Source organism: Neoarius graeffei, chromosome 6 (genome assembly GCF_027579695.1).
Source record: "Neoarius graeffei isolate fNeoGra1 chromosome 6, fNeoGra1.pri, whole genome shotgun sequence".
NCBI lineage: Eukaryota > Metazoa > Chordata > Actinopteri > Siluriformes > Ariidae > Neoarius > Neoarius graeffei.
Genome location: NC_083574.1, coordinates 55,616,914 through 55,750,016, shown reverse-complemented (window position 1 = coordinate 55,750,016; position 133,103 = coordinate 55,616,914). Strand labels below are relative to the sequence as shown.

The 133,103-nt window shown below is 42.5% G+C and overlaps 1 protein-coding gene across 4 annotated transcripts; it reads right to left on the bottom strand.

Annotated features, from left to right (window-relative positions):
* Window positions 1–25,192: 25,192 nt before the first annotated feature.
* pias1b (protein inhibitor of activated STAT, 1b) lies at window positions 25,193–122,256 on the bottom strand. 4 transcript variants are annotated; one of them, XM_060923888.1, is made up of 15 exons: window positions 122,229–122,256; window positions 47,622–48,069; window positions 46,520–46,549; window positions 46,142–46,226; window positions 45,844–45,891; window positions 42,851–42,941; window positions 42,395–42,529; window positions 41,212–41,317; window positions 38,807–38,880; window positions 38,351–38,511; window positions 38,065–38,195; window positions 31,844–32,051; window positions 31,518–31,657; window positions 28,424–28,464; window positions 25,193–26,097 (listed from the first exon to the last, which is right to left on the bottom strand). In XM_060923888.1, the coding sequence occupies exons 1-15, from the start codon at window positions 122,250–122,252 to the stop codon at window positions 25,816–25,818; spliced, it is 2,004 nt and encodes a 667-aa protein (XP_060779871.1). In that variant the 5' UTR covers window positions 122,253–122,256; the 3' UTR covers window positions 25,193–25,815. The 4 variants fall into 4 exon arrangements, with proteins under 4 accessions (XP_060779871.1, XP_060779870.1, XP_060779873.1 ...); XM_060923887.1 differs by lacking the exon at window positions 122,229–122,256 and adding an exon at window positions 88,022–90,430; XM_060923890.1 differs by lacking the exon at window positions 122,229–122,256 and adding an exon at window positions 61,657–61,829.
* Between the last annotated feature and the right edge of the window lie 10,847 nt (window positions 122,257–133,103).

Below are 133,103 nucleotides of genomic sequence, written 5' to 3'. Positions count from 1 at the left end.
AAAGCGTGGGAACGACTTACTGTATAAGGCGTGTGCACGAGATATTAATGCGCGCACGAGTTATAACCCGTGCGCATGCTTTGCGTTAAGGCGCGCGCTCGGGTAGTTAAAAGTGAGGGGACGAGTTACAAATCGTTCCCTCGCTTTCATTAAGGCGTGTGCACGAGATATTAATACGTGCGCACGGGTTATTAAAAAGTGAGGGAACGTCTTAAAACGCTACGGAGCCGTAGAGGGGACATGGTGAATAAAAAAATAACAAAGCGTGGGAACGACTTATAAGGCGTATGCACGAGATATTAATGCGCGCGCATGAGTTATAACCCGTGCGCACGCTTTGCGTTAAGGCGCGCGCTCGGGTAGTTAAAAGTGAGGGGACGAGTTACAAATCGTTCCCTCGCTTTCATTAAGGCGTGAGCACGAGATATTAATACGTACGCTCGAGTTATAAAGGCGTGCGCACGGGTTATTAAAAAGTGAGGGAACGTCTTAAAACGCGTTCCCTCGGTTTATATCCAAGGCGTGGGAATGATATCCTATGTCGTTCCCTCGACTTATTAAAATATTCCCACAATATCCTTGTTTTCGTTGATCTCGTTGCCTACACACACGTACACACAGGCTGTAGGTCACCATGGTAGCTCCGGAAATACTAGACGCTATTTTATTATATTTTAATGTTGGACTCAGATACACAGAAATATCCTCGATGCACTTGCATCCCAACATGGCTTTATTATAAGTCTGAGACACCTCCTGGCGAAGCCCATTCTCTCTCAGAACTCTCTTGAGGTGTCTCAGACTTATAATAAAGCCATGTTGGGATGCAAGTGCATCGAGGATTTCTGTGTATCTGAGTCCAGTATTAAAATAGAATAAAATAGCGTCTAGTATTTCCGGAGCTACCATGGTGAGCTACAGCCTGTGTGTGTGTGTGTGTGTGTGTAGGCAACGAGATCAACGAAAACAAGGATATTGTGGGAATATTTTAATAAGTCGAGGGAACGACATAGGATATAATTCCCACGCCTTGGATATAAACCGAGGGAACGCGTTTTAAGACGTTCCCTCACTTTTTAATAACCCGTGCGCACGCCTTAATGAAAGCGAGGGAACGATTTGTAACTCGTCCCCTCACTTTTAACTACCCGTGCGCACGGGTTATAACTCGTGCGCGCGCATTAATATCTCGTGCACACGCCTTATAAGTCGTTCCCACGCTTTGTTATTTTTTTATTCACTATGTCCCCTCTAAAATATATAAAACACAGTCTGCCAGGGGTTATGGCATGGAAATAATAGTAGAAAAACAAATAAACAGCAACAGAAACAGGAAAATAAATAAAATTACATAAATGCGTTGTACAGCACAAAAAGGGAATAAGACTTCACAGCTTTCTTATTAAGAGAACAAGAGATGGACGCTATATAATTATTTACATAAATGGAGAATTCAATAAAGGTTACATTTTGAAATTTTGACTTGTGTATATAATGTTTGGCTAAAATGATAATGAGGTTAATTAAGTAAAACTCAGAAGTGGCATTCCTGTCTTGAGTAAGAAAACCAAAGAGTACATTTTCCCATTTCAAAGCAAAATCAGGGTAGACAGAATCTATAATATATCTTGACAGTTTAGACCAAAATGTCTTTGTATGAGAGCATGACCAAAATAAGTGTTCAAGTGTTTCTCTGTGATCCCTACAAAAGGTGCAGTTTACATCAATATCTTTTTTAAGTTTCTGTACATAGTGGTTGGTTGGGTAAAACCTATCGATCAATTTAAAAGAAATCTCTCTGACCTTATTAGTCAAGCAGAATTTATGTGGTAGTAGCCACACTTTATCCCAGCAAATGTCCCCTACATAACTAGACCAGACATGAACACGTTCTTGATGTGATTTTAGGGAATCCTGACCCGGAAACAATAATGCACCTATTCTTGCAATGTCCCTTTACCATCACATTCTGGACAGAAATAACCCAGTACAAGCTTGACTCTGATTTTCTCTGTGTTGGAAATATGTGCTGTTTGGTTTCCTTTAAAATTTTCTATATTTCTGCATAAATATGACCTACAACATCATCAGATTTTCACACAAGTCCTAAAAGTAGATAAAGTTAAACAAATGAGACAAAAATATTCTACTTGGTCATTTATTTATTGAGGAAAATGATCCAATATTACATATCTGTGAGCGGCAAAAGTATGTGAACCTTTGCTTTCAGTATCTGGTGTGACCCCCTTGTGCAGCAATAACTGCAACTAAACGTTTCCGGTAACTGTTGATCAGTCCTGCACACCGGCTTGGAGGAATTTTAGCCCATTCCTCCATACAGAACAGCTTCAACTCTGGGATGTTGGTGGGTTTCCTGACATGAACTGCTCGCTTCAGGTCCTTCCACAACATTTCCATTGGATTAAGGTCAGGACTTTGACTTGGCCATTCCAAAACATTACCTTTATTCTTCTTTAACCATTCTTTGGTAGAATGACTTGTGTGCTTAGGGTCGTTGTCTTGCTGCATGACCCACCTTCTCTTGAGATTCAGTTCATGGACAGATGTCCTGACATTTTCCTTTAGAATTCACTGGTATAATTCAGAATTCATTGTTCCATCAATGATGGCAAGCCGTCCTGGCCCAGATGCAGCAAAACAGGCCCAAATCATGATACTACCACCACCATGTTTCACAGATGGGATAAGGTTCTTATGCTGGACTGCAGTGTTTTCCTTTCTCCAAACATAACGCTTCTCATTTAAACCAAAAAGTTCTATTTTCGTCTCCTCCATCCACAAAACATTTTTCCAATTGAGGTATTTCACCCACGTGACCAAGTCACGTGACGCAGCCATTTTGGACGGCACGCTTAAGTCCTTCAGTGCAAGGCGGTATGAGATGGTGGAGACCTTTGCACATTTTAACAAGAAAGTAAGCTGTGATTCGTGTTAAATTGGATCTGTCTTTTATCACAAACACTGTACCCAGCCTTGGTATGGAGCCCTGTTTATTTATTTTTGTGTCCCGTTTCTTTCTAGCCTTTGTTATTGCGTTTTATGTCTGATGTCTGCTACATGCAACCCTAGACAAATTAACACTGCCTTGTTTCACTGCTCAGATGGGTTAACAAACACTGACCCATTTACTTTTTGCTATATATTTTATCAAAATTGCGTCAACTGATAAACTAACCTGAAATGAAATGATCACTGCAAAGTCTGGAGTACTCTGTTGGCTCCCAATCCTGTCTCTTCACAGCTGCAATCCATTTGGCCCTCTTGTCTGGGTCGGTAGGAAACCGGTAGCGATGTGTCGGTCGCGAACGATCCGGTTCAAAGAGCCGGCTCTTTGAAGTGAACGACGGGAGCCGGCTCTTCGGTGGGAGCCGAGTTGGGGAGCCGAATTAGTTTTTTGTCCTTAGGTGCCTCAGAGAGAGAGACTTTCACAAAAAAAGTTGTTGTCCGATTGCGTCTTTGTGTTGTCTATTACCATTCAAAGGAAAAAAAGTAGCATGGTGTACGCCTACTTTTTTTGGTTGGGGGGGTTGATGTCATTCACAGCTGCGAAAATACGAAAATTGGTGTAATGCTTAAAGCTGTGGAGCGCAGGGGAGAGGAGTCTGTGAGGCACCTGAGGAGGGGAAAATCAGCTGTGTATTTTATATTGGTAATATAACACAGTTTTGCATTATGTTTGTGAGAAAATAATTTATTAATTGGTAAGTAAGTTTTATTTCTATAGCTAGAACATTGTTACACTGCTATACTTTACAAAGCTTTACAATGGCTACAAAAACTAAAAACTAAAATGGAAAACATCCTATTGATAAAATGTAAATAATAATGTAATTAATTAACTAGTTAATTGCAGCATCTCATCTATTCTCATCATCTCTAGCCGCTTTATCCTGTTCTACAGGGTCGCAGGCAAGCTGGAGCCTATCCCAGCTGACTACGGGCGAAAGGCGGGGTACACCCTGGACAAGTCGCCAGGTCATCACAGGGCTGACACATAGACACAGACAACCATTCACACTCACATTCGCACCTACAGTCAATTTAGAGTCACCAGTTAACCTAACCTGCATGTCTTTGGACTGTGGGGGAAACCGGAGCACCCGGAGGAAACCCACGCGGACACGGGGAGAACATGCAAACTCCACACAGAAAGGCCCTCGCCGGCCACGGGGCTCGAACCCGGACCTTCTTGCTGTGAGGCGACAGCGCTAACCACTACACCACCGTGCCGCCCTTAATTGCAGCAATTAAATCAAAAATAAAATCTCAGGAGCCGTTTGGGAGCCGAAAGAGCCGGCTCCTTATAGTAAGAAGAGCCAAAAGAGCCGGCTCCCGAAATTCCCATCACTAGAAACCGGTAAAAGGAGCGTCCTGCACGCTGTCCCTGTCTGTTGTGGCAGCCCACAGCACAACAAGCAAACACCATGGTTATTTATAGAGTGCTTACTGACAAATTAATCTATTCTAGGTGTCTGTAACACGTTTTTTTTTCAAGCTGGTTCTCCCTCTCTGTCTGCAGCGTTAGTATGTAGCTTGACGTTCAAAATGGCGGACACCGGGGCATCACGTGACCCTGTGACATCAGGTGAAATACCTCAATAGCCTTCTGGCTTGTCCACGTGATCTTTAGCAAACTGCAGATGAGCAGCAATGTTCTTTTTGGAGAGCAGTGGCTTTCTCCTTGCAACCCTGCCATGCACACCATTGTTGTTCAGTGTTCTCCTGATGGTGGACTCATGAACATTAACATTAGCCAATGTGAGAGAGGCCTTCAGTTGCTTAGAAGTTGCCCTGGGGTCCTTTGTGACCTCGCCGACTATTACACGCCTTGCTCTTGGAGTGATCTTTGTTGGTCAACCCCTCCTGGGGAGGGTAACAATGGTCTTGAATTTCCTCCATTCGTACACAATCTGACTGTGGATTGGTGGAGTCCAAACTCTTTAGAGATGGTTTTGTAACCTTTTCCAGCCTGATGAACATCAACAATGCTTTTTCAAGCACCACTTTATATAATAAATTTGCTGATCATTTTAGGAAAATACCATACTCATAAAGCCAAGTTTAGTCATTCAAAACCTTCATTTATAGCATTTGAAAAGGAAACTGAACAGTACATCAACATCATCTCTGACTCTAAAAACAAGAAAGCTGCTGAAACTTTTCATTTGTGCTCATTATTCAATGTTTTTATTTGAAACCTCCCCCTGACTCTTGGTTTGTTGTTTGTGTTTGTATTAATAACTGTATTTGTATTTTATTGTTTTCAATAAAGATTTTTTAAAAAAAAAATCTTTTTAGGGAATCCTGATGGGGAAATAACGCAGCCCTTGAGGAAAGAGGTGTTGGGTTTTAATGGAGATGATGGACTCTTCTCACCTTTATAGACACATTTATACGAATGTCCCAGCAGTTGGATTTATATTATATAAAGCTTATAAAATATATACACAACATACAGGCATACAGTATACTATACATTATAAAATGAAAATGTGTGCTGGATCTGTAATGCATGGGTAACATAAAACAATGAGTCCAGTAGGTGGCGGAAATGAGCCTGATGTGGATGCTGACATGAAAACAAAGAAGAACTGGGAGTTCAAAAGTCCTGTTCTGTCCCCCAAATCATTCACTATATAGTGAGTTCACCATTTTGTAGTGCTGTCCGAATGAGTATCCCACAATGCATTGTGAAAAGTAATATACAACTGATGGTCACCAACCAAGCAATATATACCATCATGCATTGCGGTGAATGGACGGAGGAAGAAACATATTATAAACAGACTTTCAAGCACAATTAAAAATAGTAAGAGGATGGAAAATAAGCTAAAAGAGAATAAGACATAAAATACAAGAATAAAAGTTACAGTGCAGAGTAAGGAATTAATCAAAAGCAGGCGGCACGGTGCTGTAGTGGTTAGCACTGTCGCCTCAGAGCAAGAAGGTTTGGGTTTGAGCCCAGTGGCTGACGGGCCTTTCTGTGTAGAGTTTGCATGTTGTCTGCGTGGGTTTCCTCTGGGTGCTCCGGTTTCCCCTACAGTTCAAAGGCATGCAGGTTAGGTTAACATGCTGTAGTGCCCTTGAGCAAGGCACCTAACCCCTAACTGCTCCCCAGGCGCTGTAGCATTGCTGCCCACTGCTCTGGGTATGTGTGTGTGTCAGTGGCGGCTGGTAGTCTTTCAAACAGGGGAGGCTGGTCGGTTACGATATTTCCAGATTTTAAAAGAAAAAACACATCAATTTTGCCCATACTCTTGCCTCTGATCTGGCTGATTGTTGGCAGCGTCACAAACTGTGAAATAACAGGTTCTTTTGGCTCATTAGCCTACTGTCCAATATACATGATGGTAGTGTTGGGGGGAGGGGGGGGTATATTTTAACATTTTATATTTTAAAATTGTGGCATGTTGTTTAAAAATTGATCATTATTGAAAGCAGCTCTTTGTCAGGAACCTCAGCAGTAGAGCTGGGTGCCACACATTTCATTCAATGACACTTTCCCTATATTTTACTTATTTTGACTGAGAAATGTTTTATTGACAATTTTGATAACCCTTCACTTTTAATCCAGGTCTGTAGTGTGAAATGTTCTCGGCTGTGTTTTTGTTTAAAAATGTTTTCCAAATTGTAGCTGTGTTTAATTCATATCCAGAAAAATATATATTCCAATATAATATACTCAGCATAAACATTTTAAATAGATTCTATATTTTTGGTCCATCCATGACATATTACTAAAGTAGCCTATTTACTGTTGCTGATGTGGGTCACTTGCTGTTAGCCAATTCACTTTCTCATACCAGGAGAGCTGAAAGGAACGAGTATTATTCCCTACCTTTTTCACCAAGTCAATTTGAGGCGTTGGTCTACCCTGCTCTTTAATTTTAATTTTTTCCTCGAAAGGAAGACTGGCAAATGGCTTCGCCAAAATTAAATCAGCAATGCTTGGCATCCGTGCGCAGCTTTCTTGCTAGCTGACTAGCCCCCTCAAGTTCAAGTTCAGTCACTCAAATAAACGAAATTTCTGGAACTAAGATAGCAAACTTGACAACACTATATTTACACTTTATTTACAATGAAAATATATACAAACTAAAAAAGCTGGTAGAAACCGTATGTAATGAATGAAATCGAAATGTAAGCTAATCTCTTACAATACACCACAGCACTTGCGAATCCGCATGGGACTGAACTGAAATTCACCGCTGCCTGTCTATGGACCCTTTTCACGTGACGTCACGACAAACGCGGCCGCCATTTTGGACGTGTACTACCAGTAGTTTACCACAGCCAACATTGAGGAACGGCAGCAAAGAAAGTTTTTACTTTCAGCAAGACTTCCATCATGCCACTATATTGTTGTGCACCTGGATGTAGTAACCATCAACAAACAAGGCAAGGTTTATCATTTTATCGGATCCCGACGGAGAAGATGGATAGCGGCCATTAACAGGAAAGATTGGCAGCCCTCGGCATACCAGCGCTTGTGTAGTGACCACTTTGTTGGAGGTAAAACGAATAAAATTAGCCAGAAAAGGCATTACATTGCTGTTAACATTCTGTGGCGGCGAGTGTGTAACCAAATAGGCTAAAATAACCCATTGTTCTTCTGTAGTAGCTATTGTTGACTAGCTAATGTCAACAAGTAGCTGGTATGTTACTGTAGCAATGTTTACGTTCAGTCATTTGGATGACTGTTAAAACCTTTCAGTCTCAAGTTTTTCCTTTACTGTATTTACTAGTTTACTGTAATTATGATCCGGCAGCTATTTACACCGGATCCAGTATAAATAACTGCCGGAGCCGACGTCCGAGGTTCCGGAGCGCGCTCCGGCTTGCTCTCCCTCAAATTAAGCAGCGCGCGCCGGCTTGCTCCCGGAGTGCTCCGGCCGAGGTTCCCCTCAAATTAAGCAGCGCGCGCCGGCTTGCTCCCGGAATGCTCCCGCCGAGGTTCCGGAGCACACTCCGGCCAAGGTTGCCCTCAAATTAAGCAGCGCGCTCCGGCTTGCTCCGGAGCAAGCCGGAGCGCGCTCCGTAACCTCAGCTGGAGCACTCCTGGAGCAAGCCGGAGCGCGCTCCGGAACCTCGGCCGGAGCACTCCTGGAGCAAGCCGGAGCGTGCTCTGGAACCTCGGACGTTGGCGTGTATGTGTATGGCGATGGGTTTTTAATGACATAGGTATACAGATCATGTGGGCCGAAGTCAGGTAAAGAAGAGGGCTTCGTGTACTTCCGTACGTCAGTGAACAATCCTGGTGGAAGCAGGTAAACGTCGTTCTCTAAGCCTGCTAACCTCAATTTTTGCAAATACCTCTCCCTCTGGTGTCAGCCCTGTGATGACCTGGCGACTTGTCCAGGGTGTACCCCACCTTTCGCCCGTAGTCAGCTGGGATAGGCTCCAGCTTGCCTGCGACCCTGTAGAAGGATAAAGCGGCTACAGATAATGAGATGAGATGAGACCTCTCCCTCTGCTCGCCCTGTAAATGCCCTATGTCGCTGGATAGTGAAGGTGTTTTCTGCATCTCGCTCCTTTTAATTTTATGTTTTTCGTTTGTCGCCTTCCTCGCATTCAAACTGATTCGAGCCGAAGTCCACTACATGTCCAAAATGGTGGTCGCGTTTACGAAGGTCACGTGACTGAAAAGGGTCTATAGTTGAAACGAGCTGTCAATCAAAGAAAATATCCGGCCGCTTTCACCAATCACCAGTCTCCTCGCGGAACCTGCCATGTCCCTCCCATGTGAGGCTGGGAGTCCGTGGGCGGGCGTTTTCGCAGTATTTGTCCAATAACCGTCTTGCATTTTGAGATTGAAAAGCGCAGAGCTCCCAAATGCCACTGAAGTCCACTGAGGCTGCGCTGCCACGAGGGGGAGAAACTCACGCGCACATTAAGGCCGAATCCCATTTCACCCCTTGGACCTACCCCTTGGCCCTTCCCCTCCATTTTGCGCGTTCACGTGAAGGGGTAGGGGTATCCCAATCCCAGTTAACGCGGAGGGGTAGGGGAAGGGGTAGGGCTTCTGTACCCCTCCAAACAGAGATTTTCCTGGAGCTGACTCCGAACGAAGGGGTTTGAGTGATTTCCCACAATGCCATGCGGATTTCAGCGAGATTTCATGCGGATTTCAGAAAGATGGCGGTTCCCGCGGCGAAAGATTGTCATAAATGTAAGTATTTTCTCCATTATTTACGTAAGTTGTTATAACCGTTCTATTACTACGTCAATAGTGTTAACTAGCCTATTAACGTTAACGTACTATAACATTAACGTTGTGTGATCGGTTGATGCAATGAAAATTGTGAACAAAGTTGTTATTTAGCAGTTAGCTCAAGTAATTACAAACAACAGAGGATCTGCAGGAGGCTGAGCCTCCTTCGTTGTCTTAGAGCAATCGCCCGTGGTGTGTGTGCACTTGAATGTCTGTTTATAATGTGTTTCTTCATCCATCCATTCACCGCAATGCATGATGCTATATATTGCTTGGTTGGTGACGATCGGTTGAACACTACTTTTCACGATGCATTGTTGGATATGATAAGTCCACTGCTTCAGATTGGTTAAATGCAGAGGACGAATTTCACTGTGCTTGAAATTCATGTGACAAAAAAAAGTCTTCTTCTTCTTCTTCTTCTTCTTCTTCTTCTTCTTCTCAAATTTGATTTAATAAAAGGCAGTGGCAAAGAAAAAAGTATTCAGCCTTGATTTAAGAGAACTGAAAGATGCAGCAAACACAAAGTACTTTGTATTTATTAATGTGGGAAATACACTCAGTATATGTATTTATTATTTTGAAAACCCACCAGCTGGCTGATCTGGCACGTTTTAATTGTGCGACAGTAATGACGTAAATAACGGTGTGACGGAGTAGTGTCCGAAAGTGTTTTTTCTTTTTTCATTTTATCAATGGGGGGGCGGCACGGTGGTGTAGTGGTTAGCACTGTCGCCTCACAGCAAGAAGGTTCTCAGTTCAAGCCCAGTGATCGGCGAGGGCCTTTCTGTGTGGAGTTTGCATGTTCTCCCCGTGTCTGTGTGGGTTTCCTCCGGGTGCACCGGTTTCCCCCACAGTCCAAAGACATGCAGGTTTGGCTAATTGGAGGCTTTACCAGAGGACTAGCCCCCCATTGTAACCCTAGCTATGTAATAGGCGAGAGGCGTATTGTAATTGTATGTAATAGGCTACGGAGATCGGCGCCTCCACATGGCATGGGAAGGACTTTGATTTTCTCAACTTTATCCACATTCTTTACATATCTTTATCACGCTCCCCTTTACTGTTATTGTGATTTTTTCCTTTTCCAGTTCAGTCTCTGATCATTTTTTTTGAACGGCTTTTTTACTACTATAATTATTTTTAGGGAGATTATTTCAGTCCCAAGCCCGGATAAATGGAAAGGGTTACATCAGGAAGGGCATCTGGCGTAAAACTGTGCCAAATCTAACATGCGGATTCATCCGCTGAGGTGACCCCTAATCGGGAGCAGCCAAAAGAAGAAGAAGAAGAAGCAGAAGATTTCAGTTTTTATTTTATACAGTGTATCTTTCTCTTTCATATAGTTCTTCCTTCCTATCTATCTGTCTATTTATTATTATAACACAAAGGCTGAACAATACTTCCTTTCTATTTAGGACAATTGTTGAAACAGGATTATTTTCTCATGTTATTTGCCATTTTTCGGCACGGTGGTGTAGTGGTTAGCACTGTCGCCTCACAGCAAGAAGGTCCTGGGTTCGAGCCCCGTGGCTGGCGAGGGCCTTTCTGTGCAGAGTTTGCATGTTCTCCCCGTGTCCGCGTGGGTTTCCTCCGGGTGCTCCGGTTTCCCCCACAGTCCAAAGACATGCAGGTTAGGTTAACTGGTGACTCTAAATTGACCGTAGGTGTGAATGTGAGTGTGAATGGTTGTCTGTGTCTATGTGTCAGCCCTGCGATGACCTGGCGACTTGTCCAGGGTGTACCCCGCCTTTCACCCGTAGTCAGCTGGGATAGGCTCCAGCTTGCCCGCGACCCTGCACAGGATAAGCGGTTATGGATAATGGATGGATGGATTTTATCAATGAGCTCACTATATAGAATTCCCTAGCTAGTGAGTAGGGAGTAGTGAATGAGTGAATGATTTCGAACAGAGCTCTGGATTTTTCAAGTACACTGGGCTGTGGCCTGGGGAATGAGGCGGGGCATGTGTAGCCCCGCCCAAGAGTTATGCTTTGGGCAGAGCACTTTACACTGAGCTCTAGATGAAATCTGGCGAGCTCATAGCCTATTCCTCGCTAGTTGTTTGCACTAGGACTGCCTTGAGACCGCCAGCTATTTAACTTCCGGTAAAAGCGCGAAGAAAAGTCACGTGACTGAAACCCAGCAGACGGGTGAAGCCATCTGGCCGCCATCTTACCACTCACATCGCGTGTATTTGGCTGGTGTGTTAAACCGTCGTATGCGATCAAACTTGCCCCAAGAAAAGTATCTCCTGACTTTATTTTTCCTTTCATGACCTCCTCTTATTTTTTCAACTTTACTCACATTCCTTACATATCTTTATAGCGCTCCCCTTCATTGTTATTGTTTTTTCCCTTTTCCAGTTCAGTCTCTGATCATTTTTTTTGAATGGCTCTTTTACTACTATAATTATTTCAATGGAGATTATTTCAATTTTTCTCTTATACAGTGTATCTTTCTCTTTAGTATATTTCTTCTTCCCTATCTATCTATCTATCTATCTATCTATCTATCTATCTATCTATCTATCTATCTATCTATCTATCTATTATACCAACACAAAGGCAATACTTGGTACAATACGTCCTTTCTATTTAGGACAGTTGTTGAAACAGGATTATTTTCTCATGTTATTTGCCATTTTCACTTCATTCTCACAATCATGTCTTCAAAGTATTTATTGGTCGCAAGCTGCATGAATATTGTGACAGTGAACTACAGTATCTCATCTCATCTCATCTCATCTCATCTCATTATCTGTAGCCGCTTTATCCTGTTCTACAGGGTCGCAGGCAAGCTGGAGCCTATCCCAGCTGACTACGGTCGAAAGGCGGGGTACACCCTGGACAAGTCACCAGGTCATCACAGGGCTGACACATAGACACAGACAACCATTCACACTCACATTCACACCTACGGTCAATTTAGAGTCACCAGTTAACCTAACCTGCATGTCTTTGGACTGTGGGGGAAACCAGAGCACCCGGAGGAAACCCACACAGACATGGTGAGAACATGCAAACTCCATACGGAAAGGCCCTCATCAGCCGCTGGGCTCGTACCCAGGACCTTCTTGCTGTGAGGCGACAGTGCTAACCACTACACCACCGTGCCGAAAAATGGCAAATAACATGAGAAAATAATCCTGTTTCAACAATTGTCCTAAATAGAAAGGAAGTATTGTTCAGCCTTTGTGTTATAATAATAAATAGACAGATAGATAGGAAGGAAGAACTATATGAAAGAGAAAGATACACTGTATAAAAGAAAAACTGAAATCTTCTTCTTCTTCTTTTGGCTGCTCCCGATTAGGGGTCACCTCAGCAGATGAATCCGCATGTTAGATTTGGCACAGTTTTACGCCGGATGCCCTTCCTGATGCAACCCTTTCCATTTATCCGGGCTTGGGACTGAAATAATCTCCCTAAAAATAATTATAGTAGTAAAAGAGCCATTCAAAAAAAATGATCAGAGACTGAACTGGAAAAGGAAAAAATCACAATAACAGTAAAGGGGAGCGCGATAAAAATATGTAAAGAATGTGGGTAAAGTTGAGAAAATCAAAGTCCTTCCCACGTCATGTGGAGGCGCCGATCTCCGTAGCCTATTACATACAATTACAATAGGCCTCTCGCCTATTACATAGCTAGGGTTGCAATGGGGGGCTAGTCCTCTGGTAACAGTGAGAGTTTGACTCCCTACTCGCATTTGTATTGCAACATGCCTTGCCAGATGGCAGTAGGTACAGTGGTGCTTGAAAGTTTGTGAACCCTTGAGAATTTTCTATATTTCTGCATAAATATGACCTAAAACATCATCAGATTTTCACACAAGTCCTAAAAGTAGATAAAGAGAACCCAGTTAAACAAATGAGACAAAAACATTATACTTGGTCATTTATTTATTGAGGAAAATGATCCAATATTACATAACTGTGAGTGGCAAAAGTATGTGAACCTTTGCTTTCAGTATCTGGTGTGACCCCCTTGTGCAGCAATAACTGCAACTAAACATTTCCGGTAACTGTTGATCAGTCCTGCACACTGGCTTGGAGGAATTTTAGCCCGTTCCTCCATACAGAACAGCTTCAACTCTGGGATGTTGGTGGGTTTCCTCACATGAACTGCTCGCTTCAGGTCCTTCACAACATTTCGATTGGATTAAGGTCAGGACTTTGACTTGGCCATTCCAAAACATTAACTTTTATTCTTCTTTAACCATTTATTCTTCTTTATTCTTCTGTGTGCTTAGGGCCGTTGTCTTGCTGCATGACCCACCTTCTCTTGAGATTCAGTTCATGGACAGATGTCCTGACATTTTCCTTTAGAATTAACTGGTATAATTCAGAATTCATTGTTCCAACAATGATGGCAAGCCGTCCTGGCCCAGATGCAGCAAAACAGGCCCAAACCATGATACTACCACCACCATGTTTCACAGATGGGATATGGTTCTTATGCTGGAATGCAGTGTTTTCCTTTCTCCAAACATAACACTTCTCATTTAAACCAAAAAGTTCTATTTTGGTCTCATCCGTCCACAAAACATTTTTCCAATAGCCTTCTGGCTTGTCCACATGATCTTTAGCAAACTGCAGACAAGCAGCAATGTTCTTTTTGGAGAGAAGTGGCTTTCTCCTTGCAACCCTGCCATGCACACCATTGTTGTTCAGTGTTTTCCTGACGGTGGACTCATGAACATTAACATTAGCCAATGTGAGAGAGGCCTTCAGTTACTTAGAAGTTACCCTGGGGTCCTTTGTGACCTCGCCATCTATCACACGCCTTGCTCTTGGAGTGATCTTTGTTGGTCAACCCCTCCTGGGGAGGGTAACAATGGTCTTGAATTTCCTCCATTTCTACATAATCTGTCTGACTGTGGATTGGTGGAGTCCAAACTCTTTACAGATGGTTTTGTAACCTTTTCCAGTCTGATGAGCATCAACAATGCTTTTTCTGGGGTCCTCAGAAATCTCCTTTTTTCGTGCCATGACACACTTCCACAAACATGTGTTGTGAAGATCAGACTTTGACAGATCCCTGTTCTTTAAATAAAACAGGGTGCCCACTCACACCTGATTGTCATCCCATTGATTGAAAACACCTGACTCTAATTTCACCTTCAAATTAACTGCTAATCCTAGAGGTTCACATACTTTTGCCACTCACAGATATGTAATATTGAATCATTTTCCTCAATAAATAAATGAGCAAGTATAATATTTTTGTCTCATTTGTTTAACTGGGTTCTCTTTATCTACTTTTAGGACTTGTGTGAAAATCTGATGATGTTTTAGGTCATATTTATGCAGAAATATAGAAAATTCTAAAGGGTTCACAAACTTTCAAGCACTACTGTACTATTTTTGTGATGGACCCGACCGTGAGTAGAATAAGAGGAGGTAATGAAAAGAAAAAAAGTCAGGAGATACTTTTCTTGGGGCAAGTTTGATCGGATACGACGGTTTAACACATCAGCCAAATACACGCGATGTGAGTGGTAAGATGGCGGCCAGACGGCTCTCCAGATTTCAGTGGCGCTTTCACGGAGGGATAGGATTGGGGGCGTGGCTATTCACGTCGCCACGCATCATAGGTTTGGAGGCATGGGCGGGGTTACATGTGCCACGCCTCGTTCCCTGGACCTTCCTGTATTTTTCTCCACTGTGTTTTCTTGTCACTGGTAAAATGCACACAAAATGTAGTGAGTGGTTTCAGACACACCTTAGATTTTATGAAATATGAATTCATTCACACATTTGTTTTTTTGGGTCATTTACGGAAATGTGAATAAAATAAAATCTAGCCTGTTTTGCTCTAATGTGTTGTTTTTATGGATTTTTCATGTCTCAGAAACCCAGTTCCTTATGTACTTTATGTGCCTGTATTTTAGCTGGGTCATTCTCCTCAGAATGTGCAGTTTGTGTCCCAGCTGTTTTTTTTTTTTTTATTAAATGAAGAGATTTCCTAATAAATATGTGTGTGAAAATAAAGACAATTATGAAATTCTCCCTTGATAAGTGTTAGTTCTCCTACGGAAGAGCGATAGTTCCACTAAGAAATACATATATATTTTTAAATTTCTGAGAAAAAAACTCAGAATTTTCGAGATTAAAGTCAGAAATTTCAAGAAAAAAGTCAAATTTCGAGAAAAAAGTAAAAAATTTTGAGAAAAAAGTCGAAATTTTCGAGAAAAAAGTCAAAATTTTCGTCAAAAGTTTTGAGAAAATAAACTCGAAATTTTCGAGAAAAAAGTCACAAATTTAGGCTACCAGGAAGTACCAGGTCATTCAGAGCTGACGGAGACTTAGTCTGCTACTACTGTGTTTAGTGCTGCTGAAATGGACAACTTAATCAAATGTTATTTCCGGATTGGGTTTAATAACAAAGAGATCCTTGCAGTCTTGGCACAGAATCACAATATTGTGATTTCTATCTGGACTTTGAAGAGGCGGTGTCGTTAACTTGTTATGTAGTGGTTCTGTGTTAGTCTCTAGCAAACAGAAAGCCGCTGCCTAGAAGTATTTGAATCTACGTGAATCACATCACCAACCGACTTCCTGTACCCCGGTTGTCACAACTCTGAATTCCATGGCTCTGGTCTCAGCCATTCATGTCTACCGGCCGCGAGTGAGTGTCACTTCCGTATGGAAGCCCGCCTTCTACAGATTTCTGACTTTTTTTTTTCTCGAAAATTTCGACTTTTTTTCGAAAATTTTGACTTTATTTCTCGAAAATTTTGACTTTTTTCTCGAAAGTTCTGACTTTTTTTTCTTGAAAATTTTGACTTTTTTCTCGAAAATTTTTACTTTAATCTCAAAAATTCTGAGTTTTTTTCTCAGAAGTTTCCAAATAAAATATAAAACCCTGGCCCTATTGCTCTGCTGTAGTTCTCAGACCCAGATTGAACATTTTTTTAAATCCCCTCATCAGAGTAGTCTCACCAGCCTATTTTGGCTGTCCCCAGTCTTGGCTCCTGTCAAAAATCTTAGGATTTTTAAATTGAAAAGTGCATAAAGTTAATCCAAACACTATCATTTATCTAATATACTTCATTTCAGATAATATGTAGTCAGTTAAGTGTTAATTAGAAAGAATTTCTTACTTTGGGGGGTAAATTTTGCCCTGTCCCTCAATTCCAGTGTCATTCCTGTTACTCCTTTTATTCCTGTTACCAGCTCACTAAACTCTATGGTTAGGTTGGTTCTATAACTCGCCAATAGGAGGTCCACATTCATAGTTGACCTTGAAAGTTCAATGGAGGGAGCATTTGAAGGATAAAGCTGGAGAAAGGTAAGTTTTTGTGGGTTTTTTTTTTATGGTTATGTCAATTAGCAGTCATTACTGTTATGCCCAGAACTTCACAGAGACAATAGAAAATGTGGTGGTAAATAAATAAAGTACATTATGGAAGTGCCCGCTCGAGGAAGCAAGTGACCAAGGATGCATGCATGTCTTGTAGTGCAGTGTAGCAGGGGATATGTGCAAAATTGTCATTCCTGTTACTGTCATTCCTGTTACCCTGCTCTACAGGGGTTCTACAGGGGGTTGAAACATGTTAAGGTGTAAGTTTTATTTCTTGTTTCATGATTCGGTGGTTTGCCTGTTACTTCCTTAAGTGATGCTATTTAAACTAATTCAGAAAGCCAGAAGTGGACTGGCACTGAGTTTTTGAAATTAAGTAATTTCACAGGACGGTGTTGCCAGTTGTTATTTTTTTCATTAAAAATCCAGAAGTGTTTGTTTTAGAGAATTTATTTGTGTTACCTGTTTCATATAGCTTGTGACAAGTTATTTTAATGAATAAATCTTTTATGTAAAATTGAATGGATTTTTTCCGCATTCGAACATTCTTAACACCCAGATAGGAGAAAGCCAGCAAAATAACTGTTCTGATTCACTGTACCCTGGCTTCCCCTAACCTACAGCTGCAGTTACATTGTAAGTATTATCCCAAATTATGACTTGTCTGTCATTCACTGAGAAGCATTGCTAAATAATGTAATTATGTCATTCCTGTTACTAACAGTCATTCCTGTTACCAAGTTGTCATTCCTGTTACCACTTGGTTTTAACCCTCTCACCAAGTCTGTCGAAATTGTCAACTATCATCACCTGAACAGAATCAGCCATCAGGCTAAGGCCTTTTATCCTGTAATGTTTTTTTTCAGATTGGCCATAGTCCAACCATACAGGGCTAATACTTCACTTTCATTTTTGTGCAAAACTGGTATTGGGGTGTAGTTAACTCAGCAATTTGCAGTATAGTGTTAAAATCACTTGAGTTTTGTCTTTAAATCTGTTGAAGGGGACCAAAAACAAATTTATTTAAGATATGTGTTTTAGAATATTGGTGTGCTTTTTGCTATGTTGTATCCTGCTCATGTCCAGTAACAGGAATGACCCAAAGTCACCTACGGTCACTTTTGAAACATCTGTGGGAAGACATACATAAATTATTGAGCACTGCTAATGACATGTTTAGATGTTCACATGTCCTGTGAATAATGAGACATATACACTAGGGCAAAATATTTCTACTAACTGAACTGAAGCTAGGCGGCACGGTGGTGTAGTGGTTAGAGCTGTCGCCTCACAGCAAGAAGGTCCGGGTTCGAGCCCTGTGGCCGACAAGGGCCTTTCTGTGCAGAGTTTGCATGTTCTCCCCGTGTCCGCGTGGGTTTCCTCCGGGTGCTCCGGTTTCCCCCACAGTCCAAAGACATGCAGGTTAGGTTAACTGGTGACTCTAAATTGACCGTAGGTGTGAATGTGAGTGTGAATGGTTGTCTGTGTCTATGTGTCAGCCCTGCGATGACCTGGCGACTTGTCCAGGGTGTACCCCGCCTTTCGCCCGTAGTCAGCTGGGATAGGCTCCAGCTTGCCTGCGACCCTGTAGAAGGATAAAGCGGCTAGAGATAATGAGATGAGATGAGATGTGTTTTAGAATATTGGTGTGCTTTTTGCTATGTTGTATCCTGCTCATGTCCAGTAACAGGAATGACCCAAAGTCACCTACGGTCACTTTTGAAACATCTGTGGGAAGACATACATAAATTATTGAGCACTGCTAATGACATGTTTAGATGTTCACATGTCCTGTGAATAATGAGACATATACACTAGGGCAAAATATTTCTACTAACTGAACTGAAGCTAGGCGGCACGGTGGTGTAGTGGTTAGAGCTGTCGCCTCACAGCAAGAAGGTCCGGGTTCGAGCCCTGTGGCCGACAAGGGCCTTTCTGTGCAGAGTTTGCATGTTCTCCCCGTGTCCGCGTGGGTTTCCTCCGGGTGCTCCGGTTTCCCCCACAGTCCAAAGACATGCAGGTTAGGTTAACTGGTGACTCTAAATTGACCGTAGGTGTGAATGTGAGTGTGAATGGTTGTCTGTGTCTATGTGTCAGCCCTGTGATGACCTGGCGACTTGTCCAGGGTGTACCCCGCCTTTCGCCCGTAGTCAGCTGGGATAGGCTCCAGCTTGCCTGCGACCCTGTAGAACAGGATAAAGCAGCTACGTAGAGATAATGAGATGAGATGAGATGAGATTTGTTTGTACTGTCCCAGGCAGCCACTAGATGGCGCACAACCTGATTCTTAGACAACCTTGATTGTCATTCAGTATGCAACAAGTGTACACAGAACGAAATTTCATTGCAATTTGGCTCAGCACAGAATTAAATATGAAGTGTATTAAATTAGGGGAAGCCATGGCCTAATGGTTAGAAAAACAGCATTGGGACCACCAAAAGGTTGCTGGTTTGATTCCCTAGACTAGCAGGATTGGCTTAAGTGCCCTTGAGCAAGGCACCAACCGGTCTGCCAAGAGTGTCTGATTAGCCAAAGAAAAACTGATGTGATTATCAGTTCGGGCATTGAACCCGACTGACTGATTAAATTAAGTTATGCAGCAGCAGCAAAAAAAAAAAAAAACATTATCAAGTGCAATAGTATAAAGTGACGTGTGGAATTAGGATAAATAGAAGTTTGGATTTGGAGTTCAGGAGTCTAGTGACCTGGGGGAAAGAGCTGTTACAGAACCTGGTGGTCCTGCACCGAATGCTGCGGAACCTCTTTCCAGAGGCCAGGAGGGAGAACAATCCATAGTGAGGGTGTGAGGGGTCACTGATGATGTTTCTGGCTAGGTGCGATCTCCCGAATGGAAGGAAGAGAAGTCCCAATGATTTTCTCTGCTGTCCTCACTATTCTCCTCACATTCTTCCAGTCAGAAGCACTGCAGCCTCCACACCACACAGAGATGCAGCTGGTTAGAACGCTCTCTATGGTGCTTCTGTAGAATGTAGTGAGGATGGACGAGGGCAGGTGGGCTCTCCTCATTCTACGCAGGAAGTGCAGATGCTGCTGTGCCTTCTTCACCAGTGATGCAGTGTTCACAGACCATGTGAAGTTGTCTGTGATGTGCACCCCCAGGAACTTGGTGCTATATTCTGTGGTCATTGAATGTTTTTGTGTGAAGTCAGACGCATGTTTTGGATCATCATCCAGCTGAAAGATCCAACCGCAACCCAGGTGTAACTTCGTGACAATGGAAGCCAGATTTATGATTCTGGAGTTCATGATAGCAGCATGTATCTTAACAAAGTTCCCAGGGCCTTTGGTGGAAAAAGAGCTCCACATGATCACTGATCCAGACCTTATTTAACACTGGAGATGAGGTTCTTTTATATATAACCACCCTTCACTTTACACCAAACCCACCATGAATATTTGTTGCCAGAAAAAAAATAAGTTTTTGGCACTATTGTCATCCTCCTGACTGTGCACGGGGGCAAAATGCAAGTTTGCGCTTTTCTAGAAACTTATAGTTCTGGTTGTTTAAACATTTTAATTAGTCAAGTCAAGTCAACTTTATTGTCAAATATGCTATCCATGCTCGACATACAGCACAGATGAAATTTCAGTCCTCTCTGACCCACAGTGCAAACAGGCAATGCAATAAATAAAAATAAAAATAGAATAATTGAAAAAAAATCATATAACCAGTATAAACACTCTAGATAGGAACTAGACATAGACTAAACACTCAGACAAACAATATAAGCAGTATAAATACAGTATAAACACTAGATAAGAACTAGACAAAGACTAAACACTCAGACAATATAAACAGTATAAACACTAGATATGAATTAGACGTAGACTAAACACTCATATATATATATACACACACAACCCCGATTCCAAAAAAGTTGGGACAAAGTACAAATTGTAACTAAAAACGGAATGCAATAATTTACAAATCTCAAAAACTGATATTGTATTCACAATAGAACATAGACAACATATCAAATGTCGAAAGTGAGACATTTTGAAATTTCATGCCAAATATTGGCTCATTTGAAATTTCATGACAGCAACACATCTCAAAAAAGTTGGGACAGGGGCAATAAGAGGCTGGAAAAGTTAAAGGTACAAAAAAGGAACAGCTGGAGGACCAAATTGCAACTCATTAGGTCAATTAACATGACTGGGTATAAAAAGAGCATCTTGGAGTGGCAGCGGCTCTCAGAAGTAAAGATGGGAAGAGGATCACCAATCCCCCTAATTCTGCGCCCACAAATAGTGGAGCAATATCAGAAAGGAGTTCGACAGTGTAAAATTGCAAAGAGTTTGAACATATCATCATCTACAGTGCATAATATCATCAAAAGATTCAGAGAATCTGGAAGAATCTCTGTGCGTAAGGGTCAAGGCCGGAAAACCATACTGGGTGCCCGTGATCTTCGGGCCCTTAGACGGCACTGCATCACATACAGGCATGCTTCTGTATTGGAAATCACAAAATGAGCTCAGGAATATTTCCAGAGAACATTATCTGTGAACACAATTCACCGTGCCATCCACCGTTGCCAGCTAAAACCCTATAGTTCAAAGAAGAAGCCGTATCTAAACATGATCCAGAAGCGCAGACGTCTTCTCTGGGCCAAGGCTCATTTAAAATGGACTGTGGCAAAGTGGAAAACTGTTCTGTGGTCAGACGAATCAAAATTTGAAGTTCTTTATGGAAATCAGGGATGCCGTGTCATTCGGACTAAAGAGGAGAAGGACGACCCAAGTTGTTATCAGGGCTCAGTTCAGAAGCCTGCATCTCTGATGGTATGGGGTTGCATTAGTGCGTGTGGCATGGGCAGCTTACACATCTGGAAAGACACCATCAATGCTGAAAGGTATATCCAGGTTCTAGAGCAACATATGCTCCCATCCAGACGACGTCTCTTTCAGGGAAGACCTTGCATTTTCCAACATGACAATGCCAAACCACATACTGCATCAATTACAGCATCATGGCTGCGTAGAAGAAGGGTCCGGGTACTGAACTGGCCAGCCTGCAGTCCAGATCTTTCACCCATAGAAAACATTTGGCACATCATAAAATGGAAGATACGACAAAAAAGACCTAAGACAGTTGAGCAACTAGAATCCTACATTAGACAAGAATGAGTTAACATTCCTATCCCTAAACTTGAGCAACTTGTCTCCTCAGTCCCCAGACGTTTACAGACTGTTGTAAAGAGAAAAGGGGATGTCTCACAGTGGTAAACATGGGCTTGTCCCAACTTTTTTGAGATGTGTTGTTGTCATGAAATTTAAAATCACCTAATTTTTCTCTTTAAATGATACATTTTCTCAGTTTAAACATTTGATATGTCATCTATGCTCTATTCTGAATAAAATATGGAATTTTGAAACTTCCACATCATTGCATTCCATTTTTATTTACAATTTGTACTTTGTCCCAACTTTTTTGGAATCGGGGTTGTATATATATATATATATATATATATATATACACATACACAAATTGGTTCAAACAGGAAAAACTGTTTTTTTCCACCGAAGCACATCATTGTTGATCTGAATAGCAGTTCTCTGATTTCTGAAGGTCTCCATCCATCCATTATCTCTAGCCGCTTTATCCTGTCCTACAGGGTCGCAGGCAAGCTGGAGCCTATCCCAGCTGACTACGGGCGAAAGGCGGGGTACACCCTGGACAAGTCGCCAGGTCATCACAGGGCTGACACATAGACACAGACAACCATTCACACTCACATTCACACCTACGGTCAATTTAGAGTCACCAGTTAACCTAACCTGCATGTCTTTGGACTGTGGGGGAAACCGGAGCACCTGGAGGAAACCCACGCGGACACGGAGAGAACATGCAAACTCCACACAGAAAGGCCCTCGCCGGCTGCTGGGCTCGAACCCAGGACCTTCTTGCTGTGAGGCGACAGCCCTAACCACCCCACCACCGTGCCGTCTTGTGAAGGTCTCATTTCATTCATGTTCTTTCATCTTCCCAATGGTGATGAATGAATTCAGCCTTTCTCCTCACATTTACACCTCAGTCAAGTGTCATGGATGAGCTCCTAAACCTTCACAATTAAACATTTTTCATTACCTTTTTTTTATTTGGTCCATCTTTACCAAAGGTGCCAATAATTCTTGAGCTGACCATATGTAAGAACCAGAGCGTATGTACAGTTTGTGGCTTGCTTACACCCGGCGGCCTGGATGACCTGAAACAACCTCCCTGATCCTGTTTGGTTCCGCTGTTGTGTGGTTTGGATGAAGGCCATTCCTTTAATCAGGGTTATTTGTTTCTTCAGTGGTTGTGCTTATATTTACTGAGGGTAATAAACCTGGAGCTAATGTATCCCAAATGTAGATCCGCAGAGTCAAGTAAACAGTAAGAGCAAAACATGGATAATAAAGACAGAAATAGTAAGCAAGTAGTTGCATGTGTTTTATTACAGCTAAACCACTCTCTACATAAACAATTAACATTCATTAACAAAGTATCCCAAATCAAATAATAAATAATTTGATGTTTTGTACAAACTGATAGTGGCTTGATATACATAATGATTTCTTTCATGATAAAAAATAATACAAGAATTTAAGGCAGAGAGATCTCATGCACACCAGTCTTACCAGTACAGCTAAAATGGGCTACGTTGCTTCTCTAGTGGTAGGATTCTGTCTGGAAACCTGGAAATGGTTTAAGTTTCAGTCGAGGACGGCAGGGTGTGCCAATTCTTCAGAAGAAAAATAAATGACAGTGCTTCTACCTGAATCTAGATATGGATTACTTCATTTTCATGGCTTAAGTTCAGTGTCATCTAATGCCTCATCAAAATTAATTTTCCAGTGCAGACTTTTCTCGTGAAGAACAGTTCTCAAGATCAAGTCATGGTCCCTCAGTGCACATATTTTTTTTTTAATTAAAAGGAGTTTAATTAGCATGTACTACATGTATAAATGTTGGCCTATATGAAATAGTAGATAGGTGTCTACAGTCAATCAATGTCTACGTTTTGATGAAAGCTTACATTTATACAGGTAGTGATGGCTGTGCAGAATGAATCAGTGGCTAAACGAATTATACAATATATATATATATATTTTTCATATAATTTCTTAAGGGGTCTTAACAATTGAGCCAGAGTTTGTCCACACTCAGCTGGCTTTCATTGGTTAAGTGTTTAATTGCAATGAAATAGTCAAATTTGACAACATCATATCGATTCTGGAGATGGAATTAATGTACAGAACAGACATAAATCCGTATGACAGAACAAGGATCACAAAGACAAATAAGATGCTTGTTACAATGCAAAAGCACATGACAAGGGCTCTTTAAATAATTCATATTGAAATAAATGTACAATGACAGTAAAGCATAATTGTCAAACAAATACTAAAAATATATAGATTAAAAATAAATAAATTCAGGGGTTTTTTTGTGTTTTTTTGTGTTTTTTTTTTTTACAAAGAGTGAGGAAAGGGGTGGCAAGGATGATGTGGCTGTGATCTCACCAGGAATAACATTTAAATAAAACTCAAAGGTCACTTAAAAGGATAGTTAATCATTCTGACAATTAAAACCCTTCGCTCTACATAGAGAAATTAAGGTAAATGCCAGTGGACAGAAAACGATTTTTTCGGTTTCGGCCTGCCAAAGGAAGATCTACAGGACCAGCGATAATAACAAGGCACAACACTTTTACAACAACAGTTTGAAAAGTAAACTCTGCTAAGCCAAAAAAAAAAAAAAAAAAATCCAAAAAAGTGTGCACCAGACTTTGAAAAAGTTGATTCGGTTGAAAATAGGTCCAAAGATCGGAGTTCTTATGTATGTACATGTAGATCATACATCCAACTATCAATAAAGATCAGTGTTTTTCTATTGGCTAAAAAAAATATCTGTAAATTTCCTCTCAAGCTGTTATGACCCGATCGTCAAAGTGTATATATATTGATGATACAGATTTCATCACTATAAGTAACAAAATATATTAATCGTCAAAATGTCAATCTATCCCTTCAAAGAGATGATTATCACAGTCCTGAAAACTTGACGTTGTAGAAGAGTAGCTCATGACCCAGCTTCTGAACAGAGCTTAAGACAGGAAACGGCAGGTACCGGCGCAGAATGCGATGCGTGTTAACAGTTAACCACTTCCTGGTACAGTACCTGCGTCATTGCGCTTAAGCTCTGATCACTGTAATACAGCGTTGTTCAGTCTAATCAACATAGACAACAGAACCTTTAACAACATTTTTATTTCCCCAATGTCTTGATGGTCTAATTTCACTGTTTTGTAAAAAACTGAAGGTGGACAGACCACTAGACCTCAATTAGTCTTCTGTTGGAACAGAAAATGCTTAAACACAAACTCAGATGGCACATCATGGACAAAGTTCTGCAGCTACATGACGTTGTCTAAATATACTTCTTAGGTTAACTGATTCACGTCATAAATGCATCACGCTATAGTACCAAGCCTTCAATGACATTTCTCCCCAGTTGATAAATTACTCGTAGCAAACTACTTAGCCTCAAATAATTAGCATAATAATAATAAACATTTCGTTTCATAAGTTGGGAGATGTGTGCAACATGAACTCTGCATAAATATCTGAAAAAAACCCTCTCTCTTTCTTTCGCATCCTTTATTGAGAGCTAGATGGAGGTAAATGCAAAGCTGGAATAAGAGGTGTCTGCCGTTCTGAGCGTGCCTCATGGCTAGATCCTGTAATGGCATCAGGAAATGCTTTTATACAGCATACAAACTACATAACTTAAAAGCATCATAAATTACCTGCACAACAAAGTGTCATTAAATAACATACTGACCCCTCAAAAAGATCAAAATGACTGGGACTGAAAGTGTTTGAGGTGAAATAAAATAGCAAAAAGGAGTATAAAAAGATACAGAAGAAGAAGAAGAAGTTTAAGTCAAGGGACAGCACATGGAGAAGTGGAAAAAAACACCTTCAGTATTCACACAAAAAATATGAACTGAAGTCACTCACTGGGCAGGCAGCGTCCTATTGTTTATATACAAAAGTAAAACTGAAAATAGATATTTCTTCTCTGTACAGCGTTTTCTTTCTCTTTATTTTTAACAAAGGTATTTGTCCTCTTTTTTTTTCCTTTCTCTCCACTCCTCTTTTCCTTCTGCCTCAAATCCTCCTGAAGTGCACCAGGTTCCTCTCGTCTCCCGTGGATGGTGCCGAGAGTGCGTCTTTCCAGTCTTTGGGTTCCTGTGCCTACGTGCTCAGTCGAGTGAGATGACGTCGGGGATGGAGCCGTATATGACTGAAGCAGCCGTGTCTGACCGTGAACGGGACACACTGCTGTGCCCGTGGCTGTCCCGCAGGCTGCTATTGCTGCCCGCACTACCATTGGGTGGTGCCAGTGAACTGCCTGGCGCCATGCCTGCTTGCTCCAGGTACAGCTGTGAGGAGTTATAGGGCAAGAAGCGGAGGAGCTCGTGATCTTCTGACGTTGATGCGGAGGCGGATGCTGCGGCTGCTGCTGCCATTACCATGTTGTAATGCTGGTGCGGGCGGGGGAAACAGGGGGAGACGGGTTCAGCTACTAGGCAGTACTGGTTTTCGCTGTTTCGTTTGTTTTAATGATTTAAAACATGCCACAATAATCAAAAGCTAATAACACATTAAAAAAAACCCTACTTGTTATTTAACAAAGAAAACATTTAACATTTATGGAAGGACTCTCCAGTGTCCGTGCTTTTTTCTTCCCCCCACCACAGGAAAGTCTTCAGGACATTGCGGTTTATCGGTTTCTCGGAAACATAAGCTACATATTTGTCTTATTAACTTTAAAGCATATACGCAGAACCATGGCCTCACTTTCGTTTATAAATGCCTTGAGACCTCAAGAATGGCACAGGAATAGTTTTAAGTGTTAACAATAAATCTAATATAGTGATTTTTATGATTAAAGTGATTCATATAGGTAGCGGGCTGCGTGAATGACCTTGACGTCCGTAACGTCACAGCAGGAAGTCTATCGGTCTCATCGCCATTTCCGCTATACTAAAACACAGAGCTGACTGCAACTCCGATCCTCCATTTTGAGCTAATTTATCGCCATGCCACGTAGATGTGTTTTTGGCCGGTGCAGCAACACAACAGAAGGTGGATTTACGTTGCATTCATGGCCCAAAAATGTTCAAACTGCAAAGATTTGGACGCGTTTTGCAAGAAGTTCACGGGCACATTGGGCGCCTATGGAGTGGTCTCTCCTCTGCTCTGCACATTTTACTGAAGACTCGTACGAGACCTCTGATCTGTTGAGGAGCGTTGGCTATAAGCCCGTATTGAAAGAGGGTGCAGTACCAACAATTAAAGAAAAATAAAACAAAAAAAAGTATTTATTTATTTAAAAGTGAGTTCAATTGCACCAGTCCCCCCCTTAGTGAGCTGGGACAGAATGGGACGGGACATGAATGCTCAGGCAGTGACCTCCCCGCGGTTGTTGCTAAAACCAGTGACATCCCGTTCTGTCCCGGGTTTTAGTAATTGCCTGAGCCGAGCAGTAATGGCGGAGTACTCAGTATGGAGAGAATGAGTGGAGCAGCCGTCTGATTTCTAAACTGGATATTGCTGCCATCTCTCCCTTACGTGGAAGAAGCGAATGAACGGAGAACTGAACAAACAACTGAAAGTCAGATTGTTTCAAAACGATCGGCCACAAGATCGGCCTTCAAGAAGCGAGAACACAGACGGGTATGATGCGACTCTCATTTGGATATAAAACAACAAACACGTTGTTTACCTGCATTTAGATTAATCCATGTAACTTGTATTGTGTGTTTAAGTTACCGGTGTAAGATTATTTAATTTGCTTCAGAATGTGATTGTCTCAGTTCATCTGATTATTTAATTAGCCTTTTACGTTTTCTCAGTGAAAATGCATGCATGTACATGTATGTTGCATAAGTTATAGCACCCATCCTGTTTTAATGAGAGTCAACCCACAATCAGTGAAGTCAAATCAGTCTTAGTTGAGCAAGTCGGTAACGGTATTTCTTACTTTCACCATCAATTTTTATTTATATGACTTTGGTCTATAGATGTCAAAGCCTCGGCCTTAAAACCAGTTACCGCTGTGACGTCACGCACTCAGGGCTGGCTGGCTCAGCGGGGCAGCTCCAATGCCAACTTTTTGGTCGATTTTAACTCTCAAAAATATATTTTTTAAAATTCCCATTTACAAGAGTCAAGGATGGAGATACTATCTACTCAGAAATTTATTTAAAAATAAAGGTTCTGTGTATCTGCTTTAAAGGGGGGGGGGAAAGAGTCGTGAAAGAATGACTTTTTATAGCTGCCATCACATAAGCTATAACAGGAACTAATTTGTCTTATGGATGTTTCAAAATATTAAACAACTATAAATGGACTAAAATTATGAATATTACATGTTTCTTATTCAATATCTCATCTCATTATCTGTAGCCGCTTTATCCTGTTCTACAGGGTCGCAGGCAAGCTGGAGCCTATCCCAGCTGACTACGGGCGAAAGGCGGGGTACACCCTGGACAAGTCCTTATTCAATATATTTTTAAAAAATAATCTCTTTGGCAAACTGTTGTAATGTAAGAGGAATAAAATAAATTGGGACTTGCTGTTATGAGAAGGCAAGATCACACCACCTTGTACTCGATATTCACATAACAGCACGTCTCATTGTGTTTTATTCCTTACATCTCAAACTACTAAACAGAAAATAAAGCCCCGTGCAAAACACATTCGATTCCTAGATGAAGCTTGCAAACACAAAAAGGTTCTCGTTAATTTACATGCAAGGTTCCCTTACAGCTAAGCTTTAGAACACAAGTCACATTCAGAGCTTACCTGATGATTTTCCCCTGGTAAAAATGAAAAGAAACTCAGATCTGTGGAACAAAAACAAAGAATATAAACAACAGGACGGATATTACAAATAGCAGAAGAAAATCATGCACACGTCTGAACAGACCCCTTGCACGGACATCACAATTACATTAGCAATTAAGTTAGCTGCTACCCTTGTCCTGGGGGACAAGTGAACTTTGTTTCAAGCAATACTGAAGATGTCAGACGTCTGTAGTTCGAAGAAAACTACAGCTGAAAAAGCTTTACTACAGGATTACCTGGATAATCTTAGTCAGAAAGAAGCAAAGGATAGATATATGCGGAAATTAGAGTTTATTAGCGGCTATGATCTGTTAAAAAAAAATCTTTGAAATGATTGGCATGATGTAGATTTGTGGCCTAGCATTACCTACACAGATGTTGAAATGTACTTTTTGTTTTTGAAGAACATTTATACACACACACACACACGCACACACATACACACACACACACACACACACAATATAAAAACCTTCAAATCTTTGCTTGCTACCAAAACTTCCTGAATGGCTGGGTCAGGGAAGTACTTGTTAAAAGTGTTTGACGAAAAACGACTAGTAATTGGAAAGCTAAGCTCGTCGATGGCGTTCCCAATTATCGATTGTTGTTGACTTTGTCTCACGTTTATCTTGTCCCCAAACCAGTGTAGAGAACAGGACCTTATCATCTTTAAAGGCATCCTCATCCAGCAAAGTCTCTGTCAGCTTTTGCTTTACTTCACCATTTTCCTGCCTTCGCTGATACATTTCCATTTCACATGCATGCAGCTGCTGTAAAGTAAAGGGTTGTTTTACAATCAGGGTACGCAAGCTAAAAATCACATTTAACACTTATCATCTTCAATATCAAAAGGCTTGACTAAATAAACTTGGTTGTTTATTGTAGCCCTGTGATAGCTCTATTTACCATGCAAAAAAAATGTTGGTGATAACGTTATTTTTGGTGAATGTATGGCAATATGTGTCACATTTAGCAAAATTACTCGTGTCATTTAGAAAAAGTGCTTTTTTGACCACAGGTAGCTCCAAAAGGGATGCACTTAAATCATTCTTTATACCATCAAACACATATTTGGTTCTATATCATTGGAAACATAGTTAAGCTTTAATGTTGAATGCCAGTAAGTTTTCAGACTATTTTGATCAAATTAGTATGTAATTGTGTCAAAAAAAAAGTCCTCTCCGAGACAGCTAATTTTTCAATATAAAATAACATATCTAAAATGATTATTTTCATCCTAAAATGTGGTCAAGATATTGGGACATAAATATTAGAGACAACTAACACAAAGCTTACAGCCTTATATTTAAAAGCACTATGGAAGTAGTGGATTCTGAATTGTCAAAAAAAAAAAAGTCCTCTCCGAGAATCACTTCATTTGTTTCTCCCATCTTATAGCAGATTACACAAAACTACCACACACACACACGTCAAAAAATGACCTGAAATCTGTTCTTTAACTTGTCCACTTAAAAACCGGTACAAGAACCAGTTTGAATCGATTTGAATTTTGGACCCCTGTGACACAAACTTTGTCCCCTGATTGTAAAACAACCCTTAAATCTCTTTGCGTAGAACACACTCAAACTGTAGGTTCATTACTACACTCTGGCACCATTTTGACATTTTGCACAGGACTGGATTCCTCAGCGCTCTCTGTTCTTAATCTTTTCTGTTCCTTCAGGATATATTGTGCATGTCGCGCCTTGTTTTTTTTTGTTAAATCGAGTTAGTTTTACCGGAGAGCAAATATAATGGTAGGGGAAACACTGACTTATGAAAAGAAAAAAAAAAAAAAAAGAGCACTCAAATGTGAACAGAAATAAAACGAGATTCTCATGGAAACTCTTCCATACTCACTGAGGACTTTCTACTTTCTTAAATACAAGTTCTTACCTGAAATAAAATGATGACGACAAACAACTATTCACAAACTTCTCCGGAGTTTTCAGGCTTAGCTCCTCTCGTCGTATTCTCTTTAACCACTCATTTCTCCGTTGTTCTGGAAGCATTTGCTTCTCTTTGTGAACATTTTTCTTGATAGCAAAGAGACGGTTATACCCTTTATCTTTGTCTCGGTTTGAATGATTAGAACAACCAAAAACGGCGCAAAAATGAAGTGCATATTCTGGACCAATTTCATGTTTTTTTTATATGAAAGTATGTCCCTTTACACACTCATCCAGAAGGGTAATTTTGCACAAGGCCATCTGTCTACAGCAGAAAAAAATAAAATAACAAAACGCGTCTGGAAAAATCCCAAGGGAGTCTGGAGCCAGATTCGTGACGTTATCTGCGGAAGCGCCAGCAGGCTGCGCGAGCTTCGCACGGTTTCAGTGCACAGCCTGTGTAGACCAAGCGCTCCCATTTCTCTCTCATTGTCCAGTCTTTTGGGAAACGATGAGTACTAATCCCATCAAGATTGGTGTTGCTACACCCTACTACGATACATCTGTTAACCATTTTAATAATTACACAATAACGTTGTAGAAATTTGCAGAAAACCACCAGGTCGTTTTCTGATAAACAAACCAGCGCTGACGTAGGATTCAGAGGGAGGCGTCCCGCACGCGACGTCACGTAAATCAATGTTTCCCAGGAAATCCAAATGCCAAGTTTTTTCAGAAGTGGACCAATTCGCCTCAAATGGCTTGATTTCAACTGAATTTTTCTGGTATTGCACAAGGTAAAAAAATGGCAGAGAATGCAGAATGTTACAGATATTTGACCAAAGTTTAATATAAAACAGGAGAATTACATTGATCTCGCTCCTGAATTTACCCGTGATATGCACTTTAAGACAGATTAAGCCTTGCTTACAAGAAAGACGGTGTCTGGTTGTCCCCCAGGAGACATTACATGATGCGTGACATCACACACAAGGGGTCTACAGCTTCCTGACCAAAAGAACGGTCTTGGAGTGAGAAAAGATTCTATATAATAAGATTGACTAAACGTGGAGGAAAATCACCAAGCGGCATTTACTGCAGTCTTAAAAAACGAGAACAAATTCTCCAGAAGCCCCATGCACCCATTGCGTTTGGCCTCATACCTGACAGGTCACTGGGCGTGTGGTAATAGTGATGGTAGTCCTGAATGAGCGGCGGTGGAGGGGGAATGTAGTTCGTCTCCACTGCTGGCATGCTCGGCGCACGTGTCACTGGCGATGCCTGATGGTGAAGATTCAACACCCTGTTGGAACAAAAATTAAATAACTGGCTGTAAAACTGAAGTGTAGAAGTGAAACGGAAAATGCTCTCTCAATCAATTAATAGCCATTTAAAATAGTAATTGAGCAGTAGCATCTTTGGGGTGCTGTGTTTCATATGGTTTATACCCAGGCCATTCGGTATTCAGTGTACTGTAATGAAGACGAACCCTTTAGTGACTGGTGGTGAGGTGGGTGAAAGAGATTGACGGGCTCGTTTAGGGGGAGGCTCGTCATCATCATCATCATCCTCCTCCTCCTCCTCTTCCTCCGAGGAGCTGTCCAGTGTAAGATCAATCACTTCCACTTTTTTATTGTTGCTGCTGCTGGTGTGGGATGAACTGTTTTTGTGCTCAGATAGCACTGGTCGACATGAACCTGGACAAGAGACAGACCAAAAAGGAGCGAAGAAGCTTCATTTAGATTCTAGTAAGAAAAGCCAATAAACACCTTTATTTGTACATGCGTACTTCGGTGCTGCATACTTTGAGCTCCATCTCAACATTCAGTTTAACGAAGATGTATCTTGACATATTGACCTTCAGGAATAGTCACAAGTGTATGGTAAATGCTTTGAATGAGAAAAGCAATAATCTACAAGTGTTGCCATATTATACTTTATGGGTTGTTTTACAATCAGGGTACGCAAGCTAAAAATCACATTTAACACTTATTATCTTCAATATCAAAAGGCTTGACTAAATAAACTTGGTTGTTTATTGTAGCCCTGTGATAGCTCTATTTACCATGCAAAAAAAAATTTGGTGATAACGTTATTTTTGGTGAATGTATGGCAATGTGTGTCATATTTAGCAAAATTACTCGTGTCATTTAGAAAAAGTGTTTTGACCACAGGTAGCTCCAAAAGGGATGCACTTACATCATTCTTTATACCATAAAACACATATTTGGTTCCATATCATTGGAAACATAGTTAAGTTTTAATGTTGAATGCCAGTAAGTTTTCAGACTATTTTGATCAAATTAGTATGTAATTGTGTCAAAAAAAGTCCTCTCCGAGACAGCTAATTTTTCAATATAAAATAACATATCTAAAATGATTATTTTCATCCTAAAATGTGGTCAAGATATTGGGACATAAATATTAGAGACAACTAACACAAAGCTTACAGCCTTATATTTAAAAGCACTATGGAAGTAGTGGATTCTGAATTGTCAAAAAAAAAAAAAAGTCCTCTCCGAGAATCACTTCATTTGTTTCTCCCATCTTATAGCAGATTACACAAAACTACCATACACACACATGTCAAAAAATGACCTGAAATCTGTTCTTTAACTTGTCCTTCACTTAAAAACTGGTACAAGAACCAGTTTGAATCGATTTGAATTTTGGACCCCTGTGACACAAACTTTGTACCCTGATTGTAAAACAACCCTTAGTTTTTTCGCAGTGCGGTTTTCATCAAATCCTGCGCTCTGATTGGCTGGCGAGCGGGCCGTATCCTACGGTACGGACCCCAGTTATGGACCTCTGGCAACTCACTCGTTCACAACAACAAACCTAGCAGCAATTTTTGTCAACATTTATAAGATTTATTTATAAGATTTTTATCAAAAATCTTATACATTTTTGCCAGCATTTCTTAACATAATAGCATTGATTTTACAGCATGGATAGCGATAACGACAGTCTTCACAGTGAAAGCGAGTTTTACTACCCTGAGGAAGAAGAAAAACATTTCAGGAGAAAGCTACAAACCTCTAACTGTTACTAACGCCGAGCAAAAACATGGCTGAATCCTGAATGACTCAATTTTGTATAAATAGGGGACTACATAGGCGGCAAAATGTAGTTTTTTTCCTGCCATGGAAGTGCACTTGTATACCGAGGAGGAAGCAATCTGCATTACAGCCGTGAATGAGGATTCAAAATGGCGGCTCGGCTCGGTTTTCCCTTTCGGGCGCTCTCGTTTTCTGTTAGAATTTGGTAAAGAAAAAATAAATATATTATTTACCAGCTTAAGGTCGGTCCGTATGGTGAAATACCGTGACCTCGGCCTTGAATACTGACCTCGGCCCAGAGGGACTCGCTCAGTACTTTCAAGACCTCGGTCACGGTATTTCACTATACGGACCTCCCAGCTGGTAAATAACACACACATACACATATATATATATATATATATATATATATATATATATATATATATATATATATATAATTGATTAAAGGGGAAGTGAAGGCAAATTTTTTTATCATCAAAATTCTATTTCTTTCTCTCATTTTATAAAATATAGGAATGTATTTCTGACAGCTATTTTATCACTGCTATAGCAAGTTATGAGTGTTTGAAATATGCTATGTAATATATTAGTCCGTATGTCAAAGCAATGGCCGTAAACGAGATTCGCTGAGACCTGTGCGAGACTTCGTAAGACGGAAGTAAAACGTACAGCGGAAATCAAAGTGACCGACATCTGCAAACGTTGTCAAAAGACGTGCGTGCCCTCCTTCGAATGCTGACGTAATCAAGCCGGAAGTTTTCCCTGTGTCCGAAATCGCTCCCTACTCACTATATAGGACACTTTTATTGTGAGGACGCCATTTTGTAGTGCTGTCCGAAACCTTAGAGAGGATTATGTAGGAAATGCGCTCAGTATAATATGTATTTATCACAAAAATACATACATGTATTTATTATTTTGAAAACCCACCAGCCGCCTGATCTGGCACGTTTTAATTGTGCGACAGTAATGACGTAAATCCCAGCGCGACGGACTACTCCTCATCCTGTCGTCTTTCCAACTCTTCTCTACTCCACGTTGGTTCGAAGTCGTACGGAATAATCGCCATCACTGATGAAGCTGGCAAATCTCGAGATTAATCTAAATCGGAATGATATGGCGACCTGGCCGCTGTGTAAACAGTTTTCAAAATGGCAGCGCTGACACTTCACGTTTGAAGTCTCGCACAAGTCTCATGACAAAGGCTGATAAGTGTAATATAATATGCCAATACAAGTCACGATATAAGGTTAATAAAACCAAAAACGTAACTGAATAATAGGCCGGTAGCTGTAACTTGTATATTTCACTCTCGTGGCACATCTCGTGGAACTACATAATTTTTACGTAGAATGATTGATAACGATATTTAGAACGTAGAATAAAAAGTTCTCCATTCAAAATCACGCACACTGATAGTTATAGCACCTTGAAATGTTCAAAATTAGCGCAATGAAGAGTAATCTAGGTCAGCTTTCCAGCCAATGAGCGAGCGCCTAAGTAGGCCGTGACGTAGTATAAACAAAGATGGCTGCGCCCACGGAGGGCAGCGTGGAGAGAGAAAATCACCAAAAAAAACCCTTCTGCAGCAAAGTATAAATGTCTTATGCACCTCCCGTCAGTTGGAAATGAAGACTCTGAACCGTTTTCGAAAAAGAGGTGGGATACATTCCATAAATGTTGTTCTGACTGGAAGGAAACTGACGGGATTGAGCGGACAATTGTCGAGAACACTGAACCACTACAACATCTCGAATGTGAAGATCTACCGAGTGGTACAGGCTTTCATCCTACTTGTTATCGATGGTTTGTTGACAAGAAGCGAATAGCTGCCGCTAGAAAGAGGCAGACAGCCAAAGCTGAGTCGGCTCAACAGAGGATTTCCTCTCCAAAACTATTACGATCTAGAACAGAAGGTTTTGGCCAACCACAACTACAGCACACCAAAAGGAGGAAAACAGAAACAACGCTTGGATCGTCTGGTACAGAAAAAAGCCGCATATTACCACCTGTCTGCATAATATGTAAGAAAATCGACAGATTTATCACAGCCAAGGGTAAAAGAACAAGAGCTAAACTTGTAAAAGCTGAGACAGTTGATGGAGGTAAGTAAAAAGATAGTTGTTAAAATAAATCCTATAAAAAGTCCTAAAATCTTAATGGCTGGCCCAACCAATCTATTAAATACAGGTAGGCCTAATGAGGGATGTAAACCCCCAAGCTTGTTCCAAATTAAATAGGTTTTACCAAAATTGAATTTTTTCATAAATAAAGAATTCATAGGCTAAAATGATACGATTTGACCACATGGCTATTTCTTTTGTTGGCATTTGCTGAAACTTAGGCATATTGTTTTATTTACTTTTCTAGGTTTGTTGCGAAATGCTGCCGAGGCAAAAAAAGATGAAGGCGTGCTTGTACATATTCGTGAAAAAGACTGTATAGCAATTGAGGTCTGCTACCACAGACCATGCTATGCTGACTACACCAAGTTTCTTACAAGAAAACAACCTGCTGGGTAGGTTTATCTTTCAGAGATGATATTATTGATGGATACAGTTTGAGGTAGTTGCTGGGTTATGCATTTTTATGCAGGGGTCTAATAGAATGAGTTATAGCACTATTCATCATAACCAAGATGCCGTCACTTACATCCCCACTAGAAATTACTGATTCAGCATGTGACAAAAGTGCCCAAATGTCCCCCAAATAATGAGGCCACTCTGAGAAAAAAGTGTAAAAGAATGAGAAATATCGAAGGAAATATTATTACCTATTAATTATTTCTGACAATCATAGAATTTTTATTCACTTATGTGCAGGTCTCTCGTGGAGAACTTTTATCACATACACTGTGTTCCAAATTATTATGCAAATCATATTTTCTCAGATTTTCCTAAATTATCTATATTAAAGGCAGTCATCATGATTTTCCAGTCATCAACCATTAGAGTACAATTCAAATGTTTTTGAACGAACCTCCCAAAGATAACAGTAAATTTTTAAGAAATAAAAAACACAAATGCACCCAAAATGCATGTTCCAAATTATTACGCACAATTGAGTTTCCAAACATTTTATTGTCATAAAGAACAAAAAATGGTCATGTGTGAAATTAGAAACATTAGCAGGTCATGACTAACTGAAATCAAACACTATTTAAATCAAAACATTATCACAAGTGAAGTCACATCTGAACATAGGATCCCTTTGTTGAAAAGGACCTTCTCAAGTCTTCCATCCATTGAATTGGTCAGTTTTTGGATAGTATCTGCTGGAACTGCCTTGCATGAGGACAGAATGGCCTCCCAGAGCTGTTGTTGAGACGTGAACTGCCTCCCACCATCATAAACACTTCTCTTGATGATGCTCCAAAGGTTCTCAATAGGGTTGAGGTCAGGGGAGGATGGGGGCCACACCATAAGTTTGTCTCCTTTGATGCCCATTGCAGCCAGAGATGCAGATGTATTCTTTGTAGCATGACATGGTGCATTGTCATGCATGAAAATGATCTTGTTTCGAAAAGCACGATTCTTCCTTTTGAACCATGGCAGGAAGTGTTCTTTGAGGAACTCCACATACGTTATGGATGTCATCTTCACACCGTCAGGGATCCTAAAAGGGCCGACAATCTCTCTCCCCATGATTCCAGCCCAAAACATCACTCCACCACCTCCTTGTTGGCGCCGTAGCCTTGTTTGCATGGGGTGGCCGTCAACCAACCATCCACCACTCCATCCATCTGGACCATCGAGGGTTGCACGACATTCATCGGTGAACAGAACAGTTTTGAAGTCAGTCTTCATGTATTGCCTGGCCCACTGAAGCCGTTTCTGCTTGTGTCCAATGGATAGGGGAGGTCGAAACGATGGCTTACGCACCGCTGCAAACCCCTGGAGGACCCTGCATCTTGTTGGAGGCACCAGCAGCTTCAAAAACTTGTCTGCTGCTATGACAGGGCATTTTTACAGCTGCTCTTTTGATCCAACGTATTTGCCTGTAGGAAAGAGTCCTGGATTTTCCATCATCAGCACGCACACGTGTGTGCTCTGAATCAGCTACATACTTCTTGATAGTGCGATGATCGCGATGAAGTCTCTTGGCAATTTTGATTGTTGCCAGGCCTTGACCCAAACATTCAACCATTTGTTGCTTTTCAGCAGCCGACGGGTCCTTTTTCTTGCCCATTTTGGTTGAAAATGGTAGCCTGCTTAATAATGTGGGACAACCTTCTTTAGTAGGTTCCCCTTTAATTGGACTCCCCTGCCAAACTAATTAGCACAGGTGTCTTCAATTGGTTTCAGTGATATACAGAGCCCTGATACACATTACCATTCATCAGTTTAACTGACAAACAAAAAATATCTTACCTTACCACTCTTAAACACTTGTTGCATAATAATTTGGAACACAGCGTAGTTGGATACATATTTGAGACCAGAAAAACCATTTCAGAAAGTAGTTCCAAGATAGTTTCCACGAAAGTCATTTTCTAGGCATTCTACGCGTTACAGCTACCGGCCTATAACACGTTAATTAAGAAATAAAGCAAGTTTAAAAATGGCTTCAGTTCCCCTTTAAGCTAGGAGCAACAGCGTGTGTGTGTCCTCTAGAGGGCAGGAAAGTGAGCGTTAATGCGGCGCACCTTCTAAGCCGTTGGAGGAAGCAGTCACCTCCTGCACCACTTTTTTGGATATCATAGGTGCCCAGCTACCATCTTCCTTAAACTGGATCTCGTCGCAGTCTACACAGCTGTTTAGGATCTCCATGAACAACCTGCACACAACATAAAATCACTCCTATTTACGGAGCAATTCTCAACAGTTCTGGAAGACGACAAACTGTAACTGAGGCAAACGAATAGCATACAATACTTCTATCAAAACATACTGTATACATCCAAATATTAAGACGGACAAGGGCGCACTGACCCGTCGATGATGAGGTGCTCATACGGGGCCTTCTTGTCACAGACTGGACACACCCAGGTGGGTTTTTTCTCGTTCATTTGGATATAGAGCGTAGCGTCGAAGCACTGCAGGTGTGAGCAGGTCAGCGCTCGGCACGGAACCATCAGTCGCATCTTCCCCAGCTGTCACATGTATTCGCACAATCAGAATCAAATCACATGAGGATTATATCACTGTTTTGTTCCTTAAGTTGTCGTCTATATTTTGCTCAAGTTGCGCAATCAGCTAAATACATATGTACCATGTTTAAATATGGTAGAAGGTAGGGCTGCTTTAAACATAAGGCACTGATGGGGCTTTGTATTTTGGAACAGCAAGGGATCTCTTTATAGCTTGTCCACCATATAGTTAGGAGTAAAGTTATCATCAGTGTTTATCTGTATATCTTTATAAATACAACAAAGAGAGCAAACATACCGGACAGAGAAGGGAGACTCTCAGACTAGTGGTAGCGATCTCACTGTCAGGGTCAGCCGTCAACTTCTCTTTGACTGTTGAAATTTAAAGAGCGATTAACAATTTAACACAATGAACAGAAATACGTAAAAGGATAAATGTACAGTGGTCATTATCGTGAAATAAACCCCAGCAGGGTGAAGCAGGGCCCCGACACAAAGCAGATGGATCTTGAAATCAGCCTGAAGAGGTTCATTTCACAATAATGACCAGCTCGCTATAGACCCCTTTCACTGACGTCACCCGAAACCGGAAGTAAACAGACCCTGCGCCATTTTGGAAGACCAACAAACTCGTGATTAGGGGGAAATAACAGCAGCGGTATGTGAACCCACGAGAATAAAGTGGAGTGGCAAATGACTTGAACAAACAAATCTGAGCTGTTTTATTTATGATTTATTGGCCCAACAGTAGACTTGAAAGAAACCGGTGTGAGACTTGGCAAAAAACTGTGGATATAATGGATAAGTCTGTGCGTGATCTGCGGACACTTTGAGGTAAGCAAACGCAAGAAATTCAGATTTAAAACATGCTAAATTGGCCCCAAGTTGATAACTGTATGAGGAGCAAGCCTCCCAGACTTCTACAATTTAATAATAATAATAATAATAATAATAATAATTTGGGATGGTTTGGGGCTTGCTCGCTGCTGCCAGGTTGGTTGTTGAGTAGCCTGACTGTTTTTTTTTCTTGCGTGTGGTATCACTGTTGACGCGAGGTTGTTTTTTGAACATGCCAATGCGGACACGATTTCCCCTGATGAGTTATGACATCAGACGCGATGCGTGTGTGGAGGTGTGGAGTCCGCGTGATATGTGCGCAAGATAGGCTTCTCATGTGTTTGGAGATCCGCGCTCTGAGACAAAGTGCAAGCGCCCCCCCCCAAGGGAAAAAAAAGGGACCCCCCGAAAATATCGGCATAGTTCGAACACTGAGTGTAGGCACTGGGTGTAAACAACAAATAGTTTACAATGTCTGGGTAGCAAACAGATGGCAGAATTGGTGTCAGGTCCTCCTTATGTTTCCATTCTCCCTTGCCGCGAGTCTTATCATATGGGTCAAACCCATCAATCACAGCCAGTTTCTCCACATACCGTGCCCTTTCTGCAGCTGGTAATGTACTCACATAACCAGACTTATCAGCCATCGTGTCACTTCACTCTCGCTCGTACTTTGTTTTATATTGTGAGTGCATGTACTTGGTCTTCCAATATGGCGCCTAACAAAATCTCGCGGCGCGGTGACGTCATGTGAAAGGGGTCTATACATTATCCTGTTTATTACATGGCTACACGAAAGAAATCAATCATTTGAAACAAAATATAGATTTACAATTCATTTTATTGCTTCTGCTAATGACTTGGTCTACAGCAACGGTCTTTTATATATAGTAACGGCCTTGTACAGAATTAACAGACTGTAGAATGCCACGATAGGCCATTTGCAGGAATTGGTCACGTGTCAATTTTCCCCATAGCAACAAGCCTGTGGTGGGCAAGCTAACTTGACAACCGTAAGAGTTTGACTGGCGATGCGAAGCAATCTATTTCTATAATAGCTGTTTTTACCTTTTCTACTGTCTTTTTCGACCTGAATTTTCATGTGTACTTGGAAAAAGTTTGCAGTTTTAACTTCTGTCATAAGTTAAAGCAAATCATTGGCCGTAAAAGAGAGTTTTTTGGACGCAAGTTGGTCGCTGCTGAAAGAAATTCACGTGCGAAATAGCGGATTTCTCAGGTACGTTTATAACTTATAATTTCTCCTTTTCTACCTTTATCATTCGCTCAAAACCCCTTTCGCACCATTTCTTTTGCAAACATAGCATTGTTTATGTATTTGAATCAGTTTCTTACCTGTCGACATGTCATATGATTTTTCTTCTTTGCTTTACAGTACCACTCCAGTTAACACCAGATTTTAGATTTCTTTTTCCTTTGGTACTAGTTGTTTGATAATCCAATTTCTTTTGGCAGCGACCAACTTGAGTCCAAAAAAAAAACAAAAAAAAAAAAAAAAAAAACCTCTTTTACGGCCAATGATTCGCTTTAACTTACGGCAGAAGTTAAAACCACAAACTTTTTCCAAGTACACACGAAAATCTGGGTAAAAAAAAAGAGTAGAAAAGGTAAAAACAGCTATTATAGAAATGGATTGCTTCACATCGCCAGTCAAACTCTTATGGCTGTCAAGGAATGTCAAACTAGCTTGCCCACCACAGGCTTGTTGCTATGGGGAAAATTGACACGTGACCAATTCCTGCAAATGGCCTACTGACCAATCAGAATCAAGTATTGAAATGAGCTGTGTAATATAGTGTGTTTTTGGCCACACATCATTCAAAATATTATTTCCACTACTGAACTCACTGAGTGCTCTAGAGTGGTCTGGGTTCCTGATGCCTTTCGACCGTAGTCTCTGTAATAATACTGAAGAGGACTGCTGTCGGACGAGGTACACTGCCATGGAATAACTCTAAACAAACAACAGATGATACTTTGAGAAACAGAGTCAACACAATTACAAAAAAAAAAAAGGATTTCTCTATTTCTCTACATCGTTCACAGAATTAAAGGTGGGGTATGAGATTTTTTTCAGGAGTATTTTTTACCATATTGCTTGAAAAGCTCCTCACACCCATGTTGCAAGCAGTACAATAGAAGGTTTGACCCAAAACCGAAATATTTTAATCCAGTCTACAGTGTAAAATAAAGGAAAAACGCCATTCAAATCATATCGAGGTACCACCTCAAAATGATTGGATACTGACACGTCAATCAGACTGAAGCCCGCGAGCAGCCCGTCCCTTCTGTGTGTGTGTGTGTGTGTGTGTGTGTGTGTGTGAGAGAGAGAGAGAGAGACCCTCCCCCAACCCGCGCGCTGCGAGCAGAGTGTCACACAGAAAGCGCAGGATTTTCTCAGAGCGCTCCCTCCAAACAACGGTGATTTAAACGAAAACAGAAGGAGATATTCACAAACTTCTTCCACAGTGAGCGCCACAAGGATCTCCTGAACACACTGATGTAATTATTTTGTCTGTAGTGTAAAAAAATGAGGTCACTAGAGCGAGTTAAAAACGAGTGACTTTTCTGCCAAGTTTATAATGGCAGTCTATGTGGCTGCGCGGCTGTCCTCTCCTCACTTTCAGGCTTCTCATTCAAAAACTGCAAGTCCTATCGTGTAGGTAGACACATTGTGTGAATCAGGACAAGTGTGGCTGCTACTTTTCAGAAAATTGTGTGTGGGGAATGAAAATTGGGGCTGAAAACACAGTTTAAATGAGAAAGTTTGAGCTATTTTTTCCAAGCTCTCTACTACACTCTGCTCCACTGGTGTGTAACGCAACAGACACCCATTATAAAGGCTGATTTTCTCAGGCTTTATAAGGGGGAGGAGGGGTGGAGACGCGGGGGGTGGGAGCATGGCGAGGGCGGGCATGTTTCTTTTCAAAATATGGCTTGCGGGAACCGTTATTCCAAAATCTCATACCCCACCTTTAAATAAAGCACTACCAGTTGGTAGCACCAACTTCATCACTATCACATTACTTACCCTGCCGATTTCTGATGTCCAAGACACCACAATAGTGTTGGGGACTGTTGTGGATAAACGGACCAGAGAGGTAATATTGATGGGTCTGCTTGGTCTTTTTGGCTCGACTCCATTTTTAGTTGGAGGAAGATAGCCCTAAGAACAAATCAGAAAAATAACAACTGCATGGGGGGGAAAAAAAAAGGGGGAAAAAAACCCCCCCACAACCCACAAAAGGAAACAGTATGCTTGCACCAAGGCAAAACTTTTTTTCCAGTTATTTTTAATAAAATGAATCAAATGCATAATTCACGACGTGAAGAGCCAATAAATATTTGGTGCTACACCAAAACTCTTCTGAACCTCAATTAAGAACATTTTAACCCTGCATTTCCAAGTGAAAGTTCAAGCTTGGCTTTCATCACAACCAGATTAACTTTTTTTTTTTTTAAGCGATTCTGACAAATTGAGACTCACAGGGAGGTTACAGGGCTTTCCGTTCACTTTCACACAGAGGTTCGGTGGGAAATGGTCTTCCTGAGGACAACTCGTCTCTGATAAGCAAAACCTGCAAAAGATAAAGCAGATAGGAACTGTGCGTGATTATCATGGGGCCAATGAAGAAATGTGTGGGAACAATCTTTACTGGGCCCCACAAACCCAAACAGAACTAGATAGAACTCGATGCCAACGGTGTCGATGGAGATGCCTCCGCCTGGTAGACTACACGCCTTATTAAGTTGTGATTTGGGGATGGACATTTCACCTCACAGTAATCATGACCTGGTGAAATTACTTGCATCAGCCTTGGAGACATCGTGTTCACAAGGTTTTCGGACAGACGTTTGACCTCGCAGTGACCTTGACGTTAGACCTTTTGATCTCAAAATCTAATCAGTTTATTTTTGTCCCCAAATGCACAAATGGTGAAAGTCTGGTGAAATTCCTTTCATTCGCCTTGGAGATATTGTGTTCACAAGGTTTTCAGACAGATATTTGACCTCACAGCGACCTTGACCTTAGACCTTTTGATCTCAAAATCTAATCAGTTCATGTTTGTCCCAAAGCGCACAAATGGTGAAAGTTTGGTGAAATTCCTTTCATTAGCCTTTGAGATATCGTGTTCACAAGGTTTCGGGACGGACGCACGCACGGACAGACAGACGGACAACCCGAAAACATAATGCCCCCTGCACTTTATGGTGGCGAAGGCATAAAAAGCAAAAAAAAAAAATTATATATATATATATATATATATATATATAAATGCAATAATCTAAGCAATTAGGAACAAACAGGAAAAAAGTTGTACTTTTCATGTGTATCGTATCACAAAGGAAAATGGAGCCATTTGTGTTCTTTATCGCATCCTTCTCATTCGAAGATTCACAATGAAATGATGCAATTCATACGTCTTCATAATAGTGTACAGTGGTGCTTGAAAGATTGTGAACCCTTTAGAATTTTCTATATTTCTGCATAAATATGACCTAAAACAACATCAGATTTTCACACAAGTCCTAAAAGTAGATAAAGAGAACCCAGTTAAACAAATGAGACACAAATATTATACTTGGTCATTTATTTATCGAGGGAAATGATCCAATATTACATATCTGTGAATGGCAAAAGTATGTGAACCTTTGCTTTCAGTATCTGGTGTGACCCCCTTGTGCAGCAATAACTGCACCTAAACGTTTCCGGTAACTGCTGATCAGTCCTGCACACCGGCTTGGAGGAATTTTAGCCCGTTCCTCCATACAGAACAGCTTCAACTCTGGGATGTTGGTGGGTTTCCTCACATGAACTGCTCGCTTCAGGTCCTTCCACAACATTTAGACTGGATTGAGGTCAGAACTTTGACTTGGCCATTCCAAAACATTAACTTTATTCTTCTTTAACCATTCTTTGGTAGAACGACTTGTGTGCTTAGGGTCGTCGTCTTGCTGCATGACCCACCTTCTCTTGAGATTCAGTTCATGGACAGATGTCCTGACATTTTCCTTTAGAATTCGCTGGTATAATTCAAAATTCACTGTTCCATCAATGATGGCAAGCCGTCCTGGCCCAGATGCAGCAAAACAGGCCCAAACCATGATACTACCACCACCATGTTTCACAGATGGGATAAGGTTCTTATGCTGGAATGCAGTGTTTTCCTTTCTCCAAACATAACGCTTATCATTTAAACCAAAAAGTTCTATTTGGGTCTCATCCATCCACAAAACATTTTTATGCCTCCGCCACCCTAAGGTGCAGGAGGCATTATGTTTTCGGGTTGTCCGTCCGTCCCGAAACATTGTGAACGCGATCTCAAAGGCTAATGAAAGGAATTTCGCCAAACTTTCACCATTTGTGCATTTGGGGACAAAGATAAACTGATTAGATTTTGAGATCAAAAGGTCTAAGGTCAAGGTCACTGTGAGGCCAAATGTCTGTCCGAAAACCTTGTGAACACAATGTCTCCAAGGCTGATACAAGCAATTTCACCAGGTCACGATTACGGTGAGGTCAAATGTCCATCCCCAAATCACAACTTAATAAGGGGTGTAGTCTACCGGGCGGAGGCATCTCCATCGACGCCGTTGGCGTCGAGTTCCATCTAGTTCCAATAGCCTTCTAACTTGTCCACGTGATCTTTAGCAAACTGCAGACGAGCAGCAATGTTCTTTTTGGAGAGCAGTGGCTTTCTCCTTGCAACCCTGCCATGCACACCATTGCTGTTCAGTGTTCTCCTGATGGTGGACTCATGAACATTAGCCAATGTGAGAGAGGCCTTCAGTTGCTTAGAAGTTACCCTGGGGTCCTTTGTGACCTCGCCGACTATTACACGCCTTGCTCTTGGAGTGATCTTTGTTGGTTGACCACTCCTGAGGAGGGTAACAAAGGTCTTGAATTTGAATTTCTTGAATCTGTCTGACTGTGGATTGGTGGAGTCCAAACTCTTTAGAGATGGTTTTGTAACCTTTTCCAGCCTGATGATCAACAACGCTTTTTCTGAGGTCCTCAGAAACCTCCTTTGTTCGTGCCGTGATACACTTCCACAAACATGTGTTGTGAAGATCAGACTTTGATAGATCCCTGTTCTTTAAATAAAACAGGGTGCCCACTCACACCTGATTGTCATCCCATTGATTGAAAACACCTGACTCTAATTTCACCTTCAAATGAACTGCTAATCCTAGAGGTTCACATACTTTTGCCACTCACAGATATGTAATATTGGATCATTTTCCTCAATAAATAAATGACCAAGTATAATATTTTTGCCTCATTTGTTTAACTGGGTTCTCTTTATCTACTTTTAGGACTTGTGTGAAAATCTGATGATGTTTCAGGTCATATTTATGCAGAAATATAGAAAATTCTAAAAGGTTTACAAACTTTCAAGCACTACTGTACCTTTAGTAATTGTGTTGTGCGTTTCACTGTGAATGGGGGGGGGGGGGGGGGGAGTTTGGGAATCATACCTTAACTGAACTTGTACTGAAAAGTCACATTTGGTCCCAGAGAGGTCCCTAAGAAACAGGAGAGAAGGGGAAAGGAGTGAGAGACGCAGTACACCATACCCAACGCTCTGAAGGACAGCTCATGCATGAGTGAGACAACTTTGTGGTTAAAAATAAAATGAATACATGCCCACCCAAGTGTGCAAATTTCCCCATTCACATCATGCAACTATGAGTATCCCTACTGATTTGCAAACTTGATCTGCATCATGGTTACTAACCATTGTAAGCAAATCAGCACTCCTTCTCCCATACTTACATTGAAGTGCTGATCTGTTGGACTTGCTGTGGTGTCAATGCAAATGCAAAGCATGTTTCCTGAAACCTCTGATTGTTGTCTGAGGCTGGAAAAACAACAGCATGCAAGGGAATTAGGCTGAGAAATCATGAGAATAAAACTGAAATGATAAGTTGATATGAGAAGGGTATTGTATTTTATAATGGTGGTTAGTTTTCACAGTTATGTGGGGGAAGTGTATTTTTGAACATTCGAATGAATATTTTTGAACATCTACATTTTTTTTCCATCAAGATTACAAAAAAAAACAAAAAACAACAAGAACCAATTTACTGATTCTTTTCTGTGGCATACCACTCTAAATACAATTCAAACTGTACATGTCCAAAAAGAACTTACTCAATTTAATCTGCTTATAGTAAGGAAGAACTTGAGGGAAAGAGAGACAGAGAGAAAATTATTCATTCATACATAACGTTACATGTTTTATTCCATTATTCTCAACCATGTATTTGAAACCCAAGGTGTGGCATATGCATTTAAATAAATAAATAAATAAGGCATGCACTTTTTCTTGGTTATACCAATAAAAGTTGGGATAGAAATATTATTAACCTGTGGACAAAACTGTTCCGATGAATGTCTCGGGCTGGAATTGCTTCTAAACTCGAACACCAGTTCAATATCTCACGCTGAAATATTTTTCCAGTAAACCCATAACATTTTCAAACCCTTAACGTTCTCGTCCTGTAAAAGTTACTACTTCCAAGATACAAGGTTTTGATCATATTGACATTTTGCAAACTTTTGAACTCCCAACCATTGGCAGGGATTTAATTTTACTAAATGGAGGCTTGTTGAAGCTTTCTTTGCACGGGGTGCTTTCCCTGAATCTGCTTGACAACAGGAACTTCCACAAACTATAAATCACATCGCTGTGAAAATTTAAAGTGCCAAAATGTTCTACTGCTTAAATTTTACTCTTGGAATTTATTTCAAATTTTTCAGGTAAATTAACACATTAGACATCCTACATCATGAATACAATTCGGGGAAATATGATTTATTCGGGAGTTTTGTAAATGTATTTTCACATAAAAAGGTCAACAACTTGCCTGAGCAACGTGTTTTTCGGCTGCATATGGGCTAGTTTCGGTCATGAGATTCATGGTTGTGGTTATGTCACATTAACCTTGTTTTGACTTTTAAAGCTCCAACATTTGTAATGCTGACATTCATACACTGCAGTAAGCCATCTCTGCCCACATGCACACTAATGGAGGCTCACTAAAGCGAGTAGCTTGCTTAAATATGTACAACACCTTCTGACCAATGACACTGTCTGTATTGTTTTTAGCACCAGTTATATATAGCCTCACTGGACCTTATCCATCCTGATAAGCCATAAATCATTTCAAGAGCACCTTGACGTCAGTGTCACCAAGCAGAAAGAACCAGCTGGGTCTAAAGTGGGGTGGGGGGGGAATAAAATATCACTTACCCAGGCTGGTGGGCTTGATCAGTTCATCCAGCACGTCGTAGAAAGGAAGCCTCTGAAGCTTGACGTCTGGATGGACAGGATGCAGGGCAGAAGGAAGGTGTGGAAGTCCCAGCTCGTGCTTGGGCCCCAGGAGAGAGACAGGCAACAGAGGCGAAGGAGCGCCATGGCTGTCAAACCCGAGTTGGGTGAGGCCGGCAGGCAAACCTGCAGACGCTACACCTGTTGTGGGGTGGACCCCAGGGAGAGAGAGGTCTGTTGGGGACACCATTTTTGTGGGGAAGCGGCGGCGGTACAGCTCCTTGATCTTCATCTGTACAGCGGGGCTGCAACCAGCCTTCAACAAGTGGAGTGCTTTGGTCAATAGTTCGTGCTTTCTCCCGTGCTTATTGCGACCTGCGTATCCTAGGAGTACTTGCAGTTCAGAGACACGCAGGCTCATCACCATTTGCTGTTACACCAAAGGGGGGGGGGGGGGGGGGGGGGGGAGAGAAAGAGATGAACTTCATTGCCATTGTGATCTGATACTATTGTATGGAATCAAATACTTTTGAAATATAAAAAAAACGACAAATCAAAATACAAAAAAAAAAAAAAAGTCAATTTTTTTTTAGATTGGCAAACAAATTATTCGTGTAATTGTGCAAAATATCAGTCTATTACTCTTCAGAAACCTTTTATTTTTGTTCCGCGTCTTTCTCAGTTTTGTTTGACGTAATTTATTTTGGTTGCGATTCCAGCTTTCTCGTTTGCAGTTTTGGCACAAACTTCACGTGTGGGCGGGCTGTCCAGGAATGCATTCCCATTGGCTAACTTGTGTTTGACTGACAGCTACGCTCAGCCATTCCCCCGGAGGCTGTTGCGGCCATTTCCTACTCGGATTTTGTACTACTGCAACACATACAACACATTTGTCCCGCACTTGCACTTTGTTGAATTAATTCAATATCATAGTCGCCACTGAAGTCCACTCGATCCTTGTTTACCGTCAATGGATCGGTCACTCGTCAAACAGTCCGCCAAAATCCGAGTAGGAAATGGCCGCAACAGCCTCCGGGGGAATGGCTGAGCGTAGCTGTCAGTCAAACACAAGTTAGCCAATGGGAATGCATTCCTGGACAGCCCGCCCACACGTGAAGTTTGTGCCAAAACTGCAAACGAGAAAGCTGGAATCGCAACCAAAATAAATTACGTCAAACAAAACTGAGAAAGACGCGGAACAAAAATAAAAGGTTTCTGAAGAGTAAGACTGATATTTTGCACGATTACACAAATAATTTGTTTGCCAGTCTAAAAAAATTGACTTTTTTTTTGCATTTTGATTTGTCGTTTTTGTTTGATATTTCAAAAGTATTATATGAACATTTTGGCACAAAATTGATTCCATACTATTGCACCAAACAACAAATAAATGACAAAACTGGTTTTGGTTTAAACTAAATCATCAGGAGTTACAAATGTACATGCAAAAACCTAAACAAGCCTTAACATCCACACCGATTTACCGTAAGAGTTACACTGTTCCTGGTTATTCATGAACCTGACACACTAGCCTCAAACTCTGCCCCACAGCTCCTCAGTTTATCTTTCAGGCAGATTATAATGCAGAAGAGATCTGATTCCTCAGATACCAGCAAAAAAAAATTCTTGATGCATGTTAAAAACTAGAAAAAAAATGCAAACAAAAAAAATAAGTTCCTTTTCATAGAAGCTTCAAACACCAGGAAAAAAAAAAAAAAAAAACAGTACGACGACATTTTCTTGTGAAAACATGCAGTTCTGAAGCTTTATTATTGTCCTGTGCTGGGACAGAACTCGCTTTACTGATCTTCAATCATTATTTCAGATTTAACCAAAAGTCACTAAAGCACTTCCAATTCTTGTGCATTTTAACTAAACGGTCTAACACCCAACATTTGGTTTCTATTAAAACTGGTCCAGGAGAGATTCAGAGATACTGGGGGAAGGGAAGACTGAATCTAAACTTGAACCAGCGAGCTTTCATAACAAAAGCAGTGAAGCAAAGCTCCAATGAAAACAAAGAACTGCAGACCTTAGCAGCTCACATTTCTCCATCTTTGTGACCGCTCTCTTCTTGCCAGTTTATTGCCAGCTGGACTATTCATGTAAACATGGACACAAACACATTTTTATTAAACCTGCCCATCCCCCACAAGCAAAAACATGCTATTGAAGACGAGGAGGCCAGACTCAGGTGGGGTTTACATTAGACCCTATCAGCGGATCATCAGATTAACGTTTTTAAAACGATTAACATGCACACAGCAACACCAATACACGATTCGCCTACACACAGCAACGCCAATACACGGATACGCTCGGCTCTGCAGGCATCCTGCGCTCCAAATCACTCCGCCCTGAACAGCGAGTGCCCTCTGGAGGGTGCGCACTCCGGCCCTGCGCAGCTCACAGAGCACGCGAGTGGAGCGCACGAGCAGTATTTCGGGACTGAGCCGCTGTGTGTGTGATCCCAGTGCATATCGGGCATGCGCGTCACTTACCACTTCCAAGTGGAAGGATGGCAAGCCTAAAGACAATCATAACTACACAATGGGCAGTATTTGCATCAGTATTTTCATACTTTTATACTCTTTAATGAAAGGTGATACAAGGTGGAAGTTCGCGCCGTTTTTCAGCAGTCGCGTCACGTGACCAATGCCAGCGAATCAGGAAGGTGGATGTCACAGTGACGTTGTCCAATGACGACGCCAGCTAGAGCTCAGCACAGCGTATTCGCGTATTCTCAATGTTTACACAGCACCGGACCAGACACGATCTGGATTGAATACGTGGACGCTGGCGGATTCCTGTTTCCCGGCGTTTCCAGGCGTTTTAATGTAAACGGACAGTGCATCCGTGAAGAAAATGAGACAGATATGGTCTAATGTAAACTTGGCCTCAGACTCTCTTCCTCTAATGGCACAAACCAATGCCTGAAGAAAAGAAGCAGGAGATATGTTCTTCTACCAGACTGTGGTAGCCAGTGCATTCTTCTTTGCAACAGTATGCTGGGAAGGTGGCATCAGAGCTGGATACGCAGCAAAAAAACACCCCTCGAACTGATCAAGAAGGCTGGCTCGGCCTTGGACTGCTCTCTGGACAGGTTTGAGGTGGCGGAAGAGATGACACTCAATAAACCTCACACCATTTCTGGACAATAACCAGCATCCCCTCCATGACCTACTGGCTAAACAGCAGAGCTTCTTTAGTAGAAGAATCATTCAGCTCTACTGTAAGAAGGAGCAGTACAGGAGGTGGTCTGGACCAACAGCAATCACACTATACAACAGCTCATCACCGTGCTGGAACATTATTTATGCCATGAGTCAGTCTCAAGGCCTCTGCATGCTCTTGCGACAAGGCTTTCGCAGATAGCTTTTCGCAGACAGTTGTAATTTATCATTGAGTGGGGAGTAATAGGCGTGCGCGATGTTATTCACCGCCACAACGCAAGGGGGCGCGAAGTCGCGAAATCGCTAGGAGTAGTTGGTAGGTGTGGTTAGTGGAGTGTTTATCCTCCGGTCACTTATAATGACTAGAACTGGAGTCGTATAGATGTACGTACTTCCTCACTTCCTCGATCAACCGCTCTTCGTGCTGCTCCATCTTCGTTCATGTTTTTAAAAATGGCGGTCGTGAAAACAAACCAAACCGGGAAAGTAGGGAAGCGGAAGTGCGTCTACAGCGGATGTAGAGTGGACCAATCAGAGCCCTCTTGTCTGCGATGCTGTCTGCGAGGCTTCTGCGGTGGTCACAATTTTTGGGAGGTGCGCGCAGAGCGTCTGCGAAGGTGGGGGGGCTACGCAGACACTGTCTGCGACGCTATCTGCGAGGACTGGGTTGTCAGCATAAATTGGCCTTTAGGCTACGTCCACACTAATACACTAGTTTTAAAACGACACCGATCTCCATCCAAACAAACACACATCACATGACCCTTCACGTCCAATGGGCATGTGCGTGCCCATATAAACATTTGATGCCATTTGTTTTCTCTAGGAAAACGAAGCGTGACGAATCAGGGACTGTGACTGATCAGACCCAATCCAGAAGTGAACGTGGGTGTCTGCGTCATTGTTTCCAAACATCTCCGTTTTCGCCCCGTCTACATTAAACCCCTAACCTGGAGTTTTCAAACTAAAATGGGGCCAGTAGTGTTTCCAAAAGTTTCTGTTTTTGGGTCTCTAAATCTCTGGAGTAATGTGGGAGTCAGGTGGAAACGCAGCAAAAGTGATGCACTTTAAAACTAAAAACATATTAATGTGGATGTAGCCTTATAACCTAATTGGACGGTAGTTGAACTTTACCACCGCCAACTATTCATATCCAATATGCACTGCCACTTTACTTAAAATTCATTATTCCTTTTCTCATATAGGATTGTCTAGAATAAATACATCCCTCTTTACACTGCTGGCAATGTTTGCACTGCACTGTCACTTTACATTAACGGCATTTAGCAGACGCTCTTATCCAGAGCGACAGACAACATACCCACAGCAGCCTGGCGAGCAGTTGGGGGCAGGGCTCCAGACTAACTTTTTGACCTAGGAGCACTGTGCTCCCAACCCCTAAAAATTGGGCGCACCAGCAAAAATCTAGGCGCACCACTATAAAAGGTTGGGAGCACAAGCAAATGTCTTTGCCGTACCAAGTATTACTCCTATTAATCAATGTTAACCTTCCATTAAGTATTTGTATAGATTATAAAAGAAAAAGCCCACATTGATAGGTGCAAAAGAATTGGCAATGTGTGGTATTTTAGGTGGTTCTTGGGGAAGAAGGACAAATCACACCATTTTGCTGTGTTCACATATATACCGGTACGATAGTGGTATAATGCCGCTTTTCCACTACAAACGCGGCTGAGCCGTGCCGTGCCGAGTCGAGCTGAGTCGGGCTGAGCGGGGCTGTTGGAGTTGCATTTCGACTACAACCGCGCTGAACCGTGCTGGCTGGAAGTGGGTGGACACATTGGGTGGAGTTAGCGAAAGTGGGTGGACGTCATGTGATGTCGTTAAGCAGCGCAAACAGTGACATCAGTGACAGTGGCGGAACAAGTCAGAGCCGGGCCGGGGGCGGGGCAAATGACCGGGCCCTTTATTAAAGCTTATCATAACATCATTTTAGGCTACAAAATGTCCGCAACTGCGGTGTTTACCAATTTCAACACTACCGGGTGCAACTATGTTATTTAGTACATCAAGTCCTTCAAACGAACATGTAACTCAGAAACAAAAAACATTAGGATACTGTACATGGCTCATAATAAAACATCAATAGCCTATACTGCGCACATTATTTGAAGGGCATACGAATGAGCGCTCAGAGTGGTGACAGGAAGAGTCAGAAATAAAAGGAGGGCGGTGCAAACCTCACTGAATGCACTGTGTTTACCAATTTCAACACTACGGGGTGCAACTGTTATTTTGTACATTAAGTCCTTCAAACGAACATGTAACTCAGAAACAAAAAAACATTAGGCGACATACTGTACATGGCTCATAATAAAACAGCAATAGCCTATACTGCGCACATTATTTGAAGGGCATACGAATGAGCGCTCAGAGGTTGCAACGCTGACAGGAAGAGTCAGAAATAAAAGGAGGGCGGTGTAAACCTCACTGAATGCACTGTGTTTACCAATTTCAACACTCCGGGGTGCAACTATGTTATTTTGTACATTAAGTCCTTCAAACGAACATGTAACTCAGAAACAAAAAAACATTCGGCGACATACTGTACATGGCTCATAATAAAACATCAATAGCCTACTGCGCGCATTATTTGAAGGGCATACGACGAGCCTTGCGCTCCGCGAACTCGTCCACGATGCTCTGTATGTCACTGATTCAGTGATCTTTTAAGCGGTAGTCTCACGACCCGGAGAGTAAACAATAAACATGGAGGACATGGAGTCGTTAGTGTTGCTGGTCTTGGTGCTGTGCTGTGGCTTGTTGTCACCGACAACGCGGACAGATACTGGCAAGAGCGTATAGATGAGGCGAGGCGCATAAGGCTTCAGAAATTCTCGTAATTCGTAATTATTCTTCTTCCGGGTTTGCGGTGTTTACAGATCCCAGCGCGCTCGCGGGGCGTGTGTGGGCATGTGAGGACACGCCTCCTCACCAATCAGTGCACAGGGGAGTGTCTGCTCACGCCCCCAGCCTCAGTCGGCACGGTTTGGCTCGCTTCAGCCCTACCCCAAAACGGTGCGAGTTTTAGGGGCTAAGCAGGGCTGAAGCGAGCTGAGTCGTGCTGGTTTTTGGTAGTCGAAACGCGAGCCGTGTCGGGCTGAAGTGAGCTGAAGCGAGCTGAAGTGAGCTGAAAAAGGGTAGTGGAAAAGGGCCATATCTGTATCGATACAAAGTACACCGGTACAGTTTAGTGCATCTGTCCACACTAGCGAGAAACGTTTGCGGTTTTCTTTCACGGTAGTTGAAATGCGTGTGCGTGAAATGTTTCCGTGGTTACCGAGTAACTTCCTTCCGAGAATATGGCGGATGAAACAACGTGTGTGTGCTTTTTGTTGTCAACGTACAGTCTGTATTTCTGGTGGTCATTTATTCAGTCGAATCGTATAAAAACGCGCGAGGCAGTTGAGAAAGAAACAAAGAAAACGAATATCGGTTCTTCACCATTTTATTCAGCGAAGACATCGATTGAGGTGTGTGACTTTGCGCATGCACATTATATTTGTATCAATAGAGAACCGCTTCATCTGTCCACACTACAGCGAAGCGCTACAGTACCGATACTGTACCGGTACGAAACCCATACATTTGTGGGTTTTGTACCGCTGCAGTACCGGTATAGTTGCTAGTGCGGACAGGTGTTGTGGTACGAAAGTAGTATCGTATCGGTACAAAATCCCTAGTGCGGACAGGGTATTTGTTACAACCAACTGCTTTATTCCAGACTTGAACCTGCAGTCATGTCCAGGCATAACACTGATGATGTCAAGTCAAATACACAGCCAGGCATACTGACCTGACAGAACATCCTATAGAGTGGTACACAGGCATACTGACCTGACGGAACATCCTATAGACCCTTTTCACGTGACGTCACAACAAACGCGGCCGCCATTTTGGACATGTACTACCAGTAGTTTACCACAGCCAACACTGAGGAACGGCAGCAAAGAAAGTGTTTATTTTCAGCAAGACTTCCATCATGCCACTATATTGTTGTGCACCTGGATGTAGTAACCATCAACAAACAAGGCAAGGGTTATCATTTTATCAGATCCCGACGGAGAAGATGGATAGCAGCCATTAACAGATTGGCAGCCCTCGGCATACCAGCGCTTGTGTAGTGACCACTTTGTTGGAGGTAAGACGAATAAAATTAGCCAGAAAAGGCATTACATTGCTGTTAACATTCTGTGGCGGCGAGTGTGTAACCAAATAGGCTAAAATAACCCATTGTAACCTCTTTGTTCTTCTGTAGTAGCTATTGTTGACTAGCTAATGTCAACAACATCATAGCTGGTATGTTACTGTAGCAATGTTTACGTTCAGTCATTTGGATGACTGTTAAAACCTTTCAGTCTCAAGTTTTTCCTTTACTGTATTTACTAGTTTACTGTAATTATGATCCGGCAGCTATTTACACCGGATCCAGTGTAAATAGCTGCTGGAGCCAACGTCCGAGAATTAAGCAGCGCGCTCTGGCTTGCTCGCCCTCAAATTAAGCAGCGCGCTCCGGCTTGCTCCCGGAGTGTTCCGGCCGAGGTTCCGGAGCGCGCTCCGGCTTGCTCGCCCTCAAATTAAGCAGCGTGCTCCGGCTTGCTCCGGAGCAAGCCGGAGCGCGCTGCTTAATTTGAGGGCGAGCAAGCCAGAGCACGCTGCTTAATTTGAGGGGGAGCAAGCCGGAGCGCGCTCCGGAACCTCGGCTGGAGCACTCCTGGAGCAAGCCGGAGCGCGCTCCGGAACCTTGGACGTTGGCGTGTATGTGTATGGCGATGGGTTTTTAATGACATAGGTATACAGATCATGTGGGCCGAAGTCAGGTAAAGACGAGGGCTTCGTGTACTTCCGTACGTCAGTGAACAATCCTGGTGGAGGCAGGTAAACGTCGCTCTCTAAGCCTGCTAACCTCAATTTTTGCAAATACCTCTCCCTCTGCTCGCCCTGTAAATGCCCTACGTCGCTGGATAGTGAAGGTGTTTTCTGCATCTCGCTCCTTTTTTTTTTATGTTTTTCATTTGTCGCCTTCCTCGCATTCAAACTGATTCGAGCCGAAGTCCACCACATGTCCAAAATGGCGGTCGCGTTTACGAAGGTCACGTGACTGAAAAGGGTCTATAGAGTGGTACACAGGCATACTGACCTGACGGAACATCCTACTGTATAGAGTGGCACACAGGCATACTGACCTGACGGAACATCCTATAGAGTGGCACACAGGCATACTGACCTGACGGAACATCCTATAGAGTGGTACACAGGCATACTGACCTGCCGGAACATCCTATAGAGTGGTACACAGGCATACTGACCTGACGGAACATCCTATAGAGTGGTACACAGGCATACTGACCTGCCGGAACATCCTATAGAGTGGCACACAGGCATACTGACCTGACGGAACATCCTATAGAGTGGCACACAGGCATACTGACCTGACGGAACATCCTATAGAGTGGCACACAGGCATACTGACCTGACGGAACATCCTACTGTATAGAGTGGCACACAGGCATACTGACCTGACGGAACATCCTATAGAGTGGCACACAGGCATACTGACCTGACGGAACATCCTATAGAGTGGCACACAGGCATACTGACCTGCCGGAACATCCTATAGAGTGGTACACAGGCATACTGACCTGACGGAACATCCTATAGAGTGGTACACAGGCATACTGACCTGCCGGAACATCCTATAGAGTGGCACACAGGCATACTGACCTGACGGAACATCCTATAGAGTGGCACACAGGCATACTGACCTGACGGAACATCCTATAGAGTGGTACACAGGCATACTGACCTGACGGAACATCCTATAGAGTGGCACACAGGCATACTGACCTGACGGAACATCCTATAGAGTGGCACACAGGCATACTGACCTGACGGAACATCCTATAGAGTGGCACACAGGCATACTGACCTGACGGAACATCCTATAGAGTGGCACACAGGCATACTGACCTGACGGAACATCCTATAGAGTGGCACACAGGCATACTGACCTGACGGAACATCCTATAGAGTGGTACACAGGCATACTGACCTGCCGGAACATCCTATAGAGTGGCACACAGGCATACTGACCTGACGGAACATCCTATAGAGTGGCACACAGGCATACTGACCTGACGGAACATCCTATAGAGTGGCACACAGGCATACTGACCTGACGGAACATCCTATAGAGTGGCACACAGGCATACTGACCTGACGGAACATCCTATAGAGTGGTACACAGGCATACTGACCTGACGGAACATCCTATAGAGTGGTACACAGGCATACTGACCTGACGGAACATCCTATACAGTGGTACACAGGCATACTGACCTGACGGAACATCCTAGAGTGGTACACAGGCATACTGACCTGACAGAAGTGGTACACAGGCATACTGACCTGACAGAACATCCTACAGAACACAGGCATACTGACCTGACAGAATATCCTACAGAACACAGGCATACTGACCTGACAGAACATCCTACAGAACACAGGCATACTGACCTGACAGAACATCCTACAGAACACAGGCATACTGACCTGACAGAACATCCTACAGAACACAGGCATACTGACCTGACAGAACATCCTACAGAACACAGGCATACTGACCTGACAGAACATCCTACAGAACACAGGCATACTGACCTCACAGAACATCCTACAGAACACAGGCATACTGACCTCACGGAACATCCTACAGAACACAGGCATACTGACCTCACAGAACATCCTACAGAACACAGGCATACTGACCTGACAGAACATCCTACAGAACACAAGTCAACTGTTGAAGAAAATAGATAAACAAAAAATGATAATAGCAGGCAGAGTCATGTGGAACTCTGCAATGGAGCGCTTCATCTTGTCTGAACAGAGACCACAGGGCCGCAGAAACTTCTGACCAATCATACACACGCTTACTAACCGTGTTTGTTGTTTATCCTTATCAATCTGCTCCTTGATTTGCTGATTACAGTCAGCTGATCATTTAGCAAGTTGATTCGCCAATCATGATCAGCTGACTCGCAGGATGCATTACATCATGGAAAATTTCTTGGAACAGCCGGCGCAGCACTAGTGCTACTTCCAGGTTTCGTGTAGCAGGCGAATGGCACGTGTCAGCCGGCTGGGGAGTTATAAAAATTAATTTGATCACGTGTTTCTGCCGGGGGTGGGCAGGGACTTGGTTTTCGTGCTTCAGTCAGCCAGCCGGCATGAAGCTTGCTTTTTTTTTTTTTTTCAGACGGCGGCTTTGTTCTGCAGCCATTATCTAGGCGCAGACCTTAATTTTTGCTCATTTTTTTTTTATTGGCGCACCGTGCGACCGTGATTTCAAATATAGTCGCACCCTCAAAATTCTAGTCGCAAGTGCGACTAAACCAGTCGCACTCACGAGCCCTGGTTGGGGGTTAGATGCCTTGCTCAAGGGCACTTCAGCCATTCCTGCTGGTGCAGGGAATCGAACCGGCAACCTTTTGGTCCCAAAGCTGCTTCTCTAACCATTAGACCTTTAATTTATTTCAAGTCTGCTTCTGAGGTCTACAATATTTACACCCCACTGCACTACAACACTGTATTTTTATTTATTATATAGACAAGTGTTTTACTGGGAAATACGCCAGTCTTATTTTTCGTACAAACTATATCCGGGATCTCTCATTCATCTCATTATCTCTAGCCGCTTTATCCTGTTCTACAGGGTCGCAGGCAAGCTGGAGCCTATCCCAGCTGACTACGGGCGAAAGGCGGGGTACACCCTGGACAAGTCGCCAGGTCATCACAGGGCTGACACATAGGCTACGTTTACATTACGTCGAATCAGCGGATCATCAGATTAACGTTCTTAAAACGATTCGTGTTTACACTAAAACCGTTAGCCGTGCACACAGCAACACCAATACGCGGATACGCTCGGCTCCGCAGGCATCCTGCGCTCCAAATCACTCCGCCCTGAACAGCGAGTGCCCTCTGGAGGGTGCGCACTCCGGCCCTGCGCAGCTCACAGAGCGCGCGAGTGAAGTGAACAAGCCACGATTCGGGACTGAGCCGCTGTGTGTGAGATCCCAGCGCATATCACTTATTACTTGCAAGTGGAAGGATGGCAAGCCTAAAGACAATCATAACTACACAATGGGCAGTATTTGCATCAGTATTTGCAGTATTTTCATACTTTTATACTCTTTAATGAAAGGTGATACAAGGCGGAAGTCTGCGCCGTTTTTCAGCAGTCGCGTCACATGACCAACGCCAGCGAATCAGGAAGGTGGATGTCACAGTGACGTTGTCCAATGAGACGCCAGCTAGAGCTCAGCACAGCGTATTCGCGTATTCTGAATGTTTACACAGCACCGGAGCTGATACGATCTAGATTGAATACGTGGACGCTGGCGGATTCCCGTTTCCCCGCTTTTTCAGGGGGGTTAATGTAAACGGACAGTGCATCCGCGAAGAAAACGAGACAGATACGGTCTAGTGTAAACGTAGCCATAGACACAGACAACCATTCACACTCACATTCACACCTACGGTCAATTTAGAGTCACCAGTTAACCTAACCCAGCGGTCTCAAAAGTAGCCGGTCACCGGCGGCAAATCGCCGGCTATAGCTTGTTATGCCGCCGGTTATTGTCAGTCGAGTCACAAAATTTAATATTAAATATTTCTGACAGCAAAAAAAAGTTGTGAACGTAAATTACATCCACTATGTCATGTATGTCCGTTGCCGGGTCAACTGTGTTTACATCCTCGACATGAGTGCAGCCATTACTGCCACCTGTGTTGCCAGATTGTGTTTACATCCTTGACATGAGTACAGCCATTACTGCCACCTGTGTTGCCAGATTGGGCGGTTTCCCGCCCAATTTGGGCGGTTTTAAGTGCATTCTGGTGGGTTTTGAACATATTTTGGGCTGTAAAACGTCAGCAGTATCTGGCAACATATTTTTTTTTACTTAATACAAGAAATTAATGGATGCCAACGTTTTTGCCAAAATGGTATTTTATTTTCCATTGTTTAGGCAGCTTCAGCATCATACTGAGATTCTGTTCAAATTGTTTTTTTTCTTCTATGAAGCCTGAGCCATTTATTTTATTAGTTTATAATTATTGTTTAATTTAGTCTTCAGGAGAGACTGCCTGCACACAGTACTAGTATTAATATTTTTTTTTCTTACATGAAAGCTGAGGCATTTATATTATATTTTAAGGTAACTTCATGTTGTGCTGTGAGGTTCTCTGCACTTTAACTTTTGAACCAACAGGTGCATTTGGATAAGTAAAGCCTATTTTTCTGCATTTTTGTAGTCCTGGTAATCTTTTATATTGGTAAAGTTGTTTATAGGACCATTTCTCAGTGTCTGTTTTTTTAATCAATAGTTTTTCAGTAATAACTTAATATTTAACATATCACTCAATTTTAAACAACCCCCGTGCCTCCCCCATGGCTTGCCCCCATAGTCTCCAAAATTCCTGTGGGAAACACTGGCGTGCGTAACAACGCTAATCAAGCTTAAGCTAGACGACCCGCCTCAAATACCTGTCCCGGGTAAATGTTATCCCAATTTTAGATGGCCTGTTCCAAACCATCCCGCCCCATGAAAAATTCGTACTTGCATATCTATCCATCTATCCATCTATCTATCCCTGCACGCTTTGCGTGCATTATGTCTGCCGCTGGCAGACATTTTACCATTTTGCACCCTGCTGTAAATTATTTGTACCCTGCTATTCTCCCAAACTTTGAAGCCCCTGCTAACCTGCATGTCTTTGGACTGTGGGGGAAACCGGAGCACCCAGAGGAAGCCCACGCAGACACGGGGAGAACATGCAAACTCCACACAGAAAGGCCCTCGCTGGCCACGGGGCTTGAACCCGGACCTTCTTGCTGTGAGGTGACAGCACTAACCACTACACCACCGTGCCGCCTATCCGGGATATCGAGTAGCATATTTTCCAATATTTTCACTTGTGAGGAAATCGATGAATTGTTTTGATAAATTTGGGTACTTTGTGTTTGCGTCTACATAATAAAAAGAAAATCACATACTGGCTTGAAGATCTGAAGTTTCTGTTCTCACCTTGAAAAACTCATTTTGCATACGAAATGCATCGCGGATCTGAGCGACAGTAACATTTCTCAATATTTCACTCGATGGCGTCACTCCCAGTGTTTTCCCGCTGACTAGATGCGTGTTATCAAAATGGCGAACTGGTTCAAAATTAAAAATTGATTAACTTGCGCATTTTTGTATGGATGTGTCTATAGAATATAAAGAACATTACACGGTGGCACGAAGATATGAAGTTTATCTTCGAGTGGTGAACATTTGAGTGGATGTAGGTAACAACTGTGTGGTTTTTATTTTGTTTCATTTCTAAATTGTTAAATTACTTTCAGTATACTTCTAACTCTCTGTGCTGCTGTAATATGTGAAATTCCCTCTGGCATGAATAAAGTGATTTGTCTGTCACAGCACACATGCACTGAGCGCCTCAGGACATACAAATGAGTGACGAAGTCCAATATCTATTATCGATCAAAATCCACAGTCTATTAAAGGTGATGAACCACCACTAGCCAGTTTAAAAATCATTTCATAACATATCCAAGCAATAAAGCAAAACAACAAGAAATCCGTAACTTTTCTTTCAACTGTGGTGTCATCCTGCAACCAGGAACCTCGGTGGAAACATTTCTCTCTCTTTTTTTTTTCTTAAGGAGTATACAAAACATATATGGTTAAACTGGTCACTTCAGAGTATAAACAAACAATAACCAGTAAGCTGATTTTCTCCAAAAATACACCTACCTTACATACATATGACAAGAGATCTCATTTACCAGCCCTTTAGTAAATGTTTTCATTGGGAAGGAAAAAATAAAAATACAGGAGTTTCAATAATGCTGATTTTCTTCACACTCGCGTGTATAAATGCCAATCACTCATCAACTGCAAAACGTTTGTGGAAAAGCTGATTTGCATTTATTGATGCCCACAAAACTCCATAAAAGGCAATGCTCACGGAGACCTGAAGACATCAGAATAACCGAAAGGCACTCGTGAAAGACTGCTGAAATAATCTTTACACAATCTGAAGTGGCATCCATATACTGTAGCTTAACCTTGCAAAAGTGAATGTCACTGAAACGAATCTGTGCATTAGTCACATCAAATGACTCAACAGACCATCAGGAAGTAGTTACGCAAGAAGAAAAAAAAAAAAAAAAACCACACACCACCACCACCTCATCTGCCCTACTCTGGGGAAACGGAGGAAAACTGTACTGTGGTAACAACAAAATACACCACTGTCCACGTTTATTTCCAAGTATCAGCTGGGACTTTTACATATCCTTAGAAGCTTTAAAAATGCAAATCATACTTCGTAATATGTCTGTGAAGATTCTCAATCATCCAGGTCATAGTAAACTGTGGGTGGTAGAAATGGGCAACTGGACTTGCTTGAAGATTCTTGAAAACGTTTCGCTTCTCGTCCAAAAGGCTTCCTCAGTTCTGTCTGACTAATAGGGAGTATCAGATATTTATCCTCTCCTGGATCAGAATCAGAATCAGAATTCTGATGACCAGCTCATCTAAGGTGTCACTGAGGCATCATGTTGGTGTGGGTCACTGGAGGCTGGGTGTGAATGGCGAGTCATTAGAGTGATCAAAGGATTGCCCTATGGACTCGCCATTCACACCCAGCCTCCAGTGACCCACACCAACATGATGCCTCAGGCCAAGTTTACATTAGACCGTATCTGTCTCGTTTTCTTCGCGGATGCACTGTCCGTTTACATTAAAACGCCTGGAAACGCTGGGAAACGGGAATCCGCCAGGGTCCACGTATTCAATCCAGATCGTGTCTGGTCCGGTGCTGTGTAAACATTGAGAATACGCGGATACGCTGTGCTGAGCTCTAGCTGGCGTCGTCATTGGACAACGTCACTGTGACATCCACCTTCCTGATTCGCTGGCGTTGATCTCCTGGATCAATATCTGATACTCCCTATTAGTCAGACAGAACTGAGGAAGCCTTTTGGACGAGAGGTGAAACGTTTTCAAGAATTTTCAAGCAAGTCCAGTTGCCCATTTCTACTCCGTAATAGTCACTGCATTCAACTTATGATCTGATAGTCTCAGCATGTATCTCCACATATATTAAAAAAAATATTTTCTCTACTAGTGATGCAACAATTAACCGACTTTAGACTTGACTAAATTCGACGACCAAATTAGTTGCCAGCTCGTTTAATAGTCGATGACATCACGTCTCTTTTTCACGCTAACTAGGAATGCTTTGACATTACTGCTTACTAGAGAGAAGTTAACAAATTCATGATGGCAACTTCGAAAACAAAAACCTCCAAAGTGCAGGAGCATTTCACACTGAGGTTGTGAATTGCACAAGTTGGAACGCTGACCTTAGCTGGCATGGAAGCACATCCTGCATGTCGGCGGACCCGAAGAGGAAGCAAGTTGACTCGCATGAAGATTTATCTCGGTTAGTCAGCTCGCGAGCTAGTTAGCTAATGTTAAATGTGGAAAGCCGTCTCACGTCTTCATGTTATGAGCTCTAACATTTCCTGTTTGAAATGCATATCGTCTTGAATTGTTAATGGAGTTGGAACAGAGAAGCAACTAACGACCTGTTTATTCACATCGAACCTGTTCACGTTCCGAATAACGTTTACAGTTTTAAATGCTGCACCACTGTCATAATGTCAGGGTGATGTTTACGGCTGGAGATAGTGTTGCTGCTGACTGCACAAGTTTGCAGATGGTCGGAGAATGTGACATTTTCTCACTAAACCGCAAAGAAAATTCTACACTTCCTGTTTACAAACATGGCCAAAGTGAAAGATTTATGGGTTTGATCTAGTCAGAACTTGACTTTTTTTTTGGGGGGGGGGGGGAGAGTGACAACTTGAACAACTAAACATCTCCATCTATCATGAGACTGGACAAATAGAGGGGAAACATTTATTTCGAGCACATTTCGATATTTACACAATTTTTGAAAACAAAAAAAAAATATGGCTTAAATGTAGATTTCTTAAAGGGAGTATGATAGACAGAGCCTCAACGCGCAGAAGAAGAACTTTATCCATCACACGCACACTTGTGAAATTCCTCCCTGCGTTTAACCCATCTGAAGCAGTGAACACAGTAGGGATGGCGAAAACTAAAAAAAAAAATCTTGACCGACCACCGAGCCTCATTAGCCGGTTAAAGTCGGTTAACCTGTGAGTTTACAATTCTAGAATTGGAATTATTAGAATCTATTCTAAATCTAACCACGAGCATCCGCACATTCAGTCCCAGTCGCTGCCTTCCACTCACATTACCTTTTCTACAGTGCGAAACATTTAGCCAAACGCGGCACTGATGTCGAGGGGTTTGTATTGGAGCGGAGGACAAATGGCTCCAGCTTAGAGACGGTTTCAGTTGGCCATGATGGCGTTGAAAATAAAGTCAAGTGCTAGAAGAAGTACAGAACATTCAGTGATGGGAATAACGGCGTTAAAATAAAAGGCTGTTATAACGCCGGGTAATCTAATTAATTAGCTACAATCGTTATAACGCCGTTACCAATATCAACACGCCATTACTGCATGGTATTGAAGTTGCTCTGAAGCCGTCACTGACTTGGATCACAGACATAAAAGCTGCGTTTGTCACTCCCCCTCCAGACACCACTGTCACTTCATTCTCTCCCCTTCCCTCCAAAAGTCGGCATCTGCGCCTTTATGGCCCTTTTCCACTACCCTTTTTCAGCTCACTTCAGTCCGACACGGCTTGCGTTTCGACTATCTAAGAACAGCACGACTCAGCTCGCTTCAGCCCTGCTTAGCCCCTAAAACTTGCACGGTTTTGGAGTGGGGCTGAAGTGAGCCAAACCGAGCTGAGTGAGGCTGGGAGTGTGAGGAGACACTCCCCTGTGCACTGATTGGTGAGGAGGAGTGTCCTCACATGCCCACACACGCCCCGCGAGCACGCTGGGATCTGTAAACACCGTAAACCCGGAAGAAGAAGAATTACGAATTACGAGAATTATGAAGCCTTATGCGCCTCGCCTCATCTATACGCTCTTGCCAGTATCTGTTGGCGTTGTCGGTGACAACAAGCCACAGCACCAAGACCAGCAACACTAACGACACCATGTCCTCCATGTTTATTGTTTACTATCCGGGTTGTGAGACTACCGCTTAAAAGGTCACTGATGTCACTGTTTGCACCGCCTAACGACATCACATGACGTCCACCCACTTTCGCTAACTCCACCCAATGTGTCCACCCACTTCCAGCCAGCACGGTTCAGCGCGGTTGTAGTCGAAATGCAACTCCAACAGCCCCACTCAGCCCGACTCAGCCCAACTCAGCACCGCATGGCTCAGCCCAACTCAGCCGCGTTGGTAGTGGAAAAGCGGCATTAGTTTGTGTGGAGAGATATGATCTGCAATAACATGCATTGTTGGCTACAGACCGAAACATACTTTCAGAATGCACTGGCCAAGGCAGGACTAAACTCGATGTGCCTTCTAATAATAATTAAAAAAAAAAAAAAAAAAAAAAAAAACAATAGTAATTTGTAAGCTAAAAAGCCTGTGTCTACACTTTTCTTTCGCCGAGTGGCAGCTGTCTTCAACTGGGGCGGGAGGGCGGGACATGACTGAATGGGTATTTCTGATTTGTCAGCTGTTGTCCTTACACCGCATGGCATGCCCCAAGCGTTTACAACACAGAATTCCAGGTTCTCCGCTCCAAAATCGGCAGCTTCAAAACGACTGATTTTTTTTTTTTAACCGACAACCAAAAAAAAATTAACCGGTTGACGTTGATTCGGTCAACCATCGGTCAAACGGTCATCGGTTAACATCCCTAGAACACACACGTACCCAGAGCAGTGGGCAGCCATGCTACCAGCACCCAGGGGTTAGGTGCCTCGCTCAAGGGCACTTCAGCCTAAGGCCACCCCCATGTTAACCTAACCGCACGTCTTTGGACTGTGGGGGAAACCGGAGCACCCGGATGGAACCCACGCAGACACGGGGAGAACATGCAAACTCCACACAGAAAAGCCCACGCTGGCCCCTAGGCTCGAACCCAGAACCTTCCTGCTATGAGGCGACGGTGCCCCCCACCGTACACCAATAAAAAACAACTACGAGCTGAACTGCTGCTACCATTTCTGTACTGTTTTACTATTCCCTGTGCCATTCATCACCACAGATTCACTCCATTTTAATGAACCAAGTTGTGGAAGTGCAGGGAAATACCTACCAGCATTTTTAAACATGTTTGTGTACAAACCAAAATGTTCCATCCTTACACTTTGTCATGTTCACCTCTCATCTGTATAAACATTACCTGGTATCAAGAAATGTAAACATTCCCAGTGGCTGTTCAAATGTTTTTCGTTTACTGGTTAAAACTCTGTAAAGCAACTCCGTTTCACAAACCGCCATTCAAGTCCACCGCTACTTCCTGGTTCAAGTGGGAAACTGGCAGGTTGGACCATAACAAGGAAACAGGGGTGTTTGGCATTATGGGCCAGGTGTGTTTTTAATGTAAATGATAAATAAGGACATTTTGTCTGTGCAAAGGGGTCTGGGTGAACAGTGTTTTGTATGTTTGTTTGGTGTGTGTTCAGTCTAGTCATTTTATAATAAGTGAAGTATTAACTAGTTAATGGATTTATTTTTGGATTTGGTTTGTCAGGTGGGTGGCGCTACAGTGAGCCTCTAACAAGAACATGTGGAGATGCCGACTTTCCTCCTTTTCAATACAGAAGTGCAATTGTAGCCCAAATTAGTCGCAATAGAGTGTAGACAGGTGGCACGAAGGTGTAGTGGTTAGCACTGTCGCCTCACAGCAAGAAGGTTCTGGGTTCGAGTCCAGCGGCCGACGGGGGCCTTTCTGTGTGGAGTTTGCATGTTCTCGCCGTGTCTGCGTGGGTTTCCTCCGGGTGCTCTGGTTTCCCCCACAGTCCAAAGACATGTGGTTAGGTTAACTGGCTAAATTGCTCTACTGGCTGAATTGCTCTAAATTGCCCATAGGTGCGAATGTGTGCAAATGGTTGAATCGGCATGGCTTTGAGAAAGAAAACAGATCCAGAAGAAGCCACTCTCAGGCCAAGTTTGCATTAGACCGTATCTGTCTCGTTTTTTTCACAGATGCACTGTCCGTTTACATTAAAACGCCTGGAAACGCCGGGAAACGGGAATCCATCAAGGTCCACGTATTCAATCTAGATCGTGTCTGGTCCGGTGCTGTGTAAACATTGAGAATACGAAGATACGTGGATACGCTGTGCTGAGCTCTAGCTGGCGTCGTCATTGGACAACGTCACTGTGACATCCACCTTCCTGATTCGCTGGCGTTGGTCATGTGACGCGACTGCTGAAAAACGGTGCGGACTTCTGCCTTGTATCACCTTTCATTAAAGAGTATAAAAGTATGAAAATACTGCAAATACTGATGCAAATACTGCCCATTGTGTAGTTATGATTGTCTTTAGGCTTGTCATCCTGCCACTTGCAAGTGGTAAGTGATATGCGCTGGGATCACACACAGCGGCTCAGTCCCGAATCACTGCTCGTGCACTTCACTCGCGTGCTCTGTGAGCTGCGCAGGGCCGGAGTGCGCACCCTCCAGAGGGCACTAGCTGTTCAGGGCGGAGTGATTTGGAGCGCAGGATGCCTGCGGAGCCGAGCGTATCCGTGTATTGGCGTTGCTGTGTGCACGCGAATCGTGTATTAGTGTTGCTGTGTGCACACTAATCGTTTTAAAAACGTTAATCTGATGATCCGCTGATACGGTCTAACGTAAACCCCACCTCACTAACAGCCCTACGGCTAGCTGGTTCACAAGCTAACAATGATTTGCATGTTCCCGTTAAGGCGTACCTGCTGAAATTGGCTTCCTTTTCATTTTCTCTGACAGCTTCCATATTTTAAGTCAGAAGTTATATTCATGAAAAATGTATCGTTTACCATGTCTACTGATGATGTCGCTAACTTTACTGTAGTCTAGTTTCAGTGGGATTGCTGCTAGAATTGAAATTTTATGTGACAAGCAGACAAGGGTTATGATGCACACAGTGAAACCTCCCAGTGTGGTTGTATTAAATATAGCAGAACAGATTTACAGGGTTCACAGGCATACTGTGGTTTTTTGTCCCATGGTGATGTTTTCTAGCTCTCCCTTTTAGTTATGCTATCATAGTTAGTCCTGCTGGAGTCCCTGGTTGCACTCAACACACAATGTATGCTGTTCTTAATCACTGTGTGACAACAAGCATACCCAACAATCTGCGTTTCTCACGCCACTCCTGAGATATCAGTGATCCTGACCTCTCCTGATCCATCCTAATGCCCTACTTCTGGCTGGAATCTTATCACTTCATTCCTGTATTGGACGGCTTAAAGATACACTTTGGGCATACTCACATGAAGAATGAATGCCTTGTACCTCTCCCGAGAGCAATTGTACCCCCTCCCGCCTCCCCCGGTGGCCTGAACTCACAATGCACGTTATGTTTCGGTCCCAAGCGTGCTTACATTGTCACAATGCAGCTTTACTCACTGACTACAATTCATGTTCATCAGTAAGGTGAGAAACAGACCCTTTATTAACCAAAATATTCTCCAACGAATTGAAAAGTGCACACTATAGCATTCGAGTTCTGTGTGGTTAGCAATCTCACTGTGCACGAGCCCGAGTGCACTTCTTCCGAGCAGACCAAGTGAGGTACGCAGCGATCGCACTCATCAAACGAACTGGACTTTGGTGGTCAAACGTGCTCAGGTGCAGTTCGGATCACCTAATGCGAGTACACCCTTAGAAGATGGCCTTGGACTGCAACTGGCATGATAACTTTAGGTCTGCAGTTGCCCTGAAGCGTTTTGAGCTCTAGCCTCCATCAGTGAACAGCTGCTAAATTCATCTATAAATGAACTTCCTAGTTACACAATTGCACTTTTTGACCATATAGGACACTTATAGAAGAGAGTTATTTATTAAAAATCACGCTATCTGAAATCACCCAGATGAGGATGGGTTCCCTTTTGGAGTCCGGTTCATCTCAGGGTATTCTCCTCACATCATCTTGGGGAGTTTCTCCCCTCGCTACTGTCACCTCATGCTTGTTCATTAGGGATAAATTTATACATTTAAAATTTATCTACAACCCCAATTCCAAAAAAAATTAGGATGCTGTCTAAAACAGCCTCTCTCAACCAGGGTGCCGTCTGGCTTTGTTAGGGGTGCCATCAAAAATTATATATTCTAACACTGAAATAAAATGAATTAAAATTCCAAAAAACAATAGTTACACTAATGCAGATCACTGCCGCCTCATGCATCATCAAAATTTGTCTCACGGCCCCCTTTCCCATGTCACAACCTCACTGCCGGGGTCAGCGTATGGTCAGCGTGACTGCGTATATTTTATATGGGGGTGCCTTGAGAATTTGCATACTTCTGAAGGGGGCCGTGACTGAAAAAAGGTTGAGAAACGCTGGTCTAAAGCACAAAAACAGCATGTGGTGATTCGCAAATCATCGCAACCCTATACTTCACTGAAAATAGCACAAAGACAACATATCAAATGCGGAACCTGAGAAATCATCGTTTCTTGAAAAATATATGCTCATTTTGAATTTGATGCCAGCAACGTTTCAAAAAAAAAAAAAACAGTTTGGACGAGGCAACAGAAAACAGGAAAAGTTGTGTAATGTTTAAAAAAAAAAACACAAAGTTTAATTAGCAACAGATCAGTAACATGACTGGATATAAAAAAAGAGCATCCCAGAGAGGCTGAGTCTCTCATACCACTTTTCCACCAAATCAGTTCCAGGGCTGGTTCGGGGCCAGTGCTGGTGCTGGTTCACAACTCGTTCAACTTGCGAGCCAGCTGAGAACCAGCTTGCTTTTCCATAGCTCGCGGTGCTAAGAGAAAACACGTCATTACGTCGCTGTATACGTCAGTTACGTCGTTGTATATGTCATTACATCGCTACGTTTACATAAACCTTGGCGCGAATATCAAAGCAAAAACAACGCGGAAGAAGCAGCAGCAGCAGCAACAATAATAATGGATGACTTCGCGTTTGTACAGCTGTGGCTTCTCGTCGCTTAAAAATGGAGATCTTTCACGGTCTTGCTATTGTTGTCGGTCTTAACAACTCCGCCCCCCCCGCTGACGTAAGCGGTTCTTTCCTCTGGTCCAGCAGAGAGTTGGTGCTAGCCTGGAACCGGTTTTTCTGGCCCCAGAGCCAGTTCTTTGTCAGTGGAAACAGAAAACCCGGTTCCAAACTAAGCACTGGCCCCGAACCAGCCCTGGAACTGCTTTGGTGGAAAAGGGGCATCAGAAGTAAAGATGGGGAGGGGTTCAGCGCTCTGTGAAAGGGCAAACAGTGCAACAATTTAAAAAAAAACGTTCCTCAATGTAAAATTGCAAAGAATGTTGGAAATCAATCTATGGTACACATCATTAAAAGATTCAGAGAATCCAGAAATCTCTGTACACACGGGACAAAGCCAAAAACCAATATTGGATGCCTGTGATCTTTGGGCCCACAGGCAGCACTGCATTAAAGACAGACCTGATTCTGTAGTGGAAATTGCTGCATGGGCTCAGGAACACTTCAGAAAACCATTGTCTGAGAACACAGTTCATCACTGCATCCACAAATGCAAGTTAACCCTTTCACGACTGCAAACCACTATCCCGGTCTGGAAAATATGGAATGTTTCAACGCGACAGACCACCAAAAAAAAAAACCCTACAGTCTCGTGTATTTCTTGCCATGATCACGGCAGACTGCTGTTCGGGTCTCACCATAGTAGGGAAACCCATGTATTGTATACGCCGACTGGTTGAGAAATCGGATTCCCCGGGATTTCCTACGATGTAGTTTACAAAAGCAAAAATGTTATTTTATGCCAATTAGGGTTAGGGATCTTTCTTGTGGTAAATATCTCATCTCATTATCTCTAGCCGCTTTATCCTGTTCTACAGGGTCGCAGGCAAGCTGGAGCCTATCCCAGCTGACTACGGGGGAAAGGCGGGGTACACCCTGGACAAGTCGCCAGGTCATCACAGGGCTGACACATAGACACAGACAACCATTCATACTCACATTCACACCTACGGTCAATTTAGAGTCGCCAGTTAACCTAACCTGCATGTCTTTGGACTGTGGGGGAAACTGGAGCACCCGGAGGAAACCCACGCGGACACGGGGAGAACATGCAAACTCCGCACAGAAACGCCCTCGCCGGCCACAGGGCTAGAACCTGGACCTTCTTGCTGTGAGGCGACAGCGCTAACCACTACACCACCGTGCTGCCTGTGGTAAATATTAGTAGCTAAAACATGAATTTCCTTATAAATATTAATCACAGTTCTGGCGGATGTAAAAAAAAAAAAATGATGTGGAAGGTTCTTCTGATGAAGAATTTCAAAGTGATTCAGGAGAATTTGAAACACTTGATACAATTTTTGCTGAAAGAGACCATTTAGCCAGCACTTGGCATAATACTGCAGGCAACAGCAATGACGAATCAGCTTTTGAAGGCTTCAGTTGCGCCAATGTATATGAGATGCCCAAAAATTAACTTTTTAAAAATTAACGTCGGTCACTTAATGAACACGTTGGTCCTACAAAAATCTCTGAAAAAGATGCAACAGCACTAAATTACTTAAGTAATATTGGCTGGCGTTGAGTGGTATATCAGATATATTCAATTCAGTTAGCATGATATTGAATGAGTCAAACACGAGTGCAATACATCGTGCTCACTGAATGGAATATATCTGATATACCAAGAAAATATACCAGTCATTATTATTATCATCATCATCTCATTATCTCTAGCCGCTTTAGAACAGGATAAAGCGGCTAGAGATAATGAGATGAGATGATTATCATCATCATCATCATCATCATAATATACAGTACACATACACTCTTCCAGTTTTTCAATGTCCATTAGTATGTTTTTCTCTTGTAAATATGCATGAAGAATATATAATGAAGTTTTGGTAGCCTTTAGGGTGTTTATGTCTTTCGTTTCAGTTTATTTATTTAGTATTTAATTATAGCATAGCTAATTCTAGCACTGGATTAGCCTAGTCTTTCTGTTTCCCAGCAAACAAAGAAATGATTGTGGGCACGTGCAGAAGAGAACTTGTGTCACTGGATATTCGCATCAGCTCCGACGAGTGAGGTCATGTTGTCTTGACAACATGCAATATCGTAAACCATATTGCACGCTCATTCTCTTTTGAGTAGAGTGACAATACACATAGGATAAGCGATATGCTAACAATATTGCATGCTATCAAACCAAATGAATGAAACCCGCTAGAAGGGAATGAAATATATGTTTTTATTCCATCGAAAAAGTGTCCTGTATGTATAATAATTCCAGTTATTTTATGATATTTCAGAGATGTCCAGAAGCACCCGTGACCGGTGGTTTTGTCTGCCTACACAGAAGGTCTGCACCAGCTACTCGATCCCAGAAAATAAATTAAAAAAAAAAACCAACAACTTGCCTTTCAATGTTCAAGTGATTTATACAAGTCTCCGCTGCTCATAATTTGCTGCAAATCCAATTATTTCACCACAAAATTGTCTTCAATTTGGGTCATGACTGGAAGCGACACCGTATTCGTTGATTGATTCTCGTGCTTCGATTGGTTGAGCCGGACCACGCGACCATGCCGTAGCGCATGTAGTTCTGTTACAGAGCCAGGCAGCGTACTAAAGAGAGTAACCGAGAAACCCAAGCACACACATCTGGAGGGAAAATTTCATACATTTTTTGCAAGCATTTTACAAGGAAATGGCTAGTAATTTATTCGCAGAGAATGCACCAGAACGCACAAGAAGTAGGGATGGCGAAAACTAAAAAAAAATCTTGACCGACCACCGAGCCTCATTAGCCGGTTAAAGTCGGTTAACCTATGAGTTTAAACAGGGATGCAAACGGCGCGCCTTTTTCACGGCTCGTGCAGATCCGATTTTTTTTGGGGGGGGGTTGGAGTGTCTGAATAATTTCATCAGAGTAAATTCTGTATTAAAATTACTACATCAGCAAATGCCGTTACAGTCCATGAAAAAGCCGTGAAAAAGTCGGCATCTGCGCCTTTAGTTTGTGTGGAGAGATATGATCTGCAATAACATGCATTGTTGGCTACAGACCGAAACACACTTTCAGAATGCACTGGCCAAGGCAGGACTAAACTCCATGTGCCTTCTAATAATTAAAAAAAAAAAAAAAAAAAAAAACAGAATAGTAATTTGTAAGCTAAAAAGCCTGTGTCTACACTTTTTTTCTTTCGCCGAGTGGCAGCGGGAGGGCGGGACATGACTGAATGGGTGTTTCTGATTTGTCAGCTGTCTTCAACTGGGGCGGGAGGGCGGGACATGACTGAATGGGTGTTTCTGATTTGTCAGCTGTCGTCCTTACACCGCATGGCATGCCCAAGCGTTTACAAACACAGAATTCCAGGTTCTCCGCTCCAAAATCGGCAGCTTCAAAATGATTGATTTTTTTTTTCACCGACAACCAAAAAAAAATTAACCAGTTGACGTTGATTCGGTCAACCACCGGTCAAACGGTCATCGGTTAACATCCCTAACAAGAAGGCATGTAAATTTCAAAATTTTCAGAACTGAACTGCAGATCCCGAAAACCACAAAGGCAAATGGCACGACATTATGGCCCAATCCCAATTCTAATTTCTACCCCTACCCCTTCCCCTTGGCCCTTCCCCTTGAAACTGAGCTACAAGGGATAGGGCTTGAAATTCAACCCTTACATATTGGGATAGCCCTTCAACGATCGCATACGTCATCGCGTACCTCCGTCAGCGTTTACGTTAGCAAAACGCAACCAAATGCGTCATTGGCTGCGACCAGCCGCTACAGTCAGAGCCAGAAATCTCTGCTGGCAGGGTGTGATTTGTTAACTAACACCACTGAATGGGAGATCTTTGGCGCTTCGTGCACCACATCCGACAGAATGAGGTGTCAGAACACTCATGTAAACAATAAAAGCGAGAATAACAGAACAAAACGTACGCAGTAAAGCAACCGAAAACAATACTCACTCCCAAAGCTTTTTAGCAGCAGCTTGGATTTCAGAAATCGCTGCTCATTCTCAGCTCGAAAGCGAATCAAGCGGCGTGTTTCCTCTGGATAACAACTTAAAACACGTAAATAATGGAGAAAATACATTTATGACAATCTTTCGCCGCGGGAACCGCCATCTTTATGAAATCCGCATGAAATCTCGCTGAAATCCGCATGGCATTGTGGGAAATCACTCAAACCCCTTCGTTCGGAGTCTGCTCCAGGAAAATCTCCGTTTGGAGGGGTACAGAAGCCCTCCCCCTTCCCCTACCCCTCCGCGTTAACTGGGATTGGGATACCCCTACCCCTTCACGTGAACGCGCAAAATGGAGGGGAAGGGCCAAGGGGTTGGTCCAAGGGGTGAAATGGGATTCGGCCTATGACTGATGAAATGAAGGCTTGTTGCTGGTTTGCTGTTGATCGATGTTATGAAATTCAATCGAGACGAACTACATTGGTCCCAAAATTCCAAAAACACTGGAAGATAGGTTCAAAAGTTGGCGATGTGATGCCTAGAGACCAACATGTACAAATAAAGCACTATTTTCATTTTTTTCAGATGACAGACCTAAATCAACCACATACGTCAATAAAACAAAAAGTCAATTTTTAAAAAACATGTATCTGGACATGAATGAAATTACGAAGCGACACTGTACTGAATAAAAAAAAAAAAAAAAATGTATAATAGAAATTTGCTAAAATTTCAAACTAGAAGAAAATTCGTTTCATTTCACATTGTATTACTTGATTTAATAATACACACCTGTGTGAAAGCTCATTAGTGCATACGCATGTATGTACCAAGTAAGCAGCAATTTCATCAATTTCTCCTCTACACAAATTATGGTTGGTTTTTAGCAATGATTAGGCCAGATTGTGTGATTTTAAAGATAAATCAATAAGAAATTCACATTTCCACATCTGTGTATTTACCCGTGTTCAGTTTGTCATAAGCGTTACACAACCTCAAAGCAGAATTCCTCGAGTTTCCAACGGTATCAAAGATTACTCTGGCACACACGCTAGTTCACCATCTTTCCTTTTAAATTTGTGTACTGGTTTATACTGAATATAATGAAGTTACTTTGTGTTAATGGTATTTCTTATAAAGTAGTAGTCTGTATATGAGGTTACAGTTAAAACCAGATATAAACAATATCCAGAAACACCGCCGCCTTCTCTGGGCCCGAGCTCATTTATAATGGACTGAGGTGAAGTGGAAAACTGTCCTGTGGTCCGAGGAGCCAAAATTTGAAATTCTTTATAGAAATCATTGACACCACGTCCTCCAGGCTAAAGAGGAGAGGGACCATCCGGCTTGTTATCAGTGCACAATTCAAAAGCCAGCATCTGTGATGGTACGAGGGCACATTAGTGCACATGACATGGGTAGCTTGCACATCCGAGACCATTAATCCTGAATGATATATCTAGACAGTGTCTCAAGGAAGGTCTTACTTATTTCGGTATGACAATGCCAAACTGCTTTCTGCACATATTACAACTGCATGGCTCCTCAGTAAGAGTCTAGGCGCTAAACTGGCCTGCCTGCAGTCCAGATCTGTCTCCCATTTAAAACATATGGCGCATTATGAAGTGCAAAATACAAGAAAGGAGACCCTGAACTGTTGAGCAACAGAAATTGTATATCAGACAAGAATGGAACAACGTTTCTCTTTCAAAACTACAGCAATTGATATTTGAATATTGTCTTCAATACATTTTCCCTTGTATTTCCTGTCACCAAGGCACATGGTAGAAACTAACACGTTACTACCACCAGAAGGTGGCGGTAATGTACCTAAAAGCTGTTCGTCATCCGCCATTAATCAACTGATCGTTAATCAGAACAACTCATTACTGTTACGTGCTGGTAAAACTTGTAGCACTGCGAGATTAGAGGCGAGAAACATGCAAAGCCAAAGACTATTATAGCCATCAAGAAGTTGTGTGGAAGTCCTCTTTTTAAAAAAATAAAAATAAAAAAGCAGCCTTGTACCTCTGCCCAGTAAAGCTAGTTCTCTCTCTCAAGCCTTTTTTTTTTGTCATTTCGACCATATACAGTTGGTGCAGTACACAAAATGAAACGACGTTTCTCCAGGACCATGGTGATACATTAAACATCACAGGATTACAAATCTACAAATAACAACAAAGTGCAGCGAGTGCAAACATTCCAGACAATAAACTACACAAAGTGCAAACATCAATGACAAAGTGCAAACATCAAGGACAGTACAAAAAAAACAGTACAGTGCCAACCAGTACCTGTCACTGATAACGTGCAGAAAGTTGAGTGCGCGTTTTGAAGTAGCATATGTAAAAAGAAATAAATAAATGTAAACATTGCGTACGAGAGAAGCATTGTAAACAGTGTAAAAAGTGATAGCGCATTATTGTTCACCGTGGGAGTGCTGTGTTCAGCAGTCTGTGTGCATCAGTCCAGTCCTCGAGTTGAGGAGTCTGACGGCATGTGGAAAGAAACTATTACAGAGTCTGGCTGTGAAGGCCCGAATGCTTCGGTACCTTTTTCCAGATGGCGGGAGGGTGAAGATTGTGTGAGGGGTGTGTGGGATCAGCCACGATGCTGGTGGCTTTCCGGATGCAGCATGTGGTGTAAATATCCTTGATGGAGGAAAGACAGACTCCAATGATGATCTCCGCTGTCCTCACTATCCGCTGTAGGGTCTTGCAAATTTCTAGTTTAATTTTCATTTTATTCTCTCTCTCTCGCAGAGATTCCACAATATTGCCATAAAGCAGATGCCTCAATATTCTGGCTTTTATTGTTTATTGTGAACCAAATAAAGCCGACATGAAACCACACCAGTGTGTTTTTATGCAGCGTGCCAGTGTTCCACAACCCGAGGTGGGACATGTAGTACAATGGAGCATCAGCATCTAGCATGACGTAGAACACACTACGTGTCAGAAATCTGGATACCCCACTGCTTACGGTATTTTTTTTCGTTGCTGTCAAAATAATACCGGCTAGTGAACCAAGTGTTAAGGTGCTTTTTTTTTTTTTTTTAGCCATACACATTTATACTAGCCTGGGAAATCCCATGCTGCTTTGCACAATCGTTCCGATCTGAAAAGACAGCATGGAAACTATGGTCTAAAGGCTCACCTGAGTTAGGGAGCCAATCAGAGAGTGGGGAGGGGTGGAAAGACGGTGACGCGTACTACTCGACAAACGGAAGCTTGTCGTTTATTTGGGACTGTTTACGGATCACATTTAACACGGCGGCGAGCGATACGAACCAAACTTTCGATCAAGCTTTAGACACTGTTCTGAATAGTTTAGAGCGAAAGTTTGTTTTAAAAAAAGAACAGTGTTTGGCGTTTCAGTCTTTCTTCGCCTCTTCGTCGCTCTAACTACGTCACCGGGTACAACTGCCATGATTGGCCATGGGCTACGTATACGCCAAATGATAGACATTCGCAACGTCCAATGAACGGCCGTTGACAATCGTAAACCACACCTCCCCTACGAAAAATTCAGTAGGCGGATTCCAGACCATATTTCACTTGTGATATGGTCTGGTGTTAACCAGACTACGTTTATACCATTCTACAAAAGCAAACAAAGTTGCTGTGCAATCAGAAATATTTTGGAGGAGAAGGTGAAAGAGAAGCAGGAAGCTATTTGTGGTAGAAAGGTACATAGACCTTAGACGCCAAGGACGAAGAGTTTTTAATTTGAACTGTTAAATGTCAAAAACATCACTGATCTATGAAGAATGGTCGAATAGTTCCAATTGATTACTGAATCATAATTTTGCTTGAAATGCCCGTCCCTCATAGATACAATGCTGTATTACATAAAATATTGTAAATAATTTTTTTTCGCGGCCGGGTTTCCATCAAATCCTGCGCTCCGATTGGCTGGCGAGCGGGTCTGTATCCTAATATACGGACCCCAGTTACGGACCTCTGGCGACTCGCTCATTCACAACAACAAACATAGTAGCAATTTTTGTCAACATTTATTTTCGCAGTTCTCAGGAGAATAGCATTAATTTTACAGCATGGATAGAAATAATGACAGTCTTCACAGCGAAAGTGAGTTTTACTACCCTGAGGAAGAAGAAATAAAAGAAAACATTTCAGGAGAAAGCTACAAACCTCTGTTACTAATGCCGAGCAAAAACATGGCTGAATCCTGAATGACTCAATTTTGTATAAATAGGGGACTACATAGGCGGCAAAATGTAGTTTCTTTTTTCCTACCATGGAAGTGCACTTGTATACCGAGGAGGAAGCAATCTGCATTACAGCCGTGAATGAGGATTCAAAATGGCGGCTCGGCTCGGTTTTCCCTTTCAGGCGCTCTCGCTTTCTGTTAGAATTTGGCAAAGAAAAAAATTATTATTTACAAGCTTAAGGTCGGTCCGTATGGTGAAATACCGTGACCTCGGCCTTGAATACTGACCTCGGCCCAGAGGGCCTCGCTCAGTACTTTCAAGACCTCGGTCACAGTATTTCACCATACGGACCTCCCAGCTGGTAAATAACACATATTACGTCACGCAACCGTAACCACAACATTTAAGCCTGCCTTTCCTTTACTGAATCACACAACTTTTAGATGATATTTTGATGCCACTCCTGCAGGACACACAAACAGTCCTGTTCAACAACCAGAAATTAAATAAGGCTACGTTCACACTGCAGGCTGAAGTGACTCAAATCCGATCTTTTCGCCCATATGTGACCTGTATCCGATCTTTTATTGACAATATGAACGACACAGATCCGATTTTTTCAAATCCGACCCAGGCCGTTTGGATATGTGGTCCTAATTTCGATTCCTATCCGCTCTTTTCATATGCGACTTCAGTCTGAACTGCCAGGTCGCATTCATCCGACTTACACGTCATCAACAAGCCACAAACGTCACTATTCTGCACTGAAGTAGGCGGCGGGTCTCTCAAAAAAAGTTACAACAACATGGCGCATAATCACGGGCGCAGATAGAGGGGGGGACTCGTCCCCCCCAGATTTAAATTCACCTCGTTCGGTCCCCCCCACTTATAGGGAGGAAAAAACGTCTATGCTGTCTTTCTTTGCATAAGGCAAACCTCACGGAAAAATCAAAAGACTAATTACCATTCGGTTTATTGAGGTGCACGGCAGTGTATACATAGTTGCAACAACTCACATAAAACAAAACAAAGACTGATATTCGGTTGGTTGAGCTGCGCAGACTGCACAGGTTGCGAGCTCGAGCTTGGTTGCTATGGTTACTAACAACAAGTCTGACAGGCATATCGGGGTTGGGGTTGGTTTGCTGGCAGCTTTGTCCCCCCCAGTTTTTTGTCCCTCCCCCAGTTCAAAAAACGTATCTGCGCCCCTGCGCATGACATCAATGCGAGGGACGCTTCGGGCTGTGAAGGTTCTGAATCTTCTCAATGGAAGGACGCAGAGGTTAGGGAGCTGATTTCCATTTGGGGGGATGCAGCTATTCAAGCTAGATTGGATGGGTCATACCGCAACTGGGCGGTTTTACTTCCGTAAACACTGGCCATGCTCACTGCGTGTGACGTCGTCGTATCCTGCAATGCGCATGCGGAACACTTTTAGGTCGCTTTTCGTTCATACTGAGGATCACATACAAGTCGCATATATTTGTTAATGTGAACGACCTCACAAAAAAATCGGATTTCACAAAAAAATCGGAATTGAGCATTAAGCCTTGCAGTGTGAACGTAGCGCAAGTAAGGGGAGAGGGGGAGGAGAGAAAGGGAAAAAAAAAACTTCAAAGATTTAAAAAGGGAACACGTTGATAGTGACAATATTTAAAAACATGCATATTGTACAGGTTGAATATATGATCTGAGGCACACGATTATTTGCACAAGCTGATACACCGTTCCTTTGCAGCTTCTCTCTGGATTTAGAAACAGACAAATGGGCAAATCGTTTAATACTGCACTTTCAAACCCCAAATAAATCCGTAGTGTAAAAAGAAGTTGTTGTACACTGTGTGTAGAATACCTGCTGGGCTTCCCACGCTCTGAAATTGCAGCCAGGTAATTTAACCCTCTGGGGTCAAGAGCTACACTGGTGAAGCTCGGCAGGTTTACAATGAGTAGGTCATGTATTTACACGAATATCTTTGCGAGTTTTTAAACCATACAAGCATGATAAACAGACAGAAACTTTATACTCTACACTTTCATATGTGCCCACCACCAAATGCGATATATTTTAAAATTACCTAAATTGGATGAACCATAAAACATGTCACCTTACTCAGTCACACCTGAATCGGAGCGCTGAGCGCCCACTTACAACGCCCACCGCAAACAGGACAAAATCTTTCAAGCATAGTTAGGCTGTCTGGAGGTAAAACTTGTTGCAAGATGGCACACGTATTTTATGCGCTTCGGATGATTCAGGACAGCGATTTAATTCAATCTTGAGAATTGCGACACTGATGATGAGCGGTGCCTTTTTTTTTTTTTATTTCAAGGTCAATCCAGCCGAAGATCAACTTGAGGAAGCGTAAATATTTCTTCTATTTATTATGAGCAGATCGGCTGATGTGTGCGCATACACAGGAAAAATTACTGAGCAATTTTTCCAGAATTAAAAGCATTTTCCTCAGAAATAGTTAATTTCGCTGTACTTTGAGTTGAGAGAGTAAAATTTGGAGTTGGGGTGGGAGCAAAATTAGAGTAATTGTGTAACAGAGTTGGTTTTGGCTCTAAACTGAGTAAAATATTACAAGAGTTAATTTCAAGACACACTGAACAGAGTCAAATACCAAAATAAAGTCAAAATACCAGATAAATGAAGCTGTTGTAAAAAGCAGTTTTAGAACTGTGTTGGAATGTGTGAAAAAAACAAAAAAACAAAAACATGACCTTACCCATTGGGACTTGACCTGATGGGATTAAGAGTTGGCAGTGAGAGGGCTGTTCACTCTTTTCATTGAATGGAACGGATTTTTTTTTTTTACCCCTCCCACTGCCAACCCTTTATCCCAAAACAATAGGACATACATTTTTTTGACAGCCAGTTAATTGTCCAAATCAATGGAGCAGATGTAGGTTTTGTGCTTGATCCATTCCTAAGACTGAACAGAATCACCACAAGTGACCAAAACAGTTCGTCACAATGGGCAATGTTTTTACACACATTCCAACACAGTTCTAAAACTGCTTTTTACATCATCTTCATTCATCGGGTTTTTTTTTTTTTAAGTACAAATCATATCATACATATGGTAGGTATGTATGACGAGGAATCATGGTTACAGTTAATAAATAAACCAGAGGGTAACAAACTTCGTACTTACCGTCTTTTTAAGGATACATTTGAGACAGAGCCCTATGTACAAAATATATTATCAAGACCGCGTCGAAGTGCCTTTGCTAAATTCAGATGTGGAGTTGCTCCTTTAGCAATAGAAACTGGTAGATATACAAAGCACCCAATGGACAGACGTTATTGTACAGTATGTAATCATGGCTCCATTGAATCAGAAGCCCATGTTCTTTTACACTGTGACATCTATGTGGACATTCGTGATGAATTATTTCATGCACTATCTAAGCATATTGTTAATTTTAATGATACAAATAAATTGTGTGTAATTTTATCTGGTAAATATTGCATCAACGAATGCGCCAAAGCCTGCTACCTTATTCTAAATAGAAGACTGTTTTTTACGAGTTCCAATTTATAAAACAACTGTTTGTGCTTTGTTTCCTTGGTACCATATTGTACGTCTTTATATAATTTTTTTAATGACTTTTTTAGTTGGTGTCTCAGCTCTTTTTGAGTGGTCCCTAACACTTTTTATTTTTGTCAAAGGGAGGGGGGTAATTTGACCGAATTTTATATTTGTATACCTCTGTATTGCATTTTTATTGCGTGTTGTGGAGTGACACCGAAATAAAGTCTGTCTGTCTATCTATCTATGGTAGCCGAACTTGTGCTGAATACAAGGTCATATGAGTTTGAAAATACTAAGATTTGTTGAAACTGACAAAATCAGAGCATACCAAAATCACTAGAGTGCCAGAAAATGCCCTCAGATGGTTAACTGCATGAGTCATTTATCCATTATGAGAAAACATATCTAGATTCCAAAACATTCTTTGTTACTCATTCTTCAAATGTTTATTATCCTAAAAATTAGTAACGTCTAGTTGTAAAGGAAATGAAACTGTGCTGCAGCAGCCTGCTCATGCAATATTCACACACATGCACTCATTTCCCCACACACACACACCTTTCGCAGAGAACATGACAATGAGCAACAAAGAGAACATTCGCCAAAAATACAGTAAAGTTGCTTATAAATATAGTGTAGTTGCCCTGTTATAGTTGCAAACCGTCTCTCACGTCTTATCAGCCCCCCTCCCTTCCCCCGCTGTATGCGCACAAACTCGCACACATGCACTCTGGGCTGTCTTGTCATCTGGCTGCATCCGAGACACGAAGTATTGAGGACATGACGCTGTTTACAGTATCCACTGCAGTGAACAAGTCCAAACACAGTCTTATTGTTATCCATGGAAGACAGCAGACAGACAACCTCAAACGTTATCAAGTTATAATTACGAATTACTGGTAATATAACATTAACTTTTAATGAGGGAACGTTAACGTCAGTGTGTCCGATTCTCGTCTCCTCACTTTAAAACGGCGCGCTGTTGAATTTGCAGTTTTCGCTTGTTTCGGAGTCAGAAAAGCTGCCAACACGCCTAGTAGTGCACCTTTGTTGTTCAAAATACGAGTGCATGCTCTCACCAGAGCTGCTGTGATATTACAGCGAGATCTGATCCTTTGTTACGGTCTTTACTGCCCACAAGATTGTGTCATGCACATGCTCCGACAACAGAACTCTTTTCAGGCCCCGAGGAGCAAGTTGGCTCTTCATGTAATGAAGTTAAAGTAGCAGAAACGAATCAAGCTTGAAATGGATCCGTTTTTGGTTAAAATTAAATTATTCTGTATACTCTATTCAGTATTTTATATTTTCAACTAATTAGCATCCCTTCCTGAGTTGACGTGAGCACTAAAAATAATAATAAAATGTGCTAGACCAGTGGTTCTCAAACTTTTTTCACCAAGTACCACCTCAGAAAATACTTGGCTCTCCAAGTACCACCATAATGACCAACATTAAAATACAGTAGCGTAGTCGGCCTAAGTATTCATTAAAAACAAGGCGGAGGTTTTATTTAACAAGTATATTTAATACTGTTGGCCACTGTAACATTACACACAGTACTTTGAACAGTAACACTGTGTTTAAATATAGGAAAATAAAACACTGTACTTAAATAATGAATCAAATAAATTGGCCAAATCTGCAACATCTGTAGTCTCATCAAGCTGTATGGTAAAATATCTACTGTTCTTAATGCGCTCAATCAGCGTCTTTTTAACATCGTCAGCCATGTCGTTTATTCTCCTTGACACGGTGTCATTTGAAAGCGGCACCAAGTTTAACTCTCTGGCAGCTTTCTCTCCACACATGATGCGTGTCATCTCTTTGGCTAATGGCAAACACAGCAGTTCCCCGATTGTGTGCGGCTTACCGGCTCTGGCGATCAGGAGGCTGGCACGATATGAAGCTTCCTGTGCTTTGGCTACGGGTGTACCATAGGACAGAATGGTGGACTTGGACTGCTTCAGTTCATCACGTTTTCGTAAAAAAAAAAAAAAAAATCCAGTGGTTTGTCCTTTAGTGCTGTGTGTTTGGTTGTAAGATGCCGTTTGAGATGCGATGGTTTCATGGACTCATTGCTCAGAACGTCCCCGCGTACAACACACTGCGGCCTGGGCAGCTCCTGTCCCGCTCCAAATGAATCCCAGTTTTATGTATTTTTCGTCATACTTCCTCCTCACTGGTTTCTGCTGTTTGCTATCAGTTCTGGGGTGTTTTTTGCCACTGTCGTTAGTATCCACACTCGGCTCACGCACGTCCTCTTCAGTTCTCCCTCTCTCCTGATCCACGCTCCCATTCGCGGATTTAAGCCACGACAGTAATTTTGTCGTACTCGTCATAATTAGCAAAGCCACCTCCACCTTTTCCCATCACAGCCGAGTCTACCAATGGTGGATAACCGTCTGTCAGCGGAACCGGCAGGAATGCGTACGTACGCTACGTATGGCTACCCAGAAGCACTTGCAAACTTTTTAAAATTATTAACTTAATTTGTATCTCCTTTCATTTTCTTGTCATCGGTTGATGAGATATTTTCATCCATTCGGATATCTCATCATCTCATTATCTGTAGCCACTTTATCCTTCTACAGGGTCGCAGGCAAGCTGGAGCCTATCCCAGCTGACTACGGGCGAAAGGCGGGGTACACCCTGGACAAGTCGCCAGGTCATCACAGGGCTGACACATAGACACAGACAACCATTCACACCTACGGTCAATTTAGAGTCACCAGTTAACCTAACCTGCATGTCTTTGGACTGTGGGGGAAACTGGAGCACCCGGAGGAAACCCACGCGGACACGGGGAGAACATGCAAACTCCACACAGAAAGGCCCTCGCCGGCCACGGGACTCGAACCCGGACCTTCTTGCTGTGAGGCGACAGCGCTAACCACTACACCACCGTGCTGCCCCCATTCGGATATTATGGATAGTATTTCACGTTTTATTTTATTTTTAAAATTTTATTTATATTTAATTAAGTGATTCTTTGGCGTACCACTAGAATGGAGCCCGCGTACAGGTACTCCAGGACTAGGCTTGAAAATTGGTAAAATATCAGGAATAAAACTTCACATGCTTGCTGTTATTAAATAAATGAAAAGGTGTGATGGGGCCAGAGTTCCTAGGTGGCTTATTCCTCTTTCATTACACAGACACGAGTGTTTTAGTGGGAAATACACCACTCGTATTTTTCACACGAACTACATCCTGGACACGAAGTAATACATTATCTTCACTCGTGAGGAAATCGATGAATTGTTTTGATAAATTTGAGTACTTTTTGTTTGTGAATGTGTCTATATAATAAAAAGAAAGATCACATGTTGGCTTGAAGGCATGAAGTTTATCTTTGTGTTGAAAAACTTGCATTTTTCATACGCAGACCTGAGTGACATTGAAATAATATTGGCTGGTTTTTTCATGGTCTATCAGATATATTCCATTCAGCTAGCATGATATTGAACAAATATGTATTATTATACATACGTACATACCCTTCTCAAAGGCCATCGCTAGCTTACCCGTGACTTGGTGCAGTTAGCACGGCAGTCCAGTTACCTTCCAGCTAGCGTAGTGTTAGCGAAGGCCAACGCCAGCGCAGTCAAGCCAAACATTATTATTTTCCCTGTGTAATTTACTTAGTTACTTTTAAAAATCAACCTCGACAGCTACACACAATGGCGCGGCCTGGCAGCCAAAATTCTCTCAAAATCTTCCGCTTTTAATGAAGCAAACCTGGCGGCCATGTTTCTTTACAAACTGTCACAGTCACTAGCTAGCACAGAAGTTTTACATCTCTGACGTGTCTCTTTTCCAGTTTTTCAATGTCCGTTTGTATGTTTTTCTCTTGTAAATATGTGTGAAGAATATATAATGAAGTTTTGGTAGCCTTTCGGGTGTTCAATGAGTCTTTAGTTTATTTATTTAGTGCTTAAACCTAGCACTGGATTAGCCTCGTCTTCTCTCTTTCCCAGCGGACAAAGAAATGATTGTGCGCATCCACAGCAGAAAAGTTTTGTTATTGGATTTTCGCATCAGCTCATATGGACATATAGATATGTCCATATAATATCAAGAACATTACATGTGTGGTTTTCTTTTTATTATATAGACAGACACATTCACAAACAAAAAAGAAGTACCCAAATTTATCAAAACTATTTATCGATTTCCTCACGAAATGACATACAGAGATTTAGGTCATGGTTTTGGTTCTCCATGTCCCAGATATAGAGCGTGTGAAAAATATATGAGTGGTGTATTTCCCAGTAAAAACGTTCGTGTTAGGGATGTTCAATATTCACCGTTTAACCGATAACCAATAAGAGTTTTAATCGATTAAGATCAGTTAAATGGTTAATTAAAAAAAAAAACACCAATACAATTTGTACTGTGGTAAACACACACACAATGTATAGAGGGTAACAGAAATGAGACAGAGGGCCTAATGTTACAGCATATCAACTCATGGAGACGTATCGACACAGGCAACCAATACAGGTGCCTATAGGCTTTAGCCATATCTGCAGTCTGAGTGAAATGAAACGAGCCAAAAAGTAGTGGTGTTTGGGACCATTTCGACTGAAAGGACGACGATTTTATACATAAGCTATGTTGAGCAGAATATAGCAGAATGGGCAATGATATAATCGGCAAAATGTCTTTCTCCACCATTAAACAAATCCTCCGAGTTACCTCGTCAGACCGCTGGGAATCACGGTTTCTCCCGGCTGACATGGAGGGCAAAGCCAACGTTGGCTGTTGATCATTAATTAAAATTACACATACCCAATAGCAGAGCTGGTTTTCGTTACAGTACTCGCCGCGTTTATACGTTAGAAAGTGTGCCCACTTGCTGTTCATTTTACTAGGCCTGAGTTTTACAATATTTTCCCTACACAAGAGACGTAGGCTGCCGGTGAAGCGGGATTAAACGTTTGTTTTGGGCAATTCCATGTAAATGTCAACCTCACCATGCAAAAATAAAGCAACATGTAATACATCAAAACCACTCCCAGAGATATCACCTAGGCCTGTATTTTACAGATGTGAATAAGTTGAACCAATTTGTAACCAACCTAATATGTCACTGTCAGTCTTTCTTTCTTATAATGTAAAACCCAAGCTAAAATCAACTTTGATCATGTACAATTCTATATTATTGCCACAAGCCACAGAAATGTATGCTAAAATCCACAAAACAGCAAAACAATAGCCATCCTAAATATTATTGAAGAACTTTGATAGTTTTAGCTGATATTTAGAGAGTTTTTCAAAGGGCTATGGTGGTTAAATTGCTGATTTTCTAAACATATGCCATGTCTATTTCAGACGCGTCACATCCATAACGGAATTTCGTCACATCCATAACGCTGACTTTTCCTTCCGAAACTCTGCATGAAATACAAAATATTTTAAACAAAGATTTTTTTAATATTCACCTTGGACCCCTCTATCAAATGGATCTCTCCATTTCGACATTAGGTTTACAATTTCAGAGTTTGATAAAAATGTACAGTCACCCAAGAAAAGTGATACTTTTTCTGTCACATCCATAACGCATCTTTTATTGGCATTTTCTGGCATGCCCTAGATGTACTATGGGAATTGTTCTTGTTCTATCACTTCTCCAGTATGGTACAGCCTTAAAATATGCAACACCTGTTTAAATACTGGGAGACAATAAAACATGCACTGGGTCATTTGTTGCCATTTTGAGTTCAAGTGTCACGTCCATAACGCTGGAATTGCTCTTTTGTTAATCTGCAAAGTCTGGCAATGTCTTGCTAATTATTCACACAAGTTATGAATTGTTTGCACTTGAAAAATAATAAATAAAAGCACTTCTAATTTCTCAAGCATTTTTTGCACTGGTGTCATGGTTACGCATCCATTCTAAATATGCCTATATTTTCTTCTCGGTTAACCATCAATTAAGGAGTCTCGACTATCGGTGATGAAAAAAAATTTAAAACGGACATCCCTAGTGTGTGTATGTATGTATAATCAGGCTTACAGTACTCGAGTCCAAGACTCGGACTCAAGTCTGACTTGTGCCCTAATTTTAAGGACTCGTGACTTGGACTCGTACGTTGACTGCATTCGGATTTGTAAACTGGAGACGAGGACTTGGATTTTCTCTTTATTTTTTGTAACATGCCATAAATAATTTGGCATAAGATACTAATTTCATACAAAAAAGTGTTACACCTGCGTGCCTTGGCGTGTGCATCAGATAGACTCTCAGGCACGCTCCGTGCACAACTTGCACCTACACAGAATTAAGGCACAACCAGCACACCTATATAAAAACTGAAAAAACACTTACCTTGCGAAGTATCGAGCTGCGTTGCTGACACATTACCGAGCCGTATTTCCTTCCTCGTTTGTTTTCTTGTTTCTCGTCTATTATAGCCTGTTTGTGTCTCACTCGACCTATTGGCTGTTTCACTGTTTTACGATTTTGCTTGCCATTCTGGATTGTTTACCGTCTTCACTTGTATTAATAAAACACACTTTCTGCACTTACATCCGTCTCCTAACCATCTCTGACAGAATACGTCACACTCCCTGACAAAGAGAACGCACATTCACCTGTTCATACATCACGTTCAGGAACAAACTAACGTTAATGGAGCTAAAATGCCTGGAGAGAAGCCCCTAGGATTGTCTGCTTTGCTTATACAGACTTCCCGTGCAGTGGGGTAGGGGTGGGGGGGTTGCACTGCTGTGTGTTCCATATGTAGAAGAACTATCGAGGAGACGACGGGGACAACCTTGAACTTCAATAGTCATTTGGCAAGACTCCACCCAGAGAAGGAAGTGACACGCTGTGCTCATAGTGGAGCTTGCTTGCTGACTGATGAACTAGCGAGTGTGAATCCTCTCTCATGTGATTTGCCCTGTTGATAGTGGGCGGGGCTTGCTGAGCGATGAACAAGTTTTTTTTTTTAAATCTGTAGCCTGTTAACTAAAATGGGGCAGTCGAGCAGTAACGGTAGTCCAACACCGTAGCAGAGATGCTTTCACATAAAGGCAGCAACGGCCACCGTCAAACGGTTCGGTCGGAGTCTTGTTCTCGGACTTGACTTGAAATTTTCTTTAAATGACGAATACTGGGGACTCGAGGTTTAGTGACTCGACTACAACACTGGTGTGTGTGGGTGCATGTAGACACAAAATCAAAAATATGTTTCTTCACTGTGATTAGAGGAAAAAAAAAAAACACGTCAATCAGCATTTATCTATTAAATATTTAATATATAGTTTATTATGGTGGAAAGTGACGTTTGATTAACGGTGGTATAGAGGGTTAGGATTTGATAAGTTATTTACTTCTTCCTAATCCTTTCCAAACATTATTATGTTATTGCCTTGTGGCTACGCTATTCTGTTTATGACAATGTTTTAATTATTTTTTGTTTGTTTTTATATCTTCTTTACTGTTCGGAATAAAGCAATCAATCAATCAATCAATCAATCAATCCACCCACAGTTCAGTTGGTCGGGTTCAATGCCCGAACTGATAATCGCATCATCAGTTTTTCTCTGGCTAATCAGACACAAGGTACGCCACCACTCTTGCCGGAGCGGTTGGGGGTTAGGTGCCTTGCTCAAGGGCACTTAAGCCAATCTTGCTGATCCAGAGAATCGAACCAGCAACCTTTTGGTCCCAAAGCTGTTTCTCTAACCATTAGGCCATGGCTTCCCCTTATGCACAGTAGATTAAAAAAAATTTTTTTTTACATCTCTTAACATCTACGATTTGATCATAACTAAAAGCAACAGTTTTGCTAGTCCTGTTCTCTGCTGATCAGAACTGTATGCATGTCAGATTGGATAGTTATTGACAGCAGCATCTCCAATGTAACATAAAAAAAAAAAAAACACTTGTGAATGGAGTGAGTGTTAGAGAAGAAAGCAGGAATGACTGAGTAAAGCTTCTGAGGCAGTTTTGTTTTCAAAAGACGTGACATAGAACAAGAAGCCAAGCGGAACAGTCAAATCAAACGCAGAAAGACATGAACTAAAGCAGATTCCTGACCCTTAAATGCGTGATCGAGAGAAAACACAAGGGTACGCCAGGCTCTCTTCTCTCCTACACCACCATGGATGAAATCACACATCACACACACAAGCTCTGAACGACGGCATCGACGAAGAGAGGCGTTTAAGCTCCAGTCAAAAGTCTACAAGCACGGTCCAGCATAGCACGTGCAAAGAAGTGATGCCTTTCATAGCAGCACATCAATGATGCATGAACATTTAAAACGGAAGCACCAAAAGTTCCTGCCGGATGGGTCTGAACTGTCCGATTCAACAGTCTGAACAGTTGATGTTACTGTATGACATTTTACATGTTTTTGGAACGTTGGTGTGATGTGAACATAATCGCTACCTGAAATGAATATATTTTGTGTTCGATGCTCATTCCCTTCAAGTGCATTAGCCTTTCCACCAGGTGAATTTTATTTATCCACTGGTTTGGCTGGAAACACAGTCGTGTAGTTTTCAGGGGTCTCCTGGATTGCTTTAGCAGCAGGTCAAACATTAGAAATGCTCTGGCTAAACCATAAATGTTGACACCTCTGGTGTAGTGCTGCATTGATGCCTGAGGACCTGCAACCACTAAAGGACAAATGAATTCCAGATTTTATCGAAAATCATACACCAGGTTAACAGGGTGGCATCCGGGATCTACAACTCAGAAGACATCATCCTGTCCTGACCCCAGTCCCATTGAGAAGACATGACACTGGCCATTTAAACAATATAAATCCAAAAAACATGCATTAGAAGAAGAAGAAGAAGAAGACGCCTTTATTTGTCACTAGAGCTGGGCGATATGGCCTAAAAAAAAAAAAAAAATCTTCGATTTTTTCACAAAAAAATCCGATTTTTTCACAAAAAAATCCGATTTTCGATTTTCATCAATTTTTTCCACCTACTAAAAATCAAACTACAGATGACAAAGAAATGGTTCAAATCAAGTTTTACCTTTATTTTGTTTTCCCTTTGGAGTTAAAGTGCAACCAGAAACCAAAAAGAAGCCAAAAAACAAGCTTGTAGATGAGATGGCAGATCATGCCATTGTAAACAGTGAGAACATACAGTAACTTTTAGAAAGCGTTCTCCAACATACCGTAAAATACCAAATAATAGCCCGGGCGATTATTTGTCTCAATCACGTAAGAGACCCGGCGCGTATTAGAGACTAGGCAGCTATTTGGAACAGGCGATTAATTCCTTCTTCACAAACACCTTCCCCAAAATCTACCTCAGAATGGGGAAAAAATCATTCTCAGATAGGCCTACTTTTAACCAGTATAACTTACAGTTTGTTTAGAGTTAGATTACAGATAGCACGGTGCCGACTTCGGGGAATTTTGAAGACGCAGAATGCATCTTCGCATGGCACAGTCGGGGTGGATAAAGGATAAATCACACACCTTTTCCTGTTAATGACTAGTTAAGCGCATGCTTTACAAAATAATCAAGAAACCACACCATTGTCTGTGCGCAGCACTGTGATTTAATTACTCTGCAAAGTTATGGTCACTTGCTATCACCCTCACCCATGCAGCCTCCACCCTTTGCGCTTCGCGATGTCTGTCAATCTGAAATTGCATGGAGGGCGCGACGTTGAAGCAACATAATTAGGGTGCGAAGTGTCAAACCAAAGGGTTTTTTCTTATGCTGAAAAATAAGTGACCTGCAGTGGCTACATACTGTCATCTTGCATTCTCACGTTTCTCTCCAAGACGTCTCCCTATTTGGCCGATATGAGCCTATTCCCCGAGTGAGTTGGTACGGTGGCTCGACCCCGTAGAAAACTTAAAGTTCGGATGAAAGTTAGTTGAATAGGTTACTGACTTGTAGGCCTACATGTTGCCTGCCTGACGCGTGCTTCTGCCCAACTTGCACGACAGATTACTTGTTGAAAAGGCCCCTTGGATTAGATTGGCCGCGAGCAGACTGAAATGCATGTTAGAACGCTCTCACCTTTTTTGTAAAGCGTCTTCCAGATCCGAATGGGTAAGGGCAAGTGAAATGGTATAAGGTCTTTAATAAAACTCAGTGTGTGCTTTGACGCATGCATTCGGCAATTTAGGTCGTTTAACAGAAGCAGCAGTCCAACCTTGGAAACCCGCAGTCCTCAATGTCACCACACACGCTGGCTTTCGTTGGGTATACCCAAAGGGGTGGCTAAGACATCTGTCAAAAGTTACGGAGTTGCATTCCTCAAGAAATATTACGGTAGACCAAGATTATAACATTGAAATGGCATGTTTATTATCACGTAACAAAATGTTGTAAACAGTATTATAGAAATAATTTCATTCATTCATTCATTCATTCATATTGTTTCGGTAGAAAACTATGCAATGCAAAATCGTTTAAACACCAGAAAACCAGAAAAGTGCTGGGCCTCAAGATTCTAGATAGAACGTTTGGAAGCTTTTTTTTTTTAGACCCCGGCGAGTATTCAGAACCGGCCTTTATTTGTCACAACACACGCGTACACCCGGCCGTGAAAGGGAACTCGGCGGTTAATTGGAACTCGGCTATTATTTGGTATTTTACGGTAGCTTAGTTTCAAACTGGCACTGACACAATGCACCCTCAAACTTAAAATAAATAAATGCCCCTTCAAAAAAAAAAAAATATATATATATATATATTAAATAAAATTGTGTCCTTTTCGATAAAGCTGACAAAATAGGGAAAGAAATCCCAACTTTCCCACCATACAGTATGTATGGGCACCATGTCTTTTGCAATAAACATCGCGATAGCATCTGTGATTGCCTTCCACCGCGCCCCGTTCTTATCATCAGGCACACAGTTCAAAAACGTGTCCGGGACAGTTGCTTGCTTTACTTTGGATGGTGTGCTAGTGCTCTGGCTGTTTTCATTCCGCTGGAGCAGCACTTCTCCCGCTCCACTGCATGCTTCTGTTTAAGGTGTTGGAATAAATCCGTCGTGCTGCTTCCTTTGGAAGCAACCGTTTTCAAACACACCTTACAACGAGGAGTTGCTTGGTCTGCGTCCGACGCAGCAAACCCGAACCAATTCCTGATCACGGAGGAAGTTACTCCTTTCTGGGGCACAAGTTGCAGCTTTCCCCCAATCACTGCCATGTTGTTTGTGTGTGTCTATGGCAAGCGTGCGGGAGGAGGGCGATAGTGTCAGTGCCTGATCCGTCCCTGCTGCCCGATCCGTTTTGCACATGAGCAGAGGGGAGCGTCAGTGGCAGAAGTTAAAACCGAGAGAAAACCGATTTTCATAAAAAAAAAAAAACACACATCGTCCTTAACTGTAAATACGAATTAATTGATAAAATCGATTTATCACCCAGCTCTATTTGTCACACATGCACTCGAGCACAGAGTGAAATATAACCTCTGTATTTAACCACTCTGAAGCAGTGAACACACAAGTCAGCAATGAGCACACACATATGCACATACACACGTGTGTGTGTGTGTGTGTGTGTGTGTATTATATATATATATATATATATATATATATATATATATATATATATATATATATATATATATGTGTCCACAGCAGTGGGCAGCTATACTACAGAACTCAGGGAGCAGTTGGGGGTTAGGTGCCTTGCTCAAGGGCACTTCAGCCCAACCTTCAAGCCATGGCTGCCCCATGTTAACCTAACCGCACGTCTTTGGACTGTGTGTGTGTGTGTGTGGGGGGGTGGGGGGACCCACACAGGCACAGGGAGAACATGCAAACTCCACACAGAAAGGCCCCCGTCGACCGCTGGGCTTGAACCCAGAACCTTCTTGCTGTGAGGTGACGGTGCTAACCACTACACCACCATGCCACCCAATTAACCGAAATGGATGGATAAAGACATCAAAAGGACTGAAAAGCAGCTCTACGAATCATCCAGATTAGTTAACTACCGATATCTAGTTCCTACTCAAGCGAATGAACACAGGCGGTTCGCCTTCTCCTTCCACTGGTTATTTTCTATTATTGATTCAGATGATAATCATCATGGCTTTTGAACATCAATATTTACAATCTATTCATGCAGAAATCCAGATCACTCCACATTCTGAGCACGTAGGACTTGTTTACAGACTTTACACATTCGGTTCCCGATTTAAAACTTCTTTATTTGGCCCAGGGTTTTTTTTTTTGTGGTTACAGTGAGTCACAACGTTCTGACATACTGAAACAGCCTGACAAACAATTACACAGGAGGAAGCACCTCTAAGGGGATGTTATTTTTCATAAGTTAGTTTCCTTTCTAGAAGAAAACAAGCCAGCAGTAACATGCATACTTGACCTCAAGGTTCTTTTGGAACATACTGTGTACATTTCACTCAATGGTCCATTAATGCTTTTCTGATGCAACATGTTCTGAGTGACAGAATAACTTGGTCCCAAAGGTTTTACAGGTATTAACTAGGCAAAATAGTTTCAAAACCAAACAGTAACAAGCAATCCCTGTACTGGCCAGGCTAAATCAGGAAGGCTTTATGTCCATTCGTGACAAAAAGTGCACATGATGTTTCTTGTGGGTTAAGCACGTCTGAATAAACAAAGATTTAATTACCAATTAAAAGTCAGTGTAAAACAATACTGTACGTGTTCTGAATTTGTCACACCACAACAAAAAAAAACGCATTATTAACCACACAGCTAAATCTGAATCAGCAAAAATTTCGTATATAAAATTAGGTTTCAAAATCATGAAAAAATAAGCAGGACTCTCAGCTCTGAGACACTGGGGGCGTGTCCACTGAAGGTGCTTAAACCACACCCAAATCATGGGAAAGGTGCAGCCTCCCTCAACCGTCAAATACCAGTATGACCTGAAAAATGATTGCGAGCAGCTTTATTGGAGTTGTACAGCCGTACACGTCTGAGCCGCCAGTGCTGGAGGACACTGACCTGCCCCGGAATCAGCACGCACATCCGTACTGCACACAGCCACATCCGCGGAAATATAACCGCGCCTAAAGAAGTCTGAATGCTGGACGCCTTTTGGTGTGCTGCTGTTAAAACACAAGTTAAACATCCAAACGCTGCATTTTAAAAATGTTAGTTTGCACCTTCACCAATGTACCTCTCCCCATTCTTCAGGTGCAGCAAAGATAGCACCACATGTAGAATGCAATATAATACGCAATTAGCACACGATTTTATCGTCATCATTAATAATAAGAGTGCTGTAGTCCAGTCACTAAACCTCGAGTTCGAGTCCAGTCTCGAGTCCCCAGTGCTCGAGTCCAAAACTCCAACCGTACCATTTGACGGCGGCTGTTTCAGCGCCATTAACATTAGTTTGTTCCTAAACATGACGTATGAACAGGTGAATGTGCGTTCTCTGTCAGGGAGCGCCAAGTATCCTGTCAGAGATGGTTGGGAGACGGATGTAAGCGCAGGTGTGTTTATTAATACAAGTCAAGACAGGTAAACAATCTGGACTGGCAGACAAAATTGTAAAACAGGCGATAGGTCGAGCGAGGCACAAACAGGTTATCGTAGACTCGGCAGAATCAAAGACGAGAAACAGGGATCAGGAAACCAAACAAGGAAATAAGGCTCGGTAATGCGTCAGCAACACAACTCAACACTTTGCAAAGTGAGTGTGTTTTCACAGTTTTTATAAAAGCGCGCCAAGTCCTGTGCAGGTACGAGCTGTTTACAGCATGAGAGCCTGCTTGGTGCACGCGCTGTCCAGAGCGCACCCGAGAGTCTCTCTGATGGACGCGCCAAGGCGCGCAGGTGTGACAATCTTGCACGAAATGAGTACAAAAATTAACGTAGATATAAATAGCTAATAAATTATTATGGTATGTTACAAAAAATAAAGAAAAAATCTGAGTCCAAGTCACGAGTTTTTAAAATCAGGGCACGAGTCAGACTCAAGTACTACAAGCCTGAATAATAATTAGCAGAACTACAGAGGGCTACCGCACGACGTCACCGCGCCGCGAGATTTTTTTAGGCGCCATATTGGAAGACCAAGTACATGCACTCACAATATAAAACAAAGTACGAGCGGGAGTAAAGTGACACGATGGATGATAATTCTGGTTATGTGAGTACATTACCAGCTGCAGAAAGGGCACGGTATGTGGAGAAACTGGCTGTGATTGATGGGTTTGACCCATATGATAAGACTCGGGGCAAGGGAGAATGGAAACATAAGGAGGACCTGACACCAATTCTGCCATCTGTTTGCTACCCAGACATTGTAAACTATTTGCTGTTTACACCCAGTGCCTACACTGCTGATGACTTGAAGGCCTACAAAGGCCTACAGGCTTACAATTGTTGTTAGTGGCTTGGGTCGTGATATTACAGCTGTTGTTAAGAATAACCTACACATAGTTACGGCCAAGGTAATCTTGTTGATATTTATCTTTTAATAATATATATCTTTTCAGTTGAAAAATTAATACTTTTTGTTACTATTAAGGTATCCATAATTTAGGTTAATTTATCCAAATTATACATATATGTATTTATGATATATGCCTACACAACAACTATGCTTTATTTATATAATAGGAGGGAGAGCAAGCCCCAAACCATCCTAAATTATTATTATTAAATTGTAGAAGTCTGGGAGGCTTGCTCCTCATACAGTTTTCAACTTGGGGCCAATTTAGCCTGTTTTAAATCTGAATTTCTTGCGTTTGCTTACCTCAAAGTGTCCGCAGATCATGCACAGACTTATCCATTATATCCACAGTTTTTTGCCAAGTCTCACACAGGTTTCTTTCAAGTCTACTGTTGGGCCAATAAATCATAAATAAAACAGCTCAGATTTGTTTGTTTAAGTCGTTTGCCACTCCACTTTATTCTCGTGGGTTCACAAACCGCTGCTGTTATTTCCCCCTAATCACGAGTTTGTTGGTCTTCCAAAATGGCGCAGGGTCTGTTTACTTCCGGTTTCGGGTGACGTCAGTGAAAGGGGTCTATAAGGCAGGTAGTATAGTTCAAATGAACCACTGTTGAAAATGCAGTTGTCAGCATACTTGGTGTCTCTGAGGCCCCGTTCACCCCGGCATTAACATGTGTTCTGGGTTGGCTTTGTTCAGTACAGGACCTGGCACAGTAGAACAGTGAAGGCACTAGTTTGGTACCAATGCAATAAACAAACAAAACAAAATTGTGCAAACTGATGAAAAAAATAAACAATAAAACAAAGGTTGTATTGCTTCAACACTGCATTAAACGAGTGAAAACACTGACTTCCTGCTTGTCTGTCTGTGAATGACAGGTGGGAAAAGGAGGATTTATCAGTCGACTAATTTTACAAACATCTGACTAAGGTTATTTCTATAGTCTCATTATTCTTTCATTAGTGAATTCATTAAAAAAAGTTGACTCCAAGGCTTCGTCCACATTAGTTCTAAAATGAAAATGATCCCTGTCCATAACAACACGCCTAAAAACACATCACATGACCATTCACATCACAGCTCATCCCTTTTATATTCTTCCGGGAAAGGGTTACATGATAGGAGCGTGACGAATCAGGGAAGGATACGCTGTGACTGATGAGACCCAGTCAGGAAGAGAACATGGGTGTCTGGGTCATCATTTCAAAAAAAAATTCCACTTTTGCCCGTCTCCACTAAAACACTACCGTAGTTTTCGATCTAAAATGAGGTCAGGAACCTCCATTTAAAAAAAGTTTTCGTTTTAGGGGATTGAACACTCCAGAGCAGTGCGGGTGCCAGGCGTAAACGTAGCAAAAGTGACGCGTTTTAAAACTAAAGTGCATTAATGTGGACGCAGCCTAAGAAGAAAAATGGCAACCTTAGGGCCTCTGCATGCTCTTGCGACAAGGCTTTCGCAGATGGCTTTTCGAAGACAGTTGTAATTTATCGTTGAGCGGGGAGTAATAGGCGTGCGCGATGTTATTCACCGCCACAACGCAAGGGGGCGCGAAGTCGCGAAATCGCTAGGAGTAGTTGGTGGGTGTGGTTAGTGGAGTGTTTATCCTCCGGTTACTTATAATGACTAGAACTGGAGTCGTATAGATGTACGTACTTCCTCACTTCCTCGATCAACCGCTCTTCGTGCTGCTCCATCTTCGCTCGTGTTTTTAAAAATGGCGGTCGTGAAAACAAACCAAACCGGGAAAGTAGGGAAGCGGAAGTGCGTGTACAGCGGCTGTAGAGTGGACCAATCAGAGCCCTCTTGTCTGTGACGCTGTCTGCAAGACTGTCTGCGGTGGTCACAATTTTTGGGAGGTGCGCGCAGAGCGTCTGCGAAGGGGGGGGGGCTACGCAGACGCCATCTGCGAGGACTGCGTTGTCAGCATAAATTGGCCTTTAGAGCCATCATCACAGCGGCTGGCTGCCAGGTATCACCGTGTAACTTTCGGCCGGCTAAACTTATAAGCGGGCGAGTCTGTTAGCAAGATTCAGGACAGGAAATATTGTGAATAAGTTAACCATGGACAAAGTTCAGTACCCACCATTTAGACAATTTTCTATTTATTTATTTATTCAATCATGTGCACCTTCCATTCCTGGAATTCTCTGTATAAATTGGGGTGTCTGTGAATCAGATGTTTCATCAGGTTAGCTGTATTGCCTCCTCCCTCTACATGACCCGAGGCACTGTTTGAACACAGCTGTAAAAGGGGACTCCACCTCTCCACTATCACTCGTCCAAAAAGCAAAATATCACCATATCTCACTCAGAACCTTGTTTCTCATGTCACTAGTGCGTTGAGCAGTTACTGAATCCACAGCGTCCCAAGTGCAGCTAGATAACCGGAAGCTGTGTGTCATGGTCACTGGTCAGAGGGAGAGCTCTTCACTGTTACTGTTATGACCCTTTTCCACTACCCTTTTTCAGCTCGCTTCAGCCCGACACGGCTCGCGTTTTGACTATCTAAGAGCAGCACGACTCAGCTTGCTTCAGCCCTGCTCAGCACCCAAAACTCACACGGTTTTGGAGTGGGGCTGAAGCGAGCCAAACCGAGCCGAGTGGGGCTAGGGGCGTGAGGAGACACTCCCCTGTGCACTGATTGGTGAGGAGGAGTGTCCTCACATGCCCACACACGCCCCGCGAGCACGCTGGGATCTGTAAACACCATAAACCCGGAAGAATTACGAGAATTATGAAGCCTTATGCGCCTCGCCTCATCTATACGCTCTTGCCAGTATCTGTTGGCGTTGTCGGTGACAACAAGCCACAGCACCAAGACCAGCAACACTAACGACTCCATGTCCTCCATGTTTGTTGTTTACTATCCGGGTCGTGAGACTACCGCTTAAAAGGTCACTCATGTCACTGTTTGCGCCGCCTAACGACATCACGTGACGTCCACCCACTTTCGCTAACTCCACTCAATGTGTCCACCCACTTCCAGCCAGCACGGTTCAGCGCGGTTGTAGTCGAAATGCAACTCCAACAGCCCCGCTCAGCTCGACTCAGCCCAACTCAGCACGGCACGGCTCAGCCGCGTTGGTAGTGGAAAAGCGGCATTAGACTAACACCCACAAGCTGCCCGCGTAATCTTAAAGGGCGGACGAAAGAGTGAACTCAAGGTGTCTACAGGTTTGTCCAAGTTAAATGTCAGACTTTTTAAGACTTTCATACCATGTTCCAAAAAAAATTAAGACCAAATCTAAAGTCATGCAAAAACGTACTCTTTTGAAAAAAAAAAAAACTATATAATTTAATGTAACTTACTGCTCTTGTAAACATTCACCAGAAAACACTATTCTAGTAGAAGTACTTCATTTCTTTTCCTTGACAGACATTCACACACTCAGAACACAATATAAGGATCGGATAAACTTGTAACTATGTGACGATCAGAATGCAGTCACAACGTTTGAATCCAGTGTAACAATGTGAAAATGTGAATGAAGTCACACACACAGAATCCAATGCAACAGGTTTTTTAAATTATTTTCTCTGCTTGGGGAGCCACATTGTAAGAAGAATTGTTCAATTCCATCTTTGGTCAAACAACAATGCAGAAAACAACAGTTAAACAATGTGAATGCACGTGCACCTGAAACTTCGGCTCACTCACTTGAAAGGTACGCTCACTTGCACTTCTTAAAACACTTGGAACGATACCCACACAAACAATACTATTCTCTCACATGCACGCAATAGAATATATTCTCTCTCTCACACACACACACACAATATTCTCTTACATAAACAAGACAACACTCTTACTCATTGTACAGTACAATCATTGTTCGAATGTCGGACGACGGTAGCCTCGCAGATCTACCCTCTTCTCCACGACCGTTAGTGGTGGCAGCGCTGAAGTCGGATATTTGAGGCTGATGCTCGCGGCCTTTAGCAAAAGCAACGTGCTTGGCGCTCTTCATATGAGAGTCCACCACTCTTATCCCCATTGTGCCCAACTTAAAAGTCTTACAGCATGCTACACAGTATGCCTCGTTGGCATCTTTGGGTACAGCTTTCAGCCACCACGAGTATTTTGCATCTTGCAGCCAGTCATCATTAAATGTACATTTACCCATTGTGGCTCGGACTACCCTCCATCAACAGATCAGGCACTGAGTGGTTGTCAAGCACGCGTGTGTCTAGCAACCGGTGGATTCGGAGCCTGCGCGGTATAATTGTGAGCATCACAAACAATTAAACTTTTTCCCCATCCAAAAAGTGTACCACATTTTAACGATATGACTGAGTAAAATCTCCATAAATTTCACCTCACCTCATTATCTCTAGCCGCTTTATCCTGTTCTACAGGGTCGCAGGCAAGCTGGAGCCTATCCCAGCTGACTACGGGCGAAAGGCGGGGTACACCCTGGACAAGTCGCCAGGTCATCACAGGGCTGACACATAGACACAGACAACCATTCACACTCACATTCACACCTACGGTCAATTTAGAGTCACCAGTTAACCTAACCTGCATGTCTTTGGACTGTGGGGGAAACCGGAGCACCCGGAGGAAACCCACGCGGACACGGGGAGAACATGCAAACTCCGCACAGAAAGGCCCTCGCCGGCCACGGGGCTCGAACCCGGACCTTCTTGCTGTGAGGCGACAGCGCTAACCACTACACCACCGTGCCGCCCCCTCCATAAATTTAAGATTGAAAATTTAAGACCACAGCGTTTGAAATTTAAGACAATTTAAGACTTTTTAATGGCCTTATTTTAGGAAAATTAAATTTAAGACTTTTTAAGGACCCGCGGCCACCCTGGAACTCTTAAAGGCAACTTTAAAGTATAGTGGAAAAAAAGCTGTGAAATGCAGTAACGTTAACTACTGAAATTTGTGAAATGACGAATCTGTCCTGTTTCAAATGTCAAATTTAGCGGTAACGGTCAATTACCGATAACTGGATCAACCTGGGTGATCGGATCACAAGCGGACAGCACCAAAGGCAGGTGTGAAAGGGCTCGGCTGAGACAGATGGTATAGCGCTGCGACACGTGTCTTTCGGTTTATTCTACGGTATCGTGTTAGGGATGTGAGACGCCCAAGCTGAGATGGTATACATTTCCACATAACAGTGCAATTAAAAAACTATAAATATAGCTGAAGAATATGCTGACTGCTGACAAAATGTATTTTGCAGTTCACCTTTATTAACAGCCTACAAAGAGCAAAACGAAGCAGAACAAAAAAAAAAAACGAAAATCTGAAACCCAAAATTGAAAAGCGAATACCTACCCAACGAATGAACATCCCAATAATCAGAAATTTGGGTTGAGTCCTAATCTGAAGGAGGAGTCATGGTGGAGAGGAAGAAGCAGTAATTTATTCAAAATGATACTAGGTATTCAGATCTATTTTTTGAATGATTAATTGTTTGTCAATTTTATATTTGTTTTCCAAGTTATATCCTTGCACGGAGGCGGCACAGTGGTGTAGTGGTTAGCGCTGTCGCCTCACAGCAAGAAGGTCCTGGGTTCGAGCCCCGTGGCCGGTGAGGGCCTTTCTGTGTGGAGTTTGCATGTTCTCCCCGTGTCCGCGTGGGTTTCCTCCGGGTGCTCCGGTTTCCCCCACAGTCCAAAGGCATGCAGGTTAGGTTAACTGGTGACTCTAAATTGACCGTAGGTGTGAATGTGAGTGTGAATGGTTGTCTGTGTCGATGTGTCAGCCCTGTGATGACCTGGCGACTTGTCCAGGGTGTACCCCGCCTTTCGCCCGTAGTCAGCTGGGATAGGCTCCAGCTTGCCTGCGACCCTGTAGAAGGATAAAGCGGCTAGAGATAATGAGATGAGATCCTTGCACGGAAAGGAGCACTAATTTATTTTAACATGTTCAAATATTATTAGGCAAACATTCTACACTGTGTCCAGACTCAGCAAGAGTATAAGAGCTGCACTAACGCTGAAAACCTGTGGAGGCCTACTTTTATTCCCCACAGAAAACGGATCAGGAACCGATAAGGGAATCAATAATGAATTGGACCGATAATCCATAACGTACCAGAATAGATAATGGGATCAATAAAATCTCATTTTTACACACGCACCTGCTGTGTGACTCCAGGGAAGCCAAGTGAAACAATACCATGGCTGGATCACCGAGGTGACTGAACTAGTTTTGTTGGAACTTTATTGATGTAACTTTTGAATAATTACTATTAAAATGGTGATTTTTACCAAATATTTAACTCGTCTCTTCGGACAGGCAGATGCAGATTTAACTTGTCCAGACCAAACATTTGGTTGTCCCGGACAGTCAGACCACCGTCAAGCCCTGCAATGCCACACAAAAATATGCCAAGAGAGGTTTTTTTTTCTCTCCAATAAAAGAGGAGGTGAGCCAATCAAAACAACTGGAGTATTCACACATCTGGATTGATTTGCACAGATGTGCGAACACTCCAATATCAACTGACATCCAGAAAGTCCTGCTTTTCATCAAAATAATGAGAATTAAATAGGCCTACAAAAAACTGGCAAATCTAACAAAGTACAAGTAACATTAATGGTGATGATAATTAGAAAGTAGGTAAATACGCCTTTTTTTTGTGGAATTCTGACTCCTAGGCAGACTCCAAGTCCCCTTGCAGGCACGCATGTCATGCTCAGATTAAGCATTTCGATGTTGCATATTAACTGGAGCTTCTGTTTGATATTCATCTGTCCTATCAAACAGAAATAACAGAAACGTCTATGAAACGTGCAGCATCGGTATGTATACTGCGTAACGCACAGAAGGAGGGGCGTCGAAATTTGGCACAACGCTGGTCCGCACTCATACATGAGCAAACACTTTGAGCAGCAGAAAAGCAAAAATGTCAGCCATGTATACATAACAACTGATTTGTAAAAGGAGTGTATAAAAACATCCTCTTATGTTTACTGCTGCAGAATCAGCTCCTTTCAGCTGAGTTTTCAGAGTAGACTGTCGCTACCAGTTCCCAATTTCACAACTAATATCACTGTGCCTCCGTACTTTTCTGAAATTATGGTAAAAAATGGTTTTCCCACCTTTTTAGGCTCAGTTCTGGACAATGAAATAGTTTATTGCAATTTTTTTTTTAAAGATAGTAAATCACAAGTGGGGGGGGGGGGGGGGGAATAGACATCACATCAGAAGCCTAGTAAATACGGTTACACCAGTATGTAAGACTTGCGCAAGAAAATATTTTAAAATGATCCACACAGAACCTGAGGTGACCGAGCCAAACACTGCACCAAAAATATATATAATATCTCTATTGCAGTAGCCACACTAGTTGTGCACTACAACCAATGTTCACTCTAGCGCAGTTATTTATATATGAGAGAGAGGATATTACACGGTCGGCTGCGTGAAGATATGAAGTTTATCTCTGAGTGGTGAACATATTCACGAGTGAAAATATTTTTCAACACAAGATGAACTTCATATCTTCACACAACTGTGTAATGTTCTTTATTTGATAGACACACCCACAAAAAAAAACCCCCCGCAAGTAAATCAAAAGCATTTTAAACCGGTTTAAACCAGAGTGAAATATCGGAAAACATGGTCACTTAGATGCATACCACGAGTTGACCTAGTGGTTAGCGTGCAGCGCTCGAAACTAACGGTGTCCCGATGTCCCGGGGACCATAAAAAATGTCATCGGGACACAAAATTATCATATCTGGGACAATCCCGGGACAATGGAAAAAAATAGATCTAGAAAAAAAAGTTCTACATTAATATTATTTACAAAGCCGTAACACATACGTAGACATTCACCTAATTTGTCGATTTTAATTTTAAAACGTTAACAGCGAAAAATACATAGTAGCTACACTTTCGATGCACCTGCATCCGTAGGCTACAGAGCAGCGCATTCTGTTCTAGAATCTTCAGCCAGAGTCCGCATTATATGGACTTGGAATGGAATTGCTACCGCACACGCTGCGCCGACTCTTGCCAGAACAAAAATGCTGAAGTGGTTGAAGCGGACCGGCCGCGGGGAAGAAACTGAAAGCCCAGACATAACGTCTCCGGGACCTTCAGGATCCAAAGTGTCATCGCCTGGTCTGCAGGCAACGCTAGCAACTGAATGAACTTAATGAACACTGTTAGACACGTTATAAAATACAACAGGAATGATGTGGATGATACTGACGGAAGATACCGTTCAACAGAATAAGTGAGTTTTCTTGGTGTCTTTCTAGTTCAGAAAGTTTAGTCAGTCAGCAGCACAACTAGGCTCGGACCTGCCACTATGCTGATGTTGCTAACATTTGCACCCACGTTTCGGCAGCGAAAGTTCATAAAATGGATAACGGAAAGTTCATAAAATGGATAACGGAAAGTTCATAAAAATGGATAACGGAAAGTTCATAAAAATGGATAATGGTGATGGATAACGGAAAGTTCATAAAAATGGATAACGGAAAGTTCATAAAAATGGATAACGGAAAGTTCATAAAAATGGATAATGGTAATGGATAACGGAAAGTTCATAAAAATGGATAACGGAAAGTTCATAAAAATGGATAATGATAATGGATAACGGAAAGTTCATAAAAATGGATAACGGTAATGGTGAAAATTATAAGTTGGCCTTATAAGTGCCAACAGATATTCAAGGTATAAGTAGATGAAATGAACATAAAAGGGGTCTTATTTTCAACTAAAGTGTACTGCAGATGTAGGGAGTTGAAACATTTTCTGAATGAGCTAGTTGGCCCCTTTAAATAAACGGGTATCTATTCATACAGTGAGATCGCCAAAGTTTAATAAACTGAAAATGCAATAACTGTAATTTTGAAGTAGATGATGTACAGGACGTGTCGCTTGTGTCTTGTGACTCATTGTAAAAATGATATAAAGGGTTCAAAATCGCATAGTTACAAATATAATAGTAACTTCATATGATAATATTAACCACTGGTTATTTCAGAGAGGAAAAAAATGGGGACACTATTGCTTCCATTTGGGACAATACAACACAGAATTCGGGACCACTGGGGGACACAAAGAAAAAAAGTTAATTTCGAGCCCTGTTAGCGTGTCCGCCTCTCGATCGGAAGATCGCGAGTTCTACTCACGGTCGGGTCACACCAAAGACCATCATAAAAATGGTACCTACTGCCGTCTGGCAAGGCACGCTGCAATACAGATGCGAGTGGGGAGTCAAACTCTCGCAGTTACCAGAGAACTAGCCCCCCACTGTAACTCTAGCTATGTAATAGGCGAGACGCCGAGGGCTACGGAAACGGAGATCGGCACCGCCCTATGCGCCACATGGTGTGGGAAGGACTTTTGACTTTGATGTCACTCAGATCCACGATGTATTTCATATAAAAAATTGCAAGTTTTTCCAACACGAGAAGAAACTTCATATCTTCAAGCCAACGTGCGGTTTTCTTTTATTGCACAGACACAAACAAAAATACCCAAATTTATCAAAATAATTCATTGAAATCCTCATGAGTAAGGATATTGAAAAATGTGTCACGGTTGGGCCAAACAAAAAAAAAAAAATTAATTGTTTCCTATTACATGCCTTGAAAAATTAGTGTAGGTCGGTAGGGATTTTTTTTTTGAAGAAATGTTTCCATGGCTATCGCCACTCTTTATCCCCCATATTCACAATAAAATATCCACCCACCCAGTACTCTGTTTGAATGCATGTTTGCAGGTATTCTGTTTTCAGAAATAAACACTAAAGAACACTTTTCAAAAATTTATTTCGAACCATACACAAACTTCTCACACTGAACATGTGCGTTGAACTGTAAAGATCAGCTGCTCAATGTCTGCTTCCCATACGGCCTGTAGCAAATGTCTTTTATGCCTTTTTGAAGGCACTCGTCACATACTTCAATAACTGTAGCAGCGGGGGCGTGGCCAAGCAGCAGTCTTTGAATGGAGGGCGGGGTCAGGGAAGGTAAGTGGCGAAGTCATTCCACCTGCTGTCGGACTGTAATAGTTCCTGATGTGGGTGGAGCATAGAAGCATGGCAGGCGAGAGTTGATGTTTACACACAAACATTTTATTGAGCTTTTTAGCTTGCTTTCTTTCTTTCACTCTCACATGCGTTATGGTCAGGGAGAGAGCCCCTTTTATGCTCCATCCCTGTAACACACACAGACAAACACACACACTGACAGCAGGTGGAATGACTTAGCCACTTACCTTCCCCGACCCCGCCCTCCATTCAAAGACTGCTGCTTGGCCACGCCCCCGCTGCCACAAACTGTTTTAAAGTGCATATTCTGGATCAATTTCGTGGGGTTTTTTTTTTCATGAAAGTATGTCCCTTTAAGGCAGACCTGGGCATTTTACGGCCTGCGGGCCGCATCCGGCCCTTTGGTTCATTCTGACCGGCCCGCGTAAGGTTAATTAGAAATTACAAAATAAACGTATTTTCTAATTTTACCTCATGCATGGACTGAATGTGCATTGCTTTTATTTTGAAGTTATGTTCAACAAAAACGCAATGCGCGCGACATGAAAATGACCTGAAATCCCACGAAACCTAATCCTGCGATAACTACTTCTGTAATTTGTCCAGACCAACCACAAAGTTGTACGTCATCCTTCAAACGGTCCAGCCAGTCACATTGTGTGATGTCACCAGCAGGCGCCGGAGCCGATCTCCGGCGAAAAGCACCAAATGAGGTGATTAAACTACAAATGTGGGCATCATTATTATAATATGATGTATCTTGCTTGATATTTGGAGTAGAAAGACAATATTGTGATGTCTTTATTGTGTTTTGGGGTGAATGTGACTGGAAAAAAAAAAAAAAAAAAAAAGGTACAAACGTTCACATTTTGTTAACCATTGTTTTGGGAAATTTGATTGAATAAATGACATTTTTTGTAAGGCAATCTTGTTTTTTCCATACTCTTACCAGTCTTAGCAGCTTGTAAAAACAATGTTATTTATTGCTTTATATAAAGAAATACAATTAATATTACGCAGAATTTAGTTCAGCCTTTTGGTCCGGCCCTCCACAAAATTTTCTGTTTCTCATGTGGCCCCATGGAAAAAATAATTGCCCACCCCTGCTTTAAGGTCATCTGTCTACAGCAGAAAAAAATAAAATAAAACACGTCTGGAAAAATCCCAAGGGAGTCTGGAGCCAGATTCGTGACGTTATCTGCGGAAGCGCCAGCAGTCTGCGCGAGCTTTGCACGGTTTCAGTGCACAGCCTGTGTAGACCAAGCGCTCCCATTTCTCTCTCATTGTCCGGTCTTTTGGGAAACGATGAGTACTAATCCCATCAAGATTGGTGTTGCTACACCCTCCTACGATACATCTGTTCACCATTTTAATAATTACGTGATAACGTTGAAGAAATTTGCAGAAAACCACCAGGTCGTTTCCTCATAAACAAACCAGCGCTGACGTGGGATTCAGAGGGAGGCGTCCTGCACACGACGTCACGAAAATCAATGTTTCCCAGAAAATCCAATTGCCAAGTTTTTTCAGAGGCGGACCAACTCGCCTCAAATGGCTTGATTTCAACTGAATTTTTCTGGTATTGCGCAAGGTAAAAAAAAAATTTGCACAAAATGCAAAATGTTACAGATATTTGACCAAAGTTTAATATAAAATAGGAGAATTACATTGATCTTGCTCCTGAATTTACCCGTGATATGCACTTTAAAACTTTTTCTCAGATCTGGTTTAACACAGGGTCTTTAAGACAATATGGACAAATGTCTGTTCTTCCAAATCCACTGCTATAGTAGACTATTTCAACAGGATCTGCACAGTTGAGAGGCATTCTGACACCACAAACTGAGGCAAGAAAATGTTCGGAGGGTATTACTGGTGCCCTGCAAAAGTACTTGAACTCTGACAGCAACACAGTGAGTGCTGTTTGTTGTTGGTGTGTCAACCGATGCTTCGCGTAGATTATTTCTATATTTACTCTAGAACTACTGGTACAAGCTAACAAATCTTCAATGTCTTTAAATGTCTCTTTTTCTAGCAACATAATTTGTCTAAGACTGGGCTTGCGATGTGCAAGACCTGCATCTTTCAGCACACAAACCACCGCCATTTTCGTTGCTTCCTGTTAGAGGTAGTCACGCGCATGCGTACAATCGGCCGTTTATGATGCGAGAGACACTCACACTATGCATAATGTACGGACGCCGGTCTATGATCAGGGACAACCACGCTGTGTGCATCGCATGAAGGTTTTGTAGACTGAGAGGGGGTTGGAGTCACAGGGGGTCGGTCGAGTAACCGGAAACAAAGTTTTTTTTTGTTTGTTTGGCCTTGTCGTTCTCAATGTCCTACATGTAGTACATGTAGTGTTTATACTGTTTATTTATACTGTTTATATTGTTTGTCTGAGTGTTTAGTCTATGTCTAGTTCTTATCTAGAATGTTTATACTGTTTGCTTTTTCAATTATTCTATTTTTATTTATTGCATTGCCTGTTTGCACCGTGGGTCAGAGAGGACTGAAATTTCATCTGTGCTGTATGTTGAGCATGTATAGCATATTTGACAGTAAAGCTGACTTGACTTGATATGAAAAATACGAGTGGCGTATTTCCCAGTAAAACACTCGTGTCGTGTGTGTTACACTCATGTATGTTTATGTAAAAAAAGAATGCTAAATATATTTGAATCGGAGAGAAAAAGTTAAAGGACTGCACTCTACAATGCTGCCACACTGAATCTAACCTTCACTCTCCGGCGCTGCTGCACTTCTCTAATGCCGCTTTTCCACTACCAACGCGGCCGAGTTGGGCTGAGCCGAGCCGTGCCGTGCTGAGTTGGGCTGAGCCGAGCTGAGTGGGGCTGTTGGAGTTGCATTTCGACTACAACCACGCTGACTGGAAGTGGGTGGACACATTGGGTGGAGTTAGCGAAAGTGGGCGGACGTCACGTGATGTCATTAGGCGGCGCAAACAGTGACATCAGTGATCTTTTAAGCGGTAGTCTCACGACCCGGATAGTAAACAATAAACATGGAGGACATGGAGTCGTTAGTGTTGCTGGTCTTGGTGCTGTGGCTTGTTGTCACCAACAACGCCAACAGATACTGGCAAGAGCGTATAGATGAGGCGAGGCGCATAAGGGTTCAGAAATTCTCGTAATTCGTAATTCTTCTTCTTCCGGGTTTACAGATCCCAGCGTGCTCACGGGGCGTGTGGGGGCATGTGAAGACACTCCTCCTCACCAATCAGTGCACAGGGGAGTGTCTCCTCACGCCCCTAGCCCCACTCGGCTCGGTTGGGCTTGCTTCAGCCCCACTCCAAAACCGTGCAAGTTTTGGGTGCTGAGTCGGGCTGAAGCAAGCTGAGTCGTGCTGCTTTGAGGTAGTCGAAACGCGAGCCGTGTCGGGCTGAAGTGAGCTGAAAAAGGGTAGTGGAAAAGGGCCATAAGTGCTTCATCACTTAACCCATGTTTACATTAGACCGTATCAGCGGATCATCAGATTAACGTTTTTAAAACGATTAGTGTGCACACAGCAACACCAATACACGATTCGCGTGCACACAGCAACACCAATACACGGATACGCTCGGCTCCGCAGGCATCCTGCGCTCCAAATCACTCCGCCCTGAACAGCAAGTGCCCTCTGGAGGGTGCGCACTCCAGCCTTGCGCAGCTCACAGAGCGCGCAAGTGAAGTGCACGAGCTGTGATTCGGGACTGAGCCGCTGTGTGTGTGATCCCAGCGCATATCACTTACCACTTGCAAGTGGAAGGATGGCAAGCCTAAAGACAATCATAACTACACAATGGGCAGTATTTGCATCAGTATTTGCATCAGTATTTTCATACTTTTATACTCTTTAATGAAAGGTGATACAAGGCGGAAGTCCGCGCCGTTTTTCAGCAGTCGCGTCACATAACCAACGCCAGCGAATCAGGAAGGTGGATGTCACAGTGATGTTGTCCAATGACGACGCCAGCTAGAGCTCAGCACAGCGTATCTGCGTATTCTCAATGTTTACACAGCACCGGACCACACACGATCTGGATTGAATACGTGGACCCTGGCGGATTCCCGTTTCCCAGCATTTCCAGGCGGTTTAATGTAAACGGACAGTGCATCCGCGAAGAAAACGAGACAGATACGGTCTAATGTAAACTTGGCCTTATGCCGCTTTTCCACTACAAACGCGGCTGAGCCGTGCCGTGCCGAGTCGAGCTGAGCGGGGCTATTGAAGTTGCATTTCGACTACAACCGCGCTGAACCGTGCTGGCTGGAAGTGGGTGGACACATTGGGTGGAGTTAGCGAAAGTGGGTGGACGTCACGTGATGTCGTTATGCAGCGCAAACAGTGACATCAGTGACAGTGGCGGAACAAGTCAGAGCCGGGCCGGGGGCGGGGCAAATGACCGGGCCCTTTATTAAAGCTTATCATAACATCATTTTAGGCTACAAAATGTCCGCAACTGCGGTGTTTACCAATTTCAACACTACCGGGTGCAACTATGTTATTTAGTACATCAAGTCCTTCAAACGAACATGTAACTCAGAAACAAAAAACATTAGGATACTGTACATGGCTCATAATAAAACATCAATAGCCTATACTGCGCACATTATTTGAAGGGCATACGAATGAGCACTCAGAGGTTGCAACGGTGACAGGAAGAGTCAGAAATAAAAGGAGGGCGGTGCAAACCTCACTGAATGCACTGTGTTTACCAATTTCAACACTCCGGGGTGCAACTACGTTATTTTGTACATTAAGTCCTTCAAACGAACATGTAACTCAGAAACAAAAAAACATTAGGCGACATACTGTACATGGCTCATAATAAAACATCAATAGCCTACTGCGCGCATTATTTGAAGGGCATACGACGAGCCTTGCGCTCCGCGAACTCGTCCACGATGCTCTGTATGTCACTGATTCAGTGAGCTTTTAAGCGGTAGTCTCACGACCCGAATAGTAAACAATAAACATCGAGGACATGGAGTCGTTAGTGTTGCTGGTCTCGGTGCTGTGGCTTGTTGTCACCGACAACGCGGACAGATACTGGCAAGAGCGTATAGATGAGGCGAGGCGCATAAGGCTTCAGAAATTCTCGTAATTCGTAATTCTTCTTCTTCCGGGTTTGCGGTGTTTACAGATCCCAGCGCGCTCGCGGGGCGTGTGTGGGCATGTGAGGACACGCCTCCTCACCAATCAGTGCACAGGGGAGTGTCTGCTCACGCCCCCAACCTCAGTCGGCACGGCTTGGCTCGCTTCAGCCCCACTCCAAAACGGTGCGAGTTTTAGGGGCTAAGCAGGGCTGAAACGAGCTGAGTCGTGCTGGTTTTTGGTAGTCGAAACGCGAGCCGTGTCGGGCTGAAATGAGCTGAAGTGAGCTGAAAAAGGGTAGTGGAAAAGGGCCATTAGTGATCCAACGTGAACCACTCAGTGCTCATTATTCGCACATACTGATGTCTATACTGACAAAATAACAGGGAAGCAGCTCATTCAAAAATAGAGAAACTACACAATAAGTTATTCACCAATTGTGTAACTGGATTTCTTTTGTTTGGAGAGGTGTTTTTATAGTAATAGAGCACTATCTATACTATAGTATAGAGCACTGTAAAAACAGTTGTGCACAAAACATGCGCCGTCATGCTGAACATTGTGTCCTGATCATTTTAACTTTTAGCCATCCTGCATTTCTGCTCATAAAGTCACGGTCCTGAAGTGTCTGAAGTCACAGACTCATATTCCTCTTACTGTAGAAATGCACATTATGTAACCAGCAGAGATGTGTCGATGGTTCAAGGCAAGCTGCTTTCACAAAAATAGAGCGCGTTACTCTGAACAGCAGCAACCAACATGACAAAAAGGTAAACGTTAGCAACAAGTCAGTCAGACTGGGATCAAAATAGTTTCTCAATCGTCCATTTGAAATGACTTTTAGATCAGAACACAGAGGATTTCCATATAAAAACACCTTTAACCCAGTGCATAAAAACTCTTAAAATCAGACCATTCTCCATCACCCCCAGCATTTTAAAACCGATCTGAAGCTGAAAAATGTCAAGCAAAGCAAAAAAAAAAAAAGACAAATAAAAAGCTCAGAGTCTGAAAATGTGTCTTCATGACATGTAGTGTATGCAACATGTGGGTGAGTCAAAACATTAAAGGGGAACTGAAGTCTTTTTTTTGCTTCATTTCTTAATTAACGTGTCATTCAATTACGTTTTCGGTTTTCTTAACCTCGTATCGTGACTCGTATTGGCATATTATATTACACTTATCAGCCTTTTCGGTTTTTAGCCATGTTGAAGGTAGTTCGTTTGGTCTACGGCAGGCGTCGCTTATCCGCGCGATCTTCACGAGATTTGTGCGAGACTTCAAACGTGAAGCGTCAGTGCTGCCATTTTCAGTGCTGCCAGATCGCCATATCATTCCGATTTAGATTAATTTCAAGATTTGCCAGCTTCATCAGTGATGGAGTGTCAGTCCTGTGCGCTATGGTGCATGTTCCTGAAGGTGCGCCTCGGGCTGTGCGGACGCCGAGTGGACTCTGGCACACCTGAACTCAATTAAGGAACTGTGTGTTTGCCTATTTAAGGACTGTGCTGATGCATTTGCATCGCGAAGTATTACAATACACATGTATGCATTGCCCAGCCTTTCTATCCGTTATCTTGATTTTCTGTTTCACGATCCTTGTGCCTGTTTCTCGTTCTTGTCCTCGCTTAGCCTTTGACGTACTGTTTGTGCCTCGACTGAACCTTTTGCCTGCATTCTCGTTTTTGATCTAGCCTACCGTTTTGGATTGTTTGCCTGTGTATATATTGTCGCACTGTATATTATATTATAATCTATATGACATGGTGCAATGGACATCAGGCCATTATTAAAAAATGTTCTGTTTCCGGTCCACCGGCCGGGTGAGTGCCGTTTGTGCGGGTGAATTTTTTTTTTTTAATGCCGGTTTTTCGACATTTTTTTCGGGCTCGTAAATCTAAAACTCGAACTTGACATTTACGCATTCCCAGAGCTTTCCACTAATGGTGATGATACACGGGGCAACTTTTTGGGCAATGTTGCCGAGCAATGTTGCTGTGCAATAGCGTTTTGACTCTTTTCTATTGAGATTGGGCAACATTGTTTCTTTCTGAATGGTTTTGATAATCTCTGGCAACTTTTTGAGATAAGCCAATCAGAACGCGAGTATCGAGTCATGTGACCTCCGGTGAGGTTCGGATCAGAAATTTCAAACAAATATGGCGGCCGCTCAGTGTCAGTGGAGTGAAGAGATGGAGAGACTCCTCATCTGTTTTTACGCTGGTAAGTTATTTTAATATTCTATATGGAGGAATTTACCTCACCAAAGCTCTAAAAAACAACAGACAGCTTGATTAAATGGTCACAGCAAAAATTAAGACATCGATTTGTTTTTTAGCTAACTGTAAACTGCCGTTGCTAACTGTTGTTGCCCATTGTTAGTTGCCCTGAAAAGTTGCCCTGTGTCTCACCTAGTTGCCCGTTGCCAGCAACATTGCTTGGCAACATTGCCCAAAAAGTTGCCCCGTGTATCATCACCTTAAGGCTCATACTGCCTCTGCCGAGTGCGCGCGCACACACCGCATGTCGGGGCCACAGATGAGTTACTCTCCCCTGATCAACGAAGTCGGCGGGGAATTTGTGGTTATTATTGGTACAAACAGCGCGAATCACAACTTAAATGAGTGCGGTTCAGTTTGACATTATTGTCAGTCCGTTAGATAAACATTTAATTTTATTAAAATCGAAAATTAATATTTAGAGCCTGTGGGCTACAAAAACAGTCATTAAAGTAGCCGGCTGGACTTAATTGTGTAGTCGGCTGTATGGCCGCAGCCGGCGCTTGTGGAAAGCCCTGTTGAATCAGCTCTGCGCATGCGCCGTGCGGCACAAAAAAATGGCAGCCACCATGAAGGAAGGAGATCCGGAGTTTTCAAACATTTGCTTAAAGTGCCATTCCACCATTGGATGTATTCTTTGGCATAAAATACAATATATTTTAACAACATATATAAATGTTATCACTAGATAGAGAAATCTTTTAGCTTCAAAATGATATGATATATCAAACACAATTTTTTGACAACGACAAGTATATTAATTTTGCGACCAAAGTCACCTACCCTTTTAATTTCCGCACGTGATGTCATCGGCAGGTTCCCCTTCTTGTGTACCACGTGACATGTGACGTGGCACATATCAGCAATGGCGGATAGAACGCGATAAAAATAATACCAATAAATCTAGCTAACTGAAAGATTAACTCAATTTTTCGCAATTTTTTTGGCCCCCATATACGAGGAGAAATGACTCTCTCACTTTGGGGGTTTCCTGGTCTAAAAATAGACCGACACGTGGTACACAAGAAGGGGCACCTGCCGATGACATCACGTTTCACTACTGCGCGGAAATTAAAAGGGTAGGTGACTTTGGTCACAAAATTAATATACTTGTCGTTGTCAAAAAATTATGTTTGATATATCATTTTGAAGCTAAAATATTTCTCTGTCTAGTCATGTTGTCATAAAATATATTGTATTTTATGCCAAAGAATACATCCAATGCTGGAATGGCACTTTAAGTGTGAAATAGCAAAATGGTATTCTAGCGAACAACAAAATAGTAAAGATTCAGAAAAACAAATCATTCAGTGATCATTTTAATAGTGTAATTTCATCCGAACTCGGCCTAACGCTCGATTTAGAACTACAAAAAGTCCATGTGTCGGACATTTTAAGTACCTTTGTAAAAGTTTTGCAAATGTTGCAGTCAGCATTTAAAATGCCAACTTAAAGTTTTTGTACAAGTTTCAGTTGATTAAACCATCATATTTTATTAAATGTGTCTGCTTTTGTAATAAAAAAAATGTACTGAAAGAAAAAGCAAACACAGCATTGCGATTTCTTATCCATACATAATTTAAAAAAAAATTTAAAAAAAAAAAAAATCCCTCCCTCCCGACTGAAAATTTTTTTGCTCACCCGGTGGACAGGAAACGGATTTTTTTTAAGGATGGCCTCACTACAGCTTAGAAGGAAATCTCACAGCCTAGTATTTATTGCAAAGGCTTTAATGGGTAAACTACCTCAGTACATATGCAATCTACTGACACTCTGCACTCACACTTATAGTATACGTTCATCAGTAAAACTCCTCCTTCAGTCTCCACCTACACGGGCAGAACCGGGAAAATCTGCCTTTAGTTCATATGCAGCACGAGCGGAATACATTACAAAATACTTTAAATTTGGACTCCCTACCCTCCCTAAATGTCTTCAGAAATCTTTTAAACTCAGTTCTCACACAACAGTGCAATTGTTTTTCATAATTTTTAACTCGTATATCTTTAATTCATTTTTTCTTGTCCATAACATCTGTAATGTTGACATCTGGAATGTCTATGTGCTTAGTCTGTTAGTCTCTATTTTATTTTCATTTTTTGGAATGCCTGTGTGCTTGTGTGTGTTAATATTGCATGTTCTATGTGTATGTTGTCTACGTATATTGAAACTTAGGCCAAGTTTACATTAGACCGTACCTGTCTCGTTTTCTTCGCGGATGCACTGTCCGTTTACATTAAAACGCCTGGAAACGCCGGGAAACGGGAATCCGCCAGGGTCCACGTATTCAATCCAGATCGTGTCAGCTCCGGTGCTGTGTAAACATTGAGAATACGCGGATACGCTGTGCTGAGCTCTAGCTGGCGTCGTCATTGGACAACGTCACTGTGACATCCACCTTCCTGATTCGCTGGCATTGGTCATGTGACGCGACTGCTGAAAAACGGCGCGGACTTCCGCCTTGTATCACCTTTCATTAAAGAGTATAAGAGTATAAAAGTATGAAAATACTGCAAATACTGATGCAAATACTGCCCATTGTGTAGTTATGATTGTCTTTAGGCTTGCCATCCTTCCACTTGCAAGTGGTAAGTGATATGCGCTGGGATCACACACACAGCGGCTCAGTCCCAAATCACAGCTTGTGCACTTCACTCGCGCGCTCTGTGAGCTGCACAAGGCCGGAGTGCGCACCCTCCAGAGGGCACTCGCTGTGCAGGGCGGAGTGATTTGGAGCGCAGGATGCCTGCGGAGCCGAGCGGAGCCGTGTATTGGTGTTGCTGTGTGCACGCAAATCGTGTATTGGTGTTGCTGTGTGCACACTAATCGTTTTAAAAACGTTAATCTGATGATCCGCTGATACGGTCTAACGTAAACATGGGCTTAATTCGCTGCCACCTTGGCCAGGACTCCCTGGAAGAAGAGATGATGTATCTCAATGGGACATTGCTGGTAAAATACAGGATTTATTATATTCTGCACTTTATTAAACTGTATACTTCTGCACATGCATCCTCCTCCTTCACGTACGTGACATGGAGATTATTCCATACGACTTCGAACCAACATGGAGTAGAGAAGCGTTGGAAAGACGACAGGGTAAGAACTCGTCCGTCGCGCTGGTTATTGTACGTCATTACTGTCGCGCAACTAAAACTTGCCAGATCAGGCAGCTGGTGGGTTTTCAAAATAATAAATACATGCATGTATTTTTGTGATAAATCCGCATTATATTGAGCACATTTCCTACATAATCCTCACTAAGGTTTTCGACAAAACGGCATCCCCACTATATAGTGCGATTTTGGACACAGGGAAAACTTCCGGCTTGATTCGTCAGCATTCGAATGAGAGCGCGCGCGTCTTTTGACAACGTTGGTGACTTGGATTTCCGCCGTACGTTTTACTTCCGTCCTCCGAAGTCTCTCACAGCTCTCAGCAAATCTCGTTTACGGCCATTGCTTTGACGTACGGACTGATATATTACATAGCGTATTTCAAACACTCATAACTTGCTATAGCCGTGACAGAATAGCTGTCAGAAATGCATTCCTAGATTTCATAAAATGAGAAAAATTGAATTTTGATGATGATTTAAAAAAATTTTGCCTTCAGTTCTCCTTTAAAGAAATCATAAGTTATTGATTCAATCGTATATCGTGTACTTGGAAGTCTGCTGCATGGGTATTAAATCAAACACTGAATTATCATTTCATTTCACTGTGGGTCAAGATGAAAACACAGTAGTCTGAAGAAACACTTTGTATCAGCACATACATCCGCCTCCTTCGCATACGTGACATGGAGATTATTCCATATGACTTCGAACCAACATGGAATAGAGATGCGTTGGAAAGACGACAGGATAAGAACTCATCCGTCGCACTGGTATTTACTGTACGTCATTACTGTCGCACAACTAAAACTTGCCAGATCAGGCGGCTGGTGGGTTTTCAAAATAATAAATACATGCATGTATTTTTGTGATAAATATGTATTATATTGAGCACATTTCCTACATAATCCTCACTAAGGTTTCGACAAAACGGCGTCCCCACTATATAGTGCGATTTCAGACATGGGGAAAACTTCCGACTTGATTCGTCAGCATTCGAAGGAGGGCGCGTGCGTCTTTTGACAACGTTGGCGACTTGGATTTCCGCTGTACGCTTTACTTCCGTCCTCCGAAGTCTCGCGCAGGTCTCAGCGAATCTCGTTTACGGCCGTTGCTTTGACATACGGACTGATATCGTCGCTGTCAGTTCAAAACCTGCTATGTGACAATTTAGGTCAAATTGGGTTCTCTATGCTGACTGGTCAATTTTGACCTCGTGCTTCCATTTATGCTAATTAGAAAATGGAAGGACCAATGGATAATCCAGAAGAGACTAGATTCAATCCCTTTCATGTGATGGGTCCAAATAAACTGTGTGCAATATCAACTATGTGCACCTAGTGGCACACACAGCAGATTCTGCACACAATACTCTTAAAGGAACAGTCCACCGTATTTCCATAATGAAATATGCTCTTACCTGAATTGAGACGAGCTGCTCCGTACCTATTTGAGCTTTGCGCGACCTCTCAGTCAGTCAGACGCAGTCAGACGCGCTGTCGCTCCTGTTAGCAATGTAGCTAAGCTCAGTATGGCCAACGGTATTTTTTGGGGCTGTAGTTAGATGCGACCAAACTCTTCCGCGTTTTTCCTGTTTACATAGGTTTATATGACCAGTGATATGAAACAAGTTCAGTTACACAAATTGAAACGTAGCGATTTTCTATGCTATGGAAAGTCCGCACTATAACGACAGGCGTACTAACACCTTCTGCGCGCTTCGGCAGCGCATTGATCTCTGAGCTCCGTATCAATGCGCTGCCGAAGCGCGCAGAAGGTGTTAGTATGCCTGTCATTATAGTGCGGACTTTCCATAGCATAGAAAATCGCTACGCTTCAATTTGTGTAACTGAACTTGTTTCATATCACTGGTCATATAAACCTATGTAAACAGGAAAAACGCGGAAGAGTTTGGTCGCATCTAACTACAGCCCCAAAAAATACCATTGGCCATACTGAGCCTAGCTACATTGCTAACAGGAGCGACAGCGCGTCTGACTGCGTCTGACTGACTGGGAGGTCGCGCAAAGCTCGGATAGGTACGGAGCAGCTCGTCTCAATTCAGATAAGAGCATATTTCATTATGGAAATACGGTGGACTGTTCCTTTAAGCTGGGCATACACTGCGATTTTTTCAATCGCGGTATTCAGCTGCTGCTCACACTGTACGAGTGAATCGCAGGGGTAAACAGCACGCAGCTTATGATTCCTGTTCTCACACTATACGATCCAATGCTCGGACGCGATGCTCGGGATTTCAAACAGGTTTGATTTTCATCCGATCGGTCGGGAGGAGGTCGTGAGGTGTTAATCGCTTGTCATTACCCCATGTATACTACACGATCTGAGATGCACGATTGAGCCAAAACTCGGCCCGATCTCCAAAATAGTCACACGAATGAAAATCGTGTCAAAATCGGGCCAAAAATCGCACAGTGTATGCCCAGCCTTAGTCACTCAGATTGCACATGGGAGGTTTTGCATGTCTAAAACCTTATATGTGCAAATATCTGACATGCAGAACCTCTTATGTATTCTCAAGGATGATTTTTTTTTGCAATTTACGTTAATATAATGCTGCAATTAGCTATTTTGATGGATATTTAACTGACCAAGCTAATAATAGAACAAGTAAACTTTTACTGGCTTCTCAGCTTGTGATTTCAGAGTTTTATTCCGTTTTTTACATCTCCTGTAAAAAAGGAAAAATGTCACATAGCAGACGATATATTACACAGCGTAATTCAAACACTCATAACTCGCTATAGCAGTGACAGAATAGCTGTCAGAATACATTCCTACATTTTATAAAATGAGAGAAATAGAATTTTGATGATTTAAAAAAAATTTGCCTTCAGTTCTCCTTTCAAGAAATCACAAGTTCTTGATTCAATCGTATATCGTGTACTTGGAAGTCTGCTACACGGGTATTAAATCAAACACTGAATTATCATTTTTCATTTCATTTCAGGTCATGATGAAAAAACAGTAGTCTGAAGAAACACTTCGTATCAGCTGCACTATCACACCATAAGCAGCTGAACTGACTTTTCAATTATTCAGATGATTAAAATTTTAAAAATAACCATACTTATAGCTAATAACACGTTTCGAGCATGGTATGATATCCACCATAACTTTTTTTTTTAAAAAGTTCATACGAAGCCCTTCATCTTAACCAAACCATTCCTAGCAAGATCGAAGATAAAAATCTACCTACTAACCACATGGTAGTAGGTACTGTAGATACACCTCCTTTACAAGAAATACCATTTAATTCTATCAATCAAAGCACACGTTTATAGATACGGACATGTTTAAACGTTTATAATATATATATATATATATATATATATATATATATATATATATATATATATATATATACACACACACACACAACCATTCAAAAGTTTGGGGTCACTTTGAAATTTCCTTATTTTTGAAAGAAAAGCACTGTTCTTTTCACTTTAAACTAATCAGAAATCCACTCTATACATTGCTAATGTGGTAAATGACTATTCTAGCTGCAAATGTCTGGTTTTTGGTGCAATATCTCCATAGGCGTATTGAGGTATTTCACCTGACGTCACAGGGTCACATGACGCCCCGGTGTCCGCCATTTTGGACGGCAAGCTACATACTAACGCTGCAGACAGAGAGGGAGAACCAGCTTGGAAAAAAACGTGTTACAGACACCTAGAATAGATTAATTTGTCAGTAAGCACTCTATAAATAACCATGGTGTTTGCTTGTTGTGCTGTGGGCTGCCACAACAGACAGGGACAGCGTGCAGGACGCTCCTTTTACCGGTTTCCTACTGACCCAGACAAGAGGGCCAAATGGATTGCAGCTGTGAAGAGACAGGATTGGGAGCCAACAGAGTACTCCAGACTTTGCAGTGATCATTTAATTTCAGGTTAGTTTATCAGTTGACGCAATTTTGATCAAATATATAGCAAAAAGTAAATGGGTCAGTGTTTGTTAACCCATCTGAGCAGTGAAACAAGGCAGTATTAATTTGTCTAGGGTTGCACGTAGCAGACATTTTGTTCTCCTGTTTGTCATGTATTATTTTCCTTTTGATGAATAAAGTTTATAAATACTACTTATATCATGTCATAGCCAGAGCTCGCTAGCGCGCCGGGGAGCTCGCTGGCGCGCCGGGGGAGCTCGCTGGCGCGCCGGGGGAGCTCGCTGGCGCGCTCCGGCTATGACATGATATAAGTAGTATTTATAAACTTTATTCATCAAAAGGAAAATAATATTCTATTCAATATTCTATTCTAATCGCCCAAACCTGTGTATGGCGATGGGTCAGTGAACAATCCTGGTGGAAGCAGGTAAACGTCGTTCTCTAAGCCTGCTAACCTCAATTTTTGCAAATACCTCTCCCTCTGCTCGCCCTGTAAATGCCCTACGTCGCTGGATAGTGAAGGTGTTTTCTGCATCTCGCTCCTTTTTCTTTTATGTTTTTCGTTTGTCGCCTTCAAACTGATTCGAGCCGTGCCGTCCAAAATGGCAGCATCACATGACTTGGTCACGTGGGTGAAATACCTCAATAGAGGCCCATTTCCAGCAACTCTCACTCCAGTGTTCTAATGGTACAATGTGTTTGCTCATTGCCTCAGAAGGCTAATGGATGATTAGAAAACCCTTGTACAATCATGTTAGCACAGCTGAAAACAGTTGAGCTCTTTAGAGAAGCTATAAAACTGACCTTCCTTTGAGCAGATTGAGTTTCTGGAGCATCACATTTGTGGGGTCGATTAAATGCTCAAAATGGCCAGAAAAATGTCTTGACTATATTTTCTATTCATTTTACAACTTATGGTGGTAAATAAAAAGTGTGACTTTTCATGGAAAACACAAAATTGTCTGTCTGGGTGACCCCAAACTTTTGAATGGTAGTGTAACGTGTGTGATTATTTGTTTGTTTTCACAGAGCTAATGCTAGCTAACCACTTCATTAGCATATCCATGATAGCAGGCTGAGCTAACCATCATAATTTCACGACATTAATAGTGACATTCGGTCATGAAGGGAAGGGAAAAAAAATAACAACATTCATCGTTTGTGCTTTCAGGAAGTTTGAATCGTTTTAACATTTAAACAGTGAGCGCTAATCCATTCTGCCGAGCTATAGGCATTGCTAATAATGTACAGCTTGCTCGCCGGCTGGCTGAGACCCACACAGCCTACGCACACACAGGGAGGCAAAGCGAGTAACTCAGCTAAACTAGCTATCACTACACTGTTCAACAACGATACTGCAGCGGCGCAGGTTAATATGTGCAAAAGAATCATTTATGCCAAACCTACAACTAGTGTCAAATATACAGCAATGAGTTTTAGCATTCAAGTAACACGCTAATCAACCAGTTTCGCTAATGCAAGCTGAAGAGGAAGCTGTTAGCCAGCTAGCTAGCTAGCTTCAACAGTACTAACTAGCTCCGTTAGCTTTCAGCCAGCCCAGTTGACACAACCAAGTCTGAACATCACAACAATAACAACGTTCCTCCATCCTGCAACAAAGCCGCCGATGTAACTAGACCGCTTAAAACACATTTGCCACACCACCTCATATAAACAAAATCCACCCAAACACCGCCAGACAGTTAAGAATACCTCAATTAGACATGATATCGATAGTAATTTTTTTGGCTACGCTTTACCTTCAATTCCGCACTCTCCGCCATCTTGTTTCTCTGGCGCATGCGCGGTAGGCCCTCGGCACGTGAGCGAGCGAGCCGCGTTTCGAATAACGTTCCTCAGATTCAAAATTAGCGCCCAGTTTTGCAAATGAAGCGTCGGTATTGAGATAGGCCAGATCCGCACAGCCGAGCTAATGAGACTGCATCGTTTAACGGAGTGCAGTAAAACAAGAAACACCCTGTTAAACAGAGGATGCGAAGAAGGCAGGGAAAAAAATAAAACCCAAACACCATCATCCCTGCTGGGGGGGAAAAAAAAAAAACAGATCCAGCTGCTGAAACACAGGCCAGCTGTTCTACAGGAGACTGGAGTTTCTGAATGACCACTACTAATGCTTCATCATAGGTCATTTAAAGCAAATAATATCAGAGTTAGAAAATTAATATCATCCATCCATCCATCCATCCACACTGGAGCCTATCCCAGCTGACTACGGGCGAAAGGCGGGGTACACCCTGGACAAGTCGCCAGGTCATCACAGGGCTGACACATAGACCATTTAAAGCAAATAATATCAGAGTTAGAAAATTAATATCATCCATCCATCCATGCTGGAGCCTATCCCAGCTGACTACGGGCGAAAGGCGGGGTACACCCTGGACAAGTCGCCAGGTCATCACAGGGCTGACACATAGATGCAGGCAACCATTCACACTCACATTCACACCTACGGTCAATTTAGAGCCACGGTGGTGTAAGTGGTTAGCACGGTTGCCTCACAGCAAGAAGGTTCTGGGTTCATGGCCAGCGGGGGCCTTTCTGTGCTGAGTTTGTATGTTCCTGTTCTACTGGAGTTTCTGAATGACCACTTCATCATAGGTCATTTAAAGCAAATAATATCAGAGTTAGAAAATTAATATCATCCATCCATCCATCCATCCATGCTGGAGCCTATCCCAGCTGACTACGGGCGAAAGGCGGGGTACACCCTGGACAAGTCGCCAGGTCATCACAGGGCTGACACATAGATGCAGGCAACCATTCACACTCACAGTCAATTTAGAGCCACGGTGGTGTAAGTGGTTAGCACGGTTGCCTCATAGCAAGAAGGTTCTGGGTTTGTGGCCAGCGGGGGCCTTTCTGTGCAGAGTTTGTATGTTCCTGTTCTACTGGAGTTTCTGAATGACCACTACTAATGCTTCATCATAGATCGTTTAACCTCCTAGGGCTTAGCGGTCACATGCGTGGACAGCACTTTATGGAAATTCGGAACAAGAATCCACATATCCACTTTTTCTCTAAAAGTACATCTTATCAAAAGATAATGCTTAGTTTTTATTCTAATCAGGTTCTAATAAGCCCAAATAGCAAAGAGAAATAAAAAATGCATGTAAAAAAACAGCTTGGGCCTTAGGAGGTTAAAGCAAATAATATCAGAGTTGGGCGGCACGGTGGTGTAGTGGTTAGCGCTGTCGCCTCACAGCAAGAAGGTCCGGGTTTGAGCCCCGTGGCCCACGAAGGCCTTTCTGTGCGGAGTTTGCATGTTCTCCCCGTGTCTGTGTGGGTTTCCTCCGGGTGCTCTGGTTTCCCCCACAGTCCAAAGACATGCAGGTTAGGCTAACTGGTGACTCTAAATTGACCGTAGGTGTGAATGTGAGTGTGAATGGTTGTCTGATGTGTCAGCCCTGTGATGACCTGGTGACCTTTCGCCCGTAGTCAGCTGGGATAGGCTCCAGCTTGCCTGCGACCTTGTAGAACGGGATAAAGCGGCTAGAGATAATGAGATAAGATGAGAATATCAGAGTTAGAAAATTAATATCATCCATCCATCCATGCTGGAGCCTATCCCAGCTGACTATGGGCGAGAGGTGGGGTACACCCTGGACAAGTCGCCAGGTGATCGCAGGGCTGACACATACAGACAACCATTCATTCACTCTCACATTCACACCTATGGTCAATTTAGAGCCACGGTGGTGTAAGTGGTTAGCACGGTTGCCTCACAGCAAGAAGGTTCTGGGTTCATGGCCAGCGGGGGCCTTTCTGTGCTGAGTTTGTATGTTCCTGTTCTACAGGAGACTGGAGTTTCTGAATGACCACTTCATCATAGGTCATTTAAAGCAAATAATATCAGAGTTAGAAAATTAATATCATCCATGCTAGAGCCTATCCCAGCTGAGTTTGTTCTACTGGAGTTTCTGAATGACCACTACTAATGCTTCATCATAGGTCATTTAAAGCAAATAATATCAGAGTTAGAAAATTAATAGCATCCATCCATCCATCCATGCTGGAGCCTATCCCAGCTGACTATGGGCGAGAGGTGGGGTACACCCTGGACCAGGTCATCACAGGGCTGACACATAGAGACAACCATTTATTCACATTCACACCTATGGTCAATTTTGAGCCACAGTGGTGTAAGTGGTTAGCACGGTTGCCTCACAGCAAGAAGGTTCTGGGTTCGTGGCCAGCGGGGGCCTTTCTGTGCGGAGTTTGTATGTTCCTGTTCTACTGGAGTTTCTGAATTACTACTTCTAATGCTTCATCATAGGTCATTTAAAGCAAATAATATCAGAGTTAGAAAATTAATAGGCAAGGCAAGTTTTTTTTATATAGCGCATTTCATACACAGTGGCAGTTCAATGTGCTTTACAGAGGTAAAGGCAAAACGGTAAACAATAGAAAATAAAGTTACATAAAATAAAGGGGAAGAAGAGAGAAAAAAATAATAAGAATTAAACAATAGTAGAAATAAAATAATAAAATGAAGTAAAAGTTCAGTAAAAAACAGCAGAATAAAATAGAATAAAAGTTAAGTAAAGTTTAAAACATGTAAAGATGATATTTATCAGTTAGCAGAAAGCATCTGGAAACAGCTTGGTCTTTAGTCTAGATTTGAAGCTGCCAGCAGCAGGAGCATTTTTGATGTCCTCTGGGAGTTGGTTCCATAGCTGCACTGCATAGTAGCTAAAAGCTGCTTCGCCACACTTTGTTTTAACGACAGGTTTTACCAGTAAATTTTGCTGCTGCGATCTGGTAGATCTGATCGGGTTCGGCCGCTGCAACATATCAGAGAGGTAATTGGGCCCTGTACCATTTAGAGATTTGTACACCAGCAGCAATGCTTTAAAGTCAATTCTGTAGCTTACTGGAAGCCAGTGAAGGGACCTTAGAATTGGAGTAATGTGCTCTCTTCTTTTTATTCGTGTGAGAACCCTAGCCGCTGCATTTTGAATCACCTGAAGTCATTTGATGGTCTTTTTTGGCAGGCCTGTGAAAAGGCCATTGCAGTAGTCAACCCTACTAGAGATGAAGGCATGTATAAGTTTTTCCAGATCATTTTTTGACATAAGTCCTCTTGGTTTGGAAATGTTTTTTAGGTGATAAAATGCCGATTTAGTGATTTGCTTTCATGTGACTGTCAAAGTTTAGCTCGCTGTCAGTGAAAACACCAACAATTTTTAACCATATCTTTTGTTTTAATCCCCTTTGTGTCAAGAATAGTGGTAATCCTGAGTCTTTCATCTTTTTTCCCAAATAGAATTACTTCTGTTTTATCTGTGTTCAGCTGAAGAAAATCTTGTGACATCCGGTTGTTGATTTGGTCGATACACTGGTAGAGACATTCAAGGGGAGCATAATCATTAGGTGATAGAGCAAAAATAAATTAGGGTGTCATCTGTATAGCAGTGATACAAAATTGAGTTGTTCTTGATAATTTGTCCAAGTGGGAGCATATAAAGGTTGAATAGTAATGGTCCAAGGATTGACCCCTGGGGGACACCACAGGTCAAGGACATTGATGTTGAGGTACAATTTCCCATGGTAACAAAGAAGCTTCTATCTTTTAAGTATGATTTTAACCAATTGATAACTTTACCAGTCAACCCAACCCAGTGTTCAAGTCGATATAGCAGTATGTTGTGATCAACAGTATCAAAAGCTGCACTGAGGTCCAGTAACACCAGGACCGATGTTTTGCCTGCATCAGTATTAATATCATCCATGCTGGAGCCTATCCCAGCTGACTGGGTGGCATGGTGGTGTAGTGGTTAGCACGGTCGCCTCGCAGCAAGAAGGTTCTGGGTTCAAACCCAGTGGCTGGTGAGGGCCTTTCTGTGTGGGGTTTGCATGTTCTCCCCCTGTCTGTGTGGGTTTCCTCCGGGTCCAAAGACATGCAGTTAGGTTGACGTGGGGTGGCCTTGGGCTGAGGTGCCCTTGAGCAAGCTACCTGACCCCTGACTGCTCCCCGGGTGCTCTGGTGTGGCTGCCCACTGCTCTGGGTGTGTGTGTGTATATGTTCACTGCTTCAGATGGGTTAAATGCAGAGGATGAGTTTCACTGTGCTTGAAGTGTGCATGTGACAAATAAAGGTTTCTTCTTCTCCCTGTGTCCCCTGTGGGTTTCCTCCGGGTGTTCCAGTTTCCCCCACAGTTCAAAGACATGCAGTTAGGTTAATTCAAAGATTCTTTATTGTCAATTCACTATATATCCAGGACATATAGGAGAATCGAAATGCCGGTTCTCTCTCACCTTACTTGTAGAAAACAGATAAAGATTACACACAAAAAAATTATGAAAAATCAATATTTATAAATATAGATAATATAGATAAAAATATTAAGAAAAACAATATAAATATAGATAATATAGATAAAAAATACACTCTAAAATCAAACAATGTACAAAATAGCAGTAGTGCAATACAGTACAATAACGGAGAAGGTGCTAGAAGAGCAGCTTATGAGGTGTATATGACAGTAGTGCAAATGAGCAATAGCAGCAGATACAGCAGTAATGCTAATGTTTGTGGTGTGATGTGCAAACGGATGAGTAATGCTAATGCTTGTGGTGTGATGTGCAAACGGATGAGGTAGATTTCTTGTGTGAATGAATGTGTTACAGACCGGGGAAGGGAGTAGGTAGTGGATAGAGTTCAGCATCCTGACAGCCTGGTGGATGAAGCTGTTTAGCAGTCTTGTGGAGCAGGTCCGGAGGCTCCGGTACCTTTTCCCTGAGGGCAGGAGGCTGAAGAGTGAGTGTGAAGGGTGGGAGGTGTCACCAGCGATGCTGATGGCTCTGTGGGTGAAACGGGAGTGATAGATGTCCATAAGGGAGGGCTGAGGGGTACCGATGATCTTGCTGGCCATTTTCACTATGCGTTGCAGAGTCTTCCGGCAGGAGGCACTGCAGCCTCCGTACCATGCAGTGATGCAGCCAGTGAGGACACTCTCAATGTTGCCCCTGTAGAATGAGCACATGATGGGGGTGGGACTCATGCACTCCTCAGTTTGCGGAGGAAGTAGAGGTGAGTTTGAGCCTTCTTGGCCAGCGATGCGATGTTGTTGGACCAGGAGAGGTCCTCAGCGATGTGCACCCCTAGGAATTTGGTGCTGCTCACCCTCTCCACTGCAGCACCATCGATGGTCAAAGGGGGATGCTGTGAGTGACCTCTCCTGAAGTCGACTACAATCTCTTTGGTCTTCTCCACGTTTAGGAAGAGATTGTTGTCTTTACTTCACTCGACCAGTTGGCTCACCTCATTCCTGTAGTTGGCTTCATCGTTGTTATTGATGAGGCCCACTACAGTCATGTCATCCGCAAATTTGATGATGTGGTTGGTGCTGTAGATTGGTACACAGTCATGGGTCAGCAGGGTGAAGAGCAGCGGGCTGAGCACACACCCTTGTGGGGCCCCTGTGCTCAGCATGATGGTCCTGGAGGTGTTACTGCCGACCCGCATGTTCTGTGGCCTCCCTGTAAGAAAGTCCAGCACCCAGTTACAAAGAGAGGTGTTGAGTCCCAAATGTCAGAGTTTTTGTATTCACTGCAGAGGAATGTTTGTGTTGAATGCCGAACTGTAATCCAAGAACAGCATTCGCACATAGGTGTTCTTTGAGACCAGGTGAGTGAGGGCTGGGTGGAGAGCAGTGGAGATGGCATCCTCTATGTACCTGTTTGACCTATATGCAAACTGGAACGGGTCATGAGAGGGAGGGAGAATGGATTTGATGCTCTGCATGACCAGTCGCTCAAAGCACTTCATGATGATGGAAGTCAGTGCTACGGGCCGACAGTCGTTATAGTTAGATGGGAGGGGCTTCTTTGCCACTGGTATTATGGTTGTAGCTTTGAAACATGTGGGAACAACAACTTGGTTCAGGGAGATGTTAAAAATGTCAGCGAGGACATAATATGGGACGGCCTTGGGCTGAGGTGCCCTTGAGCAAGGCACCTAACTCCCAACTGCTCCCTGGGCGCTATTATAGTGCCTTGAAAAAGTATTCATACTCCTTGAACTTTTTCACATTTTTCCACCTTACAACCATGAACTTAAAAGTTTTTTATTGAGATTTTATGTGATAGACCAACACAGAGTAGCACATAATTGTGAAGTAAAATGAAAATGATAAATGGTCTTCAAAATTTTAAACAAATAAAAATCTGAAAAATGTGGTGTGCATTAGTATTCAGCCCCCCTGCATCAATACTTTGTAGAGCCACCTTTTGCTGCAATTACAGCTGCAAGTCTTTTGTGGTATGTCTCTACCAGCTTTGCACATCTAGACACTGAAATTTTTGCCCATTCTTCTTTGCAAAATAGCTCAAGCTCAGCCAGATTGGATGGAGAGCATCTGTGAACAGCAATTTTCAAGTCTTGCCACAGATGCTCAATGGGATTTAGGTCTGGACTTTGACTGGGACATGAATAACACATGAATATTCTTTGATCTAAACCATTCCATTGTAGCTCTGGCTGTATGTTTAGGGTCATTGTCTTGCTGGAAGGTGAATCTCCTTCCCAGTCTCAAGTCTTTTGCAGCCTCCAACAGGTTTTCTTCCAGGATTGCCCTGTATTTAGCTCCATCCATCTTCCCATCAACTCTGACCAGCTTCCCTGTCCCTGCTGAAGAAAAGCATCCCCATAGCATGATGCTGCCACCACCATGTTTCACAGTGGGGATGGTGTGTGCAGGGTGATGAGCAGTGTTAGTTTTCCGCCACACATAGCGCTTTGCATTTAGGCCAGAAAGTTCAACTTTGGTCTCATCTGACCAAAGCACCTTCTTCCACATGTTTGCTGTGTCCCCTACATGGCTTCTGGCAAACTACAAATGGGACTTCTTATGCCTGTCTTTCAACAATGGCTTTCTTCTTGCCACTCTTCCAAAAAGGCCAGATTTGTGGCGTGTACAACTTATACTGTAGTTGTCCTGTGCACAGATTCTCCCACCTGAGCTGTGGATTTCTGCAGCTCCTCCAGAGTGATCATGGGCCTCTTGGCTGCTTCTCTGACCAGTGCTCTCCTTGCTCGCTCTGTCAGTTTAGGTGGATGGCCATGTCTTGGTAGGTTTGCAGTTGTGCCATACTTTTTCCATTTTTGAATGATGAATTGAACAGTGCTTCTTGAGATGTTCAGAGCTTGGGATATTTTTTTATAACCTAACCCTGCTTTAAACTTCTCCAGAACTTTATCCTTGACCTGTCTGGTGAGTTCTTTGGTCTTCATGATGCTGTTTGTTCTTCAGTGTTCTCTAACAAACCACTGAGGCCTTCACAGAACAAGTGTAATTATGCTGTGAGTAAATTACACACAGTAGGACTCTATTAACTAATTAGATGACTTCTGAAGGCAATTGATTGCACTGGATTGTATTTAGAGGTATCAGAGTACAGGGGGCTGAATACTAATGCACACCACATTTTTCAGATTTTTATTTGTTTAAAATTTTGAAGACCATTTATCATTTTCGTTTCACTTCACAATTATGTGCTACTCTGTGTTGGTCTATCACATAAAATCTCAATAAAAAACTTTTAAGTTTGTGGTTGTAAGGTGGAAAAATGTGAAAAAGTTCAAAGGGTATGAATACTTTTTCAAGGCACTGTAACATGGCTGCCCACTGCTCTGGGTATGTGTGTGTGCTCATTGCTCACGTGTGTGTTCACTGCTTCAGATGGGTTAAATGCAGAGAGGAATTTCACAAGTGGGTGAAATTGTGCTTTCTTTCTTCCTTCCATCCATCCATCCATCCATTATCTGTAGCCGCTTATCCTGTCCTACAGGGTTCAATCAATCAATCAATCAAGTTTATTTGTACAGCGCTTTTAACAATAAACATTGTCGCAAAGCAGCTTTACAGAATTTGAACGACTTAAAACATGAGCTAATTTTATCCCTAATCTATCCCCAATGAGCAAGCCTGTGGCGACGGTGGCAAGGAAAAACTCCCTCAGACGACATGAGGAAGAAACCTCGAGAGGAACCAGACTCAAAAGGGAACCCATCCTCATTTGGGCAACAACAGACAGCCTGACTATAATATTAACAGTTTTAACAGGTATAACCCTCAACTGTCCTCATGGGGCCGTCCTTCACAGGAGTGGGGCGATAAAACTCCGACCAGACACAGGGCACCAGGATGGATCAAGCAGGTCCGAGGGGCAGAAGAGGCCAGCATCTCAATCCCAGGATCAACATGTAACTCAGAGGGACAGATTGGGGGGGGGAAAGAGAGAGAGAGAAAGAAAACATGTTGTTAGGTATGCCCTAAAAATGACAAGTATTAAATCTGTGTGGTAGGCTCGCAGAGACAAGAGTCTTTACATCAGGCATGACACACAATGGCATGTTAATATGGTAAAAGAATATATCATGACCTGCTCTGGCTGGATGCTAGATTGGGTGATGGGAGCACACTCCTCAGCAATGATGAGATGCAGATGGGACCCTTAGGCCTGGCCAAGACAATTCAGTTACATTTCACCGGGTCTGGGACATGCGACAGAATGTCTGACGGCCGATTCCCTGCAGGCTACGATAGCCAGTCGAGGTCCCCACCGTCTCCACCAAAAGATTTTGAAGGGTTGCAGGCAAGCTGGAGCCTATCCCAGCTGACTATGGGTGAGAGGCGGGGTACACTCTGGACAAGTTGCCAGGTCATCGCAGGGCTGACACATAGAGACAAACAACCATTCATACTCACATTCACACCTACAGTCAATTTAGAGCCACGGTGGTGTAAGTGGTTAGCATGGTTGCCTCACAGCAAGAAGGTTCTGGGTTCGCGGCCGGTGGGGTCCTTTCTGTGCGGAGTTTGCATGTTCTCCCCGTGTCCCCTGTGGGTTTCCCCCACAGTTCAAAGACATGCGGTTAGGTTGATATGGGATGGCCTTGGGCTGAGATGCCCTTGAGCGAGGCACCTAACTCCCAACTGCTCCCCTGGCGCTGTTAGCATGGCTGCCCACTGCTCTGGGTATGTATGTGTGTGTGTGCTCACTGCTTCAGATAGGTTCAATGCAGAGAGGAATTTCACAAGTGTGTGAAATTGTGCTTTCTTTCTTCCATCCATCCATCCTTTATCTGTAGCTGCTTATCCTGTCCTACAGAGTTGCAGGCAAGCTGGAGCCTATCCCAGCTGACTGTGGGTGAGAGGCGGGGTACACCCTGGACAAGTCACCAGATCATCGCAGAGCTGACACACAGAGACAAACAACCATTCACACTCACACCTACGGTCAATTTAGAGCCACGGTGGTGTAAGTGGTTAGAACGGTCGCCTCACCGCAAGAAGGTTATGGGTTCGAGGCCGGCGGGGTCCTTTCTGTGCGGAGTTTGCATGTTCTCCCCATGTCCCCTGTGGGTTTCCCCCACAGTTCAAAGACATATGGTTAGGTTAATATGGGACGGCCTTGGGCTGAGGTGCCCTTGATCGAGGCACCTAACTCCCAACTGCTCCCCAGGTGCTGTTAGCATGGCTGCCCACTGCTCTGCGTGTGTGTGCACTCATTGCTCACATGTGTGTTCACTGCTTTAGATGGGTTAAATGCAGAGAGGAATTTCACAAGTGTGTGATGAACAAAGTTGTGCTTTCTTTCCTTCTTTCAATTAGCCTAACCTGCATGTCTTTGGACTGTAAGGGAAACCAGAGCACCCAGAGGAAACCCATGCAGACACATGGAGAACATACAAATTCCACATAGAAAGGCCCTTGCCGGCTGCTGGGCTTGAACCCAGGACCTTCTTGCTGTGAGGCGACAGTGCTAACCACTACACCACCATGCCACCCAAAATTAATATCAGACTCAAGCAATTATTCATCAGTTGTTGGTGTTTTTATACATATATAACCACACACACATATACATTAATGTAATCACACACAAACATCAGCATCTGAGATAAATGAGTTCTAAGCAGTGCAGCCCATTTCAGAGTGTTACAGAGATATGGTACTGATCAATATGGCTTGGCATAGCTCCATCTTATTCACAAATCCAATAACTCTCCCAAAATACATATATACTATTTACCAGCTGGGAGGTCTGTATCGTGAAATACCATGACTGAGGTCTTGACTGAGGCCTCTGGGCCAAGGTCAGTATTTTCAAGGCCGAGGTCATGGTATTTCACAATACGGACCGACCTTAAGCTGGTAAATAATATATTTATTTTTTTTCTTTACAAAATTCTAACAGAAAATGAGGGTGCTCAAAAGGGAAACCATATTTCAGATAGCACTGGATACTCCTCTGGAAAGACGTGAGCGAGGATGGCTTATACACATCGCCATTTTTCTTTGTTGCAAACATGAAAAAGTTGCACAGCAACATGTTTAGTTCTTTGCCAGGTATGTGCAAGGGAAATTTAGTGGATGAACATTCCTATTCTCTGTGTTTCTGTATGTTGAGTTCAAGTGGCCTAGTGTACTGAGAAAGTTGTTTTTCCCATTTTGTAATCGTCTTTCTGTGGCCTTGGTGGTGATAAGCAGGGTGCCTGAGTTCTCCCTAACTACGCATCCGCCTGCACATACCACAGTGGCGGCTGGTAGTCTTTCAAACAGGGGAGGCTGGTCGGTTATGATATTTCCAGATTTTAAAAGAAAAAACAC

Excerpts from the sequence above, each read along its gene's own strand:
- pias1b (XM_060923887.1), bottom strand. The coding sequence starts at position 88,054 with ATGTGTCAGCAACGCAGCTCGATACTTCGCAAG. Across the intron at positions 46,550-47,621 it reads GATCAAGCCCACCAGCCTGG|TTCTTCCTTACTATAAGCAG; the intron begins GTAAGTGATATT and ends CTTTCCCTCAAG. Across the intron at positions 41,318-42,394 it reads GGACATCAGAAATCGGCAGG|AGTTATTCCATGGCAGTGTA; the intron begins GTAAGTAATGTG and ends TTGTTTGTTTAG.